Source organism: Hyperolius riggenbachi, chromosome 2 (assembly GCF_040937935.1).
Source record: "Hyperolius riggenbachi isolate aHypRig1 chromosome 2, aHypRig1.pri, whole genome shotgun sequence".
NCBI classification, from domain to species: domain Eukaryota; kingdom Metazoa; phylum Chordata; class Amphibia; order Anura; family Hyperoliidae; genus Hyperolius; species Hyperolius riggenbachi.
In genome coordinates this window covers 124,077,712-124,221,890 of record NC_090647.1, presented here as the reverse complement: position 1 = coordinate 124,221,890, position 144,179 = coordinate 124,077,712, and the positions used below count along the sequence as shown (strand labels likewise).

Genomic DNA, 144,179 nt, shown 5'->3' with positions numbered 1-144,179 from the left:
ACAAGGATCGTGTAGAATGAGCCTTGATGGTGGAGTGGAGTCTGAGACCTTATACGCTTGAGAAATACCCTCACAAATCCATCTCGCTCTCCTAACATCTTGTTGCAAAAAGAAGGTAAAACAATATTCTGGGTACGATGAAAATCTGAAGACATCTTAGGTAAATAGTTGGGATCCAAACGTAAGACAATTTTGTCTGGAAAAATAGTAAGAAAAGGATCTTTAATTGAGAGCGCTTGAAGATCCCCTAGGCGTCTGGCCGACGTAATCGCCACCAAGAAGGCGACATTCAAGGTAAGAAATTTAAGTTCAATTTCTTCAATAGGTTCAAAAGGAGTTTTAGTTGAAACATTCAAAACTAGGGATAAGTCCCACTGCGGCAAAACTTTTTGTCTCACAGGGGTGGATTTTTGGACTGCACGAAAAAAATCCTTTAACAACCTCTCCTGTGCCAAAGGTCTGTCCAGTAATATTGACAAGGCTGAACACTGAACCCTTAAAGTGTTTAAGGCCACCCCTTTTTCTAGGCCTTCTTGTAAAAAATCTAGAATTCCCCATTCTGATTTCTGCTATTGGAGGAACACCAAGACAGATAAACTTTCCAGGTCTTTCTATAAATCTTATGGGTAACTGGCTTCCTGCATTTGAGAAGCGTTTCAATCACTTTCTCTGAGACACCCTTATTTTTTAACATTACCCTTTCAGGGTCCAGGCTGAGAGCTTGAATAGCTCCGGCCTGGGGTGCAACAATGGACCCTGCCGCAACAGATCTGGTCTGACTGGTAGCCTCAGAGGTGGAACCGAGAGACTGAGGAGAGTAGAGAACCATACTCGCTTGGGCCAGGCCGGGGCGATCAAAAGTAGATTTGCCTTCTCTTTCTGTAACTTTTCCAACACTTGTGGAAGCAACCTGAGGGGAGGAAAGGCATAAGCTAGGCTGAATGTCCAAGGGATTGACAGGGCATCCAACCCCAGAGAATTCGGACAATCGTGGATCGAGAAGAATTGCAGAAGTTTTACATTTTTTGGGGAGGCGAAGAGGTCTATCTCCGGCTTCCCTAACTTTTCCGTGACCCAGAAAAAAATTTCTGGATTCAATTCCCATTCTGCATGATCCACTTCATGGCGGCTCAAATAGTCCGCCTCCAGGTTCAAAACTCCCTTGACATGGACCGCTTCCAACGATAGGAGATTTTCCTCCGCCCAAAACCAGAATTTCTGCCATCAGTTGCGCCAAAACCGTCGATCTGGTTCCCCCTTGTTTGTTGATATACGCTGTCACAGGAACCCTAGTGGCTGACCGCACTTAGCCTTCTAAACGGTGCCAGCGCACAGATCGTGCGAACTCTGGTCGCAGTCAATGCGCAGGAACCGTTAAGAATTAGCCGTAGACAACTCAGAAGGGAGCCTGTGAGACACGGGTAATTACAACGTCACCTACTGGTTCAGAGTAAACTGCCACCACCGCGGTTACCATGGGACCGTGGAGCCCATTAACTGACTAATCCTGCGAATAAAACGGTTAAACACACGATATTCTGTCTAGCCAACAACAAACAAACAGTAGCGTATCTTCAGAGACCCGGGATCATTTCTGTGTGTGCTGATAAGCAGGGTAGCGGAAAGTGAATGACTTGGAGAAAGTCGTTTATTCACGCAATATAAATAATTAATATATACAGACAATTATTAAAATCAACAATTATTAAAACAGTAATAGCCAGTATGAAAAATAAAAGAAGGGAGAAAAATACTTAGTTCCTGGAAAGATGTCCTTTTTGTGGGAAAAATCAGTTCTGGATTTCAATCAAAGTTCAGAGTTCAGACCAGGTGGATGCCAGCATATCCTCAAGCTGGCATAGATGAGTTTCAAGATCTTTCAGAGTGGAGGACACTGAGTTTGGGTCCTCAGCCATTCTTATGCCCCTGCTTCAGTAGGAGGGAGTGAGGGCGGGGAGCCATACACCCCCTTAGAAGATGAGATGAGCCCTCCCCTTATCCTGGGGGCTAGAAATCATATCTACCCATATATGGGCTCTATCTCACCGAACCGTACAGGTCAGGGCAGATTTATTAACATTTTCAGGTCTGTCTCGATTTACCCAGCGCCCTGATACCAGACATGAGGGGTGGGACCCCTGTGGTATCATCAGGGCATTTTCAAACTGCCTAACTGGCAGTCCTTACCTCAGAATGTTCTGAAACTTCCTCAGAACCAGCACCGGGGCTCATGCTACACTTCCCCCACGTTTGGCGAAGCTGCCATCTCAGGAACCCCAGAAATATGACAGATCTGGGAAGTTATGGATTTGCTATGAGACTCAGGTTATTCCCAGGCAAAGGCTCTTTGAAGTTTGGAGCAGCCAGCGAGGTGTCGCCTCCCCTGCTGGGAATGAGCCAGTGGGTCTGGCTTTTAGCCCAACTAGATTGCTTCTGCCATGGTGCTTGTCACCTTATACCTGATGGATGGGCCATCAGCACAGCTTGAAGCCAGGGACTCTCTGGGGCAGATTAGGCTCAGGCTCATTAGCATATCAAAAGAGCCATCCAGCCTTCAGGATGGTGCTCTCTTTGCTAAGAAAAGGACTTCAGCTGTCCCTACACACTCAACCCAGATTGTACCGATTTGAAGCGCAATCGATGCAGGGAATCGAGTGCAATTGCTTTTTCTTCACGGGCGGTTCCAGGACGCGCCTGCGGCCCCGCAACCGTCCGTGACAGCCCTCCCTGGGGAGAAGGCAGATAGACATTCATCAGCAAGATGTGTGTCGTTGCCGCTAACCTGCGAGATCTGATCTAGTTCCCCGTTGGCGTTCTGGGGTCGGCTGCCCGCTGCGTGTCGGCCAACCTGGCTGACGGGTCTCGGGTTGCCGGTGCGGCGGGAAAACCTATTGGAGCCTGTGGCTCGGTTTCCCGGGACCGGGCGCGGTCTGCTACCCTCAGGGTTGACCCGACATGGACCGTTCTGGACAGGGCGTTTGCGCCACTGCAGTCGGACGTGATGTCTGCCGGGACTGCTGACAACGGGCAGTGGGTTGGTTAGGTCAACAGCCAGCCCACGCGGGGTTCCCCTGCTGAGTGGCTGTGGACCTAAGGGAACCCCGCGGGAATCCCTGGACCTTCCCAGCTCCTGACAGACGGCACATGCCCTGCAGTAGTTTGCTACATCCCTGTTCATCCGGGGCCAATAAAACTGGTTCCGAATACCGGCGAGTGTCTTGCGGACACCCGAGTGCCCTGTCAGAGGATTACCATGTGCGGATTTCAGCACATGTCCCCTGAACGCACTCGGGACCACAAGCCACTTGGTATTCGCGTGGGATCTACCTGTAGGGGGCTGTACAGACTCCCTGTACGGTCTCCCACCTTCCCAGTACACCTTGAAAGCGGCCCCGTCTGCGAGGGGCTCAGCGGCTTGCTGCCTGAGCACCTCCAGGCTTGGGTCACTTTGTAGTGCGGCTGAGAATATGGCGCTGTCAGTTTCAGCCAACTGGCTCATGTCACACGAGGCCAGCGGCTGAAAGGTCTCATCCCTGCGGTCAGAGGAGGGGGAGGAGGCCGGAACCCCCTCCACCTGTTCTGAGCTCGGGTTCTGAGCAGTGCAGCTGCGCGGTACTGCTAGCACAGGTACACTGTCAGAATGGCACAGACGGACATTACTCAAATCATCATTGCATGCAGTAATGACATTGACAGGTATAGACATTTTTTCATTACAGACAGGTTGTACAGTAAACTCAGGTACAGTTACAGCATCATCACAACAGACAGTCTGTACATCAAACTCAGGTGCCTTTGAAGCAGGCACTATTGAACCTGGTACCCTTGAACTGGGCACATTCAACCCACCTCCCCCTGGTGCTCCCCCAAGTGTATAAAGTACCTGGTGGTGGGTGGAGAGTCCGTCTCCTTCCGTGAGCGACAAGGCGGTCGTGGCAGGTTCATAGTAGGACACAAGCTTGCCCAAATCAGTCCCCAGCAACACAGGGACTGGGAGATCCTTCATAACCCCAACAACCCTTTCTTGGATTCCTCCCACTCCCCAATCCAGCTTCACTGTCGCGTGGGCTATGTGAAAAAGGGTGCCCTCTACTCCAGTAAGGGCAAGGGATCGACTGGAGCTGATGCTCTCCTTTGGCACAAGATGTGAGTGAACTAACGTGATGTCAGCTCCGGTGTCTCGAAATCCGGTGACAACTTTGCCGTTCACTCTAACAAGTTGCTGCTGGTCGGTTCGGTCGCGGATTTCCTTTCCGCGGGCAAACAGGACAAAATCTGATGATCCAGGCTGTGGTTCGCTGGCGGGCTGCCTCTGCTGTGGGTGAGGTGCAGGTGATGCAGATGATCCAGGTGCTGGTGGTGTCTGTCTCCGCTCCGGACAGTCGAATTTCATGTGTCCGGGTTGGCGGCAGTAGTGACAGGTGACCTCTCCAGGCGCTGCAGGCCTGGGTGCAGCAGCTGCGCTGGGTGGCCTCTGTGGCGGACGGCTCACAGGGGCAGGAGGGTCTGCCGAGGTATTGGGCTGACCTCCTCTCCAGCTGGATGGGACAGTTCTGCGGGTATCAGCCACCCGGGTAGTTGCAAAAGTCTCAGCAAGGTCTGCAGCGACAGTTGCTGAAGCCAGCCTGCGTTCTAGCACAAACTGGCGTACATCAGCAGGGCAAATGTTCAGAAATTGTTCCAGGACTATCAAGTCCTCCAGGACATCATAAGACCCTTTGGTGAGGCCTAGTGTCCACTGGCGGAGTGTGGTGAGCAAGCTGCTGGCCACATCTCGGTACGAATCAGAAGGCTTTTTCTGCCAGGCCCTGAACTTTTTCCGATAGGCTTCTGGCGTCAGCTGGTACTTAGTAATGATAGCGTCTTTTATAGCAGCATAATCATTATCCTTCTCCGCAGGCAATTCTGCGAAGGCATCAAGCGCTTTGTAGCGCAGCAAAGGTGTCAGATGTCTGGCCCACTGGTCTTGGGACAGACGATACTGACGGCATGCTTTTTCAAAAGACCGCAAAAACAAGTCAATGTCTGTGTCTTTCTCAATATTAGCAAATTTAAATTTTGCACTTACGGGTGGTGCAGCTCCTTCAGCAGGGAGGCTGGGCGGTGAACTCCGGCTGGCCTGTTGCACTTTTGCCATGTTTAGCTCATGCTGTCGTTGGCGTTCCCGCTCAGCGGCATCCCTCTCCGCGTGGCGTTCTGCAGCAGCAGCGGCTTGCCGCTCCCGTTCCTCTCGTTTTTGCTCCGCCATGTACTGCAGGTACTTGTCCAGGTCAGTCTCCATCAGCTTTTGTAATGCCTGCTGCATTACCAGGTCAGCACCCCTGGACAGTCCAGTACTGGCCAGTTCCGGGCGAGTACTGTCAGAAACTCCGGGGTTGGGGTCCACACTGACATTCTCCTGCGTAACTGTTGATGCAGGGCCCTCAGGATGCACAACCTCTGTACGGTCAGGAGTCTCAGTCTCTGGTTCCCCTAGACTGTCAGATGGGCTGGTATCCACTTCAGCGGACACTCCCGGCTCCCGCAGTTGCTGGGCATCCCATCTGGACAAGTCTGCTATCAGGTCCCGTTGTGTCTTGCGGCCGACATCAATGCCTCTCTCTTGGCAAAGATTTTGCAGGTCCGCCAGGCACATTTTCTTGTAGTTCCCGGACATTTCCATGCCAAATAAAATAAAACTTTTGGGGAGGGTTACTGGCTACACAGTCTCTCTGTATATATAAAAAATATATTGCCTTCCAGCTACACCAACGAATTAGTTCGTTTCTCGATAGCGCTAGCGCTATCGTAGATACTTTCAGCACAACACAGATCCCACCGCTGCCACCACTGTCACAGGAACCCTAGTGGCTGACCGCACTTAGCCTTCTAAACGGTGCCAGCGCACAGATCGTGCGAACTCTGGTCGCAGTCAATGCGCAGGAACCGTTAAGAATTAGCCGCAGACAACTCAGAAGGGAGCCTGTGAGACACGGGTAATTACAACGTCACCTACTGGTTCAGAGTAAACTGCCACCACCGCGGTTACCATGGGACCGTGGAGCCCATTAACTGACTAATCCTGCGAATAAAACGGTTAAACACACGATATTCTGTCTAGCCAACAACAAACAAACAGTAGCGTATCTTCAGAGACCCGGGATCAGTTCTGTGTGTGCTGATAAGCAGGGTAGCAGACAGTGAATGACTTGGAGAAAGTCGTTTATTCACGCAATATAAATAATTAATATATACAGACAATTATTAAAATCAACAATTATTAAAACAGTAATAGCCAGTATGAAAAATAAAAGAAGGGAGAAAAATACTTAGTTCCTGGAAAGATGTCCTTTTTGTGGGAAAAATCAGTTCTGGATTTCAATCAAAGTTCAGAGTTCAGACCAGGTGGATGCCAGCATATCCTCAAGCTGGCATAGATGAGTTTCAAGATCTTTCAGAGTGGAGGACACTGAGTTTGGGTCCTCAGCCATTCTTATGCCCCTGCTTCAGTAGGAGGGAGTGAGGGCGGGGAGCCATACACCCCCTTAGAAGATGAGATGAGCCCTCCCCTTATCCTGGGGGCTAGAAATCATATCTACCCATATATGGGCTCTATCTCACCGAACCGTACAGGTCAGGGCAGATTTATTAACATTTTCAGGTCTGTCTCGATTTACCCAGCGCCCTGATACCAGACATGAGGGGTGGGACCCCTGTGGTATCATCAGGGCATTTTCAAACTGCCTAACTGGCAGTCCTTACCTCAGAATGTTCTGAAACTTCCTCAGAACCAGCACCGGGGCTCATGCTACACTTCCCCCACGTTTGGCGAAGCTGCCATCTCAGGAACCCCAGAAATATGACAGATCTGGGAAGTTATGGATTTGCTATGAGACTCAGGTTATTCCCAGGCAAAGGCTCTTTGAAGTTTGTAGCAGCCAGCGAGGTGTCGCCTCCCCTGCTGGGAATGAGCCAGTGGGTCTGGCTTTTAGCCCAACTAGATTGCTTCTGCCATGGTGCTTGTCACCTTATACCTGATGGATGGGCCATCAGCACAGCTTGAAGCCAGGGACTCTCTGGGGCAGATTAGGCTCAGGCTCATTAGCATATCAAAAGAGCCATCCAGCCTTCAGGATGGTGCTCTCTTTGCTAAGAAAAGGACTTCAGCTGTCCCTACACACTCAACCCAGATTGTACCGATTTGAAGCGCAATCGATGCAGGGAATCGAGTGCGATTGCTTTTTCTTCACGGGCGGTTCCAGGACGCGCCTGCGGCCCCGCAACTGTCCGTGACATACGCTATTACTGATACATTGTCTGAAAAGATAAGGACATGTCTGGATAGGATCATATTTTGGAAGGCTAGAATCGCCTCCTTTACTGCCCGAAGTTCTCTGAAATTGGATGACTTCTTGGCTATTGGTCTGGACCATCTCCCTTGTGCATGATGTCCCATTGCTGTGGCCCCCCAGCCCCAGGCACTGGCATCTGTATGAATTCTTACCGGATCTGATTGCCTCCAGATCCTCCCTTGTGTTAAATGGATTGTTTGCAACCACCAGTGAAGACTTTGTTTTACATATGCTGGAACCTGTACTGACTGATGTAACGTTAGCTGTGTCTTGTTCCACATCTTTAACAGCCAATTTTGAATAGCACGACTGTGAGACTGGGCCCAAGGAACCGCTGGAATGGAGGCTGTCAACCTACCCAACACCTTCATGATCTGTCTGATTTCCATCTCTTGAAGCAATAAAAGTTCTCTTATTGCCTCCTGCAATTTCTCTATCTTCCCTGTAGTGAGACAATTTTTTTCCCCCACTGAGTCTATCACATAACCCAGAAAAACAATGGACTGGGTTGGATTTAGATTCGATTTTTGGTAATTCAGAATCCACCCCAAGCGCGATAGAATCTGGATCACCAAATCCCTGTGCATTCTGACCTTCTCCTCTGAATTGGCAAAGATGAGAAGGTCGTCCGGGTAAGGGACAATTATTATCCCCTGCTGTCTTATCACCTTCATGACCTCCGATAACACCTTCGGGAATATTCGGGGGGCCGAGGCAATCCCGAACGGTAGGGCCTGGAATTGAAAATGGTAGGCTTGTCCCCATATTCACACCGCAAATCTCAGGAACTTTTGGTGGGAGTCTGCAATTGGAATGTGTAGATAAGCGTCCTGTAGGTCTATCGACACAAAGAATTCCCCTCCTTGTAGATGAGACCTTACAGAGTATATGTTTTCCATCCTAAATCTTTTGTATACAAGAAACGGATTCAGGGACTTTAGATTCAGTATAAACCTGAATTCTCCGTTTGCTTTGGATACTAGAAACACATGAGAGTAATATCCTTTTAGCTCCTGAACTCGAGGAACTGAAACAATTACTCTCTTCGCAATTAATTTCTCTATTTCCTTTATCAGACCTCTGGCTTTGGTCTGATCCTGAGGAAGCTTGTTTATGAACACCCTGGGAGGAGGTCGAACAGAAAATTGAGGACGATATCCCTCCTTTATAATTTTTAAAATGAACGGATCTGGCTCAATTGATTCCCATTCTGACTGAAAATAATGAAGCCTTCCTCCCACGGGCAAAAAGTCATTTGTTGTCTTTGGGGGGATTTGGTTTTGCAAGTGCAAACCCTCCCCTGCCCTTACCCCCAGGAAAGGACCATTTCCTTTGCTGTGGCTGATTTTTTTGGCTGTTCCACTACTGGTTTTTTTAAAAGACCCTGAGGCCTATTTTTAAACCCTTTCCGCCTAGTTGGGAATTGTTTGCCTTTCTCCGCAGATCTAGAAAGGACCTCATCTAATTCCTTCCCAAATAAAAGTTCTCCTGAGAACGGAATGGCACATAACTTGTTTTTGGAAGTTAAATCACCTTCCCAAGTTTTTAGCCATAAGGCTCTTCTGGCTGCGTTGATAAGGGCCGTAGTTCGAGCTGAAATACGAACTATTTCCACCAATGCATCCGCCAAAAAGGCTACCGATTTAAGGACTATTGGTAGAGACTTCACATAATCATTTAAGTCTGAACCCGATTTAATGTGGGTTAGCAAATTATCCATCCATACCCTTAAATTGCGGGATATACATGTAGCCGAAACTCCTGGTAAAAAGGCGAAAGACGCCGATTCCCAAGCTTTTTTAAGTAACAGATCTATCTTTTTGTCCATGGCGTCCTTCAGGACACCCGCATCCTCAAAAGGTAGATCCGAACCTTTGGAGTATTTTGATAAGGCTGCATCCAACTTTGGACACTTAATGAATTGATTGATATCAGACTCCGAAAAGGAAAATTTCCTTTTTGCTGCCTTTGGAATAAAAAGTTTCCTCTCCGGCTCCTTCCACTGTGATCCAATAATTTCCTTAATTGACTGATGGAACGGAAAAACCCGACCTGACTGTTGGGCAAGACCTGAATAAACTAGATCCTGAGCTGACAACTCCTTTGGTGTCTCAGGAATCTGCTCCGTGGCGTAGACCGCCTTCAGTAATTCATTGATATCGTCTGCACTGCACAAAAATCTAGACGCCCTTTTTATATCATCCTCTGAGTCTTCCTCTGGGTAAACATTTTCCCCTTCTTCTATCTCAGAAACATATTCCCTGCCTTCTAACTCCTCTTCCTCCTACACCTCTTCCCCCAGTAGCCCAGGTATTAATGGAAAATATGCTGGTGGCAGGTCAGGAGCAGGCGCAACTGGAACAGGGGGGATTGTCGGAATGGGGGCAGGGGGAGCTGTGTCTGCCACAGAAGAAGGACCCACAATTGCCACAGTGGCAGAAGTAGAGGGTAAAATAGACTCTTTAAATTTCTCTAATGTATCATTCATATCCCTTTTAACTGATTTCATAATGTTCTTAAAATAGAGGAAGACTCAGAAGCAATTACTGCATCTATACATGCCTGACATAAAGTTTTTGCATAGCTTGATGACAGTTTAGTAAAGCATTGGCAAAATTTTTTAGACCTTTGTCGCCCTGCTGAACCTGTACTAGGTCCAGACTCCACTCTAGCCTGAAAAATATGACAACACAGGATAGAGGACTGATTAGAATTAAAATAATCATGCCATAAAAGAACCTAGGGATCAAAGACCCCCACTCACCCCACCATCAGCGTGTGCGTGACCTGCGGCTCCGCTGGATGAGGAAGATGCCGTGGATGCATCCAGGGCTGTGGAGGCAGCAGCCAGGATAGCGGAAGATTCCTTCATAATGCTGCCACCTCCATACGCCAGGCGTTTCTTTTGAAAGTCCCACGCCGTCCCGCAATGCAATTTCCGGCCCGCATCCTATGACGACTTCCGGAACTGACGTCACCGCCGGATGTCGTCATAACTCCCAGAACTGCCTTGCACAGGAGGAAGACGGCAGCCGGACAGCCCAATCCCACCTGTGGGCGTCCAGGCGTAATGGTGGTACCGGCAGCAGCTATTCGTGTCTGATGTCGCATCCTGCAACCAACTTCAGCCACCAGGTACTCCGCTCCATGACCCTCTCACCCTCCGGCGAGGCCATAAGAAAATAATAAAATGGGAGCTGCTTTCTTCCGTGTGTTTCCGGACGGAAACACAAATGAACTGAGGATGGAGGGGGCGGGAGCTTTTTATACTTTCTTTTTTGTGTTTCCTCAGAGGATGGGCAGAGCCATTACTCAGAGGGTATCCCAGCTGAGGGACATGAGAAAGTGAATTTTCCCATTTTTAAGCATCTCTGACTTTTCTGAACACCTGTCAGGTTTCATGAGGTGCTAAAATTCCAGGATAGTATAAATACCTCCCAAATGACACCATTTTGGAAAGAAGACATCCCAAAGTATTCACTAAGAGGCATGGTGAGTTCATAGAAGATTTGATTTTTTTTGTCACAAGTTAGCGGAAAATGACACTTTGAAACAAAAACAAAAAAAAAGTTTCCATTTCTGCTAACTTGTGACAAAAAAAAAAAGAAATCTGCCACGGACTCACCATGCCCCTCTCTGAATACCTTGGGGTGTCTACTTTCCAAAATGGGGTCATTTGTGGGGTGTGTTTACTGTCCTGGCATTTTGGGGGGTGCTAAATTGTAAGCACCCCTGTAAAGCCTAAAGGTGCTCATAGGACGTTGGGCCCCTTAGCGCACCTAGGCTGCAAAAAAGTGTCACACATGTGGTATCACCGTACTCAGGAGAAGTAGTATAATGTGTTTTGGGGTGTATTTTTACACATACCCATTCTGGTTGGGAGAAATATCTCTGTAAATGGAAAATTGTGTGTAAAAAAAAAATCAAAAAATTGTCATTTACAGAGATATTTCTCCCACCCAGCATGGGTATGTGTAAAAATACACTCCAAAACACATTATACTAGTTCTCCTGAGTACGGCGATAACACATGTGTGACACTTTTTTGCAGCTTAGGTGTGCTAAGGGGCCCAACGTCCTATTCACAGGTCATTTTGAGGCATTTGGTTTCTAGACTACTAACGATTTAGGGCCCGTAAAATGCTAGGGCAGTATAGGAACCCCACAAGTGACCCCATTTTAGAAAGAAGACACCCCAAGGTATTCTGTTAGGAGTATGGTGAGTTCATAGAAGATTTTATTTTTGTCACAAGTTAGCGGAAATTGATTTTTATTGTTTTTTTTTTTTTACAAAGTGTCATTTTACACTAACTTGTGAGAAAAAGTAAAATCTTTTATGAACTCATCATACACCTAACGGAATAACTTGGGGTGTCTTCTTTCTAAAATGGGGCAGATTAGGGCCTGATCTGATGGATAGGAGTGCTAGAGGGGTGACAGGAGGTGATTGATGGGTGTCTCAAGGTGTGATTAGAGGGGGGAATATATGCAAGCAATGCACTGGCGAGTTGATCAGAGGGGGTCTGGGGGGCTATCTGGGGGTGTGGGCGGGTGATTGGTTGCCCGCAAGGGGAAGATTAGGGTCTGATCTGATGGGTAGCAGTGACAGGGGTGACGGGGTGATTGATAGGTGATCAGTAGGTGATTACATGGGAGCATATATGCAAGCAATGCACTGGCGAGTTGATCAGAGGGGGTCTGGGGGGCTATCTGAGGGTGTGGGCGGGTGATTGGGTGCCCGCAAGGGGCAGATTGGGGTCTGATCTGATGAGTAGCAGTGACAGATGGTGACAGGGGGTGATTGATGGGAAGAACAGATGTAAACAATGCACTTTTGTGGTGATATGACGGTGGGTCTGCGGGCGATTGGGGGTGATCAGATGCCCGCAAGAGGCAGGTTAGGGTCTGATCGGATGGGTGGCAACAATGAAAGGTGGTGACAGGGGATGATTGATGGGTGATTGACAGGTGATTGACAGGGGAGAATAGATGTATACAGCACACAGGGGGGGGGGGGGGGTCTGGGGTGGATCTGAGGGTAGGGGGTGATCAGGAGCCCCCAGGGGGCAGTTAGGGACCTAATCTATAAAATAGCGCTGACAGATAGTGACAGGGAGTGATTGATGGGTAATTAGGGGGTGATTAGAGGGAAAAACAGATGTAAACAATGCACTTTGGTGGTATTCTGACGGTGGGTCTGCGGGCGATCAGAGGCCCGCAAGAGGCAGGTTAGGGTCTGATCGGATGGGTGGCAGTGACAGGGAGTGATTGATGGGTGATCAGTGAGTGATTAGAAGGGAGAACAGATGTAAATATTGCACTGGGGAGGTAAGAAGGAGTGGTCTGAGGGCAATCTGAGGGTGTGGGCGGGTGTTTAGGTGCCCGCAGGGGCAGTTTAGGGTCTGATCTGATGGTGATTGACAGGTGATCAGTGGGTGATTATAGGGGAGGATAGATGTATACAGTACACAGGGGGGGGGGGGGGTTTGGGGAGGATCTGAGGGGTGGGGGGTGATCAGGAGCCCCCAGGGGGCAGATTAAAAAATAGCGTTGACAGATAGTGACAGGGGGTGATTGATGGGTAATTAGGGGGCAGGGGGGGGCAGATCAGTGTGTTTGGGTTCAGACATGGAGGGCTGCAGCCTGCCCTGGTGGTCCCTCGATTACTGGGACCACCAGGGCAGGAGGCAGCCTGTACAATACACATTGTATACATTACAAAGTGTATTATACACTCTGCATGCGGCGATCGAGGGGTTAACATCCCGCCGGCGCTTACTAACAGCCGGCGGGATTATGTAGCGGGTGGGCGGAGCCTGTTGCCAGGGGCAGTGCTCGTCACCAGTGACGCGATTGCTGGCCGGACACGCCTTAAGGGCCCGCCGCCGATGTGTGTATTGCGGTCCTTTCGGCGTCCACTTTGCCGCCACCCATCGGCTGTGGGCGGTCAGCAAGTGGTTAACAGAATGAGCTGCATACTCTTCCGCCTCATCCGACTTTCATCAATGGCAAAAAACGCAAGCGTTTTCCGCAACGCTAGCATTTCTGCCTAGTGTGTTCTTAGCCTTAAATAGAAAATGTAACTTTTGGTGCCAACAGGACCCCTTCTTTAGAACAACAAGAGCACAGAAATATATCACAAAATAGTGCATCTTCAACTCTGCTACACATGATGGTTAAAACAAACCTATGAGGAACACTATGAGGAACAAAGGGCCCAATTTGGGCACTTACCTCAGTAGGGGGAAACCTCTGGATCCTCCCAAGGCTTTTCCCTGTCCTCATCCACCTCTGTGTTTCAGTGCTAAGACCCTCAAAGCTCACGGTCACAGGACAGCTTGCGCCTGCGCAGTAGCACTGAGCTCGGCGGGAAAATACAACCCTGTTCGGTCTATAGTAGCGCACAGGTGTGACTTGTCTGCACCTGCTTGGTGTGGCTGAGCTCCATCAACAGGCTTGTGGGGGCCCGGACATGTGAGGCCTAGAGGTCCGCTTCCGAAGTACCCAAATTGGGCACTTTTTTCTCAAAGATTCTCTTTCAGGCACTGAATACCATAAATGACACTTCATGCTCCAGGACACCTTACTGGGCTGCTCATATATAATTCAGATTTACCATAAACTATTGGCATCTGTGAAGAGAATAGATTGGATGTGGCTTACAGATTAAGGTAATATTGTTATTTCCTGCATTAGTGGTTGACTTGTTCTTTTAAATATTTTATCAATGACACTAAACGTTAAAGTGTATATCGTGGTATGGTAGTTTCTGATACAAATTTGTCTTGAGGTGTCTTTATTTATTAATGCCTTTTCTTTGCACAGTGTTCATTGATTATTGTAGGTTACAGGAGCTTAACCTCCTTGGCGGGGTAAGCCACGCAGGAGGTTTTCTCCGGCCCTACTGTTTAATTTTTTTTTTGCTGCACGCAGCTAGCACTTTGCTAGCTGCATCAGCACACCGATCGCCGCCGCCCCGCGCTCGATCACTGCTATCCGTCGCGCTGCGTGCCCCCCCCCCCCCCAGAACCTGTGCGCTGCCTGGCCAATCAGGGCCAGGCAGCGCTGAGGGGTGGTTCGGGACTCCCAATGACGTCCCGACGTCGCTGACTTCATCCCGCCCCGTCGCCATGGCGACGGGGGAAGCCCTCCAGGAAATCCCGTTCTTTGAACGGGATTTCCTGATCGAAGCAGGCGGGGGGATGCCGCTGAGCAGCGGCTATCATGTAGCGAGCCCTGGGCTCGCTACATGATATAAGAAAAAAAAAAAAACAACACTGCTGCGCTGCCTCCTGGCGGAATTTTTTATACCGCCAGGAGGGTTAATGGTTTTACCTAGAGTCACATATTGCCGAGCAAGCTCATGGCGAACCAGAACTCCTAGGAGTGTGTAAGGGGGTGAAATGGACCAAAAACCTCCTTACTAAAATATGAAAAACAGACGTTTGCCTTCTTAAAACAGTAAGTATTTGCAATTATACTGGTTGGAGTGAGCTCTTAAAGGATACCGGAGCCCAAATAAAGATGAGAAACGGTGGGAGCAGGCATGTATGGTGAGCTGTCCTGATGCCCATCGTTTTCCTTTCTGTCCCCCTCTTGTACCTGTAATTACCCCCCGCCCCATCTTTTGGTTGGCCTGGTCGGCCATCAGTGCGCCTGCGCTGGCCGCGATGCATGCATACTACAGTACGCAGCCATGGCCGGGAGCGCTCTGCGCATGTGTGTGACGTCACGCGCATGTGCAAAGAGCTCCCTGACGTGGACTGCAGCTCGGGTACATCGCAGCCAGCGCAGGCACACAGATGGCCGACCGGAAGATGGGGCGGGAGGGCAATTACAGGTACAGGAGGGGGGCAGAAAGGACAATGGGGGAGCGAGGAGCATCAGGACAACTCACCATACATGCCTGCTCCCCCCGTTTCTCATCTTTATTTGGGCTCTGGTATACTTTAACCCATTCAGGTTCCGTCGTTTTCACGTGAGAAATGTTCACCTCCCATTCATTAGCCTATAACTTTATCACTACTTATCACAATGAACTGATCTATATCTTGTTTTTTCCGCCACCAGCTAGGCTTTCTTTGGGGGTACATTTTGCTAAGAGCCACTTTACTGTAAATGCATTTTAACAGGAAGAATAAGAAAAAAATGGAAACATTCATTATTTCTCAGTTTTTAGCCATTATAGTTTTAAAATAATACATGCCTCCATAATTAAAACTCACGTATTGTATTTGCCCATATGTCCCGGGTATTACACCATTAAAATTATGTCCCTATCACAATGTATGGCGACAATATTTTATTTGGAAATAAAGGTGCATTTTTTCCATTTTGCATCTATCACTATTAACAAGTTTAAAATAAAAAAATATAGAAATATTTCATCTTTACATTGATATTTAAAAAGTTTAGACCCTTAGGTAAATATTTACATGTTTTTTTTTTTTTATTGTAATTTTTTTTTTTTTAATAGTAAACATTTTACTTGGGTAGTTTTGGGAGGGTGGGAGGTAAACAATAGATTTATAATGTAAATGTGTGTTAATTTCTATTTTTTTTACATTCAGTTGTAGTATTACTTATTGAGTTTGTTTACATGACGTCACTCTAAGCGTAACACACGCTTAGAGCGACGCATGGGGGAGGTGACAGCCAGAAAAAGCGAAGCTTCCGAGAGAAGCTGTTGCTTTTTCTGCGGGTGAGAGGAATCAATGATCGGGCACCATAGCCCGATACATTGATTCCGTGGCTACCGAATCCGCGGCCGGGAGTGCGCAATAGGTTAAGGTGTTCCACAGTGCATCACTGCTGAATATTCAAATCATCTCTTTGATAGCCAAACACACCTCTTTGATAGCTAAACACATCCAAAACCGCTGGAATGCCATGATGTGTCAGCTTGTTAAGATTATAAACTGTAATCTAAATCAGTAATCTTAACAAGCTGACACATCATGGTATTCCAGCGGTTCTGGAGGTGTGTTTAGCTATCAAGAACAACAAAGAGATGATTTGCATATTCTGGTTTCGACCAAGAAACTGATATTCATATTCTGGTCTCATATATAGTAATCCAATTGAACAATCATTTGATAACAGTTACAGTACAAACATTGCATGAGGTAGGTCTGACATGAATATATATCTTTATAAAACAGGCCTAAATCTCAAATAGTTAATAAATATAACTTTATTTGATTGTGTTTCATGGTGCAATACATTTGTAAAAGTTTTCAGCATGTCAGTATTATTTTACACTTAAAATTTTAGACATAATGGCTAATATTGGTACCACTACTACAGCATCAGATACAATGCACTAAAAGCTTGTAGTTCTAAATAACCAAATTTATACTCGAAGGAATTTGGTTGTTTATTTGTGTTCATAACACTGTAACAAACCATCCAATTAATTGCCTATAGAGATCTAGATTTCTCACCTTAAATTATAATGAAATGATTCCCTATACATTACTACACAAGATCGTCCCTAAAGAGGTTATTAGGTAGTTTAGTGTAGTGTAGTGTAGAATTAGCAATTAGATACTCCTTTCATTAAAATCCCTAAGAAGAATATCAGGATCAGGAATTTTAATGATAACATTTGGGAATACAGAATTCACGAACGCTGATCAGCCAAATATACACTATTGTAAATATGAGGAATTTAAAAAACAAAAACAAAAACCACACCTTTCTAAATGTTAATGTGACATGATATCAAAAAAGATTTGTTCAGAAATGAATCAATCATTATAATAATAATAATGAATCAATAATTATAATACACATAGCAAGTGACTGCATCATTTCAGTACAAACATACTATTTATTATTATTATTTATTTATAAAGCGCCAACATATTCCGTGGCGCTGTACAATGTAAGAAAACAAGCAAGGGATACATAATGATACAGACAATGATATACATCAAATATGAAAGCTGATTACAATTTGATTTAACATGATGACTAAAATGTATAAATGTCTAACAGAGTGCAAGCAATTAAATTAATAACATTCCATGACACAAAAGGATGAGAGCCCTGCCCTTGTGAGCTTACAATCTAAAGGAATGGGGTGGAAACAAGAGGTGGGGAAGTATACAGTATATGTACAGGCAGTGCATGATTAGGTTATTTAGTGAGTGCATGGCCTAAGCTAGAGAATATGCTTGTCGGAATAGGTGGGTTTTGAGGGAGCGTTAAAAGATTTCAAAGGTGGGAGAGTGGCGGATGTGTTGTGGAAGGGCATTCCAGGAGGGGTGAGGCACTTACTGTTACTTACTGTTTTGTGATGTCTTTCAATTTAAATATCTTGGTCAGTGTTGATTAAGACATATAGGAATTTCTTTTGGCACTTTTTAATTATTTTTAAAAAGAAAAAATTCTATTTTTAGTATAACTATGCTAACATTTGCATCTGTTTTGGTATTTGCAGCAGGACAGCTAGGCCGTGACAGGCAAAAAAGGCTATGGATATTTGGGCGCAACCTGCACTGCTGTAGGCTGGGGCACGTGTGCCCCTGCTAAAACGCCGCTATAGCGCGGCTTAACGGGGGTCCCTGTCCCCCCAAATCCCCTCCGTAATGCGGGGGAGCGCTTCCGCATTGGGGCAAGGCTAACCGCCACAGCCCTGCCCCACACGCGTCTGTCAGCGCGTATCTCCGCCTCTCCCCCGCCCCTCTCAGTCTTCCTTCACTGAGAAGGGCGGGGGAGAGTCGGCGATGCGCGTCTGATAGACGCGACTGGAGGCAGGGCTGCGGCCGTTAGCCCTTGCCTCCAGGAAGCAAAGTTCACGACCAACTTTGCGACCAACTTTTGCGGGGGGTGGGTTGGGGGTGAAGGGACCCCCGTTTAGCCGCGGGATAGCGGCGTTTTAGCAGGGGCACACGTGCCCTTGCTATATATGAGAGCTGAAGCGAGATTTAGTCTCGCTTCAGTGTCTCTTTAATTTGTTTGTTGAATTTGAAACGTAATAAAAGATAAATCAGCGTAGAGGATAGAGGAGGCGGGAGGATAAAGTCTCAATATGTAGACAAGATAAGGTAAAAAGACAGTGGGAGCCTAACATTATGGGGGGTGGAGAGGGGGGTGGGGACAGTGTAAAGATTAAGGAGATTGGTAAAACTTCAAGTAGCCCATTTCATGTAAACAAAATTGGTAAATGTGGTGGTAAAAATATAAAGTGCATGGTAACCAATGCTAGGAGTCTTGCAAATAAAATAGATGAACTAGAGTTCATTCTGAATGACAAAGGCTATGACATTGTGGGAATAACCGAGACATGGATGGATGAAAGCCATGACTGGATAGCTAATTTAAAAGGATACAATGTGTTTAGGAGGGATAGAACAGGGAAAAAAGGGGGAGGGGTTTGTCTCTTTGTTAAGAATTATTTTACAGCTGTCCTCAACGATGAGATGGAGGAAGATTGCGAAGATGTGGAGTCCGTTTGGGTAAATATTCATGGTGGAAATAAAAATTGCCAATTGCTTATTGGGGTATGCTACAGACCACCTCATATTAATGAAGCTGCAGAACTGCGATTACTACAGCAGATTGAAAAAGCTGCAAGTAAAAATGAGGTCATAGTTATGGGCGACTTCAACTTTCCAGACATTGACTGGGGTATTGAGGCTACCCATTCTGGTAAAAGCAGCAGATTTCTGGCAGCACTACAGGACAATTACTTGACTCAAATGGTAACGGACCCAACTAGGGGGAATGCGTTGCTGGATCTGATCATTTCTAATAGATCAGATAATGTATCAAATGTGCAGGTTCAAGAACATTTGGGAAATAGTGATCACAACATGATAACGTTTGATCTGGTGACTGATAGGCCACGGGGCAGCGGGACCACTGAAACTATGAATTTTAGAAAAGCAAAGTTCAATCAAATTAGGCAGGCACTAAGTTTGGTGAACTGGGATAATGTACTACAAGAGGAGGACACTGAAGGGAAATGGCAAGCTTTTAAACTTATTCTCAATCAATATTGTAGTATGTATATCCCATATGGAAACAAAATGTCTAGGAATAAAAAAAGGCCTCTATGGATGAATAGAAAGGTTAGGGATAAAATGAAGAGAAAAAAGAATGTCTATAAGGTCCTAAAACAGGAGGGGACCGAGGCTGCACTAAGCAATTATAAGGAGTGCAATAAAAATTGTAAAAAAGAAATTAGGCTGGCAAAGATCGAAGCTGAAAATCAAATCGCTAGGGAATAGGGATATCAAATCTAACCCAAAAAGGTTTTACAAGTACATGAACTCTAAAAAAAGAAAGGTTGACTGTATAGGACTCCTAAAGGATGAGGGTGGAAACTCAATGGTGGATGACCAAGGTAAGGCAGAGTTATTAAATGCTTTCTTTGCTTCTGTCTTCACAATGGAAACAGCACTGTTGCAAATTACAGAGGCAGAAGAGTCTCAATCTTCTAACTGTAATATGTGGCAGTGGCTGAATAGTGTAATGGTTAAGGACTCTGCCTCTGACACAGGAGATCTGGGTTCGAATCTCGGCTCTGCCTGTTCAGTAAGCCAGCACCTATTCAGTAGGAGACCTTAGGCAAGTCTCCTTAACACTGCTACTGCCTATAGAGCGCGTCCTAGTGGCTGCAGCTCTGGCGCTTTGAGTCCGCCAGGAGTAAAGCGCGATATAAATGTTCTGTGTTTGTTTGTTTGTAATATTAAATACTTAACGCAGGAAGAAGTGAAGGCAAGACTAAATAAATTAAAAATAGACAAGGCACCTGGCCCGGATGGCATGCATCCACGGATCCTTAGGGAATTAAGTTCAGTTATAGATAAACCCCTTTATCTTATCTTTTGTGACTCTCTTTCAACTGGCAGAGTCCCAGTGGATTGGCGTACAGCCCACGTTTTCCCATTATTTAAGAAGGGCAAAAAATCAGATCCAGGAAATTATAGATCTGTAAGCTTGACATCAGTTGTATGAAAACTATTTGAGGGGTTAAGGCCCATACACACGTCGGATTTCCGCGAACGACGGGTCGTTTGAACGTCCCGTCGTTCGCACGCTAAATCGGGCGTGTGTACAGACTATCGTTCGCTTGATAACAGTGAGTTTGAGCGATCCGCCGGGCGGATCGCTCAAACTCACTCTTATCAAGCGAACGATAGTCTGTACACACGCCCGATTTAGCGGGCGAACAAAGGAACGACGGGACGTTCAAACGACCCGTCGTTCGCGGAAATCCGACGTGTGTATGGGCCTTTAACAAGAGATACTATACATGACTTCATAGTAGAAAATAATCTTATTTCTCAGCATCAACATGGGTTTATTAAAGACAGGTCCTGTTTGACTAACATGCTCAGCTTTTATGAGGTAGTGAATGCTAATATGGATATTAGGAATGCTGTAGATGTGATATACTTTGACTTTGCAAAGGCCTTCGACACTGTTCCCCACAAAAGTCTGGTGCAAAAGTTGAGGATGCAAGGACTGGGGAAGAGTATGTGTGCATGGATAGGGAACTGGCTAATGGACAGAAAACAAAGAGTTGTGGTCAATGGATCTTACTCAAAATGGGAGACTGTTAGCAGTGGGGTCCCACAGGAGTCTGCACTGGGTCCAGTGCTCTTCAATTTATTTATTAATGACCTAGTAGATGCAGTAGTGAGCAATGTTGCTATTTTTTCAGATGATACAAAATTATGCAGAATCATCAACTCTCATTAAAATAGTGTCATATTGTAACAGGATCTGGATAGGATGGCTATATGGGCACATACATGGCAGATGAAATTCAATGTTGAAAAATGTCATGCATTTTGATCGTACCAATGGTCTAGCACCATACAAAATAAATGGGAAACAGTTGGGGACATTAAACTTGGAGAAGGACTTAGGAGTACTCATCGACAAGTTAAATAATCGTACTCAATGCCAAGCTGCTGCAGCTAAAGCTAACACAATTTTGGGATGCATTAAAAGGGAAATAAAAACTCGAGATGCTAGCATAATATTGCCCCTGTTTAACTCTCTAGTAAGGCCACATCTGGAATATGGAATTCAGTTCTGGGCACCACATTACAAAAAAGATATTGCAGTTTTATAGCAGGTGCAGAGACGAGCAACAAAATTGATACGTGGGATGGAAGGTCTTGCTTACCAAGAAAGGTTAGATAAACTGGGTTTATTTAGTCTAGAGAAAAGACGCCTTAGAGGAGATCTAATTAACATGTATAAATACATCAGAGGGCAATATAATAGCTTGGCGGATGAGCTTTTTGTCCCTAGGCCTTCTCAAAAGACTAGAGGACATGATCTGCGCATGGAGGAAAAACGTTTTAGCAATTTATTTAGGAAAGGGTTATTTACAGTAAGAGTGATTAAGATGTGGAATGCATTGCCACAGGAAGTCGTTATGGCAAACTCTATACCTGCATTTAAAGGGGGCTTAGATGCTTTCCTTGCGTTGAAAGACATCCATGACTACAATTACTAGGTAATGCCTAATGATGTTGATCCAGGGATTTTATCTGATTGCCATCTGGAGTTGGGAAGGAATTTTTCCCTTTTGGGGCTAATTGGACCATGCCTTGTAAGGGTTTTTTTCGCCTTCCTCTGGATCAACAGGGATATGTGAGGGAGCAGGCTGGAGTTGTACTTTGTACTGGTTGAACTCGATGGACGTATGTCTTTTTTCAACCAAAATAACTATGTAACTATGTAGAGAGACAGGTCTTGAAATGGTGTTGGTATAGTTTTTTCTTTGTAGCCATCATCAGTTCCTTTTTCACGTAATAATGAATGCTTGTTATCACATCTCTTGGAATTTTTTTCAGACAAAAATGTAGGCTTGAGAAGTCTGTGCATTCTGTCCACTATTTGTTCAGATTTAGCTATGCCTGGAAATGCTGTTTTTATTAGTTTTAGAATGAGAGGTTCAAGTTCCTCAGTATACAGTTTGAGGTATCTTGCGTATTTTAACATCTTTTCTGCAATTTCTGTTCTCAAAATTAGTAATTTTTCCTTAAGCTGTCTTCTACTACTTCCATGTGCACATCTACCATTCCATTATGAACTGTAGCAATGTCTTGACTTTTTGTTTCTATGCAAGAAAAATGATTTAAGAAAGTAGAAACAGAGGCAAATTGTTCAGTAAGAAGCCTTATGTTTGCTTGAATCTCTCCCTAGGAAAACAGCATGATTTAAAAAAAAAATACTTAGGATATAGCTAGGCCAGTAGCAGGAAATTCTGCCAGTGAATCCTGATCTCGGACTCTATTATTGCATTCTCCTACTTAAGCTATGCAGTCATCAATAGGTAACTGGAACTTAACTGGGCTACGTGATGAAGGTGACCCAGAAGATGAAGACTCACTCTTAAAGTTGGATAAAACTCTGACAAAACATTCAATAAAAATGTGTTTAACTATTTTTTATTAAATTATAAGTTCCCAAAGTACAATTTATCTCCTCTGAAAGCTGCCATTGCATTTTACTGCATAGCTACTTTATATATTATAATGTATCCATTGATCACTTCTCAGGTCTCGCTGGTTCTACAATGTGCAGTTCAGTGTCAGCATGCTGCTGGCTGTATACAGTACTAATTGTATAAAACATTTATCCATGGCAACAGGACGTCACATGGCGTGATGTCAGGACGCGCCAGTGTTTAATACGCTGGCACATCCTGACTTCACGTCAGGTGATGCTCTGTTGCTATGGAGATGCGATGCGGAACATCGGTGGGTGAGGTGAGTTTCAAATCCCTCGCTGTCGCTTGCAACTTTTCACGGAGGGAGGGAGGGTTGGAATTTCAGGCATGCACAATGCGGCCCGGGCAGCGTAAAGTTTGCCCAGGTCTGATCTAGGGTGTTCCAATACTAAGCTGGATAGAAGATCTGCAGTTTCCTTGAGAAAGTCTGAGCCATAGCCGGGAGGGTGGTAGATGAGCAGTATGTTTATGCTTTTTTTGACTGGAAGTTGTGCTGATAGGCATTCAAAAGAATGGGTGGGGCCTACAGCAATAGGTTTGATTTTTAAACTGGATTTGAAGCATAGTGCAACCCCTCCTCCTTTGCAGTCTTGCCTCTCCCATTGTAGCACAGAATAGTTCACTGGCACTGCAGCTTCCAGAGTGGGCCCAAAGTTCTGAGATAGCCATGTCTCGAGTTAGAAAGGCAAGATCCGAAGACTCTATTAAAGAGAATCTGTACTCTAATATTCTTACACTAAAAAGCATACCATTTTATTCCTTATTTTCTCCTGTGCCCCTCTGTGTTTCTGCCACTCTCTGCTGCAATCCTGGCTTGTAATTAACAGTTTTAGGCAGTGTTTACAAAAAAACGAACCAGCTTGTGATAGGCTCACATAAACAGAGTGTGTGAGTCATACAGAGTGTGCAGGGGGCCTGCAGAGGGTGTGTATCGCTTCTATCCAGTCACAAGCAGCCTTGCACATTCCACACATTCAAGCCTCAGGCCTTGTTCACATCAGCGTTCGCTGTCCGGATCCGCCTGATCGGATCCGGAACGTATACTGTACAAACGGAACGTACGTTCCGCATAGCAATGCAAAGTCTATGCGGACGTTCACATGCCGTACGCATGTGAACATCCGCATAGACTTTGCATTGCTATGCGGAACATACGTTCCGTTTGTACAGTATACGGTCCGGATCCGATCAGGAGGATCCGTACAGAACGGAGCCGGATCGGATCCGGACTCCGGACACTTTTCCAACATGCGCTATTTTTCGGGTCCGGTCATCTGGCCCACGCACCGGATCCTGACCCGAACATGCGGCCATGCTGTGCAATGAGAAACGGATGTTTCTCATCACACTGGCAATAGGACCGGATTCTTCCAGCACCGGTCCTATGCCACTTGGGGGGCCCAGACTACACGCCGGTATCCCCCATGCTTGCGGTGCCTTTCTGGCACTGCAATGTATTTTGTTTCGGCTACTTTATTGTAGCCGGAACTGATACATTCCAGATCCGCAACTGGTGGCAACTTGTGGCCACTGCAGAGACCCGTACGCTCTCTTTGCGGCCCCCGGACCCCCGGACACTTGCGGACTCGAACCGCAAGTGTGAATGGGGCCTTAGCCTGACAGACACGACAGAGGAAAGGAGATAAGATTTATTACAGAGACAGTGCAATTAGGAAAGGCTGCAGTAAGCCAGAGCACATTAGAACAGGCATAGGAACTTATAGAATAGAAGCATTAAGGCTGAAAATTTTGTTACAGAGTCTCTTTAAGTCATGTATAACTGCTGTTTTGCTATTTATTGACCTGGCATTGCAGAGTATTGCTTTAATGTGGCCTTCCTGAGATTTGAAGTCTGTGTTAACAGCCCCCAGCTGGGGCCTGTGTTCAGGAGAGTGGCAGCTGTCTCTGAGAGTTCTGGGTCTTTTCCGGCTTTTATTGCAGCTGATGTTATTTTTGTGTTAATTATTGGTATAAAGGGAACACAAGGCACAAGGGGGGACATAATAATTTGGGGGAGAAGCTCCATGGATGCACTAGGTAGAGTATATTATTTTCCCTTGTTTTTATCCTATAAACCTAGTCTTAGTCTTAAAGGACATCTGAGGTGAAAATAAACTGATGAGAAACACAATTTTATCTGTCCTCCTAAAAATGACTTTTTTAAATAATCAACAGTTTTATTTTATACTAGCTGATGACCCGGCGTTGCCAGGGTATGTATTTGGCTGCTGTTGGCTCTGCCCACTTTTTCTAACCATAACACACAAACACTCATTGACCAAGTTTGTGAGCTTTGGGGTCCTTGGCATCAATAATATGTATTTTCCCAGTGAAATGAAACAAATATGTTTGGCTAGAATATTGATAGGGGAGCCATGTACTACCAATGTACAAAAATGTATTGAACCATAATATAGCAATGAAAAACACCATTAAATAAAAAAAAAACCCCTACAGATAAAATCTATCTCCCCTATCAATATTCTATTTACAATTGTACACCTTTTTAGGGTGAGACGTGGCAAATTGAGAGGTACTGGTAGATATCCTGTTATTCTACTCTTGTTGCAAATATGCTTGGCTGTTTGTGGCTCCGCACCTCTCCAACATTTGAGCCCCAGTCACCCTATGACCAAGTGTAACAGGTTTGAGGCATCTGCTATTAACATTGTAAAAATGGCAGCAATTTAAATATTCCCCTTGAAAATCAACAGGTGAATTGGCAATTATAGGCTCCACCCACTTTCCTGAATATTAATCTCAGTCACCCAGTGACCATCTGGGCAAAGTTTGAGAACCCTGCCATTAACAGTGTAAGAATGGCTGCAGTTTATATTTTCCCAGCGAAATTTGTTTTTTGCTCTGCTTACTTTTTGAAACTTTTACACAGTCACTCAATGACCAAGTTTGTGCGGTTTGGCATCAATAATTTGTATTTTCGCAGTGAGATGAAACAAATCCGATTGGCTGTTTGTGGCTTTGCCCCCTTTTCTGAATGTTGAACTCCAGTGACCCAATGACCAACTATACCAGGTTTGAGGCTTGTGCCATTAACAGTGCAAGAACGGCAGCAATTTTATTATTCCCCTTGAAAATCAACAGGTGAATTTTGATTGTTTTTTTTAGGCTAAACCCACTTTTCTGAATATTAATACCAGTCACCTAGTAACCAACTGTGCAAAATTTGAGAACCCTGCTATTAACAGTGAAGACGAGCTGCAGTTTACATTTTCCCAGAGAAATCTGTTTTGACTCCACCCAGTTTTTGTTACCTTGGCACACAGTCACTCAATGACCAAGTTTGTGAGCTTTCAGGGTTCCTGGCATCAAAATTGTGTGAATGGAAGCACTTTATCCAGCAAAGAAATCTGATTGGCTGTTTGTGGCTTCACCACTTTAGTGAATTTGAACCCCAGTCACTTAATGACCGACTGTAGCAGGGTTGAGGCCTCTCACATTAACAGTGTAAGAATGGCAGCAGTTTCAATATACCCTTTGAAAATCAATGGTGAATTTTGATTGGCTGTTGTAGGCTCCACCCACTTTTCTTAATATTAATCCCAGTCACCCAGTGACCAACTGTGTCAAGTTTGAGAACCTTGCCATTAACAGTGTAAGAATGGCTGCAGTTAATGTTTTACCATGTAAAAAGTAAGTTGTTTTTGGCTCCTCCCACTATTTCTAACCTTGACATACAGTCACTCAATGTCCAAGTTTATGAGCTTTGGGGTCCTTGGCATCAATAAGTTGCATTTGCCCATTGAAATTAAACAAATCTGATTGGCTGTTTGTGGCCCACCCGCCCTCTTTTCAGAATTTAAACCCCAGTTTCCCAGTGACTGACTGTACCAGATTTGAGGCCTCTGCCATTAAACGTGTAGGAATAGTAGCAATGTAAATATTCCCCTTGAAAATCAATAGGTGAATTTTGATTGGTTGTTGTAGGCTCCACCCACATTACTGAATATTAATTCCAGTCACCCAGTAGCCAACTGTGTCAAGTTTGTGAACCATGCCATTAACAGTGTAAGAATGGTTGCAGTTTATATTTTCCCATGTAAAAAATGTAGTTGTTGGCACCGCCCACTTTTTCTAACCTTGACATACAGTCACTCAATGACAACGTTTATGGGCTTTTGGGTCCTTGGTATCAACAATTTGTATATTCCTATTTAAAGTAAACAAATCTGATTGGCTGTTTGTGGCTCCGCCTCCTTTCTGAATTTGAACCCCAGTCACCCAGTGACCGACTGTACCAGGTTTGAGGCATCTGCTATTAACAGTGCAAGAATGGCAGCAATTTAAATTTGAAAATCAACAGGTGGATTTTGATTGGCTGTTGTAGGCTCCACCCATTTTCCTGAAAATTAATTCCTGTCATCCAGTGATCAACTGTGCAAAGTTTGAGAACCCTGCCATTAACCGTGAAGAAAGGCTGCAGTTTATATTTTCCCAGTGAAATTTGTTTCAGCTCTGCCCACTTTTTGTAACCTTGACACACAATCAATGACCAAGTTTGTGAGCTTCCAGGTTCCTGGCATCAAAGATGTGTGAATGGAAGCAGTTTATGCACCAAGGAAATCTGATTGGCTTTTTGGCCCCACCCCTTTAGTGAATTTGGACCTCAGTCACCCAATGACTGAATGTAGCAAGTTTGAAGCCTCTGCCATTAACAGTGTAAGAATGTCAGCAGTTTAAACATTCCCCTCGAAAATCAATAGGTGAATTTTGATTGGCTGTTGTAGGCTCCACCCACTTTCCTGAATCTTAATTTCATTCACCCAGTGACCAAGTGTGCCAAGTTTAAAAACCCTGCGATTAACAGTGTAAGAATGGCTGCAGTTTACATTTTCCCATTAGAAATGAATGGCTGAAATTTGATTGGCTGTTTTATGCTTCGCCCACTTTTCCTTGGTCACCAAGCGACCAACTGTGCCACGTTTGGGGACTCTGGCTTGATTACTGTGAGAATGGCAGCCTTGTACATTTTTTCCATTGACTTGAATGGGTGAAATCTGATTTGCTGTTTGTAGCTCCACCCAGGTGTGCAGGGGGGACGCGAGACCCCCAGAACATATCATCCCAGATAGTAAGGGATCTGTATACCAAGTTTCACTCAAATCAGTCAAGGCTTTTTGGAGTGATCGCGGCACACACATCCGATTTTATATATATGTTACGGCCAGAACCCGAAGTTTGGCCACTTCTAGTTCTGGCCGGCCACTTCGGGTTCTGGCCGGCCAATGCGCGAAGTGGCCGCTGCGCTGCGGCCAATGTTAGAAATGGAATGATTCCTCTGAGGTTAATGTATCTTCTGGCCGCAGCGCAGCGGCCAAACGTATAACAACTTAGTGAATTTATTGCAATTCAGCCGGCGGCAATGTAACAATTCAAGCCGCCGGCTTTTTTTTTCTCTGCCTCTCTCTCTCCTCTTATGGGCACCCGGCGGGGACATGCGTGTCCCCGGGAGTCGTTCGTGGCGCCAGGGCAGCAGAGCGGGGAGGCTGCAGACATTGCTTCTGCCAGCACCCGCTCTGCAAGAACAGCAGGATCCCCCTGCCGCGACGAACGACTCCGGGGGGACACGCGTGTCCCCGCCGGCGGCCCATAGGAGAGCGAGAGAGGGGGGGGGGGGGGGGGGAGGAGAGAGAGGCAGAAAAAAAAAAGCCGGCGGCTTGAAATGTTACATTGCCGCCGGCTGAATTGCAATAAATTCACTAAGTTGTTATACGTTTGCCCGCTGCGCTGCGGCCAGAAGATACATTAACCTCAGAGGAATCATTCCATTTCTAACATTGGCCGCAGCGCAGCGGCCACTTCGCGCATTGGCCAGCCAGAACCCGAAGTGGCCGGCCAGAACTAGAAGTGGCCAAACTTCGGGTTCTGGCCGTAACATATATATAGATTTGAATCTAGTTTTTACATTTTTACTGTTTAATTTTCTGTGCTCAATGACACCTTCATTGAAGTATGCCAGAGCTCAAATCTATGAATTTTTGACCCTTTTTATGTTTTTCCTGCTCACAGAAGCCATTTACTGACAAGAGAGTGTTTTATGGCTGTAATTACTTATCAGTGAGTGTTATGCTATAGTCTGACCCAGTCCGACTCGGTCCCAACCCAGACAGAAACTGTCACTTGCATCCTTGATTTTTAACCGTTTTAGGCAAAGACAGACAAAAAAGGAACACAGCCCCAGCCAGCCGGGGCAGCACGGTGGCGTAGTGGTTAGCTCTCTCGCCTTGCAGCGCTGGGTCCCTGGTTCGAATCCCAGCCAGGGCACTATCTGCAAAGAGTTTGTATGTTCTCTCCGTGTCTGCGTGGGTTTCCTCCGGGCACTCCGGTTTCCTCCCACATTCCAAAAACATACAGATAAGTTAATTGGCTCCCCCTAAAAAATTGGCCTTAGACTACAGTACTTACACTACATAATATAGACATATGGCAATTGTAGGGATTAGATTGTGAGCTCCTTTGAGGGACAGTTAGTGACAAGACAATATACCGTATTTTTCGGACCATAAGACGCTCCGGACCATAAGACGCACCTAGGTTTTGTGGACAAAAATCAGGGGAATTTTTTTTATAATATATATATATATATATATATATATATATATATATATATATATATATATATATATATATATATATATACATACACACACTGGTGTGTCATATATATATATATATATATATATATATATATATATATATATATATATATATATATATACTGGTGTGTCCATGGCACAGGGGCGTCTTATGGACCTTTTTACCCCAATCCCCCCAAATTATTATGGTTCCCTTTTACCTTTTGGGTCCCCCTTGTGCCTTTTGTGTCACTCCTTGTCCTCCTCAGTCCTTCCAATGTCTGTCCTATGCCTCCCATGTCCTTCCTGCGTTCATTCTGTGCCCCCTTTTTCTGTTCTGTGTCCCCCTCTCTGTCCTGTGGCCTTACGCTGCACCTCCCATGGTCCCCTTTAGATGCTTGCCGGCCAGTCAAGTCCTCACTCACCGCACCAATGCACCAGCATATCACTCGCTTTAAAGGTAGTCTCCACGTGGCCTCCAATTCCATATTCTTTCTTTAGATGCCAGCCAATCATTTGAGGGCACTGTCAATCATGGCCGCTGCAGCGGCCCGACATGCTGACCCCTGCTGTCCCACTTCCTCCTGGCCTGATGCTTCCGTGTACAGCGGTGTCCATGCGTGCGTTCCACGAAGTCTCATCTGTCAGAGTGCTGCCTCGCTCGTCTTGAAATGCCCATTTTGAGTAACTGGCAGTCTTGGTCAGACACGCTGACCCATATGCTGTCCCCCGCACCAGCGAGTTCGATCGCTGTTCCTCCCGGCTTCTGCCTCCATATGTTCCTATCAGGCGCCGCCAGCCAATCAGGAGGGGGCCGATGGTCTTGAGGGCGGGAGCAGGCTCTGCCGTTCTGGCCAATCACTGCACTCGCTGATCTCAGCAAGTGCAGTGATTGGCCAGAACGGCAGAGCCTGCTCCCGCCCTCAAGACCATCGGCCCCCTCCTGATTGGCTGGCGGCGCCTGATAGGAACATATGGAGGCAGAAGCCGGGAGGAACAGCGATCGAACCCGCTCGTGCGGGGGACAGCATATGGGTCAGCGTGTCTGACCAAGACTGCCAGTTACTCAAAATGGGCATTTGAAGACGAGCGAGGCAGCACTCTGACAGATGAGACTTCGTGGAACGCACGCATGGACACCGCTGTACACGGAAGCATCAGGCCAGGAGGAAGTGGGACAGCAGGGGTCAGCATGTCGGGCCGCTGCTGCGGCCATGATTGACAGTGCCCTCAAATGATTGGCTGGCATCTAAAGAAAGAATATGGAATTGGAGGCCACGTGGAGACTACCTTTAAAGCGAGTGACACACGCTGACGACCGATGTTTATGTGTGGGCCCGCTGGTTCAAATTGTTACATTCGGACCATAAGACGCACACACTTTTTTCCCCCACTTTTGAGGGAGAAAAAGTGCGTCTTATGGTCCGGAAAATACGGTATATATATATATATATATATATATATATATATATACACTGTACAGCGCTGCGTAATATGTCGGCGCTATATAAATACTAAATAATAATAATAATAATAATAATAGTTATCTGTGTGCTAGGCACTGTACATACACATGTCTATCTCATCATGTCAGGTTAGTTGTCCTTTAAGGTCAGGTGTGTCTTGGGGTGCAAAAAATATGATAACTGGAAACTTATGTAACATTCTGTAATATGCATACATTTCTGTAACATGCATACAAGATGTGAGAAATGGATAAACTTTCTTAAAAGATGTTTGGGAAGAGAAAAAATAGCAGATAATGTAAAGTAATAAAGGAATAACGGTGTATTTAATGTACATTCATTTTACAATGAGCTATCGGAGCCCACTCCAACCTGAATTATTGCAAATTCTTTCTGTTTTAAGAAAGCAAACTTTTGTTTTCCATAGCATTTTAGTAAGGGGGCTTTTAGGACTATTGTAGCACCTTACACACTCCAATGAGTTCTGGGTCACCATGAGCTTGCTGGTTAGTCTGTACCTCTGGGTGTTACACGCCCTACTCCAAAGATCTAAAATAATCCAAGCCATGCACTAATGAGGGTCAACCAATCTGAAACAGTCTGTATGCATGCTGGATTATTATGGCTCTGTACAAATTAACAAGCTGACACATCATTGCATTCCAGCGGATCTGGAGGTGTGTTTAGCTTCTAAGGGCAACAATGGTTGATTTGCATATATTCAGCAGTGTTGCGCTGGGAGACATCTCAAACTCACTCCAACCTGAATTATCACAAATTCTTTCTGTTTTAAGAAAGCAAACTTTTGTTTTCCATTCATTTTACAACACACACACAAAAACAACACGTAAAACACATTTACCTGTACTTGTTCTTGCTTTATTGCTCCAACATAAAATGAAGTAAAGAGGAATCACATGGCAGCAATAAGACACAATAAATGGACTATAAGTTTTAAAAGAAATGCAAGACTACATTTTTTTTCTAGAAAGTTCGCAAGGCCAAATTTAAAATAAAAAAAAAATTTATAAAAAAAATTAAAACAGGGTAGAAATAAAAGAGGCAGTATGGCAGGGAAAAAAATAATTTTCCAAATTATATTACAAGATCTTTGTGCACATTGTATAATCGGCAATATTAAAGTAAATATATAGCTAAAAAGTTACATAACTGTGCAAGTAGGGGGAAACCTCTAGATGCTTGGCCAGCGAGACCTATGGCCTCTTCATGTTCACGGCTGTGCTCCCCTCCATGTACGATTGTACACTGCACTGCGCCATTGGGTTCACGCCTGCACAGTAGCAAGGTGCAGCTCGTGCACAGAGGAAAGAAGCCTTGCATGAGCGGCTCCATGCTACTGTGCAGGCCATACACTGCATCAGCACAGCGCGGCTGCGCTCATACACAGAGGGCAGTGGGGCCGCAAGCAATCTTCAACCTTAATGTCAAAGATTGTTTAGAGGCTCCCATCCCAGTGCAGGAGGGGTGTAGGAGGTCCAGGAGAGCCTCTAGATAATCCAGAGGCCTCCCCCTACTCAGGTAAATATCTTGCTTGTTTTATAAGGTTACAGGTACCCATTAAATATTTTTTTTTAACCAGAGACCCAGTGTTGTAATATTACAACATCACATTTAAGCTACAAAAATAAACCCTTCCCCATTTTCTTCTTTTTAAAACCTCATGTACATTACGAATAAATCCTCTTGTTCAGTTCAACACTATTGCATGGTTGAATGTTTAAATAGGCCTGTTTATCTCGCCATGAAGCCATACAACCCGGGTGCCCATTTGGGTCTCTGGGGGTTAAATATAGCCATTACATGACAATTTAAACTGACAGAGGTAACCAATTTCCTGATGGGCCGAGGGCATTACACCCCCTCATAGGGGAAGCTCGCTGCCTTGATTTTTTCCCCTCCTGCATCAACAAATGGTTTCGTACCTGTAAAGTTCCTGGTCGCTCATGCCCATAGTGATGGTGGAAAACATGCAAGCAGAAAAAAGGGAGACATTTCCTGCCACCGCCAAATCAGCTTGTTATATTGATGCAAGTATGCAAACTGTTGGCACATGTGCCAACACAGTCTGTCTGAAAGTAGGTACAGCATGAGAGGCAAGGACCTTTACCATCAAGAAGCCAGCCAGTCACTCGAAAGCACAAATGATGACGTATGTTGGATTGCACCACTGGTACTTTCACAGCATTCCTGGGGAAAATGTGTACATGCGGGGAAAACCCACCAAAACAAAACAATACTGAGCCTTCCCTGTGAAAGAATGTAAAACCCCTCAGCCCATCCGGAAGGTGATCAGTTTAAATGGCCATGTATATAGTGACTACCGCTTAAACTGGAATATTTAAAAGATTGCAAAATGTAGCAAATTGTGTCTAGTATAAAGCAGCCCTAAGGCATACAACTACTGCCCACATGCCCTCAGGCCTCTCCCCACACTGGAAAAAAACTGTTTAACTTAGTTGGCAGGTAGATAGGAGGAAAAGGATGTTTCCTGTAGTGCCAATCTGCACATATACTGTTGAGGAACTTCAACCCAGGATTGAACTTCATTCCGATCAGTAGCTGATACCCACTTTCCCCGAGTGCTGTAATAAGAGCGCAGGAGATTTGGGCGCAGCCGGCGCCACCATAGGCCGTAATAGGAATTACGGCTATAGCGGCGCACAGTGAGCAACTTCTGCGCCATCAGAAGACGGAGCTAAAGTTACGTTTCAAAACACTGTAATTCAGCCTCCAGCAATCGATGTAAGTCGAATTACATCATTCCCACTATCCACGTGGACCTGGAAGGGGAATAGTATTTAACACCGCCAGCACTTGTGCAGCAGAAGGATAAGCCATATATCAGCTGTATCATGCACACAAGTCTCCCAGCAGTGATTTTATACGTATGCCACTTTCCCACCAGAAATCGTAACCTTTTCTCTTGTGGTGAAAGCCCTCCCACAGTGTGATGTCATAACCATGGTCCCAACAGTTTGCTGTCTGTGAACCTCGCTGCACTGTGGGAAATGATGGCTTTTTCCAACTGCCAAGCAAACAATATCTCTCTATGCATAGGATTTTCAGTAACAAACATTCCACACAGATCACCTGGATGTCGCCACCCTTGATACATTTCAGAATGTAAATCAGGGAGAGGAAAGATTTCTCTTTAAGTTAATGCCCGTATCGCTGTGCCTGCTCACTAAGCGATGCCACTTTGGCTTAATGCGCAGGCAAGGTTGTACTCGCGCAGATGCAGTATGGCCATGCTTGTACACAAACAATGGGGAACTCAGCTCCACGTTCCGGCAACTTCTTGTTGGATATGTTCCAGGGGTTCTTGCATGGAAACGGTGGGGGCCTGGAGGACATGGCAACTATCTTAGGTAAAGATCTAATTTTTTTTAATACAGCCTCGGGTTCACGTTAAAGTTCGCCCTTAATTTCTCTGAAACTATTTATGTATGAAAATGCTATGATTCTCTATGATTTTCCCCTCTTCTTTGATCAGGAACTTTGTTTTCACACTTCTGCTTTTACAAAGGGCCCTGAAGCCAGTAACATATTTTAAATGTAAGTTCTATATTTTCCTCAGTAGAAGAAGCCTCTGAATAGTCCAGAGGCATTTTGGACCCTCTTCGAGCCCACCAATCTAGTACTAGGTACCTCTTAGCATATCCAATGAGTGCTTGTCAGATATGTTCCCGTTTGTGTATGAGCACAACCATACTGCACGTGCGCAAGTGCGGTCCGTGTATGGCCAGTATCAGGAAGCTGCTTGTGCATGGCTGTTTCCTTTGTGCACAACCGGCTTTGTGCTACTGAGCAATGCTCGTGCATGTGCAACTGTGAGTAAAGAGGGTGACCGGACCCTAAAAAGAAAAAGCACAGAGACAACGGGAGTCCCAATAGTGAAATATGTCACATAAAGGAAAGTGATATAAATCGAAGGAGATTGGTACTCACTAGGGGAGGTTGCAAGTGGGGAAACCAACCACTACAAGCAGGTGGAAATGTATAAACCCGACTCCACTCGGGTGCCCAGGGAGTACTGGATGTGGTTGTGCTCTTAGTGTATAACAAACAGTGGTTCTGATGGTGGCTGGGCCCCAGAAGGCCAAGGTACAACCCCTCCAAAAGTCTATGCCTCAGGTCAATTATAGGGCCAAAGGGTGCTTTAAGCCAAGACAGAAGCACCTATGTGCATGCGCAACACAGTTGTGCTCCTACACAGACAGATATGCACCCATGAAGAGGTTCTTGGGAAGAGTGAGAAGAACTTGGGAAACCTCTGGAGCTTGAAGAGAAAGTTTAACGAAAAATAGAAGTGTGTGCGTGTGTGGGTGTGTGTTGGGGTGGGAAGATATGAATTCAGTGTGAAGATAAAAAATAAAAATAGAAGAGAGATCAAGAAATTGTTGATATTGGCATGTAATTCGTTTGTGTTGTTTGGTCCAAAATCAGCCTGCACGTCATCATCTTTACTACTGGCAGACAAGAAAAAAAAAACTAGACAGCAACAACTGCCATTATCTATACCCACACCCCATAACAATGCTATGTGATAAAAGGTTTTTTTTTTAATAGATATACACATACACAGACGGAGATACTGGTTGCCTGGCAGTTGGAAACAGCAGTTATTTCCCACAATGCAATGAGATGCACAGATAGGAAACTGTCATGACCGTGGTAATGACATAACACTGTGAGAGGGGTTTCACCACAATATCAGCTATACAGACGTCCCCCATGATCTATTTGAAAAAACGTTAAGATTTCTCATGGGAAAGGGGGTATCAGCTACTGACTGGGATGGCATTCAATGCTCCCGCCTTAGGTATAATTTTGATTTTTTTCACTCCTCACAGGTTTGCTTTAACGTAAACCAAAGGAGAACTTAAAAAAATAAAAATACTTACCTTGGTAGAGTGAATCCCCTGAATCCTCCAGTCTTCCTGCACCCTCCTTACCCCTAAGGCTGCTGTTTGGGACCCTATGGAAGTTTGCTGTCACGCTCCTCTTCCTGCACAAGTGTGGCTTTACTGTACCCACTTCAGTATGGCCGTGTCAGCACAATAAGCCAGAGCAGCTCAAGCGGCTTCGACTTACTGTGCAGGCGCAGACGTACTCAAGCAGGTGCAGTACGACGGTGCTCATGCATGAAGAGGAGCGCAGTCGCAATCTTTTTATGGAAATGTTCTGTAGCTCTGGTTACGGCAATGGTGAGAACCAGGAGGACATGGCAAACCTCCGCAGGATGCATAGGCTTCCCTCTTCTTAGGCAAGTATCTGTTTTTTTTCTTTTATTTTACCTCGGGTACACTTTGAAGATTCTTTTTCTCCATCCTGGGTTAACCTCTATATTAATCTAATGAAACTAACCTGCCAATCAACGCTCATCTCAAAACTCTCCCGTTAGCTGTAATGAAGCTATTTTGTGTCTCTAAAGTTGTAAACCAACCATGTAATTCTGGTCTTGGCATGAAGGTAGAACGCCTAATTTTTAACTGATGAACATGTAGAGATATTTTATATTTAACTGGCTAAAAACTCTAAATATATCGATTTCAGATTAAAAATGTTGAAATGTAAGACACTATGCAGATAGAAAACACAAAAAGAAGTAAAAACTAAGAGAACATGTTAAAAATCACATATATCATTGAGTCTCAGCAATGTTCCTAAAGCACCTACACAAAAAAAAGGTAACATTGTCTCATGAACGTCTACATCGAAAGTGTAAAGGTGTTCGTGATGGACGGCATCGTAAAAAGAAACCATTCCATCAACACAATTCAAATAGATCCCAATCTTTTCTGGGCGTTCCTGGGGATTTAGGCAGATATCTGGACTAGTAAAAGCAACGTAGCGATCTGTATACATACCAAGCAAACCTATTGCCCATATTCCATCATGAGGGCTGATTCTAAACTTCCCTTTTCTTTGCACAGACTGGCTGGCAACTCCCACAGTCCAATATATTCCTCCACCCACATCCACTTCCCAATAATGTCTCCCTGATCGAAATCCAGTGGTGGCAAAAACACAAGGTTTAGAGTCAAACCTCTCAGGACAAGGAGAGGGATGTGCAGGATCCTCTGTGTATCTGATGGATTTTTGGTTGTAGGCAACTACAATATTCTTATTGGCCGTTTTAGGATCAAAGGATAAAGAAACTAAAAAAAAATGAAAAAACAAACACAAAATTAAGAATTCATGTGACGTATAAGAAAGCCATCATTTGGAAGTAATATAGTACTCTTACCAGCTATGCTCTTTAGAAGCTCCATTGTAGGACATAACCAATCTTGGCTGCGTGATTTGGACTGTGAACCTTCAGGAGGTCTAAAAGGCAAGCAAAGCATCCATTTAACCCAAATTAATTATTAAAAAGAAAAAAACAAAGTGAAAAAAATTACAAAAAAAAAAACCTAAAAAGAAAACCCCCCAAAAAATAAATTTGCTGCTAAAAAAGCAGTGCTGTTTACACAAAAACACACTTTTTCGATAATTCAATAGCAACCCTTAACCAGTTAGAGCAGACTTTCTCAACCAGGGTTCCTTGAGTACTCTGCAGGGGTTCCTTGGCATTTTACCCCATTGTGGGGGTTGGGGGAAGTATGATAGATAGAGAGCACACTATAATAAGGGGTACTGTAAAAAGAAGCATTGCATCCAAGATAACAATGAGCAGATTAATAAAGAGCACTAGAATATGGAGACCTCAATTCACTAAGCTTATCTCTTGTCTTTAATAACGTTTCTGAGCTGTTTCTAGTGTTATCACCACGGTGATAAGGCATGTAGTAAAGTTAACTCTTCTGTCTTTAAAGGAACACTATAAAAGAAATCATTTTTGTGCTAACATTAGTAATGGATGTAAAAGCATTTTAAAGCGGAATATAACCCTGCATTTCAACTTTGCTCTAAAACATTATTTACAGTATATTATATGCAACCAGCATTTTTTTTACTAGACCAGCATTGGAAGGGTTAAACAGGGCTTTAAAGTTCCTGGAGATTTCTGTAGAAGAAGCTCAGATAGTTACATTTTGTTTACATAAATGTATCTAAGTGTTGAATGTGACTCACTCTCTCTGACTGAGCTGGAGGACAGCCAAAGAGTGTAACATTCAACACTTAGATACATTTATGTAAACAAAATGTAACTATCTGAGCTTATGCGTCTGCAGAAATCTCCAGGAACTTTAAAGCCCTGTGTAACCCTTCCAATGCTGGTGTAATAAAAAAAAATGCTGGTTGCATATAATATACTGTAAATAATGTTTTAGAGCAAAGTTGAAATGCAGGGTTATATTCCGCTTTAAATAAAGGACTCAGCATGTATTTGTGTTATATAATGCCTTTTACATCCCAGGTACCTGTACGTCAGTATTCCCTGAAGAAATTGACGGAGGAACAGTCCACCTTCATAGGAGATGGCGCTGATGTAAAATCTGAGCGGCACAGTGTATATCCTGGCTCCACCCTCTCTCCCAACACGCAGTTAGGTTTGAGGAACGAGAGACAACCTCTCTCGCTCCTATTATGCTGCCCACCCCCTCCTCAATGCGAGTTTTAATTCAGGTGGCTGCTGCAGAAATTGCTATTATTCCCGGCAATAGTATGTAAGAGGAGGGAGAGCTATCTTCCTTCTCTCGCTCCTGCACTGTACCTTCTATGTGCACACTGAGTCTGCCCTGTCATTGGGTGTTTTCGGTTGATATGCAAAAGCAAACTAATGCAAAGGAGGGCAGAAGTGTCCCATTCTGCAACGCATTGTCTGTACTAAAACATGTTCAAATTGCTCTGCAGAATGGAATGTTTCTGCTCCTCTTTGCCTAGTTTGCTATTCCGTAGCAACCGCATACCTCCAATGACGTGGCGGACACAGTGTGTTCAGAGAAATTTATGACAGGAGCGAGAGAAGAGGGGAGAAGCTCTCCGCTCCTGTTACATCCTATTGATGGGCATATTAGCAGAAATACAGAGGACAGGAGGGCGAGAAGGGGAGAGAAGCTCTCGGCTCCTGTTACATCCTATTGGCAGGCGTATTAGCAAGAGTTACAACGTGTGAGTGTGTGTGGGGGGAAGCACATTTTTACCCACAGCGTCGGCACCTACAAAAGTGGACTATTCCTTTGTCCGCTGCTTTCTATAGAAAACTGTAAAACAGGTTCTTGAAAAATATATGTAGAGTCCTTTATTTATAATGCTTTTACATCCATTACCAATGTTGCCACAAAAATACATTCTTCAATAGAGTTCCTTTAAGCTAAGGAGAGATCTCTAAAGTTAACATTTTAATCCTTAAAATAACTACAGAATTCTAAAGTTAAAGACAGGCTGTAAATTAACTGCAAGCTTATTTAGTGAATTAACACTGAAAATACCATCCATGTGTGGTGGTAACTTTTCTCTTGCCTTATTATCACCAGCATGATCTTAGTGAATTGAGGCCATTATAATGAAGGCCACTGTAATAGGGGGTAGTAAACAGTCACACAGCTTTTAAAGACCATGCCTTCAGTCCAGCAAAATAAATTCAGGGGTTCCTTGAGATCCAAAAAGTATGTGCAGGGTTCCGCCAGGGTAAAAAGGTTGAGAAATGCTGAGTTAGAGGCAAGTTTAAATACCTTTTCTACTAAATTTGAGTATAATTCAAAATTCAACATTTTTACCTGAGAAAACAGGTAAAACTGTCTGACCACACTTTTAAGCTGAACTGAAATAAAACAAAAAACATAGTTTTACTTACCTGGGGCTTCTGCCAGCCCCATGCAGCCTTCCTATCCGGTACCGGTCCCCCACGGTCCTCCGTTCTCCACCCGCCAGCTACTTTCAGGTCGGTCGACTCGGCAACCGTGACTGCGCATCCCGGGCCATGCGTATTTTTCTTCGCAATAGTGTCTTGGGCTATTAGTGCAGGACACTATTTCAGGCGGGAATGCGTTGAAAGATACGCGTGCACACGACAGTACCGAAACTAGCTGGCGGCGGGAAAACGGAGGATGGTGGAGGACCGGCATGGGACAGGAAGGCTTCAATGGGCTGGAAGAAGCCCTGGGTAAGTGAAACACAGTTTTGTTTTGTTTTTTAATTTCAGTTCTGCTTTAAACCAAGAATGCCTTTATTCTGCCACAGGCCGGTCGAAGGCTGATTGGACAAAATGTGTAGGTGGGCGGAGCTTGGATGGCACGGTTGGTACGAGCCTCGGAAACCTTTGCTGATCCCTGCTTAGCAACAGGTTGTAAGTGGGTAGATCGCGGACATTGCCGCAGACACCTACAGGCACCATTTTTTTTATTTATAGTATTCATAAAGCGCCGACATCTTATGCATCGCTGGTTAAAAGTGCTGCAGGGGGCCATAGCCCTTATGGAGATTCCATCTCACTGGATGGCTGGATTCACAGCAAGCAAGGAGGCAGCCTCAGCGACATGAGCGGCGAGACACAAACAATGCATAGGCCGCCGAGCTGAAGCAATACTAACTGCAGGCATTATCTGGTGATGTAGCCACTCTGTATGCATTAGCACTAGAAGAGGAATGACTGCGTATCTGCATGTGTGCTCCCACTTCTGCAGCTATTTTGACTGGGCTACCTGCTATTTCGCATTACTGATGTAACCAGCGATTGATCTGCTTAGAGAATCTTTTTGTTTGTCCTCGAGGATGGAAGTGAATACTGCCACTAAGAGCAGGGATCTACTGATAGTTGCCTTTATGGGAGGACTGACATTTTATGATATTGAACTGTTCCTTAGAACAGGCCCCTTTTTCTCTACATTTTTCATATGAGCTGTGCAGCTGCTATGTGAGATCTTGATGTGTGAGGTGGCCACCTGTGTTCAATTTGAGGATATCTGGAGGGTTGTGTAAATAAGAGGCCCACCTCCAGTCAGTCCAGCTATTTTCATGTTAGGAACTCCTGTGTGTATTTCTTCAATGAAGCTAATACCATGTTTTGCACTCTGAGCTGCCTTGTGTCTACAGTTACCTCTCCTCGTTCCTGGCAGCCATCTTCCGGTTTCCCGTGTAGCTCTGTACTCGTCACTAAATGTCCAGGCTTCACTGCGGTCAGATGACAACAAAGCCTGATCCTCTAGCAGTGAGTACAGAGCTGCAAATACAGTGAGATGGCTGCCAGGAATGAGGAAAGCTATAGATACAATGCTCACTGCATCGCATGTAAGGGGGGAGACTAGGCGGAGACATTAGGAGTTTAGTTTATAATCGGGTGACACATTATTAGGTTTGAGGGGCTTGGTTTACTGGCATCTCCCTGGCTAGTATTGCGGAGTAGGAAGTGTGGTCCGCACAATACCAGGTGAAGATAAAAATGCTTTATTCAATCAGGCATAAGTCATGCTAAAAGCCAAACACCACATACTGACATGTTTCGGACATAACACTGTCCTTAATCATGGCATAGCATCCTATGCTATGATTAAGGAGGGTGTTATGTCCGAAATATGTGAGCATGTGGTGTTTGGATTTTAGCATAACTTATGCCTCATTGAACATTTTTATCTTCACCTGGTATTGTGTGGACCACACTTCTTACTCCTTGACATTGTGGGCCTAAACAACCTGGATCCTGCACTATTGGGTAGAGTGAGGTTCCGAGCAGAATACCACTTCCGTCTACTGGCTAGTATTGCCAAGCAGCAGTTAGGGACATCAACTGTTTATAAGGTTGTCTATAAAGCACTGCAGAATGTGTGTAAGTACTATGTAAATAAAATCATCGGTATTCAAAAAACACATGTTTTGGGGCTGTTTAACAGTACGCCTAAAGCAATTTTAAGGCCACTCAGCTGTGATTTAATAAAATATATAAAAGATCCTCCGCTTAATGGAGGTTTGTAAATTTTGTGCTGAGATCCCTTTAAAAAACAAGTCAGATACTTACCTCAGAAGGTGGAAGTCTCTATATGGTCAGTGTGTATGTTGTGTGCAAACAGAGTCATTTAAACACAAAATTTACCATCTAGGCTAGGGGATTGAGGGTGGGTTTGTTAACTCCTTAGCGGTAACCCAGAGTCAGGCTCGAGGTGGAAAAAGGAAGCTAGCGGCATTTATCCCTAGCCTGACTTGAGGTAGCTGCTGGAAAATATAGGGAGACACAGCAGCGTGTTTCTAACTCGCAACCCCTGGGATTTCGATTCCTCTGGTGAGAACACCGCTTGTCGCCATGGTGACAGACAGCAATCTCACTACAACAATTTCATACAGAGTGTTGCACACCATACAGGATTGTGAGGTGCAGGACCAGTATGGCAGTCATGTCCATTCAATCAACCAACATAATGTTTCAAGGCCACGGTGGGTCCCCTTTATCAAGGCATAAACAGAATGGTAACAACTACAGGGTCACTCAACCCTCACTACAAGGTTACAGCGCCACCTGGAGCATGGAGGGAGATTTGTACCACTTTTAGACCCTAAAATCCAGAAATTATCATAGTACCAGGGAGGTTAATAAAGATGTGCCGTGATAACAAAGGAGTAAAGGGGAAAAGACAAGGTGTAACTTTACGGAGGCCATTCCTGGCAAATTTATGATAGGATCCCCTTCATTCACAGTATCTAGAAGTGTGAGGCAGACAAGAAAGGGTCTGCAGTAAGTAATTCTGACAATAGTGGCTTTCCAGTGCTGATCTGCATGGCCGTCTCTGGAAGCTAACAGGGGAGCCTTGTATCAGAATGAAGGAGTGTCGAAGGTTTGGGCCAGTCCCCGTGCCACACTCCACCTCCCACCTGCAGTGGTCATTGACAGAGGAGCATCTTCAGGCATTCCTCACCATATATGTACAGTTATGCACTTCATTATACAAGTGAGGGTGAGGTGCTCTGACACCTTAAAGCACAGAGGCAGCTGGAGCCCAACAGCGTAATATGTGAACAAATGTGGCGAAAAGGTGCAAGAAAATGATACTCACAAAGGAAGGCCGCAAACAGGGCAAACAACCAGGTAAGCAAGTGGAGATTCAAAACCCCGTCTCCACTCGGGTATGCCCAACAATTAGGGAGCGGTCGTGCTCTATGAAAAATATGGAACTGACTATGGTGAGGTCACAGTGTTCCACAGGTCCCACCACACAGGGAGGTCAGATGACTGCACAAAGGGGGAAGGGGCATCCAAGGAGGAATAACACTTAACTAATAACTAGAAATAAACAGGAGGGTTATTTCTAGACGACACTGGATTAAATAATAAGGTAGATTATTATTATGCACTGGCAAGGAGTTTCGTGGTTCTATGTCCACTTCCTCAAGCCAATTGAAGTGCCGGTATCTGCAGTATAGCCAAGCCTGGAGCGCCTCTGACCTTGCCTATAATGCAGTGTCATCTAGAGTTATGCCACTTCTTTCATTCTAATTTTTGTTGTTTTTAACTAAGTTTTATACCTCCTTGGGGACCTCTTCCCCTGTTGTGCACTACATTAAGCAAATATAGCAATGCCCCCTTTCCCCTCTTGCTTATAAGCTACGACTTTGCAAAACATACACCTCAAATCATGTGTAGACTCTGTTATGGCTCAAGGTTAAAATAAAGGAATGACTAGAAAGTTTAACACTGCCTGGTGTGTCAAAGCTCCACTACAGACACTAATGTTTTCCTAAATCTATGTAGGCACTCAGTTAGAGAGTTTGTTTAAGTCCATGCATGAGCTCACTAATAAGCCAAAGTCAGATCACTTTTTTAAAGCACCTTGGGCCCAGTGCATGAAGCAGCAGTAAAATTGCTCTGCGTGTTACTGGGGTAAGGTGTGCAGTGTTCTCCCCATTATTCTTTTCCAGCCGGGTGGCATGAAATAGTAGCCGGGTGGGCCAATAAGAGAGAATGCAGAGCCGATGCTTCTCTGCACAACTCTACTTACAGAATAGGAGGAAGTGAGCCAATGGCAGCTGGGTGCTCACCAAAACTAGCCGGTGGAGCACCCGGCTAAAAGAGCCTGGGCAGAACACTGGTGTGCGTTTCTAAGGTAACATGCTGCATAACACATGTTGCGCTAATAGGGTAATGCTCGCTACTCCCCTGCGGTTAGTACTGGTAAGATTGCTGTGCGTTGCCTGCCTATGGCAATTTTACCGCAGCTTCATGCATCAGGCCCCTTGTCAAAAGCTGTCTGCTTCCTGCCACATATCCTGTGCTTGCTATAAGCTGAAGACTTGTCAGAGAGAGTGAGCCTTCAACCTACCAATCCAAGCAGCAGCCCAACCCCCAGAATGTCTGATCACTTTGGTCATGTGATCAAAACTTTTAAGACATGACTTTAACTGAACTTCACACAAAAGGGAAACATTGGAGAACCCAGCCTGTATGAATGTATGACCAATTCTGATATAGTACACTTCTAATATAGTTAACTACTAGGCTAGGTCCCTTTGAAGTCTACAATAAGAGGATTTTTCGTTAATAGCATTAAAGAGACTCCGTAACAAAAATTGCATCCCATTTTTTATCATCCTACAAGTTCCAAAAGCCATTCTAATGTGTTCTGGCTTACTGCAGCACTTTGTACTATCACAGTCTCTGTAATAAATCAACTTATCTCTCTCTTGTCAGACTTGTCAGCCTGTGTCTGGAAGGCTGCCAAGTTCTTCAGTGTTGTGGTTCTGCTATGAACTCCCCCTTCCAGGCCTCTCTATGCACACTGCCTGTGTGTTATTTAGATTAGAGCAGCTTCTCTCTTCTCTCTTATCTTTTACAAGCTGGATAAATCGTCCTCTGAGCTGGCTGGGCTTTTACATAGTGAGGAATTAGACAAGGGCAAAGCTGTTTGCAGGAAGAAAAGAGCAGCCTGAAACTTCAGCGCATGAGAGATGCAGGGGGAAAGAAACACACAAATGATCTCTTGAGATTCAAAAGGAAGGCTGTATACAGCCTGCTTGTGTATGGATGTATTTTCTATGTGTGGACATACTGTACATCAACCTACTTCCTGTTTTGGTGGCCATTTTGTTTGTTTATAAACAAACTTTTTAAAACAGTTTTTAACCACTTTTAATGCGGCGGGGAGCAGTGAAATTGTGACAGAGGGTAATAGGAGATGTCCCCTAACACACTGGTATGTTTACTTTTGTGTGATTTTAACAATACAGATTCTCTTTAAACAGCATTAAATTGTTATTTTGCCATCTAATAACTTTTGAAAACAAAAAACACAAAAAACAACAAAAAGCAGGATAAGCTACAAAATGATATTTCATACAGAGTTTAATTAAAACAAAAAATGTAAGTAATGCTTACAGCCGTTGTAATCTTACTTCGCGTCACCATATTACACAACAACGTGTAATAAAAAGGAGATGCAAATGAAGACCTTACATAAGTAACACGTACAAATTATGAAAAAGGAAGAAAAGATGATTCAACCAAATTCATCTTTGAAAACTAAGAGAAGGAAAATTTGGGGGAATAGTACTGTTTTAAAGAGTAGGAGTTAAGACAGAGAAAAAAAAGCACTTGTTAGATTTACCGGTAATGGTGTTTCTTGACATCCAGTGGGACTCCATAGGAGCGTAGTGCATCGCCTCCTCCTGAGGAAAGACTAAAAACAAGGATGTTATAAAAGACTTCTCTGCCCCTTCATCCTCAGTTCTTACAAACGTAAGTGTAAAACCGAGACAAGAGAGCGACCAACACCAAAACACCTGAAACAAATCCACTCCCTACAAAATATATCTCTAGAATTGTGGGTAGGATAGGATAGGAAAGGGTGGTATGAGCTTTAACCTGAACATGCATGGGTATAACCTTTTTAACTTCATATGCTAAAGCTATAGTCTGACAAATCCATATGGCTATTGTCTGATTTGAGGCTAACCCCTCTGTTCTTCCCAGAAAACAATACAAACAACTGGCTTGTTTTCCTCAACTCTCTAGTTCTGTCAAGATAAGTGAGCATTGCTCTTCTAACATCTAAACAGCAAAACTCTTCTTCCTTCTTGCAAGAAGGATTAGCGCAGATTGAAGGCAGGATGATATTCTGAGATCTGTGGAAATCCGATAGCACAGAAGTTATTTGGATCCAATCTAAAAATTACTCTGTCAGGAAAAAACGAAAGTAATGGATGTTTGACTAATAGAGCTTGAAGATCACCCAACGTCTTCGCTGACATGATCGCAACTAGCAGTACTAGCTTAAAGGGATACTGTATATACTCGCATATTAGCCGACCCGCATATGAGCCGCCCCCCAACTTTTACCTGAAAAACCAGGGAAAAATGATTGACCCCCATATAAGCCGGGGGTAGGAAATGCTGGCCGCCTTATTCCCCTAGTGTGTCCCAGTATAACTAGTAAAGTGCCCAGTATGGGTAGGTAGTGCCCCAGTATAGCTAGTATAGTACCCAGTATAGCTAGTATAGTGCCCCAGTTTAGCTAGTATAGTGCTCAGTATAGCTAGTATAGTGCTCAGTATAGCTAGTATAGTGCTCAGTATAGCTAGTATAGCTAGTAAAGTGCCCCAGTTTACCTAGTACAGTGCTCAGTATAGCTAGTATAGTGCTCAGTATAGCTAGTATAGTGCCCCAGTTTAGCTAGTATAGTGCTCAGTATAGCTAGTATAGTGCTCAGTATAGCTAGTATAGCTAGTAAAGTGCCCCAGTTTACCTAGTACAGTGCTCAGTATAGCTAGTATAGTGCTCAGTATAGCTAGTAAAGTGCCCCAGTTTAGCTAGTATAGTGCTCAGTATAGCGCTCAGTATAGCTAGTAAAGTGCCCAGTGTAGGTAGTATAGTCGCCCCCACCACCGCTGCTATTACCTGCCCGCATCTTCTATTCCCCTCTCTGTGCTTGTAAACATTCACAGCAGCGCGCCTGGCGCTGCTACTGTGACGAGCGGCGAGCCAGGAAAGAGCGGTTCCCATAATAACAGGAAGCCGCGCTCTTTCCTGCCTCGTCACAGTAGCAGCGCCAGGCGCGCTGCTGTGAATGTTTACAAGCACGGAGAGGGCAATAGAAGATGCGGGCAGGTAATAGCAGCGGCGGTGGCCACGGGGGGAGCGGGGGACCCGCGGACCAGCGGAGGGGGGGGGGGACGGGGGACCATCATGACTCGCATACAAGCCGACCCCCCAACTTTTGGCCCCCTTTTTGGGGGTCAAAAATTCGGCTAGTATGCGAGTATATACGGTACTTAAGTCTTAAAAAAAAGCAGTTTAACTTACTTGGGGATTCTTACAGCCCCCCGCAGTCATCCTGTGGGCATGCTGCCCAAAATTTCTGAAGCTGCACCTTGGCCTAATGGTGTACTGAGGCGGTGTCCCCAGGCGGTGAGAGTACCTGGGGCGCTGCCCATGCAGCACCCCTTCCCCTTTATATGGCCTGCTGCTCCCAAGTCAATGTTGCTAACATGTTCCCAAATCAATGGGTGATTTTAAACTTAGTTTAGAGTGGGGACCCCGAGAGAAGCCTGCAGGCGGCGTCCCTGCAAACATGCTTCGCAGCGTGGAACTGGCATCTCTCTCAATAAGAGAAGGGTAAGGTCCCCTAAAATAAGTTGAATAATGTGTAATGCATAAGTTTGCTTCCATTATTTGTATTGTGAGATGCATTAGTTCTTATTGCACCTGTTCTACTGCAATGAGCACACTTGTGCCTTTGTGAGGCTTATTAGCCCTGTGCAGTGAGTGTTGCATACTAATGGTGTACTCTAGGTGGGAAGGTTCTGGAAGGTCAGGAGTAACAGCAAGCACAATAGATCGCTTGACATTGTTTGTCTCTTGCATTTCATTTTTTTTAACAGAATGCATTACACGTTTAAAAATATTGGATGATTCTGCTGCAATCATTGTGTCAGTACATAACGGACACAAAATCTTTTCGTACTCTAATGCTAACTTTGTATTGTACTGAGGACACCTCTTGTAACAGGGATTTTCCACTGCTTTGCTATCAGAATTAATCTGTCAGAAAACAGGGAAAAAAAAAGACATGCAGTCACTATAAACCTCTTGGAGCACATGAGATAAAACCAGTCATGTTCTCACCCCATCTGGTAGCAGTCTAGGACTGCTTAGTAGTTTTTCTTTCCCCATGACTTCCAGGAGCCAGCGAGGTTGATGCAGTTTCCATCGCTGCAAACACAGGAGGGACGCCAGATACAGCACTTCCGGCCTTAAATATTCTCTGGCACGCCCCCCTGCAATGAGACCAGTGCAGCTGCGATCGTTCCCTCATTCACTCGCAGCCACACATAAGACGCTGGAGAGACCACGCGCTCAGCTGGCTACATTTCAGCTACAAAATCCAGCAATAGTGCGGCTGCTGACGTCACCCCTCTGGCCTGTACAGACGCCGGAAGAAGCCGTACACTCTCAAGCTGGCCTGTCAACCGCTGCCCTTGTTTACAATCTGTCTGACAGAGTGAGTACACGCGGGGAAGCCCTTTAATATGCCAAGCTGCCACAGGTAATAGTGAGTTCCAGCTGCATGATTATAAGACAGAGGCGGCCAGGAGATGTGCATACAGGTCTCCCTCCAAATTAACCACGGGATGGTGGAGGGACAAAAAAGCTAAAAATGGGAGCCTTGCCCTCTAGGTGTTTCCTCTGCAGTAACACAAGTAAAACTGAGGATGAAGGGGGTGGAGGGGGCTTTTATAAAGTCCTTGGTTTTAGTGTTACCCCAGGAGGAGGTGGAGCACCACTCTCCTACCCTCTTTCCCTGAAGATAAGACCTACCCTAAAAATATGCCCTAGCTAGAATTTTGAGGTATGGTGTCCTATATGATGGCTTGAGAAATGTAGGTAAGGTAGTTTAAAGAATAGATTCTGAGATACTTCTAGAATTTGTTAAACGGGGTAAACTTAGGATACGTAAGAGAGTTAAAGAGGAAGGTAGTGAGAAAGTTCATGAGCGTGGGATTGAGAGCGTTCAACAAAGTGGGAGCAGCTCTACAGTAGGCCTGGAATCATGCACAGGAAGAAATTATGCATGAGGAAGACATCAGTACATCATTAAATGTGGTCAGGAGGGTATTATTGGACAAGTATGAAAAGTAATTGGTACAGGAGCTATGAAATTATCTGAAGGCAAGGCTTGAATTTGACTGACTTAATTCTGAGGTTAAAGGTTAGTAAAAGAAACGTTCATTGCTCTTAAGAGGTTTGGAAATCATAAGCCCCATACAAGTAAAACTTTTTACCTGAGTGTAGAGATTTTCCACTCCTGAAAAGGATGAGAGATAAAAAAGGTTTTAATGTAAAGATTAATACATTTACCAAGCATAAAGGCAAAAAGACAACCGCATTTATTTTGAACCAATTATGTTCCTTTAAAACTATAGTGTATACTCTAACAGCAGGAGAGGACATGTGTGCAATCCCTAAAATTTCAATCAAAAACTTAGGTCTGAAAATGTTATGGCAACTGCCTTGGAATGCAGGTGAATTAAGAGAAGTATCAAAGGTACTGAAGCATGGAGGCAGGCTTAATATGCAGGTTGGAGAACAAACCTCTCTCTATCTCTCTCACCCACACACTTAAAGGATCCCTTAAAGTGGACCCAAATTAAAAATACAAGATTTCAAAAATAAAATCTATTTTCTAAATTATAATAATAAATAGCAGCCTTTTTTCAGCTGCATGATGACAAATAAAAAATATTTTACATTTATTGGAGGAACCCCTCCCTTCCTTTCAAATTGCCGGGATTTTTCCGGCAAACTGGTAGAGTAGATGGTGTCCGGCAATGGAGAAATTGCTAATGGCTGCCCCCAGTATAACCATAGCTATGAAAAGAGAAGGGTGGAAAGCATGCACTGTAATGCTCATAGGCTTGAAGGAGTGTTTATTTATCTTTGTATGTGTCAGAGTGGTGCAACTAAATATTTTTAATTAAAAAAATGTTTGGTTTGGGTCCGCTTTAAGGCTGCAAAAAAAAAAAAAGTTTTACTCAACGGAAGTAGCTGCTGGCAGGGACAGGAGGATCGGAGCGATGCTGCGTGGACACCGGACAGCTGCAGGGGGCTGGTGGAAGCCCCAGGTGAGTAAAACTCTTTTTTTGCAGCCATAAAGAGAATCTGTATTGTTAAAATCGCACAAAAGTAAACATACCAGTGTGTTAGGGGACATCTCCTATTACCCTCTGTCACAATTTCACCGCTCCCCGCCGCATTAAAAGTGGTTAAAAACAGTTTTAAAAAGTTTGTTTATAAACAAACAAAATGGCCACCAAAACAGGAAGTAGGTTGATGTACAGTATGTCCACACATAGAAAATACATCCATACACAAGCAGGCTGTATACAGCCTTCCTTTTGAATCTCAAGAGATCATTTGTGTGTTTCTTTCCCCCCTGAGGGGGGAGTGCATAGCAGAACCACAACACTGAAGAACTTGGCAGCCTTCCAGACACAGGCTGACAAGTCTGACAGGGGAAAGATACATTGATTTATTACAGAGACTGTGATAATACAAAGTGCTGCAGTAAGCCAGAACACAGTAGAATAGCTTTTGGAACTTGTAGGATGATAAAAAACAGGATGCAATTTTTGTTACGGAGTCTCTTTAAGTGTCCCTTTAAATGACACCTGAAGTGAGAGAGATATATGAAGGCTGTCATATTTATACCCTATAATCTGCCTATTACTTTTAGCCACAGACCCTGAACAAGCATGCAGATCAGGTGATTCTGACTGAAGTTTGACTGGGTCTGTGGCTAAAAGTAACTGCATGCTTATGTCAGGTGTGTGATTCAGACACTACTGATGCACAAGAGATCCTCTAAGGCAACCATATCCCTCTCAGTTCAGGTGTCCTTGTATGTATATGGCCAATCTCTGAGCATTGATAGAACAATGACATACACATTTTATTTGGGTGAAATACTATAATTGATTTGACTTGAAACTAAAGTAGACAACTCTCCTGAAAAAGAGTCAGCAGGGTCATTCTCAGAACACAAAGCAAACATTTATACATACCTTCCTCCAGTCCCCTTCTGTCGGATTGCTCCCACGCCGCCGTCCTCTGCCTCATCCTCATTCGTCCGCAATTCCTTCCGGTAACTTCTGGAGTCGGGACTTACACGTGCGTGACCCATTGCTGGGAGCATTCTGCACTTGCACAGAATGGTCCCAGCTGCGTAATCAATACGGAGAGCGTGCGGCTGCAGTGTGCCCAGTGGCCGAAGTTACTGGAAGGATTGCGGACGAATGAGGAGGCTGCAGAGGACGGCGAGGGAACAATTAGGCTGAAAGTGGCAGGAGGAAGCCCCAGGTATGTATACATTTTTTCCTTACATTTTTCTCAGGTACACTTTAAAATAGAACTCTGGCCACAATGACAGGGAAAAAAAACATGTTAGGGAGAAAACCTCACCTACTCAGTAAGCCCTGATGGCCCTGGTCAGATTTTGAATTACCTGAAAGACTCTTCTCTCCCAGAAAAGCTCCATCAGTCATCCAGTATGGCAGCCACTTGCAGTCCCTACTGGTGATAGGTACTATGGGATTGAAATTATGGGAAATGTAATAGGCTAGTGGCAATGGGGGAGAAAATCACCAAAGAACCAGTGAAGTGCTGTGACACATTTTGCACAATCACCATAGTGCTAAGAGAAGTCTGGAGTAAGGCCCCATTCACACTTGCAAAACGCCAACGCTTTTGCTAGTGTTTTGCTCTGGCGATTAACGCGAAAAAAATAACCATTCACACTTGGCGATTTTTTGCGATTAGCGCTTCTATAGCACTAAACGCGATCGCCGGGAATTCGCCTAAAAATCAGAATCAGAAACTTTATTTCGCCAAGCACGACTGGTCGTGCGCGGAATTGGGCTTGGCATACAGGGCTGAGTGTAGAAATATGCAAAAATATAAAAATACAACAATCACATCAAATATACAAAAATATAAAAATACAACAATCACATAAAATATACACACAGAGAGTTGAGAACACAGATAGTACAAAAGTTCACAGAGCAACAGACACTACCGTGGGCAGGCTTTTACGGTAAGCCGACGTGTAGGGGGGAGAATGGGAGAAAGATCAGCAGATGGGAATAGAGTGCATAGAGTTCAGTGAGTTTACGGCTGAGGGGAAGAAGCTGTTCAGGTGCCTTGAGGTCTTGGTGGCAATAGACCGGAATATCTTCCCCAAGGGGAGCCGACTGAAGAAGCGGTAGCCTGGATGTGAGGGATCACTGGCTATCCTCAAAGCCCTGGAGTGCAGTCTTGAGTTGTAGAGGAGGTCCACAGGGGGGAGTGGTTTGCCAATGATTCTCTCTGCTGATCTTATGACCCTCTGTAGCTTATGCCTGTCGCCAGCGGAGGAACCGGCATACCAAACCAGGATGGAGGTGCAGAGGACAGATTCGATTGTGGCGGAGTAGAAACTCGTTAACAGTTTCTGAGACATACCAAACTTCTTCAGTTGGCGGAGAAAGAATAGTCTCTGTTGGGCTTTCCTCTGGATGAAAGTAGTGTTTGTTTTTCAAGTTAGATCGTTGGAGATGGTAGTGCCCAGAAGGCGTGCACAAGGAACTCTTTCCAGGATACAAATTTGCATTTGGCGATAATCGCTGGTGATTAACGCAAATCGCCCAAGTGAGAACAGGCCCATAGAGTATTATGGCACTAGCGCTTTAAAAAGCGCTAGCACTTGAGCGTTTTGACGAAATTGCTGGCAAAACGCTCAAATGTGAACGGAGCCTTAAGAGTAAGCGAATGAGGAACCATCCAGCAATTTATTATAGAGGAGAGCATGAGGTTTCCTACAGCTGATATTTAATCAATTTTCCTGAAGACACAGTTAAATCAACTTTATGAACATCTTCCCATCCTGCCAAACTAAAAATCAGAAGTCGGGGATTGGGTAGCATTATGAAAAAAATTTATCTTTTGAAAACGCTTAAAAAGTACCTCCAGTGAAAATAATGTAATAAAAAAAGTGCTTAATTTTTACAATAATTATGCATAAATGATTTAGGCAGTGTTTGCCCATTGAATCTTTCCTCTCCCTGATATACATTCTGACATTTATCGCATGGTGACATTTTTACTGCTGGCAGGTGATGTCACTGGAAGGAGAAGCTGCTAGCTATTTTGGCAGTTGGAAACAGCTGTAAACAGCTGTTATTTCCCTTAATGCAACAAGGCTCCCGCAGTGTGATGTCAGGACCTTGGTCCTGACATCACACTGTAGGAGGGGGTTCACCACAATATCAGCCATACAGAGCCCCCTGATGATATGTTTGAGAAAAGGAATAGATTTCTCGTGGAAAAGGGGGTATCAGCTACTGATTGGGATGACGTTCAATTCTTGGTTACGGTTTCTCTTTAATCTTTCCTCGGAAGGAACTGGCCAGCTTTCATGCAGCATGGCCAGCATGCAAACCTTTTCAAAGTACTCCTCGAAAAACACTGAATTCCTTTCTCAACTATGGAGGCCTGGAACATGGCTCTTCTTCACCTGCTCCGTACAGTAGCATAGCTAAGCAGCTGTGGGCCTCGATGCAAGTTTTACGATGGGGCCCCCCAAGCTCTCTATACATAACAATTGATACGCCGCACCAAAATCTGCCAATGGCAACTACAGTGTCAGAGGTGCAAGAAGGGGATAGGGAGCAGTTTGTTAATGATAACCACTATTCAAAGTATCTATAGAAGGGATTATTATGAGCAGAGGAACAATAGAAAGCTAATATTGCAGCTGAGAGAAGGCCCCTCTGGCCCAAGGGCCCTGATGCAGTCGCAACCTCTGCACCCCCTATTGTTACGCCCATGGCTCCGTGGATTAAAATGGAGCACTTAATCTAAGCACCTATATCAGCACTGAGTGCATTTGTAGAACTGGATGAGACACTGTTTTAACCTAGAAACGGATTGCCCCCAAGTAACGTTGAATATGTTTGAAGGGTCCCAGCGCTTAAAAAAAAAAAAAAAAATCTGTAGCGTTAAGGATAGGGAAGCCTCTAGATTAGGGCTCTTTCACATCAGAGCTTGCGTTGGAGAACGCTCAAAGCATACGTTTTGTTGTATGCCTTATATGCGTTGCACTGCAGTGAGTGTGCGTTTTTAATCCGTTTTCAATGCGTTACAGCACATAGAAAAACGCAGGTAATTTTTTTTTCTTAAGTTTTCAACTTTCTACATTGTTCCTCTGTGGCATTCTGGGACTGATTGCCTGCGTTAACGGATTAAAAACGCGCATAGTGTGCGTTTTACATTGACTAACATTGTAACGCATAAAGCTAGCGTCGGCCGAAAAACTGCACCTGGGTGCAGTGTAACGCAACGCACAAAAAGGCTGCGTTATATGTGAAAGCTAAAATGAAAGTCTATGGACTTTCATTTCACCTTGGGTAACGCAAACTTTACCCTTTGCGTTGAAACGCAGAAAATCTGCCCTAATGTGAAAGAGCCCTTATCTAGGCACAGAAGTGTAGGCATTAAACAGTAGTGACCTGGTGGTGTGGCAGATCAGGAGGTGTCAGGATAAACTGAGGTCAGGCAGGAGCACCTGTATGATATGGCTAGGAGGTAGCAAGATGAGGTGGATAAGCATTAGTAGGTCTTTCCTGTGAAGAGGAGACAGCCTGACCGCTTGATTACCTGCTGGGTATGTGGGAGGAAAGGAGCTTTGCTGCAATGAGCTGTGCCGAACATTTTAGGTCTGAGTGGAGGAGGCTACTTACCAGTAGTTGGCCTTTCTGAAGATCATCAATGGTTTTATTGACAGCTGATAACTTTGCATTTAGCCTAGCTATGCTTTCATTTCTTCTCTCACAGACTTGTTTCCGCATGTTTTCCAAGCGATTAATAGCTTGCTTTTCTTGATCAGCTAAAAGCTGCCGCAACGCTTCAGATTCTGAAGTCACCATTTTCACTTTCTGCAGAATTTCATCCTAGGAAAATAAAAACATTTTACAACCGCCTCAAACAATAAAAATCCCATTGTTTTTTGTCAGTATAAAATGTACAGAAGTAACTATAGAAAGAATATAAATAGAATAAATATAATGTAGATTATTATTATAGCAGCAAATAGTAGAGAGCTTCCGGGCACCAGTTGCAATTGAAGAAGAGAGCACATTTCATGTTAAAAGTGTAAAACTTGTTGCCTCTGAAGAAGCAGAGCTTGACTCTGCGAAACAGACTGTAAGGCTATAACACCTGCTTTTTAATCTTTGTACTGAGGATGAAATAAAGGTGCTTTCTTCTTCAATTGCAACTGCTGCCCGGAAGCTCTTTACTATTTGCTGCTATACTGGACTGTACTTATCCGGAGGCACGGTACATGCACCATCCCCTCAGTGGCTCTAGCCAGCGGTCTAGTGCCGGTCCCTAAAACTCCACTGTACTATATGAGATTATTATTAATTTTATTTATAAGCGCTAACATATTATGCAGCCCCGGACAATAAAAAAATACAATGATACAAAGGATGACAGACGCAACAGGGTTATACAACATAGGACAAAACTATACAAGGCAAATGGGGACGGGCTGGTTAGGTAGGTCCAGTAATACAAGTACAAGGCAGTCATAGAAAAGAAGCACACTATCATGTAGAATATAATAGGGAAGAAAGGACCCTGCCAAAGGCTTACAATATGGGGAGGGGAGATGGACACACTAGGTAGGGCTGTGGAATAATTATTTTTAATACTGTGTGGTAGGGGCCAAGTCAGTCAAGGAAGAGAGAAGGGCACTGCTGCATAAAAATACCCTTTATTGTGACCGGGTCGACACACAGGTTACAGCAGTGGGGGGAGGAAAGTTGTCTGACAGCTGTTTCGCAAGGGTTAACCTTGCTTCATCAGAGACTCTGATGAAGCAAGGTTAACCCTTGCGAAACAGCTGTCAGACAACTTTCCTCCCCCCACTGCTGTAACCTGTGTGTCGACCCGGTCACAATAAAGGGTATTTTTATGCAGCAGTGCCCTTCTCTCTTCCTTGACTGACTTGGACTTTGCACTGTTTGGGAGCACGCTGCAGGTAAGCCCAGTGTGACCTAGTATCCATTCCTGCCGCATTTAGTGCCAGTTTTTGTTCTCCTCTTATTTGAATTCTGTGTGGTAGGGGGTGGGTAGACATCTTGAAGAGATGGTTTTGAGGCCTTGTTTAAATGTGTGTGAAGGAGGGGGCAAGTTTGATAGACGGTGGAAGAGAGTTCCAGAGGGTGGAAGTTGCTCTTGAGAAATCCTGTAGGCGTGCATTGCAGTGGGATATGCATGGAGCAGTGTAGATGTCAGACGCTGCTTAATGTCAGCGGTGTCTACTTCTCCTTCCTCATTCATCTAGTGGAGTAATCCCTTCTCATGTTCTGGGCAAAATCATCTGTTCTACATACTTTTCATTGACTGTATGTTTCACTATACACAACACAATGCGTGGATAACATGCAGCCGATACTCTGCCTCTAATTCTACAAGTCACTGACCAACAATGAGCAAGCAGATCAGATGCCTGACTCTGGTCTAGTTGTGCTGGTTGCATGCTTGTTGTAGGTGTGCAACTCACAAAGAGCTAGAACAAAAAGCTCAGCATGACAACTGGCATTGTTTATAAGGGAATGAAAATGGCAGCTTCCATATTCCTCTCACTTTAAGTTCCATTTAAATCAGATGTGCATGCATAGCCATCTGTTCTACCTACAGAGCATTGTTATACACAACAAACCTCAAATTTAACAGCTTTGGCCTCTTCTTCAGCTTTGCTTCTAGCAATGTTTGCAGCGTCTTTCCTTAATGATGTCAGACGTTCCTCAAGGTCAGCCTGTGCAAAATGAAAAGGACTACATTAAAACAGATCAACATAAAAGTCATTTGAAAGTGTTGTTGCTGCTGCTGTTTTCTGAATGCCGTCCCTCCCATAATAAATTGCCAAACAGAAGTGCTCCTGCATTCGGTCACTAGGCAACCACAGATGATCAATGAGGTGTTAGTTTTCAGAGTTTATGCACATTCTGTTGCAATTTGTATACAAATTGGAAACAGGTCAAAGTTTGATAGGCCAAATTCCAAGCGGCATGCAGTTTGCATCAACATTTTAATCTGCATGCTTGTTGGGGTCTATGGCTAAAAGTATAAGAGGCAAGTATCAGTAGGAGAGCCAGACAATTTGCATTACTCAAAAGGAAATAGGAAATAAATATGCCAGCTTCTATATCCCTCTCACTTAAAGAGACACTGAAGCCAGTTTAAAAACTTCTTTTTACCTTTTATTTATGTGAGGCATATTTGCCCCTGTTAAAACGCCACTATCCCCCGGCAGAATGAGGGGTCTTTACCCCCCAAATCCCCTGGGGCACACTGCAGGGAGCGCTTCCATGAGAGGCAGAGCTTTTGGCTGTAGCTCTGCCTCTACACGCGTCTATCAGCACTGATCGCTGCCTCTCCCCGCCCCTCTCAGTCTTCCTTCACTGAGAGGGGCGGGGGAGAGGCGGATGGAGGCAGAGCTGCTGCTGAAAGCTCTGCCTCCCGGGGCAGCAAAATCCACGACCAAGAAAGTAGTGGATTTTGCAGGGGGGATTTGCGGGGTAAAGACCCCTCATTCTGCCATGGGATAGTGGCGTTTTAGCAGGCGCAAACATGCCTCACATAAATAAAAGGTAAAAAGCCGTTTTTTTAAACTGGCTTCAGTGTTTCTTTAAAGGATAACTGTAGTGAGAGTGATATGGAGGCTGCCATATTCTTTTCCTTATAAGCAATACCAGTTGCCTGGAAGCCCTGCTGATTCTCTGCCTCTAATACTTTTAGCCGTAAACCCAGAACAAGCATACAGCAGATCAGGTGTTTCTGACACTATTGTCAGATCTGACAAGATTAGCCACGTGCTTGTTTCTGGTGTTACTCAGACACTACTTTAGCCAAAGAGATCGACAGGGCTGCCAGGCAACTGGCATTGTTTATAAGGAAATAAATATGGCAGCCTCCATATACCTCTCACTACAGTTGTCCTTTAAAGAGGAACAAGATAAAAAGAGTGCCCGTTATGGAAGGCTCTCTATTAAAGCTGCCAGGTATCAAGCAATGGCAAAAACTCACTCCCATGCCCGTAATGATTAGAGTTCTGAAACTCTGCCTCCGTAATCCCCCCCCCCCCCCCCCCCAGCTATCTCAGAAAACTGTCCATATTTGCATGTTTATTACTGTTTTAGGTCTGGAGTTCTGCAGACAGTCCAGAGCAAGAGTCCAGCATTTTAAATGATGTTCATCAAAAAGAGAATCACTCCCACAATCAGTCCAGCATTTTGCTATTAATATATGGTACATCATAGAGAAGTAACAACTTAACATGTGATAATAACACTTATGTACCATGAGCTAAGCTGCTGCAATGGTTGTCCCCCCCCCCTCCCTTCATACTACAACTGCAGAGTTATAGTGCAGGGGAAGCCGTCTCCTGTCCAGATGGCACGCTTCAAGTCCTCTTTCCCATATCTTCTTAGGCCTTGTATCTTTGCTGGCACCCTCCCCACCCGCTGACCTTGGAGTCCCAGAGAGTGGGTGCAAGTGACAATACAAAAAGACATGAGACAGAGGAATCGGAGCACTCTGGCTGGACAGGTGAGGCCTTCCTCAGGGGTTTAACTAAGCAGTTGCCGCGGGGATTAGTTTCGGGTGCTTGAGAGGCAGTGGTGCCAGGCCAAATACTATACTAGTATTATTTGGACAATAAGATGCACTGACTCCCCCCCCACTCCCCACACACACACACACACACTTCTGGGGGTCAAAATACATTAAAACAAATTGTATGATGCTTGGAACTGGTTCTATCAAAATCAACAATAAGTGCATCGGATTGGCCCAATTCCAGACCACAGACTATGGGCTCTATTCACAAAGCATTACTGCATTCGGTAATGCTGAAAACAGCTGATTTTACCGATCACCTTCCCAAATTACAATTCATTAAACCTATCAACGCACAGAAAATTAATATAACCGACTAGTGGGGTAAATTACCGATTTGTGCGGTAATTGCCTCAGGAAGTGTCAAGAAATTACAATTCACAAAGATTTACCAAAATTTACCATTCGGTAAATCAGGCAAAAGTGTTTGATATTTTTCGCCAGCTCATAGCAGCCAGTAACTTACTTTTTCCATGCTCTCTGTGCGATAACTTGACAGACAGCCTTTTGGGAGAGTCAGGCAGCCAATAGGGAGAGCCACACAGCCCTGCTTCTCCCTCTAATTGGATGCGACATGGATTTCGGTGGGTCTTTCAGTGTATCAGAGCAGAGGAAGGTGACATTTTTGGGGGCTTTTCTGCGTCCCTTTAGATGTGAAAATCTGTATTCTGGCATACAGAAGAGCTCCCCCTGGTGGCTGCAGCACATCTAAAGGAATGACAGGATACACTGAACAGAAAACCCCGACTCATACATGCAGCTCCCTGCCTCACCGCTGCCCTGATACACGGCTGGTAAGTGACACTTACCAAGCAGGGCTTAGTGAATTGAGGCATGTTTGCTCAGTAAATTACCAATCTTCTGCCTCATGTGGACAGTATTCAGTGAATTTGGAAAGAGTAAAATACCGAATGAGGTATTTTACCGAACTGCTCTTAGTGAATAGCAGGGCTGTGGAGTCGGTCCAAAAATCCACCGACTCCGACTCCTCAGTTTAGGATTCCACCGACTCCGACTCCACGACTCCGACTCCTCTAATTTGCATATTACAATTTTGTTGATTAAAAGTATGTAACATGAAATTCGTCTCTTAACTGCCAACGCTTAGGAATTTTACAAGACAACTGAAGTGAGAAGGATATGTAGACTACTATATTTATTCCCTTTAGACTAAAACTAGTCCTTGGTAAGAGTACTTGTAAAAGGTGCAAACCGGAACAAAGAAGATCTATCAGGCCCTAGGCAATGTAAGTGTGGGTACATGTAAGAATGATGTGCAGGTACTCTGCAGGGGAATGAGGAGATTGTAAACAGACAACACCTCTGTGTTCAATGTGCACAGCATTCTCAGTGGATTCCCTGCAGCTCTGTGGGGAGTGCATATGTAGAGTATAGTACTACTGTGTAACAAAGTAAACCTGAAACAGATGAAATTAAAGTTTTATACATACCTGGGGCTTCCTCCAGCTGCCTTCAGAATAATCAGTCCCTCGTTGTCCTCCTCCACCACCTGGATCTTCTGCTATGAGTCCAGGTACTTGAGCCAGTCAGGCGTAGTGCGCATGCACACACTCCGCCGCCAGGAGCATACTACACCTGTGCAGCACTATTGCGCAGGTGCAGAATGTTCCTGGCTGTGGGAGCGGCATGCGGCCGGACAGCGCTGACTGGCTCAATTACCAGGACTCATAGCAGAAGATCCGGGTGGTGGAGGACAGTGAGGGACTGATTAGCCTAAAGGGGGCTGGAGGAAGCCCCAGGTATGTATAAAACTTTACTTTTCATCCTTCTCAGTTACCCTTTAATTTGTAGTCACCAAACCAAATTTTAATAACATATCAAATTTCATCAGCAAAGGGAGTGCATACATTTGCATAAATCAGCATCAATGCAGAATTATTTCCATCTCGTTGACCATCTCTATTAGTGACACAGCTACACATCAGGCTTTATTCTTACAGCATAGATGTTATTTAGTATATATAAGAGATTCCTGTGTACACATCATATATACAGTCACAATCAGATATGTATATCTGACCTTAAAAATACGGGGACTGCTTTATTGAAGCAGCACAAGTAACTAATTTTGATTGGTTTATTTCATTTTTGTGGACTAAGCACAGCTATTACTGTATATATACATTATTTTTAATGACTATTATCTGAGAAATATAACATTTTATCATATTTTCTATTTTAATTACAGTTACAAATTCATTAGGAGTCGGAGTCGGTGCATTTTTTCCCGACTCCGACTCCAGGCACCCAAAATTGCCCGACTCCACGACTCCGACTCCACAGCCCTGGTGAATAGAGTCCAATATACATGAAATCTGACCTATCTACAAACACCTAACATTTCTTATGGCTTGTAGTTTCTTTCACCTGAAACTCTTTGGTAGTTTCTTCCATTGGCATGACAGTATGGGTTCTGTGTGCCACAGACTCCCTGCAGATCACACAGATTTCTTTGCCATCAACTTTACAATAAAGCTTCAGTGGCTCCTTGTGCTTTTTACATTGGTTTTTAGTTTGCTCTTTTGCAGCAGAAGAAACGAGACGGTTAGAAATTTCCAATACATTTTCCAGAGGACGGACTGTCCTTAAAAACTTCCACCGGGATACATGTCGACACTGAGGGCAAGGAAAGTTACTACGGATTCCCTTCCATGTTTGGCTGATGCAATTTCGGCAATAGCAGTGTCCACAGTCTATTGAGACTGGATCATTGTAATGATCAAGACATATAGAACACGTGAGTTCTTCCTGCAAGTCCTTAACGGGGTTACTAGGAGCAGAAGCCATAACTGGGGAGAGGAGAAGAAAAATAAACAGAAGATAAAAAAATCGTGTGACACAAAAGTAAAGTGGGATTATAAACCCAAAACTAAAATTTCAGTAACTAGTTACATAAAAGAACATTTGAAAGCATTCTTAAAGGGGTTCTATGGGCTATAACCCCCCAGCATGAGGGGAGAGCTTGGTAGCATGTCAGTGGGGAGAGTCCCCCCCCTCACCTCGGGCTCTCCCCTCTGCGCTCCCCTCCAGCATTTAATAGTGGTTATGCAGGCGGCGGGGCAGCGGCAGATACATACCTTGCGCCTGGCTGGTGGTGATGCTGTGGCCGGGTTGGCTGGCGGTGATGCTGTGACCTGGCTGGCGGTAATGCGGGGCTGTGCTTGGCTGGTTGAAGTAAATGCTGGCCTGACTGCTGACTGATGGTGATGCTGTGGCCTTTTTGACAGTGATTCTGGGCTGGTTGGCTGGTGGTGATGCTGGGCTGGCTGGCCTGGATAGTTTAGGTAGCGCCAGGAGTCCACCAGTTAAGGTAGTGGCAGGAGCCCCCCAGTTCAGGTAGTGACAGGAGCCCCCCCAGTTCAGGTAGTGACAGGAGCCCCCCCAGTTCAGGTAGTGACAGGAGCCCCCCCAGTTCAGGTAGTGACAGGAGCCCCCCCAGTTCAGGTAGTGACAGGAGCCCCCCAGTTCAGGTAGTGACAGGAGCCCCCCAGTTCAGGTAGTGACAGGAGCCCCCCAGTTCAGGTAGTGACAGGAGCCCCCCCAGTTCAGGTAGTGACAGGAGCCCCCCCAGTTCAGGTAGTGACAGGAGCCCCCCAGTTCAGGTAGGCACAGGAGCCCCCGGTTCAGGCAGTGACAGGAGCCCCCGGTTCAGGCAGTGACAGGAGCCCCCGGTTCAGGCAGTGACAGGAGCCCACGGTTCAGGCAGTGACAGGAGCCCACGGTTCAGGTAGTGACAGGAGCCCCCAGTTCAGGCAGTGACAGGAGCCCCCCAGTGTATGTAGTGAAAGGTGCCCCCCAGTTCAGGTAGTGACAGGGACCCCCCCAGTGTATATAGTGAGTGACAGGAGCCTCCCAGTTTAGGTAGTGAGTGACAGGGACCCCCAGGTTAGGTAGTGAGTGACAGGCGCCCCCCAGGTTAGGTAGTGAGTGACAGGCGCCCCCCAGGTTAGGTAGGGACAGGTGCCCCCTGTTTAGGTAGTGAGTGACAGGGACCCCCAGGTTAGGTAGTGAGTGACAGGGACCCCCAGGTTAAGTAGTGAGTGACAGGTGACCCCAGGTTAGGTAGTGACAGGTGACCCCAGGTTAGGTAGTGAGTGACAGGCGCCCCCCAGGTTAACTAGTGACAGGGACCGCCAGTTGGGTAGTGACAGACGCCCCCCTTACCTTGACTACCAGTGTGCCCCCCTCCCCCGTTTTTGGGGGCTGGAGGGGGTCGCAGCATGAGGGGAGAGCTTGGTAGCACGTCGGTGCTATGAAGTGGGTACAAGTGGGTTGGGAACAACAAAATCACCCGACTCCAACGTTTATGAAACCTCCAACACCAACTCCAGGTACCCAAAAATTGCTCTGACTCCACAGTCCTGGCGTATGAAATATTTCTGACCTTAAAAAGCGAGTTTAACCACTTAAAGGGGAACTGAAGAGAGAGGTATATGGAGGCTGTCATGTTTATCTCCTTTTAATCAATACCAGTTGCCTGGCAGCCCTGCTGGTCTATATCTCTGCAGTAGTATCTGATTAAAACCAGAAACAAGCATGCAGCTAGTCTTGTCAGATCAGACTTATAAGTCTGAACCACTGAAACACCTGATCTGCTGAATGCTTGTTCAGGGGCTATGGCTAATAGTATTAGAGGCAGAGGATCCGCAGGGCTTTCAGGCAACTGGTATTGTCTAAAAGGAAATAAACATGACAGCCTCCATATACCTCTCTCTTCAGTTCCCCTTTAAGGACTGCAGTCATAAAACCCCTTAAGGACCAGAGCCTTTTTTCCCATTCAGACCACTGCAGCTTTAACGGTTTATTGCTCGGTCATACAACCTACCACCTAAATGAATTTTACCTCCTTTTCTTGTCACTAATACAGCTTTCTTTTGGTGCTATTTGATTGCTGCTGCGATTTTTATTTTTTATTATATTCATCAAAAAAGACATGAATTTTGTAAAAAAATGATTTTTTTAACTTTCTGTGTTGACATTTTTCAAATAAAGTAAAATTTCTGTATACATGCAGCACGAAAAATGTGGACAAACATGTTTTTGATTAAAAAAAAACATTCAGCCTATATTTATTGGTTTGGGTAAAAGTTATAGCGTTTACAAACTATGGCGCCAAAAGTGAATTTTCCCATTTTGAAGCATCTCTGACTTTTCTGACCACCTGTCATGTTTCATGAGGTGCTAAAATTCCAGGATGTTATAAATACCCCCCAAATGACCCCATTTTGGAAAGAAGACATCCCAAAGTATTCAGTGAGAGGCATGGTGAGTTCATAGAAGATTTTATTTTTTGTCACAAGTTAGCGGAAAATGACACTTTGTGACAAAAAAAAAGAAAATAAAAAGTTTCCATTTCTTCTAACTTGCGACAAAAAAAAAAAATTAAATCTGCCACGGACTCACTATGATCCTCTCTGAATACCTTAAAGGACTTACGAGGCGAAACACAGAAAAAAAGTTAATTATCTTACTGTAATAGCAGACCTCAGGGCAGACGATCTGCGGCTCCCTTGTACTTTCCAGTCTACTTTCCAAAATGGGGTCATTTGTAGGGTGTGTTTACTGTCCTGGCATTTTGGGGGGTGCTAAATTGTAAGCACCCCTGTAAAGCCTAAAGGTGCTCATTGGACTTTGGGCCCCTTAGCGCAGTTAGGCTGCAAAAAAGTGCCACACGTGGTATTTTTACACACAATTGTCCATTTACAGAGATATTTCTCCCACTCAGCATGGGTATGTGTAAAAATACACCCCAAAACACATTATACTACTTCTCCTGAGTACGACGATACCACATGTGTGGCACTTTTTTGCACCATAACTGCGCTAAGGGGCCCAAAGTCCAATGAGTACCTTTAGGATTTTACAGGTCATTTTGCGACACTTGGTTTCAAGACTACTCCTCACGGTTTAGGGCCCCTAAAATGCCAGTGCAGTACAGGAACCCCACAAATGACCCCATTTTAGAAAGAAGACACCCCAAGGTATTCCGTTAGGAGTATGGTGAGTTCATAGAAGATTTTATTTTTTTGTCATAAGTAAGCGGAAATTGATTTTAATTTTTTTTTTCACAAAGTGTCATTTTCCACTAACTTGTGACAAAAAATAAAATCTTCTATGAACTCACCATACTCCTAACGGAATACCTTGGGGTATCTTCTTTCTAAAATGGGGTCATTTGTGGGGTTCCTAAACTGCCCTGGCATTTTAGGGCCCTAAACCATGAGGAGTAGTCTTGAAACCAAATGTCGCAAAATGACCTGTGAATAGGACGTTAGGCCCCTTAGCGCACCTAGGTTGCAAAAAAGTGTCACACATGTGGTATCGCCGTACTCAGAAGACGTAGTATAATGTGTTTTGGGGCGTATTTTTACATATACCCTTGCTGGGTGGGAGAAATATCTCTGTAAATGACAAATTTTTTTTTTTTTTTTTACACACAATTGTCCATTTACAGAAATATTTCTCCCACCCAGCATGGGTATGTGTAAAAGTACACCCCAAAACACATTATACTACTTCTCCTGAGTACGGCGATACGACATGTGCGACACTTTTTTGCAGCCTAGGTGCGCTAAGGGACCCAACGTACTATTCACAGGTCATTTTGAGGCATTTGTTTTCTAGACTACTCCTCACGGTTTAGGGCCCCTAAAATGCCAGGGCAGTATAGGAACCCCACAAGTGACCCCATTTTAGAAAGAAGACACCCCAAGGTATTCCGTTAGGTGTATGGTGAGTTCATAGAAGATTTTATTTTTTGTCACAAGTTAGTGAAAAATGAAACTTTGTGAAAAAACAATAAAAATCAATTTCCGCTAACTTTTGACAAAAAAATAAAATCTTCTATGAACTCTTCATACACCTAACAGAATACCTTGGGGTGTCTTCTTTCTAAAAAGGGGTCACTTGTGGAGTTCCTATACTGCACTGGCATTTTACGGGCCCAAAACCGTGAGTAGTCTGGAAACCTGGTGGTCTATGAGGGGGCGAATTTTGTGGAACCGGTCATAAGCAGGCTGGCCTCTTACATGACAGGTTGTATTGGGCCTGATCTGATGGATAGGAGTGCTAGGGGGGGGTGACAGAAGGTGATTGATGGGTGTCTCAGGGGGTGGTTAGAGGGGAAAATAGATGCAATCAATGCACTGGGGAGGTGATCAGAAGGGGGTCTGAGGGGGATCTGAGGGTTTGGCCGAGTGATCAGGAGCCCACACGGGGCAAATTAGGGCCTGATCTGATGGGTAGGTGTGCTAGGGGGTGACAGGTGATGACAGGAGGTGATTGATGGGTGTCTCAAGGTGTGATTAGTGGGGGGGAATAGATGCAAGCAATGCACTGACGAGGTGATCAGGGCTGGGGTCTGAGGGCGTTCTGAGGGTGTGGGCGGGTGATTGGGTGCCCTAGGGGCAGATAGGGGTCTAATCTGATGGGTAGCAGTGACAGGTGGTGACAGGGGGTGATTGATGGGCAATTAGTGGGTGTTTAGAGGAGAGAACAGATGTAAACAATGCACTTGGGAGGTGATCTGACGGCGGGTCTGCAGGCAATCCGATGGTGTGGGTGGGTGATCAGATTGCCCGCAAGGGGCAGGTTAGGGGCTAATTGATGGGTGGCAGTGACAGGGGGTGATTGATGGGTGGCAGTGACAGGGCGTGATTGATAGGTGATTGACAGGTGATCAGTGGGTTATTACAGGGAAAAACAGATGTAAATAATGCACTGGCGAATTGTTAAGGGGGGGGTCTGAGGGCAATCTGAGCGTGTGGGCGGGTGATTGAGTGCCCGCAAGGGGCAGATTAGGGTCTAATATGATGGGTAACAGTGACAGGTGGTGATAGGGGGTGATTGATGGGTAATTAGTGGGTGTTTAGAGGAGAGGTTTCTTTATAGGAGGATCGATTTAAATCAAGTGAAGCCACAAAATAGCGATCTGTTTCCAAAATTTTTTGTTTCACACTTTATTATATTCACCAAAAAATATTTTTCTTCTTCAAAAAGGTAGAAAAATTCTTTGTAAAGCAGCAGAAGAATTTGTGGTACAGACATATAAAAAGCAATACAAAAAGCAGATCATAGACACTGTGTGCTTTGATTGATGAAAAAAGGTAATTTTAGTAAATTAGTAAAGCGGTATCTGTTCCAACCAGACACAACACGGCACCTGACTGATGGCTGACATAGGGAAACTCAGCTGCAAACACAGTGTTTGCAGCTGAGTTTCCCTATGTCAGCCATCAGTCAGGTGCCGTGTTGTGTCTGGTTGGAACAGATACCGCTTTACTAATCAAATTCATTTTTGGTCTTTTATGACTGTACATATTCTCTGGTTAAGATAACACCAGGGCAGGAGGCAGCCTGTATAATACACTTCGTAAACATTACAAAGCGTATTATACGATCGTCGGGTTAACAACCCGCCGGCGCTTACGATTGGCCGGCGGGTTGACGACGCGGGTGGGCGGAGCCTATTGCCGGAGGATCCCCGGCAACACAGTGTCCCAAGACCCGACGCCAATCTGCGTTACATAGTCCTGGGGCTGCCACTTTGCCGCTGCCAATGTGCAGTGGGCGGTCTGCAAGTGGTTAATATGCAAATATAACGTGAGCAACTGAGCATATATAATAGCAGACTAGAAACACAAAATTCTATAAATCCAATCGCTATGTTTTATTTTTCATTCTCAAAGTGTGTCAGCAACACTGAAGTAAAAAACTATGAAATATAGATTTATTTTTTTTTGCTATGACCGTTACTATCACTACATTATCACTATATCATTACATCACATGACTACATACTACAAGTGCTGATGTCCGTACCTCACCGGCCACTTGAATACTCCAGCTTTAGAGAATCACATATGATACATGCATTACATATACATTATATATATATATACACATGGGCATCGCTAGCCCTATTTTAGCCCCCAATCTATTCACAGGGGTGCCCCGCCGCTGGGACCTGGAGGGGTCGCAGCATGAGGGGCGAGCATAGTAGCAAGTCGGTGGGGAGGGGGGACGGTCCCCTCTCTCCCCTCCAGCATTTAATAGAGCTTATGCAGGCGGCGGGGCAGCGGCAGATACATACCTTCCGTGCGCTCCACGGATCTTCCTCTCGCTTCTGACGCGACTTCCTGTATAAACAGGAAGTAGCGTCTTGACACTAGAGGAAGAACCGTCCGTCTGGAGCGCACGGAAGGTATGTGTCTGCCGCTGCCCGCCGCCCGCATAACCACTATTAAATGCTGGAGGGGAGAGCCCGAAGTGAGGGAGGGGACCGTCCCCCCTCCCCACCGACCTGCTACCATGCTCTCCCCTCATGCTTGGAAGACTAGTGGTCAGAAAAGTAGGTGCAGGTGGTATTCTAATGCAGTTACGTGCTTACAGATCTCTGGTTGATGTTTGAAGACTTGCTTTCTATTTGATATAGGCTCCTTTATTGTCTTTCTGTTTGGACACCTTTTGCAGGATGAAGCTACAGAGGGTACAGCTGAAATGCAAGAATCTTCATGAGTTTCTTCAAGAACTGAGCCCGGGTGTCCTCGACAGACTCTACAACCACCCTGCCACTTGCTTGGCTGTGTTTAGGTGAGTGGCATCAATAAGTTATTAAAGCTAGCTTATCACAGTAATGATACTCATTCATTTATTTATCATCTTCTTTAGAAATTATACCCATCAGACACAGATAATAATAGATATTCTTAGTAGGGTAAAGGATTAAATGGCAGATATTGCCTTTATACTGAGAAGGTGTGTGCTGTGCAACACCGTCTTTGTGCTGAGAAGGTGTGTGCTGTGCAACACCGTCTTTGTGCTGAGAAGGTGTGTGCTGTGCAACACCGTCTTTGTGCTGAGAAGGTGTGTGCTGGGCAACACCGTCTTTGTGCTGAGAAGGTGTGTGCTGGGCAACACCGTCTTTGTGCTGAGAAGGTGTGTGCTGGGTAACACCGTCTTTGTGCTGAGAAGGTGTGTGCTGGGCAACACCGTCTTTGTGCTGAGAAGGTGTGTGCTGGGCAACACCGTCTTTGTGCTGAGAAGGTGTGTGCTGGGCAACACCGTCTTTGTGCTGAGAAGGTGTGTGCTGGGCAACACCGTCTTTGTGCTGAGAAGGCGTGTGCTGGGCAACACCGTCTTTGTGCTGAGAAGGCGTGTGCTGGGCAACACCGTCTTTGTGCTGAGTAGGCGTGTGCTGGGCAACACCGTCTTTGTGCTGAGAAGGCGTGTGCTGGGCAACACCGTCTTTGTGCTGAGAAGGCGTGTGCTGGGCAACACCGTCTTTGTGCTGAGAAGGCGTGTGCTGGGCAACACCGTCTTTGTGCTGAGAAGGCGTGTGCTGGGCAACACCGTCTTTGTGCTGAGAAGGCGTGTGCTGGGCAACACCGTCTTTGTGCTGAGAAGGCGTGTGCTGGGCAACACCGTCTTTGTGCTGAGAAGGCGTGTGCTGGGCAACACCGTCTTTGTGCTGAGAAGGCGTGTGCTGGGCAACACCGTCTTTGTGCTGAGAAGGCGTGTGCTGGGCAACACCGTCTTTGTGCTGAGAAGGCGTGTGCTGGGCAACACCGTCTTTGTGCTGAGAAGGCGTGTGCTGGGCAACACCGTCTTTGTGCTGAGAAGGCGTGTGCTGGGCAACACCGTCTTTGTGCTGAGAAGGCGTGTGCTGGGCAACACCGTCTTTGTGCTGAGAAGGCGTGTGCTGGGCAACACCGTCTTTGTGCTGAGAAGGCGTGTGCTGGGCAACACCGTCTTTGTGCTGAGAAGGCGTGTGCTGGGCAACACCGTCTTTGTGCTGAGAAGGCGTGTGCTGGGCAACACCGTCTTTGTGCTGAGAAGGCGTGTGCTGGGCAACACCGTCTTTGTGCTGAGAAGGCGTGTGCTGGGCAACACCGTCTTTGTGCTGAGAAGGCGTGTGCTGGGCAACACCGTCTTTGTGCTGAGAAGGCGTGTGCTGGGCAACACCGTCTTTGTGCTGAGAAGGCGTGTGCTGGGCAACACCGTCTTTGTGCTGAGAAGGCGTGTGCTGGGCAGTACTGTATTTGAGCTGAGAAGGCGTGTGCTGGGCAGTACTGTATTCGGGCGGAGCTTAGGAGACGCACGCACGCTGTATACAGGAGACTGGCCGGGGACGCGGAGGAGGTGACCGGAGCTGTTCCTGGATGTGTAACTAACTATGATATGTTTTGATACAAGAATCTTTTATGTACGTGGATTTTAAAGGGGGCCTTGGGCACCTTATTAAACTGTTTTACACAATGCAAGGTTGTTTTGTCTATACTCTCTAGAAACCGTCTGAGATTTGATATGCCACATACCCAAGCAGTTATCTGGTGAGCAGGGTAAAACGGGGGGGGAGTGCGATTTCCTCCTGACCTATTGGTGATAGCCTTGATCACTTCAGCTAATCTTTTGAGCACAAGGGTGTTGTGATAAGGCGTTACTATCTATGAGGGCTCCCCTCTCTGTCTCTGCTTATGTTTAAAGGTCCTGTGAAGGTTACAAGTGGACCCTGCTGGCGCTGCTATTTTGACTGGAACTTTGTGGGAATTATCTTTCTCTTTTATAGTGTGCCGCCTGGAGCAGTGGTGATTATAGGACACTGAGCGCAGTCTCATTTGATAAGTAAAGTACTGTATTTGAGCTGAGAAGGCGTGTGCTGGGCAGTACTGTATTTGAGCTGAGAAGGCGTGTGCTGGGCAGTACTGTATTTGAGCTGAGAAGGCGTGTGCTGGGCAGTACTGTATTTGAGCTGAGAAGGCGTGTGCTGGGCAGTACTGTATTTGAGCTGAGATGGCGTGTGCTGGGCAGTACTGTATTTGAGCTGAGAAGGTGTGTGCTGGGCAGTACTGTATTTGAGCTGAGAAAGTGTGTGCTGGGCAGTACTGTATTTGAGCTGAGAAGGTGTGTGCTGGGCAGTACTGTATTTGAGCTGAGAAGGTGTGTGCTGGGCAGTACTGTATTTGAGCTGAGAAGGTGTGTGCTGTGCAGAACTGTATTTAAGCTGAGAAGTTGTGTGCTGTGCAATATTGTCTTTGTACCGAGAAGGAGGTGTGTGCTGTTCTGTAATTTATTTGCGCTGAGAAGCTGTATGTGTGCTGGGCAATATTGTATTTTAAAGAGAAACCGTAACCAAGAATTTAGCTTCATCCCAATCAGTAGCTGACACCCCCTTTCAATTGAGAAATCTCTTCCTTTTCTCAAATGGATCATCGGGGGGGCTCTGTATGGCTGATTTTGTGGTGAAACCCCTCCCACAGTGTGATGTCATCGCCTCACAACACTGAGGTACTGACATCACACTGTGGGAGCCTTGTTGCATTGTGGGAAATAACAGCTCTTTCCAATTGCCAAAAAATGCAAGCAGCATCTCCTTCCAGTGACGTTACCTTCCAGCAGTAAAAAAAGTCACCATGTGATAAATTTCAGTATGTAAATCAGGGAGAGGAAATATTTTACAATGGGCAAACACTGACCAAATCATTTATACATAATTATTGTACAAATTAAGCACTTTTTTATTACATTATTTTCACTGGATTTCCTCTTTAACTGATGAGAAGACAGTGTGTGCTATGCAGAGGAAGGAAGTTTGAGTGGAAGCTTGACTGAGGCAGGGGCCCCACTATTCAAATAGGCTGGTTCACATTTAATGCACTTCCTGCATGCGGGGAAAAAACGTACTACTTCTATTACTAACGCACAACATATGCATTTCCCCTTCACCACCATAGTCTACTGTGGCCTCAATTCACTAAGATCATGCTAGAGATAATAAGGCAAGAGAAAACTTACCTCCACACGTGAGAGAGTTATCTTACCTCTTCATTCCTTAAGTTACCTCTCCTGTAGTTAATTTACCTCCTCTGTAGTTAATTTACCTCCTCTGTAGTTATTTTCACATGCAGCTAATTAACAGCCTGTCTTTAACTCTGGAGTTATTTTAAGGATTGGAGAGTTAATTTAAAGACAGAAGAGTTAACTTTAGGCTTGCCTGAGGTAAAATGTTTCCTGAATACTACATGCCTTATCACCATGGTAACAACTCTAGAAGAGTTATTAAAGACATGAGATGAGTTTAGTGAATTGAGGCCTGTGTGTGTTATAATGCAGACAAAGGTATGCGATATGCAGGGAAATCACATACCTGATTTCTGCCTGTTGTAAGGGCTGGTGCACAGCAAGCGTTTTTGGTAGCGTTTTCAAAAACACTGCTGCTTGTGAAAACGCTTGGCTAATGTATCTCAATGGGATGGTGCACACCAGCGGTTTAAGGTTTTTAGCAAACCGCAAATGTGGCTCCTGCAGCATTTTTGTGGTTTGCAGATGCGTTTCTGCCTCAATGTAAAGTATAGGAAAAGCTCAAATTGCTCTGAAAAACCCTAGATCAGAGAGCTTTTCCAGGTGTTTTTGTTTCAGTAGCTTTTCAGTAACCGCTTTACTATAACAATATATAAAATCTTCTACACAAAAACGCTCCAAAAAATACTAGGCATGTTTAGAAAACCTCTAAACATGCCTAGAATCGCTCTGAAATCTGCTTCAAAAACCTCTAGTGTTTTGCAGATGTGCTAGCGGTTTTTGGTGTGCTCTGTGCCGAAGTGTGACCCCTGCCTCACGCTCTCTCCTTCATAAAGTGAGTGTCATATGACGGGACCGCAAAAGCAGAAATTGAGACCTTTTCATGGCAAATGACTGCTAAGAGGGGAAGTCATATTTATTTGAGACTGAACTGCAGCTTTAAGTTTTCCACCAATTCGATAAACCCTAGCCAATTGTGGTTACTTTTCAGCAGTGCAGCTTGCTGTGGAGCACCTCCTGCTCATGCTTCCCCCCCCCCCCTTCCTTCCTTTACTTCTCCATAAGATAGAATATTCTGGTCAGCTAGGAGCCAGGGAATGTCTATATGATTAATGTGGACCTGACCTCTTGCACAAGACAGAAGGAAAACATAGAGGAATGCACCCTGTATGCATTTATAGAGTTTAGCTGTCTTTTTGATCTTTTAGCTGTGTCAGCACATGAATCTCAGAGGATGTTAACCCTATGTTTGCTTCCATGAAAGCAAGAAGTAGACACGCTGCATATTTATTGCAGGATTTGTCTCAACTGTAGGAAGCCAACTAGTACAACCTAATTACCAAAAATGTTTCTTCACAGGGAGCTCCCCAGCCTTGCCAAGAATTATGTGATGCGCATGCTCTTCCTTGAACAGCCTTTGCCTCAAGCAGCTGTTGCATTGTGGGTGAAAAAAGAAAATCACAAGTAAGATGCATGCCATAATGATATTGTCTGAAGTCTGTTATCTCTTGCTCTCTGCCCCTTCTGTCGTGCTTCGCACATCATCTATCTGCTATCCTCCTCAATGACAGAATGCGTTGCTAGCGCCCTGGCTAGGGACATGTCTGTACAGTCTTAGCCACGAACTTCTGCCTGAGAGATCGTGTCACGATCTTTGTCAGGCAACAGTAGTTAGTGTGTAAAAGGCTTTAGAAATGGCAACCAACATATTCTAGGCTTCCTTTAAGGCAGGTATTTTATCCTACCTAATAAAATCCCAGGTTTCTGTGTCCGTGTGTGCCTCCATAGTGCTGTCGGTTGCTTTTTTTTCTTTAAACCATAACATACTTTGAGGATTGTGAGCAGGGTCATAATGCATACAAGCGTATAGTGTAGCATATAATGGTATAATAGGTACACAGCACACAGTTTGGTACGTACATGTCACATATTACATAAGCTCAGACACTTTGAGTGGAAAGGGAGGTTGGTATTGAGTAGTTAGTTGCTACATCACGCAGAGTACCTATGGGGTGGGATCTGTAGTGCGATTAAATAACGGTTAGTGGAAGAGCATCTCGTGTACAACATTTGTCTTATCCTCCAATCTCAGCCTTGCTTGTAAACACAAGTGATCAGAGGGTGTTTCTGATAAGCAGCTAAGCAGGGAAATAAATGGAAGAAGAGGAATATATTATAGATAAAAATAACTCCCAGCATTCAACTGTTTGGCACTAGGGCCAGTGCTCATAAAGTATGTGATAACTCCAAACCATAACAGCAGAAAAAGTTTTGAATGCAGGATTAGCATCTTTATCATTTAATACACTCAGACCAGTTGCTGTTGAAATTTGATTTTTATGGTGACAATACTGCTTTAACAATGAGCTTTCCTCAATGTATATCACTCTTCTGATGCTTAAGGTAGCCATACACTGTTCGATTTGCCATCAGATTCGACCAACAGATAGATCCCTCTCTGATTGAATCTGATCAGAGAGGGATCGTATGGCTACCTTTACTGCAAACAGATTGTGAACCGATTTCAGCCTGAAACCGTTCACAATCTGTTGTGGTGGTGGTGGTGCTGCCGCCGCTCCCCCCCCCCCCCGCCCGCATACATTACCTGCTCCGCCGGCACGACTCCAGTCCCCAGGTCTCCGCTGCTCCGTGTCCGCGCTGGTCTCCAGGTCCAGCATGCTTTACCTCTTCCTGCCCGGCAGGAAGTTTAAACAGTAGAGCGCCCTCTACTGTTTAAACTTCCTGCGGGGCAGGAGGAACTGAAGCATGCCGGAGACCAGCGCGGACATGGAGCAGCGGTGACCGGGGGTAGTCGCGCCGGCGGAGCAGGTAATGTATTGCCGCTCTATTGCGTCGGTCGTCGGGCACTCGAACGCCGCTAGCGATGCGCTCGCTACCCGTGGGCGATCGATGGTAATTTTCTGCACGGAGCGATCGATGGGATCGGACGAAATGGATCGAAATTCGGCGTGTAGCGCGAACGATTGGCAGCAGATTCGATCCCAGTGAACGAATCTGCTGTCGAAGCGGCGGCAAATCGGGCCAGTGTATGGCCAGCTTTAGCCTTATCTTAGCCCTAAACAATACTAACTTACGCTATCCCTTAACCCTCCTATTCAAGTCCTAACCTTACTCTTTCATAGTCTTCCTTTGATATTTATCAGTGCTTGATTGTTCCACTGAGCTCTGGGGCCCATAACCACATGCAAGGGGAAGGCATGTTCTACCACAAGGCAATTCTGCACATAATGTTGTAACACCAAATAACTTCTGAGGCTCCCTAGGGTCCCACTTATGACAATTGTGGTGCTAGTTCCACAGTTGGGGAACTATTGCTCTAAATAAGGAGTCAATAGAGATAATAATAATAATATTATTACTTGTGTGTGTGCGTTAATAGTTTCTTGATGCTAATTACTATTACTATTTCAGGGAACATGAAGAGAATACACAAATCCTGTCTGGCCTGCGACTGTGGCACACTCAGCAGCTTCCTGGTGGACTGCAAGGCTTTATTTTAAATACAATTTTCAAAGAGAATCTTAGAATTGCATTATTGGGAGGGTAAGAGACTTTATTTTTATGCAAGTTAACATTTTTCACTCGCATATCTTACAGTGGACCTGAACTCTTGCACAGGACTGAAGAGATACATAGAGAATTGCACCCTGTCTGTATTTAGAGAGTTTAGCCTGTTTAATTCCTCGACTACACAGCCCTGGCTTTCAGTCACATGATCATTTTAACCACTTAAGGACCACCCCCAGCCGATGGGCGGCAGCAAAGTCCGGGCCCAAACGACCGTAATACGCCCATCGGCGGGGGCGGCTGCGGGAGTGGCTATGCGGCGATCGCGTCATTCGTGACGCGATCAGCCGCCGGGGACTGGCTCCGCCCACCGTTCGCTGTAACCCGCCGGCCGTTCGGAAGCGCCGGCGGGTTACTAGCACCCGGATCGCCGCTGCACGTATGTATAATAGGCTTTGTAATGTATACAAAGCCTATTATACTGGCTGCCTCCTGCCCTGGTGGTCCCAGTGTCCGAGGGACCACCAGGGCAGGCTGCAGCCACCCTAGTCTGCACCCAAGCACACTGATTTCCCCCCCTGCCCCCTGATCGCCCACAGCACCCCTCAGACCCCCCCCCTTGCCCACCCCCCAGACCACTGTTTGTACCTAATCACCCATCAATCACTCCCTGTCACTATCTGTCAACGCTATTTTTTTTTTTTAGTCCCTAATCTGCCCCCTACTCCCTCCTGATCACCCCCCCCACCCCTCAGATTCTCCCCAGACCCCCCCCGTGTACTGTATGCATCTATCCCCCCTGATCACCCGTCAATCACCCCCTGTCACTGCCACCCATCAATCAGCCCCTAACCTGCCCCTTGCGGGCAATCTGATCACCCACCCACACCAATAGATCGCCCGCAGATCCGACATCCGATCACCTCCCAAGTGCAGTGTTTACATCTCTTCTCTCCTCTAAACACCCACTAATTACCCATCAATCACCCATCAATCACCCCCTATCACCACCTGTCACTGTTACCCATCAGATTAGACCCTAATCTACCCCTTGCGGGCACCCAATCACCCGCCCACACGCTCAGATTGCCCTCAGACCCCCCCTTATCAATTCGCCAGTGCAATATTTACATCTGTTATTCCCTGTAATAACCCACTGATCACCTGTCAATCACCTATCAATCACCCCCTGTCACAGCCACCCATCAATCACCCCCTGTCACTGCCACCCATCAATCAGCCCCTAACCTGCCCCTTGCGGGCAATCTGATCACCCACCCACACCAATAGATCGCCTGCAGATCCGACATCAGATCACCTCCCAAGTGCAGTGTTTACATCTCTTCTCTCCTCTAAACACCCACTAATTACCCATCAATCACCCCCTATCACCACCTGTCACTGTTACCCATCAGATTAGACCCTAATCTGCCCCTTGCGGGCACCCAATCACCCGCCCACACGCTCAGATTGCCCTCAGACCCCCCCTTATCAATTCGCCAGTGCAATATTTACATCTGTTATTCCCTGTAATAACCCACTGATCACCTGTCAATCACCTATCAATCACCCTCTGTCACTGCCACCCATCAATCACCCCCTGTCACTGCCACCCATCAATCAGCCCCTAACCTGCCCCTTGCGGGCAATCTGATCACCCACCCACACCAATAGATCGCCCGCAGATCCGACATCAGATCACCTCCCAAGTGCAGTGTTTACATCTCTTCTCTCCTCTAAACACCCACTAATTACCCATCAATCACCCCCTATCACCACCTGTCACTGTTACTCATCAGATTAGACCCTAATCTGCCCCTTGCGGGCACCCAATCACCCGCCCACACCTCAGAACGCCCTCAGACCCCAGCCCTGATCACCTCGCTAGTGCATTGCTTGCATCTATTTCCCCCCTCTAATCACACCTTGAGACACCCATCAATCACCTCCTGTCACCCCCTAGCACACCTACCCATCAGATCAGGCCCTAATTTGCCCCGTGTGGGCTCCTGATCACTCGGCCAAACCCTCAGATCCCCTTCCGATCACCTCCCCAGTGCATTGATTGCATCTATTTTCCCCTCTAACCGCCCCCTGAGACACCCATCAATCACCTCCTGTCACCCCCCTAGCACTCCTATCCATCAGATCAGGCCCCAAACATCCTGTCATCTAAGAGGCCACCCTGCTTATGACCGGTTCCACAAAATTTGCCCCCTCATAGACCACCTGTCATCAAAATTTGCAGATGCTTATACCCCTGAACAGTCATTTTGAGAAATTTGGTTTCCAGACTACTCAAAGTTTTGGGCCCGTAAAATGCCAGTGCAGTATAGGAACCCCACAAGTGACCCCATTTTAGAAAGAAGACACCCCAAGGTATTCTGTTAGGTGTATGATGAGTTCATAGAAGATTTTATTTTTTGTCAAAAGTTAGCGGAAATTGGATTTTTATTGTTTTTTTCACAAAGTGTCATTTTTCACTAACTTGTGACAAAAAATAAAATCTTCTATGAACTCACCATACCCCTAATGGAATACCTTGGGGTGTCTTCTTTCTAAAATGGGGTCACTTGTGGGGTTCCTATACTGCCCTGGCATTTTAGGGGCCCTAAACCGTGAATAGTAGTCTAGAAAACAAATGCCTTAAAATGACCTGTGAATAGGACGTTAGGCCCCTTAGCGCACCTAGGCTGCAAAAAAGTGTCACACATGTCATATCGCCGTACTCAGGAGAAGTAGTATAATGTGTTTTGGGGTGTATTTTTAACACATACCCATGCTGGGTGGGAGAAATCTCTCTGTAAATGGACAATTGTGTGTAAAAAAAAAAATCAAACAATTGTCATTTACAGAGATATTTCTCCCACCCAGCATGGTTATATGTAAAAATACACCACAAAACACATTATACTACTTCTTCTGAGTACGGCGATACCACATGTGTGACACTTTTTTGCAGCCTAACTGTGCTAAGGGGCCCAAAGTCCAGTGAGTACCTTTAGGATTTCACAGGTCATTTTGAGACATTTGGGTTCAAGACTACTCCTCACGGTTTAGGGCCCCTAAAATGCCAGGGCAGTATAGGAACCCCACAAGTGACCCCATTTTAGAAAGAAGACACCCCAAGGTATTCTGTTAGGTGTATGATGAGTTCATAGAAGATTTTATTTTTTGTCACAAGTTAGCGGAAATTGATATGTATTGTTTTTTTTTTTTCACAAAGTGTCATTTTCCGCTAACTTTTGACAAAAAAAAATCTTCTATGAACTCACCATACTCCTAACAGAATACCTTGGGGTGTCTTCTTTCTAAAATGGGGTCACTTGTGGGGTTCCTATACTGCCCTGGCATTTTAGGGGCCCTAAACCGTGAGCAGTAGTCTAGAATCCAATGCCTCAAAATGACCTGTGAATAGGACGTTAGGCCCCTTAGCGCACCTAGGTTGCAAAAAAGTGTCACACATGTGGTATCGCCGTACTCAGAAGAAGTAGTATATTGTGTTTTGGGGTGTATTTTTACACATACCCATGCTGGGTGGGAGAAATCTCTCTGTAAATGGACAATTGTGTGTAAAAAAAAAAATCAAACAATTGTCATTTACAGAGATATTTCTCCCACCCAGCATGGGTATGTGTAAAAATACACCCCAAAACACATTATACTACTTCTCCTGAGTACGGCGGTACCACATGTGTGGCACTTTTTTGCACCCTAAGTGCGCTAAGGGGCCCAAAGTCCAATGAGTACCTTTAGGATTTCACAGGTCATTTTGCGACATTTGGTTTCAAGACTACTCCTCACGGTTTAGGGCCCCTAAAATGCCAGGGCAGTATAGGAACCCCACAAATGACCCCATTTTAGAAAGAAGACACCTTAAGGTATTCCGTTAGGAGTATGGTGGGTTCATAGAAGATTTTATTTTTTGTCACAAGTTAGCGGAAAATGACACTGTGTGAAAAAAAACAATTAAAATCAATTTCCGCTAACTTGTGACAAAAAAAAAAAATCTTCTATGAACTCACCATCCTCCTAACGGAATACCTTGGGGTGTCTTCTTTCTAAAATGGGGTAATTCGTGGGGTTCCTATACTGTCCTGGCATTTTAGGGGCCCTAAACCGTGAGGAGTAGTCTCGAAACCAAATGTCGCAAAATGACCTGTGAAATCCTAAAGGTACTCATTGAACTTTGGGCCCCTTAGCGCAGTTAGGGTGCAAAAAAGTGCCACACATGTGGTATCGCCGTACTCAGGAGAAGTAGTATAATGTGTTTTGGGGTGTATTTTTCCACATACCCATGCTGAGTGGGAGAAATATCTCTATAAATAGACAATTGTGTGTAAAAAAAAAAAATAAAATAAAACAATTGTCATTTACGGAGATATTTCTCCCACCCAGCATGGGTATGTGTAAAAATACACCCCAAAACACATTATACTACTTCTCCTGAGTACGGCAATACCACGTGTGGCACTTTTTTGCAGCCTAACTGCGCTAAGGGGCCCAAAGTCCAATGAGCATCTTTAGGCTTTACAGGGGTGCTTACAATTAGGCACCCCCCAAAATGCCAGGACAGTGAACACACCCAACAAATGACCCCATTTTGGAAAGTAGACACTTCAAGGTATTCAGAGAGGAGCATAGTGAGTCCGTGGCAGATTTAATTTTTTTTTGTCGCAAGTTAGAAGAAATGGAAACTTTTTTTTTTTTTCACAAAGTGTCATTTTCCGCTAACTTGTGACAAAAAATAAAATCTATGAACTCACCATGCCTCTCACTGAATACTTTGGGATGTCTTCTTTCCAAAATGGGGTCATTTGGGGGGTATTTGTACTATCCTGGAATTTTAGCCCCTCATGAAACCTGACAGGTGCGCAGAAAAGTCAGAGATGCTTGAAAATGGGAAAATTCATTTTTGGCACCATAGTTTGTAAACGCTATAACTTTTACCCAATCCAATAAATATACACTCAATGGTTTTTTTTTTTTTATCAAAGACATGTAGCAGAATAACTTTCGCGCTCCAAATGTATAGGACATTTTACTTTATTTGAAAAATGTCAGCACAGCAAGTTAAAAAAGTCATTTTTTTGCCAACATTCATGTCTTTTTTGATGAATATAATAAAAACTAAAACTCGCAGCAGCAATCAAATAGCAGCAAAAGAAAGCTGTATTAGTGAAAAGAAAAGGAGGTGAAATTCCTTTAGGTGGTAGGTTGTATGACCGAGCAATAAACCGTGAAAGCTGCAGTGGTCTGAATGGAGAAAAAGGCTCTGGTCCTTAAGGGGCGAAAAGACTGTGGTCCTCAAGTGGTTAATTATCCAATCCCAGTTTAAAAGGAAACATTTGTTTTAGAAACAGACAAACTTTCTCTGGTCATTTTAAAGTACCGAATGGTAAAAAGAGGTTAATTACATAGGTCCGACAAGAAATAACCTTTTTATTCTGCCAGCTGAATTCTGCTAAATACTAATACTTATACCTTGCAATGACAATGGTAAATAACCCCCCTTGTGCCATATACGGGTAGAGTGTAGCGTGCCTTATTTGTTTCACTTTTTTCTGTTTTCTCCTGTGTAGAGGCAAAGCCTGGGCAGACGATGGCAGCCAGATGGGTCCTGATAAACATGGAAAGGATGTTCCTTCTCTGGATAAATATGCAGAGGGCAGATGGGAGGTAAAAAATCTGTTTGTATCTGGTCCCAGTGTTATCTGTGTACAAGCTTTAGTTAAAGAAAAACATTTCTTTGTTACAGTTGATAGCAAGAAGTTTTGAATCCGGATAATACCATTTACTGGCTAACTCAGAAGGAAAAGCAGTAAGCTTTCGGCTATGAAGTCTTCTTCAGACTGATTCCTGTACACTGACAAAATTTAGAACACAGCTTATATACACTGGACATTGAAAAGGAGGTACATTGTTCTACAATAAATGACATTGGATGCCTGATTACAACATCAAGAATGTCCCACTCAAATAGACTGGTCTTATCATTTTTATTTTTTTTATTTTATTTTTTTTGTAATAAATTACCTAGCATCTCTGTGGGGCCCTCTTGATGTTGTAATTAGGCATCCAATTATATTTTTTTGCAGAACAATGCATTTCTCTGTTTCCTTCTGTCCTGTGCAAGTGTTCAGGTCCACTTTAAACAAACAAAAAACAGCGAGAGACAGGTTGAGAGAAGTGCTCCAGAAAAGAGCTCTGTAGATGACTAAATTAGTTGGAGAGCTCAGAGAAGCTCTTTTGCATAGTTTAACTCTTCCTGTACTGGAAACAATATGTCTTTGCTACTAATGGTCTATTTCTTAGTTGTACTACACATACAAATCATGATGTCATAACTTTATTTTCACTTTAGATTCCCTTTAAGGTTTCACTGCAGAGCTAATGACCCCTTGAACTTTCCTGCTCTGTGTCATAGTTTAGAATACAGAGTTCAGTTTGTAAATTGCAAATATTAGAGAGAATGATGCAATAATAAAAAAAAAATCTAAAACCCTTTTCTATGCTACTAGTGTTCTATGAATTATCTGTACTACACATACAATTCATTATATCATAAGGGTTTTTTTTTTTTGTTTTTTTTGTTTTTTTGCTTCAGTGTCCCTTTAGATGTTGTTATGCTTTTGTTTATCTTCTAGAGCAGAGAGGAAGTTTTGAGTTCAGGTCCACTCACCTTTTATATCTGACTCTCCGCTAGATGGGTCCACAGTGCATCGGGGTCTAGGCCTCCTCCGCCTCTCAGGACTCTCTTAAACTGCTTCCTTTTGCACAGTTTTCATATATCGGTACACCTCAGACAAAGAAAACATTCAGGCCACCACAGTGTAAAACCATATAGGAAATGTAATATGAATAAGAGTGCACACTTACAATAAAATGATGTATAAAGTCACACAGTTTTAGCGGGCTCTACCCCATGCGTGGGCCACTGGGCTGGTTTGGCTCACCTCCGCATTGATCTCATGTCACGTCAATGCCATGCTGTTTCCACATCAACATGTTTCATCGCCCCTTAGTGACTCATCAGAAGCATGCTATGATGTGGGAATTCTGGATTTTTATATTCTTGGCATTTGTTGGCCAGAGAGTACCTTACATGTTACTATCCAGGCTTTTCTGTATCCCTAAACTCTTGAATGTACGTTATTTGGTTTGTAGGTTATTCTGCAGTTTATGGTTGGATCACCAAATGCTACAGTTAGTCAAGATCTAGCACAACTTCTCATTCAAGCCGGTCTTATGAAAAGGTAAATCTGCATGTTTTAAAACTGTTTGAAAACAAAAAAATGGTATTTATAATGTTTTAGCACTGGGGCATGTCAGACAATATAATAATACTTTATTGTAATGGTGTGTTCACATCGGCACATTAGTTGTGTGGTGCCACTGATACCATTACAGTAACGTGACGCATTATGTGCACGTTAACAGTTGGAGCATACTTTCTTTTTTTTCCTGTGTGTGCATTGCTACCCATGTTTTGGAATGCAACTCAGCGTTGTAGGGGGGCAGTGCTGAAATGGACAACAACAATGCAGAGGCAGTGCGTTGCTGTGCCAATTGGCCAACACTATCCAATCAACTGCTTATACCAGGTACAGGTTTGTAGATGGATGCCCATTCTGACCATATATGATCAGATTGCGTATATAATCTCTGCAAGTAGCATTGAGTAGAAGAAATACTTTGGCCTCTCTGTTTGGAATGTAACATAGAGGTTCTACATGGGTCATTGCCTTACACTTAAAGTGAACCTCCAGAATAAAAATCTTCTCAGCAGCACTGAAAAGGCTTGGTGTTTCTTTAACAGTTTCACAGCATCAGAACTTTGTTTTTCTTACCGAAGCCTAACTTTTAGCTGCACAGAAGCTAAGCTCCACCCCATCAAAGAAAACTGTCCAGGCATTTTTCCCTTGATACTGTGCAAAACATGATGGGATTTCTGATGTTGTTGTTCTCGTTGCCTAGCAGCTAGGAGGAATGATCAGGACAGTTGGAACTGTGTCTCATGCTCCCTGTCAACCCCTTTCAACCAAAAAGATGGCTGCCCCATGAAATTACAAACATTTGCCTGTTCTTTTTAAACAGGGTGGGTAAGAGATTATATTACCTATCTATTTTAATTAACATAACTAATGTAACGTAATTCAGAGGTGGCCTTTTGGGGGGGGGGGGGGGGGGGCAAGTGGGGCGATTGCCCCAGGCCCTGCACCTGAAGAGGGCCCCACGTGCCATGCCCGCCAAACCATGCTCATTTTGGTGGTGGTGAAGGAAAGGTCTACAGAAGTCTAGCTGTTTGTATTCTGAGCAGTGTGCCATTTACAAATACTCAGATCTTCCTATTTTGTTTTATGCACCTTATTTTTTGCACCAACCTCCTTTTTATTGCTTAGGTTTTTGTCTTCAGCATGCTTTACTGTACTATGCCGTTTTCATTTTTGTAATGAATTTCTGCACTAACATAGGCGCTATATGTGCTACCTGAGAGCTACTGTTTTGTCCCCTGTTTTATTGCCTGATGAAGCGGGCTTGGTCCTGCGAAACACGTTGCATCTATTGGGGTACTAATAAAGTGTTTATTTATGTCAGACAAGTAGTCTAGTCTGCTTTCGGAGGTAAGTCCACCACTGCCTCCCCAGCATATTTTAAAACTTTTAATTGTTGTTTTTATTCTGCTGGCGCCTCTGTTCATCAAAGTCATTCTGCACTAACATGAAGCTTGCCAAATGTCAAATTAAGGTAATGTGCAAGAGCCTCAGCCTGATGGCCCCAGGGGCATTTAGGTCAGTCGAGCATGGACTGGTGCCGGAGGGGGCTCAGGCTGGAGCCTCCAGACTGGCTGGGGATTGGTGCTAGGTTTGATGGGGAGCTAGGGATAGGTAGAGGCTGGTTGGGGAGCTAGGGATAGGTACAGGCTTAGGGTGTGTGCCAGACTGGCTAAGGATGGGTGTTAGGCTGGATGGGGAACTGTGGATGGGTGTTAGGCTGGATGGGGAGCTGGAGGTGGGTGCTAGGCTGCCTTGGAGAGCTGGAGATTGTTGCTAGGATGGCTGGGAAGCAAGGGATGGGTTCTAAGCTAGCTGAAGAGCTGGAGATGTGTACTTTGCTGGCTGGGGAGATTGGGAGAGGTACTAGGCTGTCTGGAGATCTGGGGATGGGTGCTAGGCTTGCTGGGGTGCTGGGGATGGGTACTAGGCTGGCTGAGGAGCTGGGGATGGGTGCTAGGCTGGCTGGGGATGGGTGCTAGGCTGGCTGGAAAGCTGAAGATGGGTGCTAGGCTGGCTTGGGATGGGTACTAGGCTGGTTGGAGAGCTGGGGATGGGTGCTAGGCTGGCTGGAGAGCTGGGGATGGGTGCTAGGCTGGCTGGAGAGCTGGGGATGGGTGGTAGGCTCTCTGGAGAGCTGGGAATGGGTGCTAGGCTGGCTGGAGAGCTGGGGATGGGTGCTATGCTGGCTGGGGAGCTGGGAATGGGTGCTAGGTTGCCTTGGAGAGCTGGGGATTGGTGCTAGGATGGTTGGACAGCAAGGAATAGATTCCAAGCTGGCTGAGGAGCTGGGGATGGGTGCTAGGCTGGCTGGGGATCATGTGTGGATAGAAATACAAAATTTGGAATCCCCATTCATCCTAGCACCCATCCCAGGCCATCCCAGAATCCATCAGTTGGTTAAAGGCCACTAAATCAATATAACAATAATTACAATACGTAATGTAATCAAACGGCAAATGGTGGTACCATTGGCCATTTGTTTACATTACATATTGTAATTGTTCCTATATTGGTTAGCTTAGTGGCCTTTAACAAGTTTTTAAACAATAATAAGGCATAGTGCATTAGAGGTGGACAAGCCCGTGAACATGGCGATACGGTACATGGCCTACACTTATGGCTCTAGGCCGCACATATGACACTCGCCCCAGACCCCGCGTACTCTAAGGCCGCCTCTTGACGTAATGACAGTATGTTTGTTTAGGCTGAAGTTCCTCTTTAAGCTGTAGGATCCAAGCAATGTGATGCGATCTATGCAACTTAACAGTAATCCCCCTTACTGCCTCTCCCCTCAACTGAGCGCAGTAGTTGGCAGTTGTAACATGTAGCACTGCGTCCATACCGTGCATATTACAACTACCTTTTAGATATATGTGGCAAGATGCCCCTTGATGCTTTTACTTTTTTTTCTTTTCTTGTAAATATTCGCTACATATTCTCAGTGAGTTTGCATGTCATTCTTATTCTGTGCATTTCTGCACATCATAATATAGTGACTCTGGAGAACCTCCAAGCATATCTTCGGCTGGATTTCAGTTCTTGCTTCTGGATACAGCTTCCCAGCTCTGGTATTTCATGCTGCAGTATCTGAAGACGGCTGAAGTAAGTACCACCTTTGCAACACGCAATGCAAAATGTATTTAATTATTTTATCCAAGCAATATTAAAAGCTATTGGGATGATGCGATCAGAATTTGTTTATATGCATATACTGTATAGACCCAGCGCAATCCCAAAAACAAGTTGTGTGGTTTTGTTTTTTTTTTTGTTTTATTTTTATAATTGAATGAAAACAGGTAGTCCCCAATTTACAAACAAGATGGGGACTGTACGTTCATTGTTAACTTGAATCTGTCCATAAGTCAAAACGCTGTGCCATCTCTGTCCCCTGTACCTGCTCTGTGCCTCCAGTGCCCCCCCCCCCCCCCCCCTGTGTCACCTCTGTCCCCCAATGTACTGCAGAAAAATGTCATTTTACTGGTTTCAAAACCATTCTTTTCTTTAATTTTTATTTTTTTTTAATACTAATTTTCTCAAAAATTAGGGGTAGTTTTTTAAGTCGGATGTTTGTTAATCGAGTACTTACCTGTACATGAGTAGTCCGCAAACCAGGAGCTGCTTTGTTTGTGGACGGCTGATGTATTGAATAAAAACTTTATAATGAAGCTAATGGTGTGCTAACCTATTTTGCGCTTTTGTGGGAACAGGGCTGTTGGTTTGAACATATGACTATTAATGTTCTTTTGCCTGGAACATCAAAGCAGTCAATATCAATACACAGATGTCATGTGAATGTAAGATATTTTTACAACTCGGCCTCTTGCACACTACATGAGATTCAAATTTGTGATTTTTGAATTGATCCTGCATGCTGCATTTTCTTTTTTTTTTTTTTTTTTTTTTTTTTTTTTTGGCATTTTTCGTCTTGTGTTGATAGCATCCAGGGAAAATCGGAATTCGGATTTGTGATTTGCAGTGTGAAAGAGGCCTGATGCTGATATAAGGAAAATGAGGTTACTTGAGTAGATTCATGGCACGCATAGCTGTGGAATCCAGTAGTATATAGTCTGTGGTAGTGAGAGGTACTGGTAGCTGCTAAGAATGCAGCCAGTGGAATAGTCCCAACACCCCTATGCATTTCTTCAGATTGGTCAGTGGATGCTTATATAACATGCTTTATTGTGCTCTTACCTTTGCAGACCCGGGGGATGAATTTGGTAGAAATTCTTTCTTTCATGTTCCAGCTGAGTTTTTCAACACTGGGAAAGGTATTCTGAGTTGAAAAATCTACTGTACGCTTCACTGTATAATTTTCTTCTTAAAGTTTACTATCTTATGTGTGCTTTTTTTTTTTTTTTATTTTTTTATTTTTTTAATTTTTTTAGGATTACTCTGTGGAAGGAATGAGTGACTCCTTGCAGACTTTCCTACAGCATCTGCGGGAATTCGGTCTTGTGTTTCAGAGAAAGGTCAGTCACCCAGGGCTGTTTTAGTTTAAAAATCCTTTCTTCTGTACTGTGCGATTTCACCTCCAGCGTTGAACTGCCTTGCGTGAAACAGGCCAGTTTAACAATTTTGTTTTATTAGTTGATTTCAGCGGGTTGACACAAAGCTGCTCATACATTCTTCGACAGAATTGATCACTGTTGGTGAATCTGCTGAATATAGATGCCCCAACAGGGCTGCCCGATCATAATTTGGATCCATTCCTGGCTGAAATCATGTTCATGCTGTATGAGCTCTGGAAAATGAAAGAGGCACACAGAAATGAGCGTGCCGGTGAGATAGGTTAGTGACACATGGGTGAGTGGCAGTCTTTTTTTTTTTTTTTTTTTTTTTTTTTTAGAAATGAATGTGCAGTGTGTGGCAGCAATAGATTCTAATGAAACATACATGCCAAATCTGGCCCTCAGAGCCATTAAGTTTTGCCCTCAAGTGGTTTCCCCACTTTGTATTATGTGTGGACGCTCTAGACCAACAAGAAAGCTATATTGGAGTTGTAGCCTTAGAACACCAGGGAAACCATATGTGGGAGGTAGGGTGAAAGCTCTAACCACTAGGGAACTGTTGTGGTTAGTTTCATGTCAGTTCACGGAGGGTGTCTCCGTGAACAGTCTGCGAGCCTCCGATCGCGGCTCGCAGGCTAATTGTAAACACGGGGAAAAGAAATCCCCTGTATTTACATCATACGCCGCTGCTGTCGCTGATTGGCCAGGGATCGCCGCCGTCTGATCAGGGCTGTGGAGTCGGAGTCAGAGTCGTGGAGTCGGAGTTGTGGAGTCGGGCAATTTTGGGTGCCTGGAGTCGGAGTCGGGAAAAATGCTCCGACTCCTAATGAATTTGTAACTGTAATTAAAATAGAAAATTTGATAAAATGTTCTATTTCTCAGATAATAGTCATTAAAAATAATGTATATATACAGTATATATACAGTAATAGCTGTGCTTAGTCCACAAAAATGAAATAAACCAATCAAAATTAGTTACTTGTGCTGCTTCAATAAAGCAGTCCCCGTATTTTTAAGGTCAGATATACATATCTGATTGTGACTGTATATATGATGTGTACACAGGAATCTCTTATATATACTAAATAACATCTATGCTGTAAGAATAAAGCCTGATGTGTAGCTGTGTCACTAGTAGAGATGGTCAATGAGATGGAAATAATTCTGCATTGATGCTGATTTATGCAAATGTATGCACTCCCTTTGCTGATGAAATCAAATAATTTGATATGTTGTTAAAATTTGGTTTAGTGACTGCAAATTAAAGGGTACCTGAGACAGATGAAAAGTAAAGTTTTATACATACCTGGGGCTTCCTCCAGCCCCCTTCAGGCTAATCAGTCCCTCGCTGTCCTCCACCACCCGGATCTTCTGCTATGAGTCCTGGTAATTCAGCCAGTCAGCGCTGTCCGGCCATATGCCGCTCCCACAGCCAGGAACATTCTGCACCTGCGCAATAGTGCTGCACAGGTGTAGTATGCTCCTGGCGGTGGAGTGTGTGCATGCGCACTACGCCCGACTGGCTCAAGTACCTGGACTCATATCAGAAGATCCAGGTGGTGGAGGAGGACAACGAGGGACTGATTATCCTGAAGGCGGCTGGAGGAAGCCCCAGGTATGTATAAAACTTTAATTTCATCAGTCTCAGGTTTACTTTGTTACACAGTAGTACTATACTCTACATATGCACTCCCCACAGAGCTGCAGGAAATCCACTGAGAATGCTGTGCACATTGAACACAGAGGTGTTGTGTGTTTACAATCTCCTTATTCCCCTGCAGAGTACCTGCACATCATTCTTACATGTACCCACGCTTACATTGCCTAGGGCCTGATAGATGTTCTTTGTTCCGGATTGTACCTTTTACAAGTACTCTTACCAAGGACTAGTTTTAGTCTAAAGGGAATAAATATAGTAGTCTACATATCCTTCTCACTTCAGTTGTCTTGTAAAATTCCTAAGCGTTGGCAGTTAAGAGACGAATTTCACGTTACATACTTTTAATCAACAAAATTGTAATATGCAAATTAGAGGAGTCGGTGGAATCCTAAACTGAGGAGTCGGAGTCGGTGGATTTTTGGACCGACTCTACAGCCCTGCGTCTGATAGGCTAAAGCCTATTAGAGGCGGTACAGGACGGATCGCTGTCCTGTGCCGCCCATAGCCAGAGCAGGAGGGAGGAATATCGCTGCGGAGGGGGGCTTTGAGGAGCCCCTCCCCTGCTCAGCCACACAGAGTGGCGGCGATCAGACCCCCCCCCAGCAGGACATCCCCCTAGTGGGGAAAAAAAAGGGGGGTGGGGAAGTCTGATCGCCCTGCAGCAATCACGATCTGTGCTGCGGGCTGGAGAGCCCACGCAGCACAGATCATACAAAATCCCCTGGTCCTTAAAGTGGACCCAAATTAAAAATACAAGATTTCAGAAATAAAATCTATTTTCTAAATTCTAATAATAAATAGCAGCAGCAGCCTTTTTTCAGCTGCATGATGATAAATATAGAATATTTTACATTTTATTGGAGAAACCCCTCCCTTCCTTTCATATTGCCGGGACAGAATCCGGCAAACTGGTGGAGTAGATGGTGTCCAGCAAAGGAGGATTTGCTAATGGCTGCCACCTGTGTAACCCTAGTAATGAAAAGAAGGGTGAAAAGCATGCACTGAAATGCTCATAGGCTTCAAGGAGTGTTTATTTATCTGTGTATGTGTCAGAGTGGTGCAACTAAATATTTTGAATTAAAAAAAGTTTTTGGTTTGGGTCCGCTTTTAGTGGTTAAATTGCACAACTCTGAAATAGAGCAATATGCCAGATCCACTATTGTTTGTATTTTTATACAGGCTGTATAAAGTTCTACTTCACATGTATTGTTTATAGTTGCAACCCCCACAGACCTGCAATTATAAAAAGAAAAAAATGTGCATTTAAAAATGTATAAAAGTCTAAACATCAGGCTGTGAGCAGTCTGTATCTGCCACTGACTCTTCTTCTTTCCTCCCCCATTCTACTCGCCATCCCTGGCAACTCTGAACCACGGACATCTTATGTTTAATGCAGAGATGGATGAAGATGTAATGGGGCCCTAGGCAAGGTAGTAGATTTGGGCCCCCTTGTGGTCTTTTTGGTAAGCTGAAGTGGAGAGAGGTCAAAGGAGGCAGCAGATGGGCTCCTTGACACCCACTAGGCCCCAAGCACCTGCCTAGGTTGCCTGGTGGATGATCCTCCTCTGGTTTAATGTCATAGAAAGTGGAACCTACTGCAATCTCCTATCTTCCAGTCACTAGGGGGCAGTGGCTGTGGCAGGGATTGTAGTCTGTTCTGCTTCATTAGGACATTAACCACATCACTGCCAGAGACAAGTAAGCCGACCAAATCCTAGCAAGCGCGAAGGGACTAGCATGAGGTAGAAGCAAACTGCTGGATGTGCAGACCCGGGCAAAAATTAATTCTTATACAATTTCATTTTAAAGCCCTAGTTAATTCTGCTGGAATTGTAATTGTTATGCACGGAAATAAAGTTTTAAGCCTACACATATTATTTAATGTTATTCTACATACATTCTTGCATAATCTGGCACTAGATGTCTGCAGGGGACAGGAAAACTGGTATTGAGATAACTGGATACCGTACTCCTATGTAGATTCAATTGTGAAGTGGTTTGAGAGGCGAGCGAGGCAACAATTCCTTAAAGAGACACTGAAGAGAAAAAATATATATAATTGATTGTGCAGTTACTTACTAGAACATTAGTAGCAAAGAAAATATTCTCATTTTTTATTTTCAGTTATACACAGTGGGTTGCGAAAGTTTGGGCAACCTTGTTAATCGTCAAGATTTTTCCTGTATAAATCGTTGGTTGTTACGATAAAAAAAAAAAATGTCAGTTAAAAACACACACACACACACACACACACACACACACACACACACACACACACACACACACACACACACACACACACACACACACACACACACACACACACACACACACACACACACACACACACACACACACACACACACACACACACACACACACACACACACACACACACACACACACACACACACACACACACACACACACCCCTGACAAGTGAAATTAAGTTTATTGGATTTACAGAAAGTGCGCAATAATTGTTTAAACAAAATTAGGCAGGTGGATAAATTTGGGCATATTTGTCATTTTATTGATTCCAAAACCTTTAGAACTGATTATTGGAACTCAAGTTGGCTTGCTAAGGTCAGTGACCCCTGTCCTACATACGCTGGCGAATCCAATTATGAGAGAGTATTTAAGGAGGTCAGTTGTAAGTTTTTCTCCTTTTAATTTTCTCTGAAGAGTAGCAACATGGGGGTCTCAAAACAATTCTCAAATGACCTGAAGACAAAGATTGTTCACCATCATGGTTTAGGGCAGGCATGGGCAAACTTGGCCCTCCAGCTGTTGAGGAACTACAAATCCCACAATGCATTGACAGCCACAGTAATGACTCATAAAGGCAAATGCATTGTGGGATTTGTAGTTCCTTAACAGCTGGAGGGCCAAGTTTGCCTATGTCTGGTTTAGGGGAAGGATACAGAAAGCTGTCTCAGAGGTTTCAGCTGTCTGTTTCCACAGTTAGGAACATATGGAGGAAATGGAAGACCACAGGCTCAGTTCAAGTCAAGGCTCGAAGTGGTAGACCAAGAAAGATCTCAGACAGAAGCGACGAATGGTGAGAACAGTCAGTCAACCCACAGACCAGCACCAAAGACATACAACATCATCTTGCTGCAGATGGAGTCACTTTGCATCTTTCAACCATTTGGTGCACTTTACACAAGGAGATGCTTTATGCGAGGGTAAAGCAGAGGAAGCATTTTCTTCAGCCACAGCGTGGGCGATGTTTTGTAAAGAGGAATGGCCCAAAATACCTTCAACCAGAATCCAGACTCTCATTGGAACCTACTGGAAGCGTTTAGAGGCTGAAATTTCTGCAAAAGGAGGATCTACTAAATACTGTTTTTTTTTTTTTTTTTTTCTTGTGGTGCCCACATTTATGCACCTGCCTAATTTAGTTTAAACAATCATTGCACACTTTCTGTAAATCCAATAAACTCCATTTCACTTCTCAAATATCACTGTGTGTGTCTATTTGATATATTTAACTGATATTTTTTATTATAACAACCAACGATTTATACAGGAAAATCATGACGATTAACAAGGTTGCCCAAACTTTCGCATCCCACTGCAGTGTCTTTTATAACATTGCATCATTCTCTAATATTTGCAGTTTACACACTACTCAGCATTCTAAATGATTTTTCAGAGCAGCCCAGTGAACTATTGACCTGTCCTGTGGAGAGAAAAAGAAAATACAGTGACTGACAGTTAAAATAACAAGCTTCAGAAGACAGAGCTCTCTGCGACTTTGAAAGTCTTGAAGCTCAATGGCTCTTTTTTGCAAAGATAACTGAAGTTTAACTCTTCCTTTACTGGAAACAATATTAGACTTATATCTCTGCTCCTAATGTTTTATTTCTTAGCTGTACTACACATACAAATCATTATATCATTTTTTTTTTCACTTCAGTGTCTCTTTAAAATATCTTTGTCAGCTGGGCATGCAATACAATGTGTCAGCTGTGGGGGGAGGGCAAAAGGTAGCCTGACAGCTGTTTCGTGATCTCAATCGCTGCATCAGAGGTGCCACCCCCCACTGCGGACACTTTTGTATCTCATGCCCTGCTGACAGTGAAGGGCTTTTATGGAATCTGCCTCGCTTTCCGCTCCTACCTCTTCATATGTTGTGTAATGCTAGCTTGTGGTCTTATGCTGTCCACACCTGCTTGCGATTTTTTTTCTGAATCCAAGAATGTGAAGATGCGACATTTACATATAATGGGGCATACACAGGTTCTTGAATGGCATAGTAATGTGTTGCTACTGCAGACTGTCTGCATTTGATGTTTTATATTTAGAGTATCATACATTTTAGGGCATTTTCTGACTTCAGAGGAGTTGCAGTGCCTTATATCTACATTACGAAGTCATTTTAATTGCAATTGATGAGATGCTTTATATTCATTTGCAGAGGAAGTCTCGACGTTATTACCCAACACGTTTGGCTATTAATCTAGCATCTGGGATATCCGGCACTACACTGGACATCCATAAGCAAGGCTTTATTTTGGTGGAAACTAACTATAGGCTATACGCCTATACAGGTTAGTAAATGTTCGCACCAACAATTTTACTTTTATGGGTTGCGTTACTGTGCCTGGTGGATATTTTAGTTTCAACAATCTCTGAGTTTGAAAAAAGTTTCAGTATTCAAGAAAATGAGAAAACTTCGATGACGAGTCAAAGTAACACACAATAGCCAGTTACATTGCTCAAAAACAAAAAATAGTGAATGGGCAGAAATCCAAAGAGGAATGGGCGGAGATTTAGAAGTCCCTAAAACTATCTTTGAACCTAGTAGTGGTTCGAGTCAGCCTCTAAGGTGCTCCTTCACTGGTACTGGGTCGTCACTAGGCTATCTCATGTACCTGGCGCTGGCTCAGGGCTCTGTTTCATAGGCTGCAATGCCAGAGGAGATGTGCTACATATTTTCTGGTCCTGCACAATGTTGGTCTGGTCCAGAATGTATAGACTGCTTCGATCACTGTTTGGAAAAGTGATCCTGAAGGATCCATGGCCAGTACTGTTGCCCATCAAGATGGAATCCCTTAACAAAACCCATAGAATACTGGCGAGCTTTATTTTTGTGGTAGCGAAGCAAATCATTGCACGCTCCTGGAGGACACAATTTGAGTCGTTTGAGGAGGTTAAAAATAGTTACTACCTTCATGGCATAGGGTAAGATGGCCAGTATTTTGGAAGACAGAACTGATAAGTTCGATAAGACCTGGGATCCCTGGTGTCTTTATATTGGCCTGTCCTAAAACAGGTTGATGGACACTGATTAGATCTGCTCTGGTGTTATTTTTGTTCTTTTCTCTTTCTTTACTCTTCATTCCATCTTTCTATAGCTGTTCTTTCTCCTCTTTTTTATGGGCCAGTTTGCCTCCCCTTCACTGTATATGGTTGGAAACTTGGACTATGAATGACACCCCAATGTTTTTTGTCATTTATTTTAGAGATGATGCTTAATGTGATTTTTATCGAGGTTGCCTTCTTTTTTTCTTGTATGCTCCTCAAGTTCATGTTTCTCCACTGTTGTGCTCCTTAGTGATGCTACGATCTGTTATTGCTTTAAACCAAAAACTTCAATAAACATTTTGAAACCGTGAAAAACAAAATAGTAGGCTAATACAGAGTCAATATTCCAAAGTACTCTAGTGTAGTTATAATAAGGTACATAGTTAAAGACTTATTGTGTTGAAACATGAGGTTAATATCCAATCAAACATACCACAGCTTAATAGAGACCGATCTATAGAGTATTTGTTTTTAGTCATGGGCTCCTAATTTATTGGAAATGATACAGTGGTTTGCAAAAGTGTTTCGACCCCCTTGAAGTTTTCCACATTTTGTCATATTACTGCCACAAACATGAATGAATTTTATTGGAATTCCACGTGAAAGACCAATACAAAGTGGTGTACACGTGAGAAGTGGAACGAAAATCATACATGATTCCAAACATTTAAAAAAAAAAACCCCAAAAACAGCAAAGTGGGGTGTGCGTAATTATTCAGCCCCCTGAGTCAATACTTTGTAGAACCACCTTTTGCTGCAATTGCAGCTGCCAGTCTTTTAGGGTATGTCTCTACCAGCTTTGCACATCTAGAGACTGAAATCCTTGCCCATTCTTCTTTGCAAAACAGCTCCAGCCAAATCAGATTAGATGGAGAGCGTTTTTGAACAGAAGTTTTCAGATCTTGCCACAGATTCTTGATTGGATTTATATTTGGACTTTGACTGGGCCATTCTAACACATGGATATGTTTTGTTTTAAACCATTCCATTGTTGCCCTGGCTTTATGTTTAGGGTCATTGTCCTGATGAAAGGTGAACCTCCGCCCCAGTTTCAAGTCTTTTGCAGTCTCCAAGAGGTTTTCTTCCAAGTTTGCCCTGTATTTGGCTCCATCCATCTTCCCATCAACTCTGACCAGCTTCCCTGTCCCTGCTGAAGAGATGCACGCCCAGAGCATGGTGCTGCCACCACCATATTTGACAGTGGGGATGGTGTGTTCAGAGTGATGTGCAGTGTTAGTTTTCCGCCACACATAGTGTTTTGCATTTTGGCCCAAAAGTTCCATTTTGGTTTCATCTGACCAGAGCACCTTTTTCCACATGTTTGCTGTGTCCCCCACATGGCTTGTGGCAAACTGCAAATGGGACTTCTTATGCTTTTCTGTTAACAAGGGCTTTCTTCTTGCCACTCTTCCATAAAGGCCAACTTTGTGCAGTGCACAACTAATAGTTGTCCTATGGACAAATTCCACCACCTGAGCTGTAGATCTCTGCAACTCGTCCAGAGTCACCATGGGCCTCTTGACTGCATTTCTGATCAGTGCTCTCCTTGTTCGGCCTGTGAGTTTATGTGGATGGCCTTGTCTTGGTAGGTTTACAGTTGTGCCATACTCCTTCCATTTCTGAATGATCGCTTGAACAGTGCTCCGTGGGATGTTCAAGGCTTTGGAAATTGTTTTTGTAGCCTAAGCCTGCTTTACATTTCTCAATAACTTTATCCCTGACCTGTCTGGTGTGTTCTTTGGACTTCATGGGGTTATTGCTCCCAATATTCTCTTAGACAACCTCTAAGGCTGTCACAGAGCAGCTGTATTTGTACTGACATTAGATTACACACAGGTGCACTCTATTTAGTCATTCGCACTCATCAGGCAAGGTCTATGGGCAACTCACTGGACTCAGACCAAAGGGGGCTGAATAATTACGCACGCCTCACTTTGCAGTTATTTATTTGTAAAAAATGTTTGGAATCATGTATGATTTTCGTTCCACTTCTCAGGTGTACACCATTTTGTATTGGTCTATCACATGGAATTCCAATAACCTTGATTCAGGTTTGTAATATGACAACATGTGGAAAACTTCAAGGGGGCCGAATACTTTTGCAAACCACTCTATGTGCTAGGTGAATAGTTTAATTGAGTTCACTTACCCGGCCGGTGTTTCTGAGCAATCACAGCAATGCTTATGGTTGGGCTTAGCTCTCTTGCTTTCCAGAAAAACAATCCTCCAACTGGCAATTTTAGAATACAGTCTGCCTAAGTGGCCGCTTCACTATGTATTTTGTTACCGCTTTCATAAAAAAATAAAATGAGCATTTAATTAAAGGACATCTGTGATCAGGAGCATATGGTGGCTGCAATTTTTATTTCATTTTATACAATACCAGTTGTCTGGGTTCCTGCTGATCCTCTGCCACTAATAATTTTACCCATAGACTCTGAACAACAATGCTGCAGATCAGCAAGGCTGCCAAGCAACAGTATTGTTTTATATGGGAAAAATATGGCAGCCTCCCTATCACTGTCACTTCAGGTGTCCTTTGATCTTGTTGCATGTATTAGTAGTAGAATGCATTTTACTGCTTCTGTCTCTACAGACTCCGAGCTGCAGATTGCCCTCATTGCTCTCTTTTCGGAGATGTTATATCGATTTCCAAACCTCGTCGTAGCACAGGTTACAAGGGAGAGTGTTCAGCAAGCTATTGGCAATGGTATCACTGCCGATCAGGTATGAAGGGATGAAACTTATAGACGATGGATTATATAAGTGTTCTCTTTCTGAATTGAATAGTAGGCATATTATTTTATGTATTATGTTACAAATTCTTGACTGGATACTACACAAGTAAACCCTACACTGTCATCACTTGGCATGCTGTTAGATCCAAACATAATGCTGAAGCTAGTTACAACAAAGAAAAAATGTGTGCATCAACCAAGTAGAACCTGATAAATCTGGCTTTGCAAATTTGGCCTAATTGGCTAATCACGAGACATTGCTCATGCAAATATGCATTTGCTTTCGCATGCCAAACTATGCAGGGTCTAAAACTAATACCGCAAAGCGGCTGCCCTGCGGGGATTAGTTCATGCTACATTAGCACTATCCAGGAGCAAAAATCCTATTAGCATACATATGCTAATAGGATACAATGTATCATAACATTGTAACTAGGGGGAAGTGACGTAGGCTTCCATTGGAAATCTCCGATCACAGTGGCGGCGGGGAGATTATGAATGGAAATATTGTTTCCATTCATAAATTAAACATCGGCGGCGGAAATCAGCGGTGGGAGATAGCGCAGTGGCTGTATGTAAAGAATAAACACTGTTTTTTTAAACAAAAACAGTGTTTATTCTCAGCGGACATGCTTGGATTGGCACAGGGAACTTTTGTCCCTGGCAGCCAATTCCTCCCGCCCCCCCCCCCCCTGCTAGCAGCAGCAGTACGATCGCAGGCATCTGCCCGCACGATTGCCTGCAGACCACCCAAACTGCAGGGACGTGACTGGCGCGTCCCTGCTGCTCTAGCTGCTGCCGCTGTGGATGTGAAGCTCACGTCCACGCAGCTTAAATGGTTAAAGACCTGAGGGAAAAAAAGCACCACCGCACAACTCGCCTACTCCTGGATGCCTTCGCTGCCTTTTCCGACCTGTCGCCTCTCCCATTCCGCTGCGGTGTCCTCCTGTAACTGCTGTCATCTTTACTGCTATGGTGCTGACCCGGAAGTACTTTCGGGTTACTTCTGAGACAGCGCCATATTGGTGAAGATGATGGCAAATACGAGAGGACGCAGTGGCGGAATGGGAGAGCTGACAGGGCGGAAAAGGCAGCGAAGGAATCCAGGAGTAGACTAGTTGTGTGGTGGTGCGTTGTTTTTTTTTTTTTTTTTTTTCAGATCTAAAACTGTGCGTACATGAGTACTTTAATTTCACAATACCAGAAAAAATGGTTGACCAGGCTTGCAGTTACCTGCTAGAAGTAACTGCTCTTCAGTACAATCCATTCTATTGCATATGAATTCCTAAAGAGGTCACAAGGTTGCTTGATTTTATGCACTTCTTAAAAATGGGTGTAGCTGAAATAGCCAAACTCCTTGTTAAGGACTATGCACAAAGTTTTGAACATCTAGCATATAATCTATCCACCAGAAAAGTTTAAGGTTCAATTCTCATGGAAGGTTATGTTAAAGAAAACCTGAACTGAAAATTAAAATACACAAGTCATACTTACCTCCCATGTAGTCTACTCCTCAATCTCTTTCTCCTCTCCTGCGTCCTGTTTGTCCACTGTGATCAAGGGAATTCTCTGTCCTCCATTTGAAAATGTCCATTACCCCATAACCGCTTCCTGGTCAGCACACTGTTAAACTGTAACATCACCCACTTGAGCCATAGGGAAACATGGACATTAACTGGCACATCAGTTTTCCTCTCAGCTATAACTGACAGCAACTGATATATTTCAGTTCTGACAATGTTGTCAGAACTGGAAGGGATCATTGTCATAAGAAAATGGTGAGCTTCTGAAAGGAACTGATGGCAAGGTAACTATTTCATGTTCATTTGAAGTTACCTCATATGTTTATTTTAAAATAATTTTACTCAGTACAGGTTCCCTTTAAGATCTTACAGAGCACCACTTTCCCTCTCTTTAGATGTTTTGTAAACTTTTTTTTTTTCTCTTTTCTTTATACACCTCAACTTATAGATAATTCATTTCTTGAGGACAAGAGCACACACTGTGATGCTGCAGCAGGTGAGCTTTTACCCACGTTTTGCATGTATTTATGTGTTAGTTCTTCATTGGTGGCAGATGTCTGCGTTCACTTACATGAATTAACAACATGCCTCATGATTCAAAACATATTCGTTCATTCACAGGCACTTTGATTGGCTCGTGGAACACCTGTTCTCCTTCAACAATTGCCGCCATGTAAATCCTGACGCGAACAAGCTCGTGTGTGCCCACCTGCAGCGGCAACACTTGACCCACATATGCATCCAGATTGATTAACCACGGCTCAAACTAGATGGATATATCCGTCCATTTTGAGTTAAGTGGTTAAACAACTGATTCATGCATTTAACCCAAAGCATGTTTATTTTTTGTGTTGATTCATTGTTTACGCAAAGTTGCATAAATCTTTGTAGGGCCAGTTCACACAGGTGTTAAATGAGGCAGCTGTAGCGTTCCTTAAAGTACTGTCCAATCAATTTAATGGAAGCAATTTTTAAATCATGGTACTGGCTTTTCTCCAGCCATCATATGGGACACAGATAGATAACCGTACATATTAACCTCCGTAGCGGTATGCCCAACACTGTCGTTTGCTAGCCTCAGGAGTCCCCCAGTAAAAAATTAAAAGATCACATGCCTGCAAAAGGTTTAGCGAGCACTAGGCTAGCTAGTGTTGGTGGCCATTGCCTGCCCCCTCCCCGTCTCACACAGATCGCTTCTGATCCCCACCCCGATCCAGCCGCTTATACATTACCCAGCCTGGATCCAGCAATCAGCGCAGCCTCCCCGCACAGCTCCGTTCTCTCTATGGGGAGGATCGTACATGACGTCATGTGCAGTCACGATCCTCCCCATAAAGAAGACTGGAGCTGTGCGGGGAGGCTGCGTCGATCGCTGGAGCCAGGTGGATAATGTATAAGCGGCTGGATCAGTAGTGGTCGGGGGTGCTGGCCACCAATACTAGCTAGCCTAGTGCTAGCTAAACCTTTTGCAGGCATGTGCGATCTATTAGTTTTATACTGGGGGACTCCTGAGGCTGCAAAACCTCCTGAGCGGCGTAACGCTCAGGAGGTTAATCAACATAACATGATTAAGTAATGTGGTGTGTACCCAACTCATTTGTGTGAATTGCGATATTTGGTGGCAAATTTGTTTAAATACTATGTAGATCAGATTTATAATATATCTGTTTGTGTACTGTATTAGCCCTGTAACAGGTAAGGTACTATTTTCACCACCTAAATGTGATTACATATTTATTTCTTCCAGACTCCAGTGCTGCCTCCAACCATCACTGATCAGATTCGTCTTTGGGAACTCGAGAGAGATCGCCTTCGTTTTTCTGAAGGTTTGTAAAACTGGTTGTTGTTAACTTTATCCCACAGGGGTGCTCTGTACAGGTGGTATTTGTCCTCATCACAGTCTTCATAAATTGCTGCTGATCCATGGTAAACAAAGGGCATATGTAGCTCCAAACGTCATGGAAGGAATCATTTTAGTTTATAATGGGGTGAAAAGTGATTACAACCTCTTTTTTATGTTTTTATTGCTGTCTGTCCAACTCTCCTCTGGGAGAGCTTCTCCTACTTCCTGTTTGACAGAAAAACAGGAACAGGGATGACAGGAGCAACCTGACAAGTTATAACCTTTACTAGTGCATCTCAATACATTAGACTATCATTGAAAAGTTAATTAATGTGTGTGTGAGATTCATTTCACACAGTGCAGTGTTCTCCCCAGGCTCTTTTAGCCTGGTGCTCCACCCGGCTAGTTTTGGTGACCACCCGGCTGTCATCAGTTCACCTCCTCCTATGATGTAAGCAGAGTTGCTCACAGAAGCACTGGCCCTGCATTCTCCTCTCGCCCCACCCGGCTACTATTTCATGCCACCCGGCTGGAAAATATTTCTGGGGATAACACTGCAGTGATATATTTAGAGTATTTATTTATTTTCATTTTGCTGATTATGGCCTACTGGCAATGAAAACCCCCAAATTATGTATCTCAGATAAGAAGAATATGACATCCTATATAATAAAACCCCTGTGTCTCTGCGTCCTCCTGTGTGTGTGTCCCCCCCCCCCCCCCCTGCTTCCAGACTTGACAGTTTGCTGTCTGTGAACCTCATTGCATTGTGGGAAATAACAAGGTTTTGCCAACTGCCAAGCAAGCAACATCTCCCTGTGTGCATATACTTCGGACAGTGGTGGGGGATGGGTGAGCGGGAATCGTCGGTATGCGCTTTGCCAGGGTTTAGCAGCCGTGGCCTAGCGCCCGTTTTTTAACGGAAGGCTCTTTTTTTTTTTTTTTCCCCCCCCCCTCTAGTAAGACCAATAAAAACAAATTTATAATGACGAGATGTTGGCTTACTGAACTGTATATCCATGTACACTCTCAATATTTGGTCAGGACACCTTTTCAATGAATTACTGCTTCAATGCAGCATGGGGCTTGGGAATGGAGGTAATCAGCCAGTGACAATGCTGTGGTATTATGGCAGCCCAGGATGCTTTGAGAGCAGCCTTTAGATTGTCTGCATTTTGGAGTCTGGTGTCTCTCATCTTCCTCTTGACAATACCCCTATAGATCTTCTATGAGATTTAGGTCAGGTGAGTAGAATGATCAATCAAGCACAGTGGTACCATGGTCATAAAACCAGTATTGGTACTTCTGGCAGTGTGGGGAGGTGCCAAGTCCTGCTAGAAAATAAAATTTACATTTCCATAAGGTTTGTCAGCACAGAAAAGCCTACTGTGCTCTAAAATTTCCTGGCACACTGCTTCTCTGACTTTGAACTTGATAAAACATAGTGGACCAACATTAGCAGATGACATGGCTCCCCAAGTCACTGTGTGGGAAAACATACAAAGTCCTTGCATGTTGACCTGGCTGGGATTCGAACCGGGGACACAGCGCTGCAAGGCGAGAGCGCTAACCACTATGCCACCGTGCTGCTTGACACAAGGTATGCGACAGTTCTAGCCCCATATATTTGTGTGTGTTGGCTCTTGAAGCACAGAGCCTAGCCACAGGCTACAGTAGTGAACTTTTCACAATACTGTATTCTAATTTTGTGAGATACAGAATCTTTGTTTTTAATTAGCTATAGAACATGATTCGCAAAATGAAAATAGATGCTTGAAATATATCACTCTTGCTTCAATCCACCAAGGACTGTTTGGTTAAACCCCCCCCCAAAAAAAACGTTCAGCAATTTACTAAGCCCTGCTTGGTAATGTAATAGTCTCACCAGCTGTAGAATAGTTGCTTGCAGCAAGCGTGACTCTTCACCTGCAGCTGGTCTGCATGTTCCTGTGTCGGCTCACTAGAGAGTAAAAGGCTTTCTGTATCCATTTAGATGTGCATGCTGGCCACTAGAGGGAGCTCTCCTGTGTATCAGTATATAGATCTGCACATCTAAAGAGATACAGAAAAGTCTCTTTGAATGTCTAGCTCTCCTGCTCTGGTTCTCATATCCAGCCCTACAGTGCATCGGATGAAATGGAGTGAGTAGCAGCAGTCTATTATAAGTACTGGCCATTTTGGCGCCAGGTGAAGTCGAAAAACGGCTTATCCATTTTTTCTATTCATCTATTTTACTAATTTGTGTGGTCCCTGACTGAAGCTCCAGGTACTTAAATCAGTCATGCAGTGCTGCACCAAATCTGCACAGGTCTGTAATTTACCTCACTAGTCGGTAATTTTATTTTACAGTATTAACAGCCTTAGTGAATTGGTGTTTAGCAAGTTGTTCTGAAAAAAACCCAGCTGTTTTCTGCATTATTGAATGCGGTAATGTTTAGTGAATTGAAGTGTGTAATAAATCTGTATAATGAGTTTCACTTTTTGAATTGTCAGAAATATTGCGGTTTTTTTTTCTTCCAATTTTCATGATTTTTTTCTTTTGTTATAGAAATATATTATTGAGATAACAACATCAATTTGTGTGTGCGTGTGTGCGTGCATCAGCACATCACCACACAGAAATGTCTTAGTTTTACTGTGCCATGATAGTTGACAAAGAATATGGACTTGTGGTATTTTATGCTATTAGTAACTAACAAATAGGAAGCTCTGTGGTGAAAGTCCTTTTACTACTTTTTCTTTTTTTCTTTCCTCTGTTCCTCCATTAGGTGTTCTGTACAATCAGTTCCTCTCTCAGGTGGACTTTGAGTTACTAAGAAACTATGCTCAGGACCTGGGCGTGCTTGTGTTTGAGAACCCTGCTCGGCGGGTAATGGTGGTCACCCCAGCTGGACATTCAGATGTTAAGCGCTTTTGGAAGCGACAAAAACATTCATGAGATAGACTGCATCACTGTTGTCAAGCAACAGAACCGATACTTTATAATGAAGCTAGGCCCAGGCTTTGCTATCGCCATGCTGGTGGGAACGTGGTTTTCTACGCTGGCTGTTCCGAGGGGAAACACAGCAGTGACATCTGTTATTTGTAGCTGCACTATTGTTTCCAGAAACAGGAATACGTTTTGTTATGCGGAAACTTTTTATTCAGCGTTTAATAATTTTCTAATAATCTGTGTTTGAAGCGATGGTATAAAGGATTTCCATCATCTGAAACTAGGCTTAATGCATATTAAGGCTTTCTCATTAGCTGCTTTTACTATGAATAAAGAGGTCAGGACACAGAGTACTGTTTGTTTACTGGATGTAATGGGAATGATAATTGGGTACAATCATTATGAGTTCAGCTTGGCAAAACAATGGCCTCAATTCACTAAGCTCATCTCCTGTCTTTAATAACATTTCCGAGCGTGTTTCTAGTGTTATCACCATGGTGATAAGGCATGTAGTATTCACTAAACCATTTACCTCAGGCAAACCTGTCTTTAAAGAGGAACTTCAGCCTAAACAAACATATTGTCATTAAGTTACATTAGGTATGTTAATTAAAATAGATAGGTAATATAATCTCTTACCCACCCTGTTTTAAAAGAACAGCCGAATGTTTGATTTCATGAGGGCAGCCATCTTTTTGGTTGAAAGGAGGTGAGAGGGAGCATGAGACAAAGTTTCAACTGTCCTGTGTGCTGATCACCCCTCCCAGTTGCTAGGCAACGTGAACAACATAGGAAATCCCATCATGCTTTGCACAGCATCAGGGAAAAAAAGCCCGGGCAGTTTTCTTTGATGGGTGGAGCTTAGCTAAAAATGCAGCTAAAAATCAAAGTTCTGATGCTGTGAAACTTAAAGAAACACCAAGCCTTTTCAGTTCTGCTGAGTAGATTTTTAGTCCGGAGGTTCACTTTAAGTTAAAGTGGAACTGAACGCTTGTACAGGACACAAGGAAAACATAACAGAAATGCACCATATATGTATTTAAAGAGTTTAGTCTGTGTAATTCCTCCTCATTTGTGTCTAATCACCACTACTTGGAATTTGATCTCTCCCATGTGTCACATGACTGCCTATTGCAGATAAGCCCATTTGAAAGTACAGGCTGTAAACAATATGTTTATATGCTTCCATGAATCAGGAAGTAGAAACTGTGCAGATTTATTTTAGGGTTTGTATCAGCTGTAACAAAGATGTTTATTGTTTAAAGGTTATTATGCTGTTCTGTATCTTTTAGAGCAGAGAGGAGTTCTGAGTTCAGGTCCACTTTAAGCAGAGGTCTCTAAAGTTAACTATTAAATCCTTAAAATAACTACAGAATTCTAAAGTTTAAGACAGGCTATTAATTCACAGAAATGAATCCAAGAAGAGTTAAAGAGGAACGCCTGTGAAAATAATGTAATAAAGTGCTTCATTCTTACAATGATGATTAAATGATTTAGGCAGCGTTTGCCCATTGTAAAAATCTTTCATCTCCCTGATTTACATTCTGACATCACATGGTGATATTTTTACTGCTGGCAGGTGATGTCAGTGGGAGAAATATCTCTGTAAATGGACAATTGTGTGTGTGTGTGTGTGTGTGTGTGTGTGTGTGTGTGTGTGTGTGTGTGTGTGTGTGTGTGTGTGTGTGTGTGTGTGTGTGTGTGTGTGTAAAAAAAAAAAAATAATTGTCATTTACAGAGATATTTCTCCCAACCAGCATGGGTATGTGTAAAAATACACTCCAAAACACATTGTACTACTTCTCCTGAATATGGCGATACCACATGTGTGACACTTTTTTGCAGCCTAGGTGCGCTAAGGGGCCCAACGTCCTATTCACAGGTCATTTTGAGGCATTTGGTTTCTAGACTACTCCTCACGGTTTAGGGCCCCTAAAATGCCAGGGCAGTATAGGAACCACACAAGTGACCCCATTTTAGAAAGACACCCCAAGGTATTCTGTTAGGAGTATGATGAGTTCATAGAAGATTTTATTTTTTGTCACAAGTTAGCGTAAATTGATTTTTTTTTTTCACAAAGTGTCATTTTCCACTAACGTGTGACGAAAAATTAAATCTTCTATGAACTCATCATACACCTAACGGAATATCTTGGGGTGTCTTCTTTCTAAAATGGGGTCACTTGTGGGGTTCCTATACTGCCCTGGCATTTTAGGGGCCCAAAACCGTGAGTAGTCTGGAAACCAAATGCCTCAAAATGATTGTTCAGGGGTATATGCATCTGCAAATTTTGATGACAGGTGGTCTATGAGGGGCGAATTTTGTGGAACCGGTCATAAGCAGGGTGGCCTCTTAGATGACTGGTTGTATCGGCACTGAAGTGCAGGATGTTCTCAAATTGTGACCTGGACATGGCAGCAGAGAACATGGGCATGTGATGTACTGGGTGCGTAGACCAATAAGGCCGCAATACATTCTTTTTGACTAGACCCATGTTAAGGAGAAGGCCCCAAAAAATGTTACGTTCGGAAACTTGGAGTGGCTTCCACCGAAAAGGCTGGGCATGATAGCTTCTTGGATTTGCAGTTGCGTATTGTGTGGCATAACGGTTGGTCTCAGCCACAATTAGGTCGTATAGACCAGCGGGGGAAAAAAAATTCTGTCACTGCGGTGGGGTGGGTGAGGGTTTGGCCGGGTGATCAAAAGTCCGCAAGGGCAGATTAGGGCCTAATCTGATGGATAGGAGTGCTAGGGGGTGACAGGAGGTGATTGATGTGTGTCTCAGGGGGTGATTAGAGGGGATAATAGATGCATTCAATGCACTGGGGAGGTGATCGGAAGGAGGTCTGAGGGGGATCTGATGGTTTGGCCGAGTGATCAGGAGCCCACATGGGGCAAATTAGGGCCTGATCTGATGGGTAGGTGTGCTAGGGGGTGACAGGAGGTAATTGATGGGTGTCTCAAGGTGTGATTAGAGGGGGGGAATGGATGCAAGCAATGCACTGGCGAGGTGATCAGAGCTGGGGTCTGAGGGTGTGGGTGGGTGATTGGGTGCCCACAGGGGGCAGTTTAGGGTCTGATCTGAAGGGTAGCAGTGACAGGGGGTGACGGGGTGATTGATCGGTGATCAGGGTGTGATTAGAAGGGAGAATAGATGCAAGCAATGCACTGGCGAGGCGATCAGGGCTGGGGTCTGAGGGTGTGGGCTAGTGATTGGGTGCCCAAGGGGCAGATTAGGCTCTGATCTGATGGGTAGCAGTGACAGGGGGTGATTGATGGGTGATCAGTGGGTGTTTAGAGGGGAGAACAGATGTAAACAATGCACTTTGGAGGTGATCTGAGGGTGGGTCTGTAGGCGATCTGATGGCGTGGGTGGGTGATCAGATGCCTGCAAGAGGCAGGTTAGGGTCTGATCTGATGAATGGCAGTGACAGGGGGTGATTGATGGGTGATTGACAGGTGATCAGTGGGTGATTGCAGGGGAGAATAGATGTATACAGTACACGGGGGGGGGGGGTTAGGGAGGATCTGAGGGTGTGGGAGGTGATTGATGGGTGATTAGGGGGTTAATGGGGTGCAAACAGGGGTCTGGGGGGTGGGCGGGGGCTGATGGGTGCTGTGGGCGATCAGAGGGCAGGGGGGGCAGGATCAGTGTGCTTGGGTGCATACTAGGGGGGCTGCAACCTGCCCTGGTGGACCCTCGATCACTGGGACCACCAGGGCAGGAGGCAGCCTGTAGAATACGCTTTGTATACATTACAAAGCGTATTATACGCTTTTAATGCGGCAGATCGGGGGGGGTTAACCCGCTGGCGCTGCTGACTGGCCAGCGGGCTGATGTCGCGGGTGGGCAGAGCCTATTGGCGGCGGATGCGCGTGCATTCAGCGCGCAATCCCCGGCCAGCTAGTGCAGAATGAGCCGCCACCGATGGGCATATTGCGGTCGTTCTGCACACCACTTTACCATGGGCGGTCGGCAAGTGGTTAAGGGCTCGCTGTAGGTCTGTATAACTCAGCACACAAGTGACCCCCCCCCCCCCCCTTTTCTGCCCACCAACAGAGCTTTCTATTGATGGGCTCTGATCGCTCCCACAATGTTTATATTTTTTTTATTTGTGCATTTTTTTTTAAATTAAATTTCCCTATTTATTAATTTATTTTTTACTCCCTCCACGCGCCAGCCTATGACAGCTGATCGCTCCTGAGCCTCCCAGGGGTACAGCAGAGTGACACGGCTGTCCCCAGTACAGCGCTGCTGTAGATCGCAGAGCTGTACAATGTAAATAGACGGCAGTGACAGTCTCCTAGCGGTGATCGGCGCTGGGAGACTGATGACAGAGCGGAGCTCCGTCATTCAAGCAGAGATGCCCACGTGATCTCCTGCGAAACGCACCCACAGGGCTTTACATCAATTGGTGTTGAGCGGTCCTGGGGGAGCTGCTGCATTCACGCCGATTGGCGTGGATCGGTCGGCAAGAAGTTGAAACTAACAATGGTACCAAATTATGTAAACCTTGCATTGTTGTACATTTATACTTGGGGCTTGTTCACACAACTGTCTGTCAGTTTCTGCAATTTCAGAATTTGTAGGGATGTTATACGTGTCTTATAGTCCCAAACATATGGTAAATCATTTGTCCAGGACCACCCATACAAGACTTTTTGCAACTTCCTCCCTTCTTTTGAATTTTTCTTACAAAATCTGTCAGTCTCCAAACTTTGAAACCTTTAAGTGAGTCTGAAGCCTTTTAACCACCCTGGCGTTCTATTAGGATCGCCAGGGTGGCGGCGCAGCAGTATTTATTTATTTTTTATTTTTATTTTTTTTTTTAAACATGTAGCTAGCCTAGCGCTAGCTACATGATTCCCCCCTCCCGGCGGCGTCTTACTCACCTTTCCGATCGCTTCCGGCGCATTAGCCCATCTGGAAATCCCGTTCTGAACGGGATTTCTTGGAGGGCTTCCCCCGTCGTCATGGGAACCATAGTGATGACGTCACCGACGTCGTGGCGTCATCGGGAGTCCCGATCCACCCCGCAGCGCTGCCTGGCACTGATTGGCCAGGCTGCACAGGGGTCTCGGGAGGGGGGGGGTGCTTACGCGACGGGTAGCGGCGCATCGGCGGTGATCGTCCCCCACACGCAGCTAGCAAAGTGCTGGCTGCATGTTTTTAAAAAAAAAATTTGTTAAAATCAGCCCAGCAGGGTCTGAGCGGCGCCATCTAGCGGTCATGGACGAGCTGAGCTAAGTTAAAAACCTCTCTTTATTAGACATTTACGTAAAGCAGTATCAGCCTAGCTAAAACGCTGCATTCCCGTGGCAGAACAAGGTAATTAAAGGGAACCAGAGAGGAAGGATATGGAAAAATAGGAAGAGGTTTTATACATACCTGGGGCTTCCTCCAGCCCCATAAGCACGGGTCGCTCCCACGCCGCAATCCTCCGCTTCCTGTATCGCCGGTACCTGGCCCCGCCACTTCCGTCGGACGCGACCAATTGTCCGCATGCACAGGGGCTCCCTCCATGCCCTTACGCATGCGGCTGCGCAGTATGCAGCCGCACGCGTAGGTAAATGGAGGGAGCCCCTGTGATGCGGACAAATGGCCGCGTCAGCTGGCCGACTCGCGGAAATGACGGAACCCGGTACCGGTGGATCCAGGCAGTGGAGGATGGCCGCGTGGGAGCGATCCAGGCTTATGGGGCTGGAGGAAGCCCCAGGTATGTATAAAACCTTTCCCTTTAATTTCCCAAATACCAGGGCGTAATTCTATGACTTTCCAGGTCCTGGATTTTGCTGCCTGGGGAGGCAGAGCTTAGTGCTGTAGCCCTGCCGCTAGTCGCATCAATCTCTGCGTGGATCTCCGCCTCTTCCCACCCCTCTCAGTGAAAAGAAGACAAGGAGAGGCGGTGATCAGCGGGGATTGACGCAAGTAGAAGCAGAGCTACAGCACAAAGCTCTGCCTCTACACAGAAGCCCCATGAATTTTGCCCCCGGGGATTCGGGGGGATTAATTACTTCAACAAAGACAAGAGGTACGGGATATCAAACCCTATAGATACGGCCTGTCTCACCCATAAGATATGTTGTTCAAGAAAAAAATGGTATGGGGAGCCTAAAGCTAGTTACAAAGATACAAAATGTATTAATTGGTAATAGAAAAAGCGACAAACAGTGGTAAATTCATTCACCCAATCCCCCCTAAAAACAAAGCGATCCTGGCCATGGATCTAATGGGGAACCCTGCAGTTCCACCAGGAGTGCACTCCTATCAATGAAGCAGAGCTGACATGTCAAATGATTTTAATCTTCGGGCCCCAGAAGCACATAGCCAGGTAATAGGCGGTTTCCAGAAGCATCTCAATTTCTTCTGCACTAAGCATATGTAATCCACCCGTGTGCTGTATGATTAGCAGCACGCCTCTATGCAGATAGCACAAACGCCCTCATTACAGACACTATTGGCTGGTGTCTAACCTCTACTCCGTCCTGCCCATAGGCCCTATAGACAGGACCATCAAAACTCACGTGATCCCGAAATGGCTGTATTGCGTGCGTCACCAGTCCAGAGGATCCAGGCCTCTAATTGTGCGGTGTAGCCGTAATGTTGGGGCCAGCCGGGTAGCCCGATGTTGTGACCAGGTCGGCGTCAGACATGCGGCAGAGTAGGAGGAAGAGTGGCAGAGGCACGGGGAACGCTGGTGCAGCGAGTCTTCCGGGTACCGCCCCCTCATGTGACACGTTTCGTCACCAATCCGTGACCCCAAGGAAATTTCCTTTTTAGATCTTTCTATTAAAAAGGAGGGCAACTCCCTGGTTACCTGCACTTACAGGAAACCCACTGCTCAGAATACCCCCTTGTCGGCTGCCAGCTCTCATCTCCCGGCCCAGAAGTGGGCAGTTCCCACAGGCCAGTTCCTTCGGCTGCAAAGGAATTGTAATACATTAACTGACTTTCAAAGAGAAGCCTGTGAGCTGAGGGGCAGGCTGCTGACAAGGGGGTACCCCAACCGTGTGGTAATAACGGCCTATCATAGGGCTTTGGCCCGTGATAGAAGAGACCTATTGGCAAAAAGGTCAAAAGATGGACAAGAGGCTCCCAATGGTGGGAAACCTAGGCCGCTGTAGGTCTCCCGTATTGTTACGACTTATGGGGCCCAATTTGGCGAGGTGAGACAAATCTTGCAGAAGTATTTGCATCTCTTACAGAGAGATCCAATTATGGCAGAGATTGTGGGCGATTACCCACATATGGCTGCTAAAAGATGCACCAACTTGGGTGATTTGTTGGTCTCCAGCGAGTTCGGGTGGAATAAGACCCCCAAGAAGAAATCCAATAGAGGCATGCATAAGTGCTTAGATTGTGATGTGTGCAGGTATGTTCAGCCTGGAAATTGCTTTTACAATCATGATCAAAATCCTTTGCCATTAATGATTATATATCCTGCTCTTCTGTTAGAGTAATTTATCAGATTAGATGCCCTTGTGATCTAATATATATTGGGAAAACATATAGACCTCTCAACATACGTATTGGAGAACATATATCTAACATAAAAAGTACTACAATTGATAAAAAGAGGCTTAATCCCTTAGCTCAGCATTTCAGAACAGTGCATAATGGTAATGTTTCTGGACTCCGCTTTATGGGGATTCATAAATTGAACACTAGCCCCCGTCGGGGTGACTATGACAGGCAACTCTTGCAGAAGGAATCAAAGTTTATTTTTGACTGTGGCAGCTTGTTCCCGCAAGGCTTAAACAGGGCTTTGAATTTGAAAGCGTTCCTGTGACTCTCCACTGCCCTTGTTACACTGGGTCATTCCGGTCTGCTGTCTGCATACAGAAGAAGCACTTCAGTGCATCACTTTTAAATTGTTTTACCTTCCTCTCGGCATCCATCCTAGTCCCGGCGTGGTTGCCATGGCTATATAAGGACTCAACCACGCCGGTGACGTCACGTCTGAGGAAGTCACGGATTGGTGACGAAACGTGTCACGTGAGGGTGCGGTACCCGCCAGACTTGCTGCACCAGCGTTCCCCGTGCCTCCGCCACTCTTCCTCCTCCTCTGCCGCATGTCTGACACCGACCTGGTCACAACATCGGGCTACCCGGCTGGCCCCAACATTACGGCTACACCGCACAATTAGAGGCCTGGATCCTCTGGACTGGTGACGCACGCAATACAGCCATTTCGGGATCACGTGAGTTTTGATGGTCCTGTCTATAGGGCCTATGGGCAGGACGGAGTAGAGGTTAGACACCAGCCAATAGTGTCTGTAATGAGGGCGTTTGTGCTATCTGCATAGAGGCGTGCTGCTAATCATACAGCACACGGGTGGATTACATATGCTTAGTGCAGAAGAAATTGAGATGCTTCTGGAAACCGCCTATTACCTGGCTATGTGCTTCTGGGGCCCGAAGATTAAAATCATTTGACATGTCCGCTCTGCTTCATTGATAGGAGTGCACTCCTGGTGGAACTGCGGGCGTCCCCATTAGATCCATGGCCAGGATCACTTTGTTTTTAGGGGGAATTGGGTGAATGAATTTACCACTGTTTGTCGCTTTTTCTATTTCCAATTAACCCATTCAGGTTCCGTCGTTTTCACGTGAGAAATGTTCACCTCCCATTCATTAGCCTATAACTTTATCACTACTTATCACAATGAACTGATCTATATCTTGTTTTTTCCGCCACCAATTAGGCTTTCTTTGGGGGATACATTTTGCTAAGAGCCACTTTACTGTAAATGCATTTTAACAGGAAGAATAAGAAAAAAATGGAAAAATTCATTATTTCTCAGTTTTCAGCCATTATAGTTTTAAAATAATACATGCCTCCATAATTAAAACTCACGTATTGTATTTGCCCATATGTCCCGGTTATTACACCGTTAAAATTATGTCCCTATCACAATGTATGGCGACAATATTTTATTTGGAAATAAAGGTGCATTTTTTCCATTTTGCATCTATCACTATTTACAAGTTTAAAATAAAAAAAAAAATAGAAATATTTCATCTTTACATTGATATTTAAAAAGTTTAGACCCTTAGGTAAATATTTACATAGCCCGATACATTGATTCCGTGGCTACCGAATCCGCAGCCGGGAGTGCACGCGCGTGATCGGCCGCGGGAGCGCGAGGTAGCGCGCATGGTTCCTGGATGTAGTTTCTACATCCAGGAACCAAAATAGGTTAATACATTTTGTATCTTTGTAACTAGCTTTAGGATCCCCATACCATTTTTTTCTTGGATTAATTACCTCGTTCTGCCGCGAGAATACAGCGTTTTAGCTAGGCTGATACTGCTTTACATAAATTTCTAATAAAAAGAGAATTTTTAAAGGGCTTCAGACTCTCTTTAAGTGTACCATTAACTCACCGAGTTCAGATAAGCATGCTGGCTTAATTCAGCTGTTCCCCTTCAGTTAAAACGTACACATAGGTAATACTAATAGGTAATAATGTGCAGTGGCATGTGATGTTTGATAGGGAAAAAAGAAACTGACCAATGTGCACCTCGATTAACAGTTTCCCTTGTCCAATTAACTTTCTACTGAGTTTGCTCCCTAAGGATACTTTTTCAGCACTTAGTAATTCAGAGTTCAAGAAATTACTCAGTTATATTAAGTAATTTCTTGCTTAGTGGGAGCCTTAAAGTGAACCTGAGCTGAAAATATAAACCTGAACTGGTCAGCACACTGTTAAACTGTAATATCACCCTCTTGAGCCATAGGAAAACATGGACATTACCTTGCACAATCAGTTGTAACTGAGGCCCAGTGCACACCAAAACCTCTAGCAGATCCGCAATATGCTAGCGGTTTTGGGAGCTGATTTTAGAGCGATTCTAGGTATGTTTAGAGAGGTTTTGTAAACATACCTAGCGGTTTTGGGTGCGTTTTTGTGTAGCAGATTACACATATTGTTACAGTAAAAGCTGTTACTGAACAGCTTCTGTAACAAAAACGCCTGGCAAACAGCTCTGAAGTAGCGTTTTTCAGAGCGGTTTGCGTTTTTCCTATACTTTACATTGAGGACGAAACGCTTCAGAAAACCGCAAACGTGCAGCAGGAGGCACGTTTGCGGCTGGGCTAAAACCTCAAACTGCCGGTGTGCACCATCCCATTGCAATACATTAGCCAAGTGTTTTTACAGGCGGATGCGGCCGGCGGATCGCTTCAAAAACCGATTGGTGTGCACTAGGCCTGACAGCTGCTGATATAGAACTGACAGCAACTGCTATATTTCAGTTCTGACAAAATCTTGTCAGAACTGGAAGGGATCACTGTAAGAAGAAAATAATGAGCTTCTGAGAGGGACTGACGGTGAGGTTAGTATGTAATATTCATTTGCAGCTGCATCATGTGTTTATTATGAATAATTTTACTCGCTTCAGGTTTCCTTTTAAAAGTATTTTACTGTTAAGTTTTGAAAAAAGTCTCCTTGGGAAAAAATCAGAAGAGAAGTAAATAGGATATTGGCCATTGTGCAAGTCAACGTGTGCGATTCTAGAAGCACTGCATAAAACAATGTTGGAACAACAGAATCCCTTGCTTCGCATCTCAGATGTTGAGGTGTGAGAATACACAGGTCGATTCTGTGCCCTATAGTTTTGCCCGCTCCATTCTTTTATCTTCTGCTCGTTTTTCTTATCTTTTTTCAATTCACTTTAATGAGAAATCGAGCGGCAAAACGATCAAATGGTGATCAGACATGTCAGAAATTATCTATTGAGCCATCTTATCAGCTCAGAATCAGCTGTGTATTCCCAGCATACATTGCAGCACGCTACAGTGCACTAAACTGTGTCCATTGCATCACAACATATCAGTGTAAAGGTGGCCACTAACTGTCCAATTTCTAGCGAAAAATCGTTTGAGCGATCAGAAATTCTGATCGGACGAAAAATTGTTCACTACACCATCAACTAACCAATCTTTGCTTCCTATCTATCACGACCACCAAGAAAATCCAAATTTTCGTTCGACGAAAATTCATTCGGGCGACATTTTTTTCACTCGTTCATAATCGATTGTGTCCACCAATGGAGATTATTTACAACCAATCCGGTCAGAATTTCTGATCGCTCAAACGATTTTTCGCTAGAAATTGGACCATTAGTGGCCAAACAGATGAGGGAAGCATTTGCTGGTTTCATTTTTAAAGCACCATTGCCACCTGGTGGTGACTAGAAGGACACATTGAAGATGCTAAATGTAATTTTGCATCCTTAAAACAGAAGGTATTTGTGTTAAATGAGCACCTTAGGTTTCCCATGATGCATCCCTATGCAAATCAACTCTATGCCCTTGAAAGCAAGCTTGTACATCCAGAACCGCTGGTATATGGTGAGCCTGTTGCTAATACATTTTACAGAGTCACATCAATCCAACATGTATCCATATGCATGGTATGGATTGATATGGCTCTATGGGATAGGACTTGGACCAGTACTAAAAAATACCCAGACCGCACCTGGTGACCCAGAACTACCTGGAAAGGTATAAAGGCCTAAAAGAGACTAAAAAGCCCTCTATCGAAAAGCAAAGCTGAATGGAATTTTGCCATTTTAAAGTATTTGCAAAACTCTGCTTCAAATGAGCAACTGTGATGTCCCGTGATGCATCATTCCTGAATATGCTAAGCATCTCTTTATGCTCCTGAAAGCAAGGCTGCACATCCAGAATTACTGGTGTATAGTGAGCGCTGTACCTCAAGCAGTGGTGCTCACCGCCAGGTCGTGATCACGCTTACGCGTGGATTCACGACCATTTTGACGCATTCCGCCTCGGACACGAAAATCCGTGAATAGATTTTCAACCACGAAAATCTACTTCGGCTTCGCGTGAATGCGGACAGAAATCCGCATTCACGCTCGTGAAACCCGGTGCTGAAGTCGTGGTTTGCGGAAATGCGTCAAACTATGCGGAAGTGACACATTGCAGGCCAATCAGAGTGCCCCAGCCAGGCCCTAGCAACCAATCACAGGAGGGGAGCTATGCCCTCCCCTCCTGAATATAAAGCGGCGGCCATGATGGAAAAGCTCTGTCCTTGCTAGACTGTGGTGCTGAGAGGATTATCTCCAGGCCATTGTTGTTTGAGCAAGTGCATTTATTGTGTTAAAAACAAAGCGTTTTTTTTGCTAACACTGCTCTTATACTGTACACAGTTAGCTAGTCAGTGAGTGATTGCTGTAGTTAGTTGTAGTCAGTGTAGTGTAGTGGGAGTGTGGGAGTCTAGTGATTATTTAACTGTGTGTAGTGCTGTGCAGGCAGGTTCAGTGCTGCAGTGTAGTCAGTGTAGTGGGAGTGGGGATTATCTGTGTGTAGAGTGCAGGCAGGCAGGTTAGTGCAGCTGCAGTGTTCACTTGTATATTCCAGTGACAGTTATACACTTGTACTATTTGCAGGCAGCCAGTCACACCGCCGGCGCCGCCACTCTCTGCCAGCGCTGTTCATTCATTCTGTCAGTGACCTTGTGCCGTGCCCAGTGCCCACTGCTCGCTCGCTGACTGGCATATGAGCATCTCATTACACAGTGTGACATCCTTGTGTGCCCACTGCATCCTTCAGTGACCTAGTTGTATATCCAGTGCCCACTGCTGTGGCCACTGCATCCTTCAGTGACCTAGTTGTATATCCAGTGGCCACTGCTGTGCCCACTGCATCCTTCAGTGACCTTGTACTGTGCCCACTGCATCCTTCAGTTACCTAGTTGTATATCCAGTGCCCACTGCTGTGCCCAGTGCATCCTTCAGTGACCTTGTACTGTGGCCACTGCATCCTTCAGTGACCTAGTTGTATATCCAGTGCCCACTGCTGTGCCCAGTGCATCCTTCAGTGACCTTGTACTGTGGCCACTGCATCCTTCAGTGACCTAGTTGTATATCCAGTGCCCACTGCTGTGCCCACTGCATCCTTCAGTGACCTTGTACTGTGGCCACTGCATCCTTCAGTGACCTTGTACTGTGCCCACTGCATCCTTCAGTGACCTAGTTGTATATCCAGTGCCCACTGCTGTGCCCAGTGCATCCTTCAGTGACCTTGTACTGTGGCCACTGCATCCTTCAGTGACCTAGTTGTATATCCAGTGGCCACTGCTGTGCCCACTGCATCCTTCAGTGACCTTGTACTGTGCCCACTGCATCCTTCAGTGACCTTGTACTGTGCCCACTGCATCCAGTGATTCATTACTAGCAACATGTCTGGCAGGGTTTCGCGGGGTGAGAGGAAAGGGAGTTCAATTGCCTCAGCCACTTCTGGGACTTCTCCACGTCCAGGGAGAGGACGCCCAGCTGTACGTGGTCGTGATGCAGCAGAAAGGGGGGCAGCAAAGCCTGGGCCGAGTCAGTGGACGCCATTGTCCAAATATTTTAAAGTTTCTGGTCCCCGTGTGGTGGTTGAGCAAATGGAACCTGACGTACTCATGGACATCATGACTTCCTCCCAGACCTCTACTGTGAGCACCACTCCAAGCAGTAGCAGCAGCAGCAGCCAACATCCCACGCTTGTTGTGACATCCACCCCAGCACCCACTGGTCAGCAGCCCTCCCAGGATGACAGCGTTCTGTCCCTCAGTCCGGCATCTGGGAACCTGCTGATGCAAGAAGCTCAGGACTTACTGGTGACTGATGTGGCAGAGATTGAGATCGGGCCACAATCACAAGCGTTGTTGAGTTCTGGTGATGAAGAAGAGGGGTCTGTGTCTGGGGATGTAGGGACAGAAGAGGAGGCGGGGGAGTCAGAGGAAGAGCTGGATTATGATGATGCTGCTGATGATGACGACGTTGTGGACCCTAACTATGTGCAGCCTGCTGAGTCCGTGGAAGAATGGTCAGAGGCAGAGCAGGATGACGAGTCACCTCGGCCTAGGCAAGGATATCGCAATTTGTCAGGCAGGGGCAGGGGCATCGGCAGCAGTGGGCGTGGAGGAAGTAGACAGGACACTGCTTCAGCCGGCACCACCACCATGCAACCCCCGGCAACTACTACCACACATTGCTCCTCTGCACCCTCTGCTAGTGGGGACCGCAGTAAATTAAAGTCACCAGTGTGGGATTGCTTTGAGGAATGTACTGATGACAAAAGGTATGCGGTGTGCAGGTTATGCAGCAAAAGACTGAGCCGTGGGAAAAGTCTGAGCAAGATGGGTATCTCATCCCTCCAGGGCCACCTGAGAAGCCGCCACTGCCGCGAGTATGCGGACTTTAAGAGGAAGCAGGCACTGCTGGCAGGGGTTCCTGAGAGCAGAAGGCCCACCAGCGCAGCAGCATCCTCCCTCCCTCAGAGTCGTCAATCCCCCACAGCAGCAGCAGTAGTAGCACGCAAGCGCTCTTCCACCTCGGCTGCTCAGGACACAGACATTGAGGCTGGCAGCCAGTGTTCGTCTCTCTCCTCTGTCTCCCCTGCATCCCAGCGTCGTCAGACCCTGCTGAGCGACACCTTTCAGGGTCTGACCAAGCCTCTGCCTCCAAGCCACAGGCGGATCCGCAAACTAAATGGCTTGCTGGCCCGGGCCATGGCATCACAGCTGCTTCCCTACTCCCTGGTGCAGGAGGGGAGCGCCATGCGGACGCTGCTCCAATTTGGCATCCCCGAGTGGCAAGTTCCCAGTCGCCACTATTTCAGCAGGAGCGCGATCCCAGCACTCCACAAGTTTGCGGTGGAAAACGTGGCCCGTTCCCTGGACTACTCTGTGGGCAAGCGGGTCCACGTGACCATGGACTCGTGGAGTAGCAGATTTGGGACAGGTCGCTACCTGTCCTTTACGGCCCACTGGGTGACACTGATGGAAGGGAGGGAGGACAAGAGCGCATCAGCCCAGCTAGTGGTGCCACCACGCGGGATCAGGGGGGATGCAGAAGGGTACTGTCACGACACACCCGGAAAGCAAGCCCGCCTCGGCAGCAGCAGCGCCAAGCCTCGGCACTGCCAAGCCCTTTTAAAATTGGTGACCCTGGGGAAGGAGAGGCTTACGGCCACCAACGTCCTGGCAGCCCTCAGGAAGCAGGAGCGGAGGTGGCTGACCCCCAGAGGCCTGGAAGTGGGGTATGTGGCAGCCGATAACGGGGCCAACCTGGTGGCAGCAGTGCAGCAGGGAAACCTCCAGCACATCCCCTGCTTGGCCCACGTGCTCAATCTTGTGGTGCAGCGCTTCTTGCGCACCTACCAGGGGATGAGCGAGCTGCTGCAGGATGCCCGGGCGGTGGTACGCTTTTTCCGCCTGTCAGCCACTGCCTCTGCACTCTTGTCCACCTTACAGCAGCAGTATGGAAGGCCACAACACCGGCTGATCATCGACATGCCAGTTCGCTGGAATTCGACTCTGGCCATGTTGGAGCGGCTGTGTCAGCACAGGCTGGCTCTTAGGGCCTACATGCTAGACCCAAGTGTCCCCAGCAACCAGCAAGTCCCCATGATTACTGCCACTCAGTGGACACTGATGCAGCAAGTATGCCTGGTGCTGAGTCCCTTCCTGGAGGCAACCAAGATGGTCAGTGAGGAGCGGGCCTCTTTGTGCCAGTGGGTGCCCTTGGTTTGCCTACTGGAGCAGGCAATGGACAATTTAATTGAGCGTGGGGATGAAGCCCTGAGGCAGTTGGAAGAACAGGAGCAGATAGCAGCACAGTCCAGCTCAGAGGAGGGCTCACAGCAGTTAGTGGAAGAGTTGGAGGTCCCTAACCTGAATGAGGAGGAGGAGGAGGAGCAGAGTGCAGCAGGCTTTGTACGTGGATGGCGGTTTGAGGAGGACAACGACATGGCACAGGAAGAGGACAGGCATGCGTTATGGGACAATGGCGAGGACGAGGAAGATCTTGCTGGCAGGGCCCACTTGTTTCCCATGGCTGTGCACATGTTGCGCTGCCTTCGCAGGGACCCCCGGGTGATCCAGATGCGTTCAAGGGAGGACATCTGGATTACCTTGATGCTTGATCCCCGTCTGAAGGGGAAGCTGGGAGACTTAATGACGCCATCCACCACCGAGCAACGCACAAGGGAGTTGAAGGAGGCCCTTGTGCGCAGACTACTGGAAGCATTCCCCCAGCCTTCCACCCCCACTGTAACTGCTCTGCCAAGCCAGCAAGAGGTGCCTGCCATTGCCACTAGCAGCACAACAACAACCAACAGCAGCAGCAGCAGCAACTGGCGCCCCGGAGACCTGAAGAGCCTAAGCAAGAGCCTGTATGCAGTGCAGCAGCCCAGAACAGAGGTGCCCGCCACAGCATCCACCACCAACCAGCACAAGCAACGACTGACCACCATGGTGTCTGACTATATGGGGTCATCCAGCGGGCTCAATGACACCGACAGCCCCGTGGACCCCTTGGAGTACTGGGTCAAGAGACTGGACATCTGGAGCGAGCTTTCCCAGTACGCCCTGGAACTCCTATCCTGCCCTCCTTCCAGTGTCCTCTCAGAGAGATGCTTTAGTGCGCCCGGTGGCGTGGTCACAGAGAAGCGCTCTCGGCTCTCCCACGCCTCTGTGGACAAACTCACCTTCCTGAAAAACAACCAGGCTTGGGTGGAAGGTGAGTTCCTGGCCCCTATTGTCGGACACGGGGACATGAAGTGGCTGCTGCATGTGCTGTTGTTAACTAGGCCTGCCTTTATAAAGACATTTACTACCTGCCTAGTGCCTACCTTGGTTAATTTTTTGGTGTTATGGTACTACTACCAGTAAGTTGCCATGGTCCTCCTTCTGAGCTGCTGAACTGACCGCCCGCTTTGTCCTCCTGACTCAGTCGCTACTACACTCTGCGTTCACACTGCCCGGGTCACCGGGTGCATTTAATTTTTTGGCCAGCACTATGACGCTGTGCTACTACTACTGTGCTGCTGCTGCTGAACTGACCGCCCGCTTTGTCCTCCTGACTCAGTCGCTACTACACTCTGCGTTCACACTGCCCGGGTCGCCGGGTGCATTTAATTTTTTGGCCAGCACTATGACGCTGTGCTACTACTACTGTGCTGCTGCTGCTGAACTGACTGCCCGCTTTGTCCTCCTGACTCAATCGCTACTACACTCTGCGTTCACACTGCCCGGGTGGCCGGGTGCATTTAATTTTTTGGCCAGCACTATGACGCTGTGCTACTACTACTGTGCCGCTGCTGCTGAACTGACCGCCCGCTTTGTCCTCCTGACTCAGTTGCTACTACACTCTGCGTTCACACTGCCCGGGTCACCGGGTGCATTTAATTTTTTGGCCAGCACTATGACGCTGTGCTACTACTACTGTGCTGCTGCTGCTGAACTGACCGCCCGCTTTGTCCTCCTGACTCAGTCGCTACTACACTCTGCGTTCACACTGCCCGGGTCGCCGGGTGCATTTAATTTTTTGGCCAGCACTATGACGCTGTGCTACTACTACTGTGCTGCTGCTGCTGAACTGACCGCCCGCTTTGTCCTCCTAACTCAGTCGCTACTACACTCTGCGTTCACACTGCCCGGGTCGCCGGGTGCATTTAATTTTTTGGCCAGCACTATGACGCTGTGCTACTACTACTGTGCTGCTGCTGCTGAACTGACCGCCCGCTTTGTCCTCCTGACTCAGCCGCTACTACACTCTGCGTTCACACTGCCCGGGTCACCGGGTGCATTTAATTTTTTGGCCAGCACTATGACGCTGTGCTACTACTACTGTGCTGCTGCTGCTGAACTGACCGCCCGCTTTGTCCTCCTGACTCAGTCGCTACTACACTCTGCGTTCACACTGCCCGGGTCGCCGGGTGCATTTAATTTTTTGGCCAGCACTATGACGCTGTGCTACTACTACTGTGCTGCTGCTGCTGAACTGACCGCCCGCTTTGTCCTCCTGACTCAGTCGCTACTACACTCTGCGTTCACACTGCCCGGGTCACCGGGTGCATTTAATTTTTTGGCCAGCACTATGATGCTATGCTACTACTACTGTGCTGCTGCTGCTGAACTGACCGCCCGCTTTGTCCTCCTGACTCAGTCGCTACTACACTCTGCGTTCACACTGCCCGGGTCGCCGGGTGCATTTAATTTTTTGGCCAGCACTATGATGCTGTGCTACTACTACTGTGCTGCTGCTGCTGCTGAACTGACCGCCCGCTTTGTCCTCCTGACTCAGTCGCTACTACACTCTGCGTTCACACTGCCCGGGTCGCCGGGTGCATTTAATTTTTTGGCCAGCACTATGACGCTGTGCTACTACTACTGTGCTGCTGCTGCTGAACTGACCGCCCGCTTTGTCCTCCTGACTCAGTCGCTACTACACTCTGCGTTCACACTGCCCGGGTCACCGGGTGCATTTAATTTTTTGGCCAGCACTATGACGCTGTGCTACTACTACTGTGCTGCTGCTGCTGAATTGACCGCCCGCTTTGTCCTCCTGACTCAGTCGCTACTACACTCTGCGTTCACACTGCCCGGGTCGCCGGGTGCATTTAATTTTTTGGGCCAGCACTATGACGCTGTGCTACTACTACTGTGCTGCTGCTGCTGAACTGACCGCCCGCTTTGTCCTCCTGACTCAGTCGCTACTACACTCTGCGTTCACACTGCCCGGGTCACCGGGTGCATTTAATTTTTTGGCCAGCACTATGATGCTGTGCTACTACTACTGTGCTGCTGCTGCTGAACTGACCGCCCGCTTTGTCCTCCTGACTCAGTCGCTACTACACTCTGCGTTCACACTGCCCGGGTCACCGGGTGCATTTAATTTTTTGGCCAGCACTATGATGCTGTGCTACTACTACTGTGCTGCTGCTGCTGAACTGACCGCCCGCTTTGTCCTCCTGACTCAGTCGCTACTACACTCTGCGTTCACACTGCCCGGGTCGCCGGGTGCATTTAATTTTTGGGCCAGCACTATGACGCTGTGCTACTACTACTGTGCTGCTGCTGCTGAACTGACCGCCCGCTTTGTCCTCCTGACTCAGTCGCTACTACACTCTGCGTTCACACTGCCCGGGTCACCGGGTGCATTTAATTTTTTGGCCAGCACTATGACGCTGTGCTGCTACTACTACCACCAGTATGTTGCCGTGGTCCTTCTGTGCTGCTGAACTGACCGCCCGCATAGTCCTTCTCCTGACTCAGTCGCTACCACCACTGCACTCTGCGTTCACACTGCCCGTGTCCACTGACAACTCTGCTGCGATGTCATTGCTAATTGCTGCAAAAAAAAAAACAAAAAAAAAATTACAAAAACCTCTCTGGAGCCTTTTTGCCGTCAGCCACTCATCCGCCTCCAGCGGTACCTTCGCCGCCAAGTGCCATTGGAACTCGCCTTCACCTCTTCGACTGCTTAACGCGTATATCCCTTTTTAAAACCACTTATTACCAATTAATAGCCCCATTTAAAGTGTTGATTTCACTTTAAAATCCATTTTCTCTAGAAAAAAAAAATTTTGGGGAATTTTTTATGTTGAAGTTATGTTGCCCCTTATCACCTCGATAATCCATGCTATTTGGGGGACTGTAGCATGTATGGGGGCTTTGTTATTAACGTTAAAAGAAAATCCGCCTCCGGGCGTGAATCCACGCGTGATTACGCCATTCACGGGAAAAAATCCGCGTGGTTTCGTGGACGCGACCGCAAATCCGCATGCGGCGGGGCCGAATGCGGATTTTTTTTTTCAACCACGCGGATTTCCGAATTCGTGGATGAGGCACATCCGAGCATCACTAACCTCAAGGGTACCAATTAGGTAGATTGTGATCTACCGGTAGATTGCAAAGGACTTCTGTCCGACTGAGTGACGTACGCATCGTGCTCTGTCTCTTTGACTCAGATGAGCTTAATGCGACAAGCTTAATTTGTGCCGTGCCAACAATGTGCGAGAACCTTGGCCCTTGAGTACTGGAGTTCAATATCCCTGATCTATATGTATGCCCTTTACCAGCTTGTTAGCTTTTGCCTTCCAAAACACATTTCAAGATGCCCCTTAAATCTGTTTCTTTTTACCTACTCCTTTTGCTTTTATCTTCTTATGTTCCTGCTTGTCCACTTGCTTTATCAATCTGAAGAAAACAGGAACTGTAATATTTTTCACCTTCAGAATCAGATTTCCAAACTCATACTATAAACTTTGCCACCCTACAAAAATTCTGGTTCCCCAAGCTTAAAATAAACCTGTGAGAAAAAAATACCTCTACCATAAACATCACACATATGCCCTTACTATTATCCCTCTAGTGCTGTTATATTTCATATTGTGTATTGATAAGCTGCTGTGGTTTATGCACTGCTTAACGCTCTGCTGCCATCAAGTGTATGAAAAAGGAACAGCCTCCCCCAATAATTATGCATACCGGTATTTGAAATACAGTATACCATACTTGCCACCTGGCCTGTTCATATCTTGTGCCCACACAATATCTCTGAAGAATACACCATTTAAGTAAAAAAATAAATTTACAAAAAGAGAGGAATAAAACAACAACTAAAAAACATTGCCATTTGGCCAAATCAACTCAGATATAAAATACTTTACTTCAACCCAAAATGTATATTCCAGCAATACTTTACCAGTACATAAAATATGGTTTGTGTTAAATTATTTTATGTATAAAAACTGTAGTACACAACCGCAAATGACCTGTATTACCCTTATTTGTCCACTTTACGTGGCTGTTAAAAATTATTCTATTTTACAATGGAAGATGTTGGTGCTTTGTAAGTCAATAATAATTACCCTTGCCTCAATTTACATTTCTAGAAACAACTAAAGATGCTCAGTTCAGCCTACAAATTACAATTAAGTAGCGCAGTCAACACTTGTGTGAAGTGAAAAGTGGTGTCTGCTCTTGTTGGGCTGCTCAGTTACTGAATGAATAGCTATTGTATAGCAACTGCACAGCTGCATACTGCATAACTATTGTATACTACAAAATGCATAGTTACTCAGCAAGTCATAGAAAAGTCTCCCTAGATTGAACGCTAGGGCCCTTATGCAATTAACTCTTTGTCCTGAGTTTTCTCCGAGGAGATACTTTTTAGTCTTCAATTTAAATTAACTTTTCATCACTTTGCAATGGAAAAAGTACTATCAAAATTATTTTTAGTATTTTTTAGCTTGCTGTTGGTTTAAAAGACATTTTATTGACACGTTTGAAAATATCGCCTAGGATACTTGTAGATGGGTCAAGGTGTTATTTCCTGTTGAAACAATGTTATGTGCTATTGTATTCATGATAAGTGCCCTGAATTGTACCTAGATAACTTGCAATTAATGAAAAGAAAAAAGCAGGTAACAATTTCTTAGCCTTTTGTGCCTCACAATTTGTTATTAGTTTTGTGTCTTGCAACTTGTTGTATGTTGTACTCATCATGTTACATTTGTCAGTGTAATTGCCAAATTTTTTTTATGTACCAGTATCTCACTGAAAAGAGGATTTTCCCAGACAGAAGATGAAGACTGTTGAGGTTATGGTATGGTGGTTTTAGGCTATACAAGAAAATGGTATTTATATAGCTTACTATTAAACATTCTTTCTTTTTTTATCTTTCACAGGGGAAGGGAAGTGGAGGTAGATAAAGTTGGGAAAACTGTGTTAAATTAAGTGAAAATGCATGGTGTATATTACATACTCCATTCCAAAATGTGGTGCAGGTTGAGGGGCAGTAATGTTAATAATGTAATATTTATCTTTCCTGGTGTGAAAATGGTCACTTCTCCCCCCTCCCACCACTGACATGGAAGTGGCTGTGGAGCAATGTAAAAGTTCATGATGCACAGGGTCCACCCCATTTCTCAAATGCTCTCTGATTGGTGCAGAGGACTGCATAGTAGTGCTTGAACAACCTGGCATACTAGGATAGCTTAGTAGCCTAGGCTGTTCCTTTTCATGCCTGATGTGGCAACTTTATTGTGCAAGGGCGGCTTTTCATTTGCAGGTATAAGCTTACTTGGTTATATACTGTCAGATTAAAAAGCAAGGTCATTTCTGGACATAGGCAAATAGCTGAGATGCCGCCTTGAGGGGAGTTCTTTGCTAATCTACATGGAGTTTACTTTCCTCTTAACTAGCTCACATCATCTATTTGCATTTTATATTTTCCCTTAACACCTCATTCAACATTCAAATGTCGTCTTTAAAGCCCTGGTTCAGCCTTGGTTTAAATTGTTGATGGGCAAGGGTGGTCAATTAAATGCTAACCATTCTAGGTTGATATTGGATTATTCAGATCTTGCATACAATTTATGTAGATCATTCCTACAGATGGGAAATAAAGTTCCTGGTATACTTCTGGGCCACTACATTAAAATGGGCACTCCAAAATATTCCCCTGTGAGCCAGTGGAAGCAACAATCCAATGTCCCCCACAGCTTTTCCAGGATTACTTGAGCCAGCAGTACAGCAGTGAACAACATCAAGCTCCTCCCACAGCACACTGTAACGATTGTGGAATTATCTCCGAGGTCAGCGCACAAGCCGTGCGCTGACGCTGCGGAAATCCTCCACAAGCATCTGAATAACAGAACCCAGCTTTGGTGCAATGCACCTGTAGAGGAGAATTCCCACCGGCAGATGGAGCTGTGGAGTACAGAGGAATAAACCCTCTGCACTCCCACAGATGCCAGATAGGAATTGTACGAGGAGAAGCAATGCAGGGCAAGATAGCCCCTAGTGAGAGAGAGAGAGCACCAATCTAGTCGCCACCCGGCGACGGTGAACACACACCAGCGAAGACCAAGTGGGAAAGCTATCGCCAGAATGGCGTTTGTTAATAGTGACACGAGACTGAGTAAAGACAGAGCATAGGTGAAGTATGAAAGGCACAGCAAACAATAACAATCAGAACGCCAAGGAAAATAACAAACGCACTAGCTAAACGCGGTCGCCGAATGAGAAGCGCAACAGCGACAAAACACGTTAATGGTGCGGTCTCCGCATGAAAAGCGCAACAGAGACAAAACGCGCCAACCCTGACTAACAAAAGAACACAGGAAACACAAACAAACAAATAACAGAAATGCTTGCTAATCGGCTGCCTTACCTCAGGCAACAACAAGCGTTTACTCCAGACCGACAGATAGACAGACAACAGAAACAAGTGAGAAAGGATCCACTGCTCTTCCGCAAGAGCGAGTGCGATCCGTACACAGGAACAGGACTGAAAAGATCCACTGTTCTTCCGCAAGAGTGAGTGCAATCCGTACAACAAGACAGACAGAAAGAGTAACCAGCAGCAACCGCAGCTGAGGTTAAACTCCAAGACAGGCTACAGAGAGATCCACCGCCTCTAACGCTAGGGCGAGTGCGATCCAAACAGACAGAGGGATTTTCTGTCAGCCGCCGCTGGCGACAGAACTATCGCAACGGAAAGACAAAACTATTCACTACCGCCAACCTCCGGCGACAGTGCAATCGCAAGGACAAGACAGAATAAGCAGTACAAATATAACACAAACCTGACTGCACTAAATAGGAATGCAAGGAGCACTCCCAAGGGGTAACTGCTCATTGTAGGCTATTATTGTTAGCTTAGAGTAGAGGGCTGAGACTCAAGGTAAGTCTAGCAGGATCAAACCTTTATGACCAGCAGGGAATTCTGGGAGGAAATGATATTTATACTGCAAGCCATCAAAGGAAGCAGCTAAGGAATTTGCATGACAAGTGTTTGCAAATTTCTCACTAGAACTGCAACTCTGCAACTTGCAGAGTGAAGACAGGTCTCTTTTCCAGGGACCTGCAGCACTCAGACCTAAAAAATGGTCAAAAAGCTGTCTGCCTGTGAAGACAGCAGAGCAGATCATTACACATACTCACGAGACAAGACAAATAACATTTATATAATTCTTTTCTTCTGGCAGACTCAAAGCACCAGAGCTGCAGCCACTAGGATGCGCTCTATAGGCAGTAGCAGTGTTAGGGAGACTTGCCTAAGGTCTCCTACTGAATAGGTGCTGGCTTACTGAACAGGCAGAGCCGAGATTTGAACCCTGGTCTCCTGTCTCAGAGGCAGAGCCCTTATCCATTACACTATCCAGCCACCATCACATTAGCCAAGCTCCATTACTCCACACTCTAGAGATGTGTACTTCGATTGTGTCGATCTCTGACATGCACAGTATGCATTTCTGTAGACCGCCAAAATGTAGCTAGGTGTAGCTAATGAATGAGGGTACTTGGATGTGCTACAGGCAGCATAGCAAGCTGCGCTGACTCGAGTGGTCCCGTGAGAGCTGTGGGAGGTGTTGGAATGATCCAACTTTATTTCCACAGTTTCACAGGGCAATATTTTGCAGTGCATAAAACAGCTTGTTTTTACTCTTGTCTGCCTCCCCTGTTGTTAACCTAATGCGGACCGACGCAGTTTAAATCTACGTTGGGCGGGTGGCGCTGCGGTTGTGACCGGACGTAAGCTCTACGTACCATTCACCGCACGTCCCTGCCCGTTCCCGCCACTCTCTCCACTTACTACCCACCGCAATGTGCTGCCCTGCCGCCTCTATGACGGCAGAGCACTGTGAGCCGGGCAGGAGACGTTTTCATTTGCTCCTGGCCCTGTCATTACTGTAAGGTAAGCCAATCCAATTGGCTTACATTGAGTGACAGGGTCAGGAGCCGATTAAAGCAGCTCCTGACCGGCGCACAGCGCTCTGCCGTCATAGAGACGGCAGAAAGAGCAGCCTGCAGCAGGGACAGCGTGGCATGACTGGCGGGAGCGTCGGATTTTTGCGGCGATTCGTGGGGATGTGGCGTTTTAGCGTACCAGCAGCCTCCGGTCCTTAAGGGGGCAGAGGCTGCTGCTACCAAAGTGGTTAATATAGTGACCCAAAAGTTCATTGGGAACTTAAATTCCTGTCATTAAGGGTTGACTTAAAGGGAACCTGAAGTGAGAGGTGTATGGAGGCTGTCAATTTTTTTTTTCTTTTAACCACTTGCCGACCGCCCACAGCCGATGGGCAGCGGCAAAGTGGACATCGAAAGGACCGCAATACGCCCAAGGGCGTTGCGTCCTTTCGGCATGCCGGGGGAGCGATTGCGTCATTGATGACTCGCGCTTCCCCCGGCAACTGGCTCAGCCCACCCGCGACCGTTCGTAAGCGTCGGCGGGTTGTTAACCCCACGATCGCCGCTACAAAGTGTATAATACACTTTGTAATGTATACAAAGTGTATTGTACAGGCTGCCTCCTGCCCTGGTGGTCCCAGTGTCCGAGGGACCACCAGGGCAGACTGCAGCCACCCGCCGTCAGATCACCTCCCAAGTGCATTGTTTACATCTGTTCTCTCCTCTAAACACCCATCAATCACCCCCTGTCACCACCTGTCACTGTTACCCATCAGATTAGACCCTAATCTGCCCTTTTGCGGGCACCCAATCACCCGCCCACACGCTTAGATTGCCCTCAGACCCCCCCTTATCAATTTGCCAGTGCATTATTTACATCTGTTCTTCCCTATAATAACCCACTGATCACCTGTCAATCACCTCCTGTCACTGCCACCCATCAATCACCCCCTGTTACTGCCACCTATCAATCAGCCCCTAACCTGCCCCTTGCGGGCAATCTGATCACCCACCCCCACCATCAGATCGCCTGCAGACCCGCCGTCAGATCACCTCCCAAGTGCATTGTTTACAATTGTTCTCTCCTCTAAACACCCACTAATTACCCATCAATCACCCCCTGTCACTGCTACACATCAGATTAGACCCCTATCTGCCCCTAGGGCACCCAATCACCCGCCCACACCCTCAGAACGCCCTCAGACCCCAGCCCTGATCACCTCGCCAGTGCATTGCTTGCATCTATTCCCCCCACTAATCACGCCTTGAGACACCCATCAATCACCTCCTGTCACCACCTGTCACCCCCTAGCACACCTACCCATCAGATCAGGCCCTAATTTGCCCCGTGTGGGCTCCTGATCACTCGGCCAAACCCTCAGATCCCCCTCAGACCCCCTTCCGATCACCTCCCCAGTGCATTGATTGCATCGATTTTCCCCTCTAACCACCCCCTGAGACACCCATCAATCACCTCCTGTCACCCCCTAGCACTCCTATCCATCAGATCAGGCCCAATGCAACCTGTCATGTAAGAGGCCACCCTGCTTATGACCGGTTCCACAAAATTCGCCCCCTCATAGACCACCTGTCATCAAAGTTTGCAGATGCTTATACCCCTAAACAGTCATTTTGAGACATTTGGTTTCCAGACTACTCACGGTTTTGGGCCCGTAAAATGCCAGGGCAGTATAGAAACCCCACAAGTGACCCCATTTTAGAAAAGACACCCCAAGGTATTCTGTTAGGTGTATGACGAGTTCATAGAAGATTTTATTTTTTGTCAAAAGTTAGCGGAAATTTATTTTTATTGTTTTTTCACAAAGTGTCATTTTTCACTAACTTGTGACAAAAAATAAAATCATTTATGAACTCACCATACACCTAACGGAATACCTTGGGGTGTCTTCTTTCTAAAATGGGGTCACTTGAGGGGTTCCTATACTGCCCTGGCATTTTAGGGGCCCTAAACCGTGAATAGTAGTCTAGAAAACAAATGCCTTAAAATGACCTGTGAATAGGACGTTAGGCCCCTTAGCGCACCTAGGCTGCAAAAAAGTGTCACACATGTCATATCGCCGTACTCAGGAGAAGTAGTATAATGTGTTTTGGGGTGTATTTTTAACACATACCCATGCTGGGTGGGAGAAATCTCTCTGTATATGGACGATTGTGTGTAAAAAAAAATCTAAAATTTGTCATTTACAGAGATATTTCTCCCACCCAGCATGGGTATATGTAAAAATACACCACAAAACACGTTATACTTCTTTTTCTGAGCACGGCAGTACCACATGTGTGGCACTTTTTTGCAGCCTAACTGCGCTAAGGGGCCCAAAGTCCAATGAGTACCTTTAGGATTTCACAGGTAATTTTGAGACATTTGGGTTCAAGACTATTCCTCACAGTTTAGGGCCCCTAAAATGCCAGGGCAGTATAGGAATCCCACAAATGACCCCATTTTAGAAAGAAGACACCCCAAGGTATTCCGTTAGGTGTATGGTGAGTTCATAGAAGATTTTATTTTTGTCACAAGTTAGCGTAAAATGAAACTTTGTGAAAAAAACCAATTAAAATCAATTTCCGCTTACTTGTGACAAAAAAAAAAAATCTTCTATGAATTCACCATACTCCTAACAGAATACCTTGGGGTGTCTTCTTTCTAAAATGGGGTCATTTGTGGGGTCCCTATACTGCCCTGGCATTTTAGGGGCCCTAAACCGTGAGGAGTAGTCTTGAAACCAAATGTCACAAAATGACCTGTGAAATCCTAGAAGGAGAAGTAGCATAATGTGTTTTGGGGTGTATTTTTACACATACCCATGCTGAGTGGGAGAAATATCTCTGTAAATAGACAATTGTGTGTAAAAAAATAAATAAAAAAATTGTCATTTACAGAGATATTTTTCCACCCAGCATGGGTATGTGTAAAAATACACTCCAAAACACATTATACTACTTCTCTTGAGTACGGCGATACCACATGTGTGGCACTTTTTTGCAGCCTAACTGCGCTAAGGGGCCCAAAGTCCAATGAGCACCTTTAGGCTTTACAGGGGTGCTTACAATTTAGCACCCCCCAAAATGCCAGGACAGTAAATACACCCCACAAATGACCCCATTTTGGAAAGTAGACACTTCAAGGTATTCAGAGAGGAGCATAGTGAGTCCGTGGCAGATTTCATTTTTTTTTTTTGTTGCAAGTTAGAAGAAATGGAAACATTTTTTTTTTTGTCACAAAGTGTCATTTTCCGCTAACTTGTGACAAAAAATAAAATCTTCTATGAACTCACCATGCCTCTCAGTGAATACTTTGGGGTGTCTTCTTTCCAAAATGGGGTCATTTGGGGGGTATTTATACTATCCTGGGATTTTAGCACCTCATGAAACATGACAGGTGGTCAGAAAAGTCAGAGATGCTTCAAAATGGGAAAATTCACTTTTGGCACCATAGTTTGTAAACACTATAACTTTTACCCAAACCAATAAATATACACTGAATTGATTTTTTTTTTATCAAAGACATGTAGCACAATACATTTGGACAAAAATGTATAATAAATTTTACTTTATTTGACAAAAATGTCAGCACAGAAAGTAAAAAAAATCATTTTTTGACAAAATTCATGTCTTTTTTGATGAATATAATAAAAAGTAAAACTCGCAGCAGCAATCAAATAGCACCAAAAGAAAGCTGTATTAGTGACAAGAAAAGGAGGTAAAATTCATTTAGGTGGTAGGTTGTATGACCGAGCAATAAACCGTGAAAGCTGCAGTGGTCTGAATGGAGAAAAAGGCTCTGGTCCTTAAAGGATACCCCAACTGAAATGTGACATAATGAGATAGACATGTGTATGTACAGTGCCTAGTACACAGATAACTATGCTGTGTTCCTTTTTTTCTTTCTCTGCCTGAAAGAGTTAAATATCAGGCATGTAAGTGGCTGACTCAGTCCTGACTTAGACAGGAAGTGACTACAGTGTGACCCTCACTGATAAGAAATTCCCCTTTTTTATCTCTTTCTTGCTCTCAGAAGCCATTTTCTGCTAGAAAAGTGTTTCATAGTTGCAATTTCTTATCAGTGAGGGTCACACTGTAGTCACTTCCTGTCTGAGTCAGGACTGAGTCAGCCACTTGCATACCTTCTATTTAACTCTTTCAGGCAGAGAAAGAACAAAAGGAACACAGCATAGTTATTTGTGTACTAGGCACTGTACATACACATGTCTATCTCATTATGTCACATTTCAGTTGGGGTATCCTTTAAGGGGTAGAAAGACTGTGGTCCCCAAGTGGTTAAACAATACCAGTAGCCTGGCAGTCCTACTGATCTCTGCTGTAGATAGAGTCGCATACCCTAAACTAGCATGCAGCTAATCTTGTCAGATTTTGTCTAACACCTGATCTGCATGCTTGTTCAGAGTCTATGGCTAAAAGTATTAGAGGCAGAGGATCAGCAGCACTGCCAGGCAACTGGTATAGTTTAAAAGGATATAAATATGGCAGCCTCCATATACATCTCACTTCAGGTTCCCTTTAAATGACAATGACTACAAGCAAAATGTATCTTTTAAAGCTAATGGGATCTTCCCAAAACAAAACTAAAAACAAACAAACATACTTACCTAAGGAGAGGGAAGGCTCTGGGTCCCAATGAGCCTTCCCTCTCCTCTCCCAGTGCTCCTGTTCAGGCAGCAGCTCCTCCGTTCAAATCCCCCACCACGGGAGACTTCGGGAGCCGAGTCCTCCTGAAGACAGGCGGCTCCATACTGCGCACGCGCGAGTGCACGAGAGAGGGTGCTCGCGCATGCACAGTTTGGAGCGGCGCGTCTTCGAGAGCTCTCGGGCTCCTAAAGACTTTCCAACGTCACCTTCACCTGGCGGAAGGAGCAGTATTTGTCAAATACTGCTCCTGGGGACAGCGCTGCACCCAGGGCACTGGGAGAGGAGAGGGAAGGCTCATTAGGACCCAGAGCCTTCCCTCTCCTTAGGTAAGTGTCTGGCTTTTTTTTTTAACCATTTCCTATAAGATTTTTATTTACAAAATATCTTTATAAATTTACTGGTACATTTTTGATGTTATGTTTTTTTTTTTAATGTATTTTTTGCTATAGTGCCCCTTTAGTGATCCTGTGTAAATCTCTTTGAACCTCTCCAGTTGTTTTTCTCAACTGTACAGGTTCTGCAGATAAATGTGTTATTCCATATCTTACCTGCCGAACGGCAGAAGGTGGCATCTGCTGATCATTAACCCAGACTCAGAACATTTTTTCCAGTTATTACTAGGAGTGGAATATTTAAATAAAATGGATATTATTATTAGTTATCAAAAACATATGCTGTATCACTATACCGAGAAAACTTTGTTGATGCTAATGGTGTAGCTGGTCAAAACCAGATGGGCCTGTGGAGTGGAGGACATGCAACAAGAGTTTTCCTATTATAGGGGTAAGACAATGCGGTCTTTGACTTGTTAGATCTCTGTCAGCCAGAAAGAACAATAAAAAAACACATGAAGGAAGTGCGCAGGGTTAAGAATGCAGAATGTATGGACCTTATCCGTTCTTGTGATGGTTTGAAACAGGCAGGCTTATGTTGATGAAGTTAACAAATTGACTCATTTTCTTGGAGACGTGACCTTTCTCCTTCTCTTGGGATGGATTTCAGGAGCTACTTGACTAATTAGGACTGACTCATAGCAGACATTTTACTACTCCCGTCCCATGTGGACATTACATTTCATGAATACCATCTAAGGCCATCTCCCTCTCCTTATATAACGTGCAGCCAAGTGTGAAGATGATTTAGAGAATAAGCAAATGTGCCTTTGTGTTTTATTTATTCACACAAATCTTTTCCAACATGACTACCACTGATCTTAGTAAAACAACACATAAAAGTAAAGGGCTAAATAGAAAGTCAATTTACCACAGCAACCAATCAGAATCAGTATTGTACAGGTATGATTGTGAGTTGTGAAAGGCGTGTGTCCCAATAGTCATCATTGGCCCATACTCCTTTTCTTAGTCACTGTAGAACAGGGGTCTCAAACTCAATTTACCTGGGGGCTGCAGGAGGCAAAGTCAGGATGAGGCTGGGCCGCATAAGGAATTTCACAAAAAAAGTCAATCAGCAGCTCCCGCCCCTGAACCGCCCCTGAATCCCCCCCAACCCCCCCCCCCCCACCCCTCTCTGTGAAGGAAGAGTGAGAGGGGCGGGCAGAGGCGGCGATGCGCCGCGATTGACGTCAGGAGGGGGGGAGCTGAAGCTGAAAGCTCTGCCCCTTCCAGGAAATGCTGGCGGATTGCCCCCCGGGCGATTTGGGGGCTCTGCAGCCCTCGTTTAGTGGCGGGGATGCGGCGGATTACTTGGGAGCACTGAAGCGAACTATAAGGAAGCTTTTGCCTGCGCGGGCCACAAAATATTGTATCGAGGGCCGCAAATGGCCCGCGGGCCGCGAGTTTGAGACCCCTGCTGTAGAATGTACTCTATCTTATGTTAGATTATGTTATCTCATCATACTCACATTTTCTGGCCCTTCTTCTTCCATGTCTCATCTTTCTAAACGAGATCTCAATGTAGTTTCTCTTGATATATTAGGTGAAGATTCTGCCTCCATGGCAGAGAGCACAAGTTGGGGTTGATGCTGGTTTAATAGTTCATCTTCAGCAGGAATCGCCATTGTACCCTCCAGATTAACAGGTTTTTGTGAGATCTCTAAACCTAGTGCTGTAGAAACTCTTTGAAGGCAGATCCTGGGGCTATTCCACCAGCCAGCCATCAGCTCAATCACAGGTAGTAGCTGGATAGTGTTCTAGTCAAGGGCTCTGCCTTTGACATCTGAGACCAGGGTTTAAATCCTGGCTAGGGTCAGTATCTATTCAGTAAGAGGTTCTTGGGCAAGACTTCCTAACACTGCAGGCATAGCCGGCCTTTGACCCGAGGGACCCGAGCGGTCGCTCAGGGCGTTGGCTTCCAAGGGGGCACCTAGAGCTGGCTATCTAATGGAGGGAGGGCACCTACTCATGGCTACCTATACTGAGGGCACCAACACCTGTCTACCTATACTGGAGGCACTGATGCCTGACTACCTATGGGGGGAGACCTACACCTGACTTCCTGTACTGGGGGGCACCTATGCTTGGCTACCTATATTGAGGGCACCTACACATGAGATCCTATACTGGAGGCACTATACCTGGTTACCTACCTATACTGAGTCTGAGGGCGTTTGTTTTTTTTTTGGGGGGGGGGGGCATTGCGGCTATAACGTGTGGTGAAAATTGCCGGTGCTCTGCTATCATTCCATCCCCGCATACTCCTCGCTCTAGCATCTGACGTCACTTCTGGAAGTGATGTCACTTCCGGAAGTGACGTCAGACGCCAGAGCGAAGATTATGCGGTGGAACGCAAGGAAGGTATGTATCTGCCCGCCGCTGCCCGCTGCCCACACTATAACTTTAGCTGGAGGGGAGCGCAGAGGGGAGAGCCCCGAGGTGAGGGAGAGGGGGGGAACTTCCCCTCTCCCCGCCGACTGTGGCCAAGGCTTTCCCCTCATGCTGCCACCCCTCCAGCTCCCACAAAACGGCCCCGAGCGGGCCCCAGGGGGGGGGGGAGCGGGCCCCCCCACAGGCGCAGGGGGCTGCAGGGCCTATTGGTATGCCAGTGAGTCCAACAGCGCCACGGAAGATGCTGGCGCGATATAAATTAATAATAATAATAACCAGGGAAAACGGCTATACAAATGTTAGGATTATTATTAAGAATATGTCAGGTTTGAGGGCTGGTGTATTGTTCTCAGCTGTTTGTTCATTTACATGCAGATAAAGTGATTCCCTAAGAATTGCTTTGTAGCACTGAAATGTCCAGGTCCGCTTATCCATGAAGGCACACCTGAACTAATGCAGTTTATACAGATATGAAATGTTATACACTCCAATATTCACTGACCTGCTTTAGTTATGCAGCCACTGTAGGTGTGAGTGAGCAAGTGGGAGGCCGTCGGGATTCCAAGCACTAGAGTGGACATTGCAAAAGACCCGATAACATGCTGATCAAACGCCCAGGATGTGTAAGTGCATATTAGAAGTGCAGGTAGAGGCTAATTGTTTGGTGGCTTTTTCCGCCATGTTTGTGTTTTTTTTTATTTTATCTTTGGAGTGGTACTGTTGGATTAAACGTTTGGAGAAGAAGATGATCTATAAGCCTATCATTCTGTGATCTGGTTACCTGGCTACGACTGAGTCATAAAGAGTGCAAGACCCACCTGCAGATTGAGGTGGTTAGCATGATTGTGAGCTGCTGGAGTGTAGGAGTTTGCTGTGGTGTGCAAACCTGTGAGAGCAGTTTTTTTTTCACCATCACAAGGAGAATCTGTGCATGTGTGGTGTGACATAATCTGAACTGTATTGCACTATATGGAGCTTAAAGAGAACCTGTACTGAGTAAAATTATTTAAAATAAACACATGAGGTAACTTCAAATGAACATTACATAGTTACCTTGCCATCGGTTCCTCTCAGAAGCTCATCATTTTCTTCTTACAGTGATCCCTTCCAGTTCTGACAACATTTTGTCAGAACTGAAATATATCAGTTGCTGTCAGTTATATATCAGTTGCTGTCAGTTACAGCTGAGAGGAGAACGGATGTGTCCATGTTTCTCTATGGCTCAAGTGGGCGATGTTACAGTTTAACTGTGTGCTGACCAGGAAGCTGTTATGGTGTAATGGCTATTTTCAAAATGGAGGACGGAGAATTCCATTGATCACAGTGGACAAACAGGACGCAGGAGAGGAAAAATAGATTGAGGAGTAGACTACACAGGAGGTAAGTATGACTTGTGTATGTTTATTTTGACTTTTAATTTTCAGTTCAGGTTTTCTTTAATGTTTCTCTAGTCTAGGTCATTTGCAATAGAGGAGAGCGCAGCAGAAATAATAGTGTCTATAAGGTGTACAGATAAGACATCCTGATGGCTCTCAGTATGCAGATATGTTTTTGCAAAGTGACTTAAGCCTTATACACCTGCTGGATGGTTCTCAGTCAAAGTGGTGGATTAGGGGCTGCCTCTGATGAACATCTAGTGTGTGTGTACAGCATCCACTGATCCTCCTCGATGCGTCAGTGACAGGGCCGGGCCGAGGCATAGGCTGGAGAGGCTCCAGCCTCAGGGCGCAGTGTAGGAGGGGGCGCACAATTCATTCAGCTGTCATACCTAATTGTGTTTGAAGCAGAAAGAAATAAGAAAAGGGGATACATAGCAGTGAATGCAAGCCAGATAACTAGATATTAAGGTGTTGGGGAGGTTGTGGGCCCTGTGGCGCTTCTTAGTCTAATAGCAATCAGTGTGTGATGGCTGGAGTGGAAGGGATGGAGGGGCGCACTTTGGTGTCTCAGCCTTGGGTGCTGGAGGACCTTGTCCCAGCTCTGGTCAGTGAGAGATAAGGATCGGGAATCATCTTGGCTGAGCACCCACTCAATTCCAATCCATCATGAGCCAAAGCCATCAGCCCTCCTCTAGCCTCTGTAGCAGTGATGGCTAACCTTAGCACTCCAGCTGTGGTGAAACTACAAGTCCCATGAGGCACTGTAATACTCTGACAGCTCTAAGCATAACTAGGGTAGGCAGAGGCATGATGGGATTTGTAGTTTTGTCACAGCTGGAGTGTCAAGGTTAGCCATCACTGCTTTATAGTAACAGGACACATCTGCTGCCCCCCCCCCCCACCTCCATTGCGTCTACTACTGGATACCCTGGTCCACCAACTGCCCTGGCAGCGTCCATCTTCTGTCTAGTCTCACCAACATTGTTCTTCCTGTCCAACAGCATTCTGGGACAATTTCTTTCAAAACCCCTCCTCAAACGACAAGCAGAGAGCGATTGCCAGCTGTTGCAAGCATTTCGCCTTATCGCTGGCAAATATGAATGACTCTAAGATGCTGTACGCTGCATCTGAGGATGAGACGAGGGATCTACCGCAGAAATAGCAGAAATGCTGTGAACGTTGTCTGTTCAGTGCATTTCCATCCGTGTGGACCGGCCCTTAAACAACAATTGGGGAACAAGTCTAGTTATCCCGCCTACCCGCCCATGGAAGCAGCTCCAACATCCCACCTCCCTCCTTCACAGACAAAACCCATCGCTCGATTGTTGCCTAGCGATGTGTCTGTACAGCAATGGGGCTCCACAGTGTCACTGGCAGGTTCGAGTTTGATTCTCGTGGGCATATTGTGAGTGTGTACACACCTTAAACACTCCCAATATTGTTTTTTTAATTTTTATAGAATTGCTTTCTAATTAAGAATTTACCTGCAGTGCTGGATGTTATTATTTATATATGTTTTGATATAAATCTATTGTCCGACATTCCTTTGGCATAGCTACATACTATTGTTACCTGCCATTGTCTACATTATCTCTCTGTACAGTGATCTAGGATATGATGGTGCATTATGAATAAATAATGATAGTAAAATCTACCACTTAGTTCCTAAATCTGTTATTCTTGAGTTAAAGTTTGAGGAATATACTGTATATGTGTATGATTGGATTTTTTTCTATAAATTAAAAAGGGTTCCCTAAAGGTGCTATTGGAATGATTTAGCATTAACAAGCATAATCCGCATATCTTGAGAATTCCAGTGGATGTGAATAGCGTTTTGTGTGGCACGGTGTAAATGTGTGAAAGGAGGAGTTTAGCTGATCTTGCATGGACTAGGTCTGGATATACAGAGAAGAGTATTGTATGAGATGCCGGCCTGGGACACTGGGGGATTTTAAATAAGCTCCTGGAGTGAATATCTGAAATTTCACAAGCCACATTGGGAGAGAGCTGCCGGCTCAAAGACTGGAGAACTTAAGTCATATTGTGGGAGTGGAAAAAGTGTGCTGTTCAGTAGTGTTTGAGTTACTGTCAATGAAGGGAAAGGTTGTTAGGGGTCAGTCCACTGGAACAGTGCCACAGGAAGCCATGCTTCAAGCAGCTGCAATATGGGGTCATTACAACTCACATATACATCACGTATATACTGAAGAATTATCCACAATGACAATATATGACATATATGAAATGAAACACCATTTGACAGATATTGGTGCAAAATACAGTATATTTCTGGAATAATGCAGCTGAATTAGTGACCAGTGTTGGCCATGAGCAGTAGAAAGCCGGTACAGAATGTCCTTCAGGGATTTTTCCAGAATCCTAGAATTTTACTCTTCAGCCTGAGCACTTTAATTACCCCTCCTCCCCCCAATGGTACGTTAAATCAGAACACCTCATGCACCTTACAGAAATTAAACTAGCATATCTTACAGTACACCTGAACTCAGAACTCTTCTCTGCGCTAAAATATACACAACAGCATAATAACCTTTAAACAAAAAACATTTCTTTGTTACAACTAATACAAATCCTGCAATAAATCTCCACAGTTTCTACTTCCTGATTCATGGAAGCAGACATATTGTTTACAGCCTGTGCTTTCAAATGGGCTTATCTGCTTATCTTCCATAGGCAGTCATGTGACACAGGGGAGGATCAAATTACAACTAGTGATTAGACTCAAATGAGGGGGAATTATACAAGCTAAACTCTTTAAATACATACAGGGAGCATTTATGTTATATTTTCTTTGTCTCCTGTGCAAGAGTTCAGGTCCACTTTAAGGGTCTTATGCACTACCTGATTTTTCCCAGCAATTTGTCCGACAACCTGTGATTTTTTTTTTTGAGCGACAATTGATCGTTTCTGCAATCTCTTGACGTGGTTACAGGCGGGCGATCATGCGAATCACGCAGTGATAATGACAGTCACAGCGGATCGAATCTTTAAGATCCCTGACGACTCTGCACAAAGTACCGCGATTGTGTGTCTTCCCGTTCGCGCTCGTTGTGTGACGTCATATGTATTAGCTGACCAGAAGATGGATCGTGGAAAGCTCGTTGTCAGGGGGATGTCGCTGGATTCAGCTTCCTCCGCAGGGTAGTGAGTATTTAGCTTTAGAAGAAGGTCAGCAAAGAAGGTCTCCTTTTCTCTTCTCAAGGCAGCTATATTTCCTGATCAGTGTTCAGTTCATGTGGAGGAGGCATCAATGGTCACTGGAAAACAGGCTTTACTCCAACACCAGGAGCCCTGCCCCCGCGGGCTCACTTCCACATTCCACTTGTTGCCTTGAATAGATTCTTTGAAATGTCTGGGCAGCTATAAGGCCTCTTGCACACTGCAAGCAATTCAGATTCAGATTCCGCTTTTTAATCAGTTTTTACCTCCGATTCAGATTCAGATTTGCAGTGTGCAAGGAGCAAACTGCAAATCTGAATCTGAATCGGAAGTAAAAACAGATTAAAAAGCGGAATCTGAATCTGAATTGCTTGCAGTGTGCAAGAGGCCTTAACAAGGAAAGCAAACATTGTAGGCAGTATAACCAACTCTATACTTTAATTTGGCCCGATATACTTGCAATTATGAAGTAGAAGCTACTGGTTGAGAATTATTTTTAGACTCCAGTAGAAGCAAAGTTCACATTTGTGTCTTTGTCACTTAATAACCTACTTAAAAAAATCAAGAGGAACCTTAAAGCAAACCTGTTAGATTTAGGATTAAGGAAAGAAAAAATTAGATATTTACCCCGAGCGGGGGAAGTCTTTGGGTCCTCCAGAGGCTTCCACTGTCTTCCTCCACCAAGCCGATCAAAAGCAGAGAACCCCCAAAGCGTGGCTGCACTGCGCCTTCACAGTAGCACAGACCTGCTTGGGCTTCGGCGGAAATAGTCGAGCCCGATCAGGTTGGTGTTACTGCGCAGACGCAGATGGCTCATGCATACGCAGTAGCACGGACCTAGTCAGCTCTGATTTTTCAGCCAAAGCCCAAGCGGGTCCACCCGATCAGGTGCAGTACAATGTCGTCTTGTACTGTGCCTGTGCAGGTCGCTCCCGGCAACGTGAGCGAGGACAAAGGTGCAGTGGCCAGCGACATTAAAGTTGGCAAGAACTGCAGTGAGCCGTGGCGGGGACCGGAGGATCATTTTGTCCTGATGTGGGCACAGGGTATCTGCTGTAGGCCGCTAAAAGCCCCAGATAAGTTAAACTCTTTTTTGTATTTGCTTACAAGTGTCCTTTACATGGTGCAATTCCCAACCTGCAATTTGCATTCAATCTGCAATCCAAGTGGAAAGTTTATCATAGTTAATCCATCAATAAATGGCTAGTAGGGAATGAGTACAGGGAAGTTCATGGTTCCCTGTTAGCCTGCTACCAGGACCTGCCATGCCTGTCTCTAACTGTAACTACAACAGATGTGCATTGCATATCACTGCAAATACATGGGAAGCGGCAACCACATCAAAACAAGCTGTCCATACACTTATTGACTTAAAGGACAACTATCAAAGTTAAAGAGAACCCGAGGTGGGTCCTAAGAATCCAATTAGCATGCAGAGACTGGGTCTGCATATAATACCCAGCCTCTGTTGCTATACCGTCTCCCCCAGTCTCCCCCCTGCGCTCTGCTATGCCCCATAAATCAATCACCGTGCTGGTGACAGCTGTTTACATGTGAAGTGTCAGTCTGCCGCTCCGCCGCCTCCTCCATAGCACCCGCCCCCGCCTCCTCCCTTCCCTCCCCGCTGATTGAAGGGAAGGGACGCAGGCGGGGATCGGCGCTATGGAGGAGGCGGGGGAGCGGCAGACTGACTCTTCACATGTAAACAGCCGGCTGGTGACACGCTGCATGTCGCCAGCGCGGCGATTGATTTATGGGAGACAGCAGAGCGCAGAGGGGGGCTGGGGGGAAACAGTATAGCAACAGAGGCTGGGTATTATATGCACACCCAGCCTCTGTATGCTAATTGGATTCTTAGAACCCACCTCGGGTTCTCTTTAACTCAAATTCTAAATGCCACATACTGTATATTTACAGTAATTACTAGCAATTAGCAATACAAAAGCCTTTTTTAGTCTTTTTCTTGTTTTATGTGAAGGAAATAGGACATTTACAGAGAACAGTTTTCACTGTTGGCATTACTATGAAGGACTGTGTCCAGCACATCCAGCCTACAGAAACAATCTTCACTAGCACTAATCCTGTGAGTAAAATGTGTTCAGAATGATAGAAAGCAGAAATATAGCTTCAAATGTGTGTAAGTAATCATCAGCTGCAGCATCTCTGTGTGCCTGATCCAGTCTCTCTCTCTCTGCTTCACAGTGTAAAAAGTTTACAGCCAGGAAGATCTCATTCTGAATGGGGGGCAGGGGGGAAACCATACTCTGATCTGAGAGGGATCAATCTTTAAGCAACATCGATGGCCATATTTTAGTCTCTGCTCTACATGATTAGAGATCAACAGTGGGACATGAATTACCGATAATATAGATAATTTAAAGGAAAATTACCAGAGGACCTGCTCAGTTCCACACCAAGGCTGAATGGGTTCAGAACAAAACTATCCAGTGCCATAACAATTACCCTAAATAACCAAATAAAAGTGACTCCTCTCATACATTGACCTATTAGATGTTTTCCCCATTTTTGAAAACGGATAGGATACCAAGCTTATGATAAGTACATAGACACGCATATAATGTGATTTGACTTTGACATTGCCCCAAAAGATTTTAATGTATACTGAGTAGCTAGAGGAAATTTCTATAGTAGCAAGGAAGGGAGTACTTCAACTCCTGGTAGTGGTCTGGTATATATGCTGGCTCTGCTATTGCTATACTATGCAACTAATCTTTGAATCACAGTCTATTTAGAGAAAGATCGAGGTGAAACAAAGGGGGTGAGTTGAGCCACACAGAGGTGTGTGCATGATTGCAGATACTTAGCTATAAATATGTCTGTTCTCTCCCGAGAGGCTCTTTGTGCCCGTAAATTTACTTCGGTAGCAACCATGCAGTCATCGTCCTTTGAACCAGAGATACTTGAGCAGGGCATGTGCTGTATCTTTTCCACCTCTCTGTCTGGGCTCCCTGTTAGATCTAGAGCGAGGATAGAGAGGTGGAACTAAATGTCCACAACACAAGTAACTACACAGTTGAAAGGTTGCCGACTGAATCTAGTCGTGGCTGCTACCGTAGTAAATTAAGGGCACACAGAGCCTCTCGGTAGAACAGACAAATAGGTAAGTGTCTGCAAGCATGCTCACACCTCAACCTCTAACACCCGATTTGCAACTTTTCAAAACGTGGTTTTTCAAAAAAAAAAAAAATCTTCATACAACAAGTTACTTGTTTTCATACCAACCAGCTACACCTTACCACTTTTCCATAATACACAAGAAGAATGAAACATTACGATTGACAAATTAAATTATTTTCTTTTCCCTTTTTTTGACACCTTCATAAAAAAGAACTTGCGGCCTTATGTAGTAAGCACAGCCGAAATGGTTAACGGACCACTTAAGTGCAAAAAGTAAGCAGTTAAAGTCTAACAAAACTTACAGGTTTTGGACTCGTCCATCTCCTTTTGGGGAATTCTCATGGTTTTCTTTGTTTCCAAAAGCATTTCCTGAACTGCAGTTGCTCAGTCTGCCAAAATATTAAGATACTAGCCGGCCTTCCTACTTGCTTTCACACTATTTTGGTAGTTGGAATGCTTTTGAAAGCAATAAAAACCCTGAGAATCCCCCAGGAAGAGATGGACTAGTCCAAAACCTGTCAGTTCTCTCAGATTTTAACTGCTTACTTTTTTCACGGCCTCCTTCCTTTTAAGCATAAAAAAACAACAACAACAAAAAAACGGTTAGTAAGCCCTTTTACACCAGCTGTGTTCTGTTTCGATTTTGAAAATGCTTTCGATTTTCCAAATGTAAGTACAGTAAAGTTACAATTGGAATTGTGGGAATGCATTCATACTTTCGATTGAGGCCAACATAGTGAAAATCATGAAAAGCAAAACGTATTTGCGTTTGTGATTTTTGGTGTAAAAGAGCCTAGTATTAGTGTCAGGTAGTCAAAGGATGCTTTGGGCAGTAGTCATTGCATTCTGATTGGCTGTCATGCTGCACATTGCACTTGATGCTCTGTTCTCTATACCACTTTACATTACAATCCTTCATTGGTAGTGAAAGGAGGTCATATTCAGCCATAGCAAAGACACATACAATAATTGAATATTTTTATATGGTGTTTAGTCAACTGTTCTAGCAAATGTAATATGCTCCTGGTCTTGGCTTTTAATGGCATTTTAAAGAGTAGGCCCCAAATTTGGGAAATGGAAATAAGGAAAATCTAAAAAAGCAAAGAGAAAGAGCTCTATTCTTCCCAACGATATTCTGTCCTCCATGGAATGTAGATTTTTTCTTCCTTGTCTGAGTTATGTCACATCTGGTACAGACTGCCAGCAGCTCAGGTTAAAGGCTGGCCCCAGTTTTTTTTTCATGTGTGATAGACTGGAAGCCAGCAAGTGAATAGGTGCCTTTGTTCCATGCTACCTTCCCAAAGACTTGCCTTTTCATACCCCCACCTCCCATGGGGGAGCCCGAAATACCCAGACCAAGAACGGAGGAAAAGGAAAACATATCAGAATGTATACTCATCGCAGCACAGCTAGAACATAAACAAGCAATTTCTTTAGGGGCATACTTTTATCATTATACTTATTAAATTAAAATACTTCAGGTTATGAGAAGCCTGTGTACATCCTCTTTTATTTGATAAAAATAAATAAAAGTCAAATCTAATATTCAAAAAGCATAGAAATACGTGTTAAAAAATGTGTCCATTTTTTAATATGCCAGAGAAAGGTCAATATAGGCAACTGAAGTGATCACTTTGGACTTTATGCAAGTTTTTATTGTGGGGGAGAAATCTATTTTTGATAGGCATCAAATGCTGTAAATTTCTAGTGCAGGCTAGGCCACGGGCATCAGTTAAACAGAAAGCCCACTCGTTGCAATCACTGGCGTCTTTCCCGTGTTCCCATACGTCTGTAAAATGATCATTGCTAAACTGTCTCCAGAAATGATTACGCATGATTAGGCGATGGGCAACTCTCATGTATCTAGTCTTGGGCATTTTACTAAAACTTTAAGCTTTCTTTTTTTAAGAAGAGTAAGAT

At 45.0% G+C, this 144,179-nt stretch overlaps 2 protein-coding genes across 7 annotated transcripts; one reads left to right on the top strand and one right to left on the bottom strand.

The window, feature by feature from the left end:
• Positions 1–33,904: 33,904 nt before the first annotated feature.
• LOC137545751 (E3 ubiquitin-protein ligase TRIM39-like) lies at positions 33,905–67,623 on the bottom strand. 3 transcript variants are annotated; one of them, XM_068267331.1, is made up of 8 exons: positions 67,591–67,623; positions 60,867–61,288; positions 56,521–56,616; positions 54,533–54,742; positions 49,040–49,062; positions 45,367–45,438; positions 37,143–37,222; positions 33,905–37,053 (listed from the first exon to the last, which is right to left on the bottom strand). In XM_068267331.1, exons 2-8 carry the CDS (start codon positions 61,284–61,286, stop codon positions 36,521–36,523), a joined length of 1,434 nt encoding a protein of 477 aa, XP_068123432.1. In that variant the 5' UTR covers positions 61,287–61,288; positions 67,591–67,623; the 3' UTR covers positions 33,905–36,520. The 3 variants fall into 3 exon arrangements, with proteins under 3 accessions (XP_068123432.1, XP_068123435.1, XP_068123433.1); XM_068267334.1 differs by lacking the exon at positions 67,591–67,623 and adding an exon at positions 67,320–67,551; XM_068267332.1 differs by lacking the exon at positions 67,591–67,623 and adding an exon at positions 61,577–61,794.
• On the top strand, positions 67,607–103,060 carry GTF2H4 (general transcription factor IIH subunit 4). Of its 4 annotated transcripts, none has more exons than XM_068267337.1 (14): positions 67,607–67,701; positions 67,971–68,090; positions 72,657–72,761; positions 74,730–74,861; positions 80,408–80,504; positions 81,993–82,081; positions 85,096–85,204; positions 86,302–86,370; positions 86,488–86,571; positions 92,694–92,826; positions 96,180–96,310; positions 98,293–98,340; positions 99,592–99,670; positions 102,456–103,060. In XM_068267337.1, exons 2-14 carry the CDS (start codon positions 67,972–67,974, stop codon positions 102,623–102,625), a joined length of 1,365 nt encoding a protein of 454 aa, XP_068123438.1. In that variant the 5' UTR covers positions 67,607–67,701; position 67,971; the 3' UTR covers positions 102,626–103,060. The 4 variants fall into 4 exon arrangements, with proteins under 4 accessions (XP_068123438.1, XP_068123437.1, XP_068123439.1 ...); XM_068267336.1 differs by lacking the exon at positions 67,607–67,701 and adding an exon at positions 67,718–67,858; XM_068267338.1 differs by lacking the exon at positions 67,607–67,701 and adding an exon at positions 67,732–67,848.
• Positions 103,061–144,179: the final 41,119 nt, after the last annotated feature.

What these genes read in the sequence shown, in the direction of transcription:
- LOC137545751 (XM_068267331.1), bottom strand. Translation starts at nt 61,286, where the DNA reads ATGGCTTCTGCTCCTAGTAACCCCGTTAAGGACTTGCAGGAAGAACTC. An exon ending in TGGAAAATCTCTACACTCAG is followed by an intron (nt 45,439 to 49,039) that starts GTAAAAAGTTTT and finishes CCTTGTTTTTAG; the next exon opens with TCTTTCCTCAGGAGGAGGCG. An exon ending in GTCAAGAAACACCATTACCG is followed by an intron (nt 37,223 to 45,366) that starts GTAAATCTAACA and finishes CTTGCCTTTTAG; the next exon opens with ACCTCCTGAAGGTTCACAGT.
- GTF2H4 (XM_068267336.1), top strand. Translation starts at nt 67,809, where the DNA reads ATGCTCTCCCCTCATGCTTGGAAGACTAGTGGTCAGAAAAGTAGGTGC. An exon ending in CAAGCCGGTCTTATGAAAAG is followed by an intron (nt 82,082 to 85,095) that starts GTAAATCTGCAT and finishes ATCATAATATAG; the next exon opens with TGACTCTGGAGAACCTCCAA. An exon ending in ATGGTATCACTGCCGATCAG is followed by an intron (nt 96,311 to 98,292) that starts GTATGAAGGGAT and finishes CTCAACTTATAG; the next exon opens with ATAATTCATTTCTTGAGGAC.